General features: G+C 42.8%; 2 protein-coding genes and 1 pseudogene across 10 annotated transcripts; 1 reads left to right on the top strand and 2 right to left on the bottom strand.

The window, feature by feature from the left end:
- The first annotated feature begins 47,128 nt into the window (after nucleotides 1-47,128).
- On the top strand, nucleotides 47,129-96,691 carry ELF5 (E74 like ETS transcription factor 5). 8 transcript variants are annotated; one of them, XM_036891664.2, is made up of 8 exons: nucleotides 47,150-47,656; nucleotides 64,544-64,668; nucleotides 74,052-74,285; nucleotides 77,437-77,487; nucleotides 84,722-84,790; nucleotides 85,800-85,995; nucleotides 88,763-88,879; nucleotides 96,403-96,691. In XM_036891664.2, the coding sequence occupies exons 1-8, from the start codon at nucleotides 47,601-47,603 to the stop codon at nucleotides 96,422-96,424; spliced, it is 870 nt and encodes a 289-aa protein (XP_036747559.1). In that variant the 5' UTR covers nucleotides 47,150-47,600; the 3' UTR covers nucleotides 96,425-96,691. The 8 variants fall into 8 exon arrangements, with proteins under 8 accessions (XP_057363525.1, XP_036747558.1, XP_057363524.1 ...); XM_057507542.1 differs by lacking the exon at nucleotides 96,403-96,691 and having other exon boundaries at nucleotides 47,129-47,656; nucleotides 74,015-74,285; nucleotides 88,763-90,594; XM_036891661.2 differs by lacking the exon at nucleotides 96,403-96,691 and having other exon boundaries at nucleotides 47,144-47,656; nucleotides 88,763-90,594.
- CAT (catalase) lies at nucleotides 94,149-131,014 on the bottom strand. 2 transcript variants are annotated; one of them, XM_036891660.2, is made up of 13 exons: nucleotides 130,839-131,014; nucleotides 114,193-114,364; nucleotides 113,082-113,192; nucleotides 111,979-112,109; nucleotides 111,416-111,520; nucleotides 110,690-110,815; nucleotides 107,710-107,901; nucleotides 107,080-107,232; nucleotides 102,492-102,630; nucleotides 99,535-99,665; nucleotides 96,687-96,794; nucleotides 95,168-95,251; nucleotides 94,149-94,871 (listed from the first exon to the last, which is right to left on the bottom strand). In XM_036891660.2, the coding sequence occupies exons 1-13, from the start codon at nucleotides 130,902-130,904 to the stop codon at nucleotides 94,806-94,808; spliced, it is 1,584 nt and encodes a 527-aa protein (XP_036747555.1). In that variant the 5' UTR covers nucleotides 130,905-131,014; the 3' UTR covers nucleotides 94,149-94,805. The 2 variants fall into 2 exon arrangements, with proteins under 2 accessions (XP_036747555.1, XP_057363523.1); XM_057507540.1 differs by lacking the exon at nucleotides 130,839-131,014 and adding an exon at nucleotides 129,727-129,820.
- A 3,550-nt stretch (nucleotides 131,015-134,564) lies between these two features.
- LOC118915741 (thyroid transcription factor 1-associated protein 26-like) lies at nucleotides 134,565-139,163 on the bottom strand (annotated as a pseudogene).
- Between the last annotated feature and the right edge of the window lie 5,016 nt (nucleotides 139,164-144,179).

Below are 144,179 nucleotides of genomic sequence, written 5' to 3'. Positions count from 1 at the left end.
TAAAGGGAATGCTTACCTTTCAGAGATACATAGTACAACACTTAGGTGTGAAAAGACACGATGTCTATGATATGCTTTGAAAGATTCTGGAGTGAGGGACTGGATGGGGATCTGAAGAGGTAGTACTGGCCAAAGGTTAATCATTATTGAGGCTTGGAGATGGATATCTAGGGTACATTAGTTATTCTGCTAACTTCTGTGTATGTCTTGGTTCTGTAATAAGTAGTTTAAAATGTTAAAGTATTTAAAAAGGAGTCAAAACTTTATTTTTTTCTACTGAGCACTGTCAGAACTCACACCTCAATTGAGAAAGGAAAATGATCAAATGTGGATTTCACAGAAATTGTTGTATACCCTTTTTGTGTCTTCATGAAATCATGACTTTGTCTAGGAAGCATGCATCCACTGTTTGCTATTATGTAAGAATCAACCTCACATGGGAAATACAATTAAGAAGGGGAAGAAAGAACCTGATTTTAAAGAATCATTGCAATAGCTGTGCAAGGAAAAACTCAGAGAAGAAACAAACATTCATGTCATTGAAATGAATGTCCTTTGAAAACACTTTTCAGCTAACAGTATTGGTGAGGGTAACAGGACTTTTCACACCCTGGGGGTTCTCAAGGCTGAGACCATTGAGTTAGAATCTGGTTGGAATCTGAGGGTCAGTATTCAGAGGGGCATGAAGCAGTTTGAAGGACCCCAGATAACATCTCAAGGGAAATACAGAGAGACTCAGACCAGGCTTCCCCAGGGACAAGGAGGACCAACAAATGGTGGTGGCTCTGCCCTTGGGATTAAACCAGAGAGCAAGCCACCCCCATATCCATCAAATAATGCAGGAAGGCAGGCAACACCAGTGGTTCACCATGGCCCATAGCTACTAAAAAGCAGGAAATCACTCCCAAAGGAAATACCCACCTGCTGGCCACACCACAGCTCCAAGAAGCTAGAGTCACCCCTGCCAAGAGGCCCTGGGCAAAAGTCCTTCTGGAGTTCAGTCTCTGAGCCCTCTTCAATCCTTTGTGTTCTGAGTAAGAATTTCCACATCGAGAGCTCATTTCCAATTACACTGCAAGATAGTATCGAAATGACAGGTAAAAATAGGCCCAGCTTTCTGGCCAAGCAGCCAAAGCACACAGTGCCACAGGGAGAAAGTGGCCTGATTGGGATCTCTTGCAGCTGTGACGTCTTCTAAGCGAGGAGCTGAGGGCAGCTGGAGCGGTGTCATCAGATTGTGCACCAAGAAAGCATGGGGAGAAGCCCAAGAGTGCTCATTGCAACACGGGCTTTCTGGGAAGGGAGAGGGTGGGTCCACCTCTCTGAGACATTTGGGACAGACCATAGAGAGCTTTGGATGTGCCCAGGCTGACGTGAGAAAGCTGAAGTTGTTGAGTTGGTGGTGGAGTACACAGTGGCAGAGCCCTGAAGTCACAAAAACTCAGAGGAGGGAGAGGTGTAAAAGGTCACTCGCATCAACCCCTGTCTGGGCTTTGGTGGGGCAGCTTAAGACTCTTCATAACCTCTATCAACAAACCTCCAGGTCACCCCAAGTAAACCCATAATCTAAAGAAAAAACAGGGCTCATTCTGTATGTGCTGCATCAAGGAAAACTGTCACCCTTATGAAGAGCTCAGCATCCCCAAGCCCTGGCCTTCCCGCCCTCCCAGGTAGTCAAGGCCTGAATGGCCCCTAGGATTGGTCAGCATCCTTAGAGACTAGGACCTCACAGTGGGCAGGCATCCAGGAGGAGCCCACCTCAGCTTTGAATGGAACCATCTGAAAATTTTTTCCTAGCCATTTGGCAGTAAAATGGAGATCAGGAACCCAAAAGAGTTCTCACTCCTTTTAAACCAGTAACTAACTTATTGAATCTGTACAAAAAAAGTATGATATGTGATGTACCTTAATATGATAACATTTCTACACAAAACTCTTGATTCTTTAAAATAGCAAGCAATTGGAAACTATGGAAGAATAATAGTGGATGATACATCCACTCAGTTGGATAATGCTCAGCCATTAAAAATATGTTCACATTCAGGTAGTAACTGCACTAGTGGGGGTGAGAATTTAATAATATGGGTAACTGTTGAACCACTGTGTTGCATGTTTGAAACCCAAAAAAGTTTGTATATCAATGATACTTCAATTTGAAAAAAAGGTTGTATATCAACAATGCTTCAATTAAAAAATATGTTCTTATAGAGAATGTAGCCATACAAAATGATGCTTCTAATGTTAAATTTAAACTGTTAAGAAATCAAGACATTGGATTCCATATTCATTAGGCTTAATTCACATTTTTTTAAGAAGACCTATTCATAAAAATGACTAGAAATGATCCCATTATATGAGGCATGTAGAACAGAAAATAGAATCGTGGTTATCAGGGGCTGGGCAAGGTGATAACGAGGAGTCGTTGGTTAATGGGTACAGAGTTTCAGTTGGGATGGCAAAAAAGTTCTGAACAGGATGGTTGCACAACAATGTAAATGTACTTAATGACACCGAACTGCACACTTAAAACTGCTTACAATGGTGAATTTTATGTTATGTGTATTTAACTACAATTTTTTAAAAAGGCATAAAATATGGCTAGAAGGAAATAAACTAGAAGCTAAGAGAAGCTGAATTCGGGTGGGAGAATTTTGTGTGATTATTTTCTTACTACTGTTTTCCTGTATTGTCTAAAATATATACAAGGAATATGTTTTGTTTATCATGGAAAATCCCATAAACCTTATTTTAAAAAACATATTTCAATAAAAATTTGTCTAATGTCTTTCTACAAGTTTTTCAGGGCAATAGTAATAGTACACTCTGCCTATTTAGGTAAATTCTTTGTCTGATTAACCCTACCCACATGACAGAGGAAGAAACAGGCTCATAGAGGCTCACTGACCTCCCAGGGTCAGAGTATGTCAGCAGGGACAGTCCTGATGAGAATGACCATTGCAGCCTCAGGTCATTCATGCTGGACATGGCCAACACAGATTGCAAGAACTGAGGGGACAGTCCCAAGATGCAAGGAAGTCTCAGGCAGAGGCACTGCACTGAGCCCAGTAGAGAAGTAGTCTTTTCCTGGGTTCATTGCCTTCCTCCAGGAAGTTACAACTAATCCACTTAAACAGTCCTTCCTCTCGCCCCAGATCTTGGCTCAAGGTGCCAACAAGGATGGACAGGACACCCAAACCACGCAGAAACATGAACACTGTGTGGCCAACATGCACAGGTCAGCCTCCCTAGGGCTTTTTGCATGTGTTCTGTTTGGTTTTGCCCAACACAGAGATACCCCTCAGAACTGCTTTACTTCCTCAGAGTCCCAAGGATTGCCATTCCACAGCAGCTGGCATAGATCTCTGGCAGCCTCTTTGGGTCTCAGAAGCCTTTTGCACATGCCAGTGTATCTGAGGCTGAGAGAAGGGAGACAGAGCAGAACTGGGGGGGGAAGGGCAATCAGAGGCCATCTTTCTTCCTGCATCGACATAGAAGCTTGAACAGAAGGCAGAATAACTTAGACAATGATCTCCTCCTTTGGTGTTTGGGCAGCATCGTGTCTGGTCCGAAGGTGAGACTCAAGCTCAATGCCATGAAAACTAGAGCCCACCCCAGAAGGGTGAGCTCACCAGAGGACCATACCATCTCTGTACATGCTGCACATTCTCACGTGATTCAGGAAACCAGTGCTGGAAACCTCTTCCTACTCCACTCTGAACCAAAGGAGTTTGGAGGCCACCCTTCCAAACCTGTAGGTCCCTGGACCTACTTCTCTGCCCTCCGTGATATAGCTAGGACATTGAATAATGATGAGTACATGATAAATAAGTGGATGAACCAAAAGCTGTCTTGGGCCCTTTGAGACCATAAGAAGTCCCCAGGTATACACCTTTCTGAATAAGTCTTCAGTCAGTGAGGATAAAAGGCCAGTCCCCCAATCTTTTCATGGAGGCAGCTGGTCTTACTAAGCCTCCCTATGGCTAAGTCAGCCTCACAGAAGAACCCTGTTAATTCTGAGCCAGTCCTAGTCCATCCAGCCAGGACTTGGGGCTGCTACTGGGCCAACCAACCCAGCTCTGCCCTCACCAGCCTGGCTGCTCCCGCATCCCTGAACCCACAAAGCGGAGAATGGCACGTACATGGCACTGGTGAATTGCAAGGGCTTTAGGGGAAGCCAACTGTGATAAATAAAATCATGTCATTTTTGGCTGAAAAACAGCCAGTTACTCACCCTTCTGTGTCTCAAACTGTAACAGAAGGATAACCCCTATACCCACACTAGAATGGGAGGTCCACAGAGAGGGGCTGCCAGGCTGCTAAATTCCATTCGCAAAGTAGCCTGTGTGTATGGTACCTCCTAGAGCTGTATGTTATTAATTGTATGTAGTGGCCCTGCCGTGAGGACAGGGGTTTTGTCTGTCCTGAACCTGGATCTGCCCTAGGTGCCTAGAATAGTGCCTAACTTGAAGTAGGAACTCAATAAATATGTACTAAGGGAATGAATGGGACCATTGTAGGGACTCCAGTAAATAACTTATATCAAGGGCCTGGCTATGGAGAAAAGGCTCAATAAATGGCAACAGTGATTGACGATTGTTGATGTAGCTGAGTATAACAGGTAAACCCTTCCCCCGAGACCGGCGTTCATAATGCCATAGGGCGCTAGACTGGACTGCCAAGGGGCGTTCTCCACCAAGCCCACATCCTCCCACCTGCTGCTCTCCTGCTTGGCCTGGCCTGCCCTCTTCCTGCCCCCAGCCTGGCTCTGACCCCAGTCTGACCCCAAGGCCACTGCAGGACAACAGGGCTGCCCTCTGGCTGCCATGGAGGAGCTGTCTCATCTTTGTGTAAAAGTCAGGATTTTCCTCTTCTGGGCCTCTTCTTGGCTCCTTCGTTTGGCACCAGGGCCACTATTCAGTAGCCCGATCCTCCTCAAAGGCCACAGCTCCTTCTTAGAAATGGCATAGTCCTGAAAACAAGGGACCCAAACACCTCTGCCAACAGGGACATTGCATAAGGACAGCATTGTGTTCCAGGTGAAGGGAACCCAGTTTCAGAGAGGAGGGCAGGAGCTCTTCCCTGCACTCAGGGAGGCTGTGTGGATGTTTAAATTGCCTTTCATTCAAAGGGACAGATTCGATCTTGCCAATCAGATGACTCTGCCTTCAGCCTGGCTGTGCCTCTCCTTCCCCACTGTCACCGCACCCACAGGGACAATATTTTGGAGGACAATAGATGGCTGCCACCTTTGTATAATATAAACAATGTCAGAAAGGGACCCATCCCAGAAACATGACCTCCCTAAATGCCTGGGATTCCACTATTAGTGATTCACTCCTTTGGCTTCAGCACCACCCACTCTGGCTGTCTTGGAAAACACAAATTCTCCTGGGAGGGGAGCTCCTAACACCTGGAGTGAATAACTTCATCTGATATTTTATTTCCTCCTGTAGAAGAGATATGTGGGTGCCTGGCCCAGGGGGTTCTGGTAGGTCTCCCAGGAAACGAAGAGGAGGGAGGACTTTGCAGTCCAACTTCAGAAGCATCAGCAGGTCTCCTAGAGCTAGGCCTGCCTACCTCCTCCAAAGGCAGCTGGCTCCGGAGCTGTCGATTTTCATGAGCTAATCACCAAAGGATTAAAAAAGGCAAAATATACAAAGGGCCTCCGAACCTCACATGTGACAGATACGCTAAAATGTGAGTCTGTCCTGCCCCTCCCATAAATGGAAAGATACATTTGTGTTGGGGGACAACGTGGTCCACGCCTGCCCCTCATCTGGGAAAGACAGGTCGAAGAAATCTACTTCCCAGTAGAGCCTGGCCATTCCTCTGCCCAGCCAACCCCTTGGTCCATGACTCCTTTCCCACTGCTGTGGAACAAAACATAAGAGAGGGCCCAGAGCCCAGTGGGGGGTCCTGGATTCTTGGTCCTGAGGCTGTGGGAATTTGAAGAGCCTCTTGCTTGGTGTTGATTCTGCTCTGCTTCCCGGCCCACAGACCAGGCCCTGCTCTGGGCCCCAAAGCACTGGCGTCTCTGCACTACCTCTGCCTTCTAGTTATGCTCAGCCAGTGGGGGGTACCAGGAGACTGGGAGGCAGGAGGACAGAGAGGCTAGCGATTTATTTCCCCCAATTCCCACTACCGGGCAGGGTTGTGGCATCGCTGTATCTCCCAAGCGAAGGGCAGGGCCTCTCGCGTCCCCAGTGCTCACCGGGGTCGTCCACCTAAGGGAGAAAAGGACTCTTGCTCTTGCTGGTCCCAGGAGTACTGCCACCTCTTACTTCTCATCAGCCCTTTATCTCCTACCCCCCAGGTTTGTGGTAGGAGCCGAATGGGATTCCAGGCAGTTTCTTCCCCAATACTTGCTGAAAAAGGAAGGACACATGAGAAAAAGCCTTACTTTGGGACAGGCCATGTAGATCAGGATCAAAATTAATCTGCAGAAGTCGCTCTGTCTGTGCTCAGCCAGGCCATTGCCAAGACTCCCAGGCCACCCTGGACGTCCCGATCTACTTTCTCCACCTTAGGAACACGCCGTCCAGCTGGAGCAGGGATTTCAAAGAAGAGCTCTTCTCCTCTTGGTTTCTTAGGGCCATTTGAGTCACTTCTCTGGGCTCTGGGAGTTCCTTCTGGAAGTTTCTGTGCTGACAGAGCCAAGGAGTATTCAATCAAAGATGTCAGTCACACTTTCCCCCAAAAAGATGAAAAATACACAGGGGCCAGAGGCTGATTGAATACCCAGCTCTCCTCGCACCCAGATCAGCAGCCTTCCCACCTCCCCAAGGTCATGGGCAGCCCACTTACCCAGCCACAGCTCTTATCCTGCTGAATTTACTAATCTGTTCCCACTGAAAGACCATAAGCTCTCTGAGGGCAGGAGTCAACCCTTGTTTACTGCTTTACCCAAAGCCCCTGCTTCTGTGTGGCACGTTAATGCCTTCTTGAATGAATGAGTATTCTGTGTGCAGATCTCTGTACCTTCAAATGTTAGATATTTTTTAATCTACTCACTTCCACCAGCTGCCATCAGTCAGCATCAACTACATTTAAAGTCACCATTTCAAGTCACAAGCCCTTATAAAAGCCTCCAAAGGACATCCTTGTGCAAACCCCACAGTTGAGCCCTCTCCTGAGATTGGAATACAGGAGAAATCTGACTCAAATGAAAACCCAGAGAAGCCTCAGAAAGAAAAAAATGGGTAGAAATGGTTCCAAAGAGCAGCTGGGTGGGTCTGTTTTCACAGAAGACAGCCCATTGTTCATTGATTATAGATTATTAATGGCTGCCATTTATTGAGTGCTTATGAGGCCCATGTTGAGTTTCTATGCATATCCCAGTTGACCCTTATAACCATCATACAGGAAAGATATTATGTTGCTTGATTTATAGGTGAGAGCATCAGGCTCAGAGAGATCAAACAACTCACTGAAGATCACACTGCTTTCACACCTGCATCCATCCTAATTCATTAAGGTGGTTCTTCCAGAAGAATCCTGAATTTTCTTAAAACATCAGTTCATACTGTCACCTGTCTTCCTCTTCCCCTCATCCACCACAGTCCAGTCCAAAACCTAAATTAGGAAAGAAGAGGAGATATGCACAAAGTGCAGGGTTCAAGACAATGAGTCTGATTTGCTCTGAGAAGTAGCTTTGAGCCATCCCAGGAGTTGGGGCTCAACGGAGCAGTTTTCAATGAATGGAATGAGTCCAGCATTCAGAACCCTCCTTTTCCAGTTTCTACCCCCTTGTCTACAGAACACTATCTGTATTCATCTTAACAGATCATACAAAAGGCTTTCAACTCATATTATTTGGGCTGCTCAAGAACCCTAAGATAAGGAAAGATTACTATCACCATTTTAAGATGAGGAAATATCAGCTCGGGGCAGCTAAATTACTTGTCAAGGTCACAAGTAAGTGGAGGATATTCAAACCCAAGCCTTCTTATACCAGGATCATCTCTCCTTCCCCTGCCCTGAGCCTTGTGGAGAGAAAGGTGAGGGATGTGGACGAGGTGACCCAACCTGCTCCAAACCACAACCTCAGCCTCCAGCACTGAGCTTCATGGGATTAATTTCCTTGTTGACACCAGGCAAGATGCTGCCACACTCAAGGCACAGCTGGTTGTTCTAGGCTTCTGACTGCCCAGGACATTCTGGAATGGCAGGCAGCCCTTGTTGGCGCACCTGGAGGGAAAGCTGGACTCCCTCTGACAATAGAATGCTATAAGGCACACGAGTGAGCCACAGGGCAGAGTTGGGCAACTCAACGCTAACTCATGGAGCCTGCAGTGTGGCAGCCAACACCGTCAAGTCCCACTGGAATCATATGTCTGGAGGACACAGAGTAGGAAAAAGAGAGGGAAGTAGAAGTAACAGGTGAATTCCAGTTTACAACTACTTTAGCACTCAGCCTGCTTAAATGAAAGGGTGGTATTTGGGTTCAAATAGAGCAGCATTATTTTCCAGCTCTTACCTGGATCTATTTCATCATCTTGGCAGGGTTGCTAGGCAGGTCCAATATGCTATATGTGGAGGTTTTACTGAGTACTTACTGTATTTCAGGTGCTCAGTGCTATGTATAGATTGTCTTCTTTAATCTTAAGGACTCTGTGATGCAGAAACTACTTTATCCCTATTTTATGATGAGAACACCATCTCAGAGAAGGTGGGTAACTTGCCGAAGACCCATAGCCAAAAAATGCTATGGAATGGAAAAGGGAATGGAATAATGAATGTCAGCTAGTGGCAACAATTCTAGTTCTAGCCTGTGAGCTCTTTGAAAACAGAAACCAGACTTGGGTTTGTTTTGGTTTTTTTAATTATTATGCAAACATACAGAAGTATATAATATGTATAAAATATATATAATTATATTAAGCATATAATATATATAATAATAAATGCCTGGGTAACAAACACTTAGCATAAGAAATAAAATGTTAAAATTAAAGTCTGCACACCTCCCTAATCTTTACCTCCTCACCCTCCCCAGAAAGAATGAGTCATTCATTTATTCAACAGTATTTATTGACTACCTACTCTATGCCATAGTGACTTCTAGATGCCAAATTGTTTGAAGTGTTTTCCTAAATTGAAGATTCATCATTTCCATACCTGTTTTATATTTTTACCATATATTCAAATATCCATTAGCAATATTTTGTATTTGTTACATGGTTTAGAACTTTACACAAATGGTAAACCTTTATAAATCCTGGAATATCATGTCTTTTTTTTTACTTGAAGTACAGTTGACATACAATATTATATTAGTTTCAGTTATACAACAGTGATTTAATAATTAAACACATTATGAAATGCTGACCAAGAATATAGTCAACATCTGTCACCAACGTTATGACAATATTAATGACTATATTCCCTATGCTATCTATACTTTATACCCATGTGACTTATTTGTTTTATAACTGGAAATGCATACCTTTTTATCCCCTTCACCTATTTTGCCCATCCCCCCATATTTGTCCTTGGCAACCACGAGTTTGTTCTCTGTATTTGTGAGTCTATTTCTGTTTTATTTTATGTGTTCATTTGTTTTGTTTTTTTGTCTCCACATATAAGTGAAATCATATTGTATTTGTCTTTCTCTGTCTGACTTATTTCAGTTAGTATAATACCCTCTAGGTCCATCCATGTTGTTGCAAATGGCATGATTTCATTTTTTTTATGACTGAGTAATATTCCATTGTGCATATGTGCCTAGTCTTTATCCATTCATCTGTCAGTGGACATTTAGGTTGCTTCCATATCTTGGCTATTGTAAATAATGCTGCACTGAACAAAGAGGTGCAGATAGCTTTTCAAATTAGAGTAAATTGCCATGTCTTGATAATCTTTTTCTCCCTCTGAGAGAGAAACAGAGATAGAGAGAAACAGGGAGAGAGACCATCCTATCACTTTATTAGACATAGTAATTGCAAGAAATACATTGAGTTGAACTATCAAAACAAACTCTTTCTTACGAAAAAAAACAGTAGAGCTTCTCCCTTTATCCTGAAAAAAAATTTCTCCTTAAATGGGCTTCTCAGTTATTTGGTAGAACTGTCTGGGCTATGAAAGCTCATACTGCAAAATCCAAGCTAAAAACACAAGAAAAAAAGATGGTCATAAGAATGCACCTTTACTTTTGTAAGAGACTGAGGGGATCACCCAGTCAGCCCAGAGGGTTTCAGAGTTCATTGTAGAGCAGAACATATTTTTTCCAAGCTGAATTTTATCTGGGACACCTCTGGTTTAAAGAAGAATAGTTCAGAGGCTTTGCCCCAATTCAGTCCCCTCCTCACATCCTCTGTCCCCTGGAGACAACATGGAGACTAGAGCTCCAGAGAAAGATCTGATGCGCATACTTTATTTTACAGAGAGACCAAGGTAAATAAAAAGGGGGAACAGAGCTTTGACTACTGATTCTCTACTATATGCCAATATGCATTTTTCTCATTTAATCCTCTCAAAGGACATGCAGAATGTCACAAACCTTGCCCAACATCACACAGTTGTATTTTACAAGTGCTCAGGAGAGCCAGTAAGCATGTGACAGAATCAGAATTTAAAATTAGTCTTTTGACTCCAAATCTAGCAGCTCTGGTCTTGGAATCCAATATTTCATTCAGTCTCACTTCTCTTCACTACAATCTAGTTGGATGGGTCTTTCTGCATTTACCTTCTAAAAGCAGGTTCAATTCAAAAAGATATCTATGACTTTACTGGATGAGGTTGAGTAAAGACATGGCTGCCCTAAAATGGCCAGGACCTTGGCAAAAATCCATAGGATCCGCTGACACCAGATTTCCTTTTTCATGCTGTAGCACTTGCCTTCAGTCCATTTCTCCCATACCCTGACCCCAGCTCCTTGAAAGCATTCCAGTGTAATCTAAGAAGATTTTTTGCCTTAACCTATTTTAAACATGCATTCTCCTTAAAGTAGGACACAAAAAATAATATTAATGGTGGAAATTTTAGGTGTCATATTAGGCCAGTGAGAGAGATATCTGAGGAGAAGGAAATCTTTTGCTGATTCCCCAGGGATGCCATGAAGATATCTAGATTATAGTTCGAAATCCTTTAATATGCAATGTGTTCATATTAGTATTTGAAGAATCCTTGTATCTTTATCTTCAGGGGCTTCCACAAAGGAAAAGGACAATTGAGAGGCAGGCTTACCCTAACTTAGAAACCAAGCACTTCCTCTTTTTTACCATGAGTGATAACAAGTACTCATCAAATTCCCACATGCTCCCTTAATTTCCTAGCCTGCTATCCAGCTGGCTTGGGGCTATATGGTTAGCACTGGCATAGACTGCAGGCGTAAGTGACTTGTGACACTCCTGGCCTGAAGCTGTGAATGGCTGATGTGCCTCATCCATGTCTCTCTTCCTCTGTCTCAATGTCCTGAAGGTCATTTGTTGTAGATGGTGCATCTATAAGGAGGAGGAAGGCCAACCAGCCTGCATCAGATATTTGGTGAGTGATAAACCAAGGTTTATTATATTAAATCACTGAAATTTTAGGATTGTTTATTACTACAGCATAGCACAGTCTACCCTAACTAATAAACCATGTAAGATGAGTGTTGAACAATGTTTGTGTTGAATAGAACTATTGGCACTAATTTGCCATTTCCTGTAACTCAGAAGCTAGAAAGAAAAAAAAACATTTCCCGAAGTTCTAGAAGCCATGGTTCTAGAAGCAAATTAGTTTCCCCCAATAATGCCCTTGTGGGAAACAGCATTACAACAGATTCATGAGTGTTTAGAAACATTTTTAGCCACTGAGCTCCTCATTCCAGTGTCCAGTCACCAGCTCTTGGTCAGCTTCCTAGTCTCTGGATCACCAGCTATAGTGGGATGACTTTGAAATAGTTCAGTGGTATTCTCCGCAATTCTATTTATCTAGCCCTTACAACAGTTCCATAGGCTCCTGGTTCCCTGAATTGAATTCCTTTCTGCTTGAAATATCCAGAGTGGTATCTATTTCCTTCACTGAGCTCTGACTGAATCTATGTTGCTTTAAAAAGTTTCAAACTCTTTGAAAATAGGTAACACAGCAACAAAGAAGATGAGGTGGAGCATTCCAAAGGCTGAAACCCGGGAAAGGGCAGCTTCTCTGAAACCTCAGAAGATTAGAGAAAAATTGTAGTAAGAAGAATTGTCACAAAACTGTGAATTCATTTTCACAACATAACATCAATGATTTAATGCAAATCCTTTATATTACAAATGAATATGAAGAAAGCCAGAGAACCTAAGTCCCTTCTCCAAGGTGGCATAGCTAGTAAAAGCAGAGCTGTGGTTCAAATTGAGGTCCCCTGCATGTGGATCCTACTAACCACTTTACTGACTCCTTCAGGAAACCCACCCATAAGCTGCTGGGACTATCTCATCTACAAATACTTCCACCTAGCCCAGAGGCACTCTGAATGCTCTGCACATCTTGCCTACATAGACCCCCACCCCATGGTTGCTACTACTGCACTCCTGAGAGCAGTGAGTGTGAACTTTTGTAGGCAGCTAGTGAGCATGCAGAGAAATCCAGCCCAACTCTTCAGGACTTGGAGAAATTTGAACATTCATCATTGCCTAGGGCAAGCAAACAGGAAGCTGTCAACACTTAGCCAGGCTTTGCAGGATGAGAGAAAGCACACAGTCTTAATGATCCACCTCCCCACCAAGAAGGAACAAGAATTGTGGAACAGGTGTATCCATAGAAAAGGTCTGAGAAAGCCTCAGAAACCCTGCAGGGATGACAGAAGGCAATTCTCTCCCAAAGCCAGTCAATAGAGACTGGAGAGGATGACATCTTCAAATATGAAGACACAATGTAAGATTCTAAGGAACATGAAAAAATCAAGGAAACATGACACCACCAAAGGATCACGATAATATTTCAGTAACCAACCCCAAATAAATGGAAACCTGTGATTTCTCTGATAAATAATTCAAAGTAGTTACCTTAAGGAAGTTCAGTGAGCTACAAGAAAACATAGAAAGACAATTCAATGAAATCAGGAAAACGATACACAGACCAAACAAGTTTAACAAAGAACTACAAATCATAAAGGAGAACCAAGCAGAAATTCTGGAGCTGAAGAATACAGTGAATGAAATGAAAAATGCAATAGACAGCAGCCACATCAGACCTGATCAATGAAAAGAAAGAATCCATGAAGTCAAAACAGGTCATTTTAAATTATCCAGTCAGAGGAGAACAAAGAAAAAAGAATGAAAAGGAATTAAGAAAGCCTACATGAATTACTGGATACAATGAAGCAAAGTAAGGCACACATTAATCTCAGGAGGAAAAGAAAGAGAGAAAGGGGTAATAAGCTTGTTTAAAGAAATAATAGTTGATAACTTTCCAAATCTGAGGAGAGATTTGGACATTCAAGTTCATGAAGCTCATAGGTCCTGAAAAAAAGATTCAACCCAAAAAGATGTCCAAAAGACATTTTAATAAAATTGTCTAAAATGAAAGACAGAGAATTTTAAAAGGAGCTAGAGGAAAAAAAATCCTCACAAACAAGGGGACTTCCATAAGGCTAGCAGTGGACTTTTCAGTAGAAACCTTGCAAATCAGGAAAGAGTAGGATGATACATTTAAAGTTCTGAAAGAAAAAAACTGCCAACCAAGAATGCATCACCCAGCAAAGCTGTCATTTAGAAATGAAGGAGAGATAAGGACTCTCACAGACAAATGAAAGCTGAGGGAGTTCATCATCTCTAGGACTGCCTTACAAGAAATGATAAAAGGAGTTCCTCAAGCTGAAATTAAAGGATGCTAATTAGTAACATGAAAATACAAAACACATTGGTAAAAGTAAGTACGTAGTCAATTCAGAATAGTCTAATGCTGTAATATGGTGATGTGTATATCACTTAACTCTAGTATAAAGGTTAAAGGACAAAAATTATTAAAATAACTATAGCTACAATAATTTGTTAGTGGGTATACAATATAAAAATATGTAAATTGTGATATTAGAAACAAAATGTGAGGGGGGATAGAGTTTTTGTATGAAATTGAAGTTATCATCTTAAAACAGACTGTTATAACTGTAAGAAGTTTTATGTAAGCCTCTTGGTAACCACAGAGCAAAACCTACAGTAGGTAACAAAATATAAAGAGAAGGGAATCAAAGCAGACCACTATAGAAAATCACAGATTAACAAAGGACAACAGTAAGAGAGGAAGAAAGAAACAGAGGAACTACAAAACGGCCAGAAAATAATAATAAAGCATTAACAAGTCATTATTAATCATTATCAATAATTAATTAATTTAAATCTAAGTGGATTAAATCTTCCAATCAAAGCACATAGAATGGCTGAATGGGTACTAGGAAAAATAAATAAACAAGACCAAACTACATGCTGCCTACAAAAGATTCACTCAGCCTTAAGGACACACATAGTACAAAGTGAAGGGATGGAAAAAAGATATTCCACACAAATGGAAACCAAAAGAAAGCATGGGTAGCTATACTTATGTCAGACAAGTAGACTTTATGTCAAAAACTGCTACAAGAGACAAAGAAGGTCATTATATAGTGATAAAGGGGTAAATTCATCAAGAGGATATAACAATTATAAATATATATGGCCCCAACATTAAAGTACCTACATAAGCAAATGCTAACAGGCTCCAACAACACAATAATAGTAGGAGATTTCAATACTCCACTTTCAACAATGAATAGACCATCCAGACAGAAAGCTAGTAAGGAAACATTGGATTTGAACTATACTTGAGACCAAATGGACTTAACAGGCAAATGCAGAACATTTCATCCAACAGCAGCAGTATATACATTCTCAGGTGTACACAAAACTTTCACCAGGATAGATCATATGTTAGGTCACAAAAAAAAATCTCAGCAAATCTAAGAATATTAAAATCTTACAAGTACCTTTTCCAAACACAAGGATATGAAGCTAGAAGTTAATAACAAGGGAAAACTGGAAAATGTATGAATATATGGAAGCTAAACAACACACACCTGAACAACCTATAGGTCAAAGAATAAATCAAAAAAGAAATTTTTTATAAATCTTGAAACAGATGAAGATGGAAACACCACATACCAAAACTAATTTCTAAGGGGAAAGTTTACAGTGATAACTGCTTACATCAAGAAAAAAGAAAGATCTCAAATAAACAACCTAACTTTACACCTTAAAGCACTACAAAAACACAAAAACTAAGTTGCAGGAGGAAAGAAATAAAAGAGTAGAGCATAAATAAATGAAATAGACCAGAAAAACAATAGAAAAGATCAACAAAAGAGCTGGGGTTTTTAAAAATATGAACAAAATTGACTAACCTTTAGCTAAACTAAGAAAAAAAAGAAAGAAGACTCAAATAAAATCAGAAATGAAACAGGAAATCTTACAATTGATACCACAAAAGTAAAAAGGATCATAAGAGATTTCTATAAACAATTATATGTCAATAAATTGGATGACCTAGAGGAAGGGATAAATTCCTAGTAATGTACAACCTACCAAAACTGAATTATGAAGAATAGAAAATCTAAAATAAGGAGTAAGATTAAATCAGTGATCAAAAAACCTCCCAACAAACAAAAGCCTTAGACCTTATTTACGGGGGAATTTTATTGGTGAATTCTACCAAACATTTAAAGAATTAATATCAATTATATTCAACCTCTTCCAAAAAACTAAAAAGGTGGGAATACTTCCAAACTCATCTTATGAGGCTAGCATTACCCTAATACCAAAGTCAGACAATGACACTAAGAGAATAGAAAATTGCAATCTAATATCCTTCATGAATATAGATGCAAAATTTCTCAACTAAATACTTGCAAACAGAATTCAACAGAATATTAAAAGGATCATACACCATGAGAAAGAGAGATTTATCCCTGGGCTGAAAGGATGATTCAATATATGCAGATCAATAAATGTGATACAACATATTAACAAAGCAAAGAACAAAAATCATATGATCATCTCAATAGAAACAGAAAAAGGATTTGACAAAGCTCAACATCCTTTCATAAGAACACCCAACAAATCAGGCACAGAAGGAGTGTACCTCAGCATAATAAAGGCCATATATTACAAGACCACAAATAACAACATATTCAACATTGAAAAGTTGAAAGTTTTTCTTCAAAGATCAGGAACAAAACAAGGATGCACATTCTTGCCACTTCTATTCAACATAGTACTAATAAGAAAATTCAGTTAAGTTGTAGGATTCAAAGTAAATATGCAAAACTCAGTTGCATTCCTATACACTAACAACAAACTATCAGAAAGAGAAATGAAGAAAACAATCCCATTGATGATCGATGAATCATCGAAAACAATAAGATACTTAGGAATAAATCTAACCAAGGATGTGAAAGACCTGAACACTGAAAACTGTAAAACACTCATGAAAGAAATTGACAAAGACACAAATAAATGGAAAGATATCCCATATTTATGGATTGGAAGACTTAATATTGAAATGTCAATGCTACCCAAAGAATCTACAGACTTGATGCAATCCCTATCAAAATTCCATTAACATTTTTCACAGAAATAGCTAAAACAATTTTAAAATTTGCACAGAACAAGAAAAGATCTGAAATAGCCAAATCTATCTGGAGAAAGAAAAACAAAGTGAGAGGTATCACTCATCCTGGCTTCAAACTATGTTACAAAACTATAGTAATCAAAACAATATAGTACTGGTATAAAAATAGATGCATAGACCAAAGGAACAGAAAAGAGAACCCAGATATAAACTCACACATATATGGTTAACTAATCTTTGACAGGGACACCAAGAATAAACAATGGGGAAAGGAAAGTCTCTTCGATAAATGATGTTAGGAAAACTGGATATCCACATGCAAAAGAACAAAACTGGACCCCTATCTCACACCACTCACAAAAATTAACTTAACATGGATTAAAGACTTAAATAGAAGGCCTGAAACCATAAAACTCCTGGAAGAAAACATAGGAGGACATCTCCTTGACATTGGTCTTAGCAATAATTTCTTGAATATGACACCAAAAGTTCAGGCAATAAAAGCAAAAATTAAAAATGAGACTATACCAAACTAAAACTCTTTTGCAATCAACAATTGCAAAGGCAACCTATAGGAGAAAATATATGCCAACCATATATCTAATGAGGGGTTAATATCTAAAATATACAAAGAATTTCTACTGCTCAACGGTAAAAAACAGTCTGATTTAAAAGGGGGCAAGGACCTGAACAGACATTTTTCCAAACAAAAGATACTAGATACTAATGGCCAACAGATACATGAAAAGGTGCTCAAGATCACTAATCATCAGGAAAATGAAAGTCAAAACCACAATGAGATATCACCCCACACCCATTAGGATACTTTTTATTTAAAAAAAAAACTAGACAGATAACAAATGTTGGCAAAGATGTGGGAGGAAAAAGGAACCGTTGTACACTACTGGTGGGAATAGAAATTGGTGCAGCCGCTCTGGAAAACTGTATGGAGATGCCTCAAAAAATTAAAACTAGAATTACCATGTGATCTAGCAATTCCACTTTGGGTATGTATCTGAAAGAAATGAAATCAGTATCTCGAAGATATATCTGTTCTCCCATATCATTGCAGCATTACTTACAATAACCAAGATATGGAAACAACCAAAGTGTCTGTTAACAAATGAGTAGAGGCAGAAGATATGATTAGCCATGAGAGAGAAGGAAATTCTGCCATTGCAGCAACATGGATGAACCGAGAAGACATTATGCTAAGTGAAATTAGCTAGACAGAGAAAAATACTGCATGATCTCACTTATATGTAGAACCTAAAAGTCAAAATCAAATACAGGAAAACAGAGGGTAGAATGGTGATTACGAGGGGCTGCAAGGCAGAGGAGATGGGAAGAGTCTGGTCCAAGTGTATAAGCCTTGAGTTATAAAATTAATAGCTTTGGGGATCTACCATACAGTGTGATGACTATAGCTAATAATACTGCACTGCGTACCTGAAATTTGCTAAGTGTTCTCACCACAAAAAAAAAAGTAAATGTGAGGTAATGGATATGTTAATTAACAGGATTGTGATAACATTTCGCAAAATATGTCAGATCACCATGTTGTACACTTTAAATAGATACAGTTTTATTTTTCAATTATACCTCAATAAAGCTGGAAAAAAACTGAGGTCCCCTGGGACTCTGACCAATGTTCCTTCTGTGGTATAATCCCAGCTTTGAGTCTTGGTAGAGTAGTTTCACATTCCTGAGCCACTGGGGACCCACCAAGGTATTATTGAGGACTATATGTGGAACTGGCTGCTTGGAGCAGGAGAGCATCTGCCACATGCTCACAGCATTTACAACTGTGAAAGACATACTTGAAATGAAATCTAATGAACAGTATTCACTTTTATGGCATGGTTTATAAAAATACACAGTCCTCATAAAAAGCAGCCATTGCCAACCAAAAGCCTGATATGTGCCTACATATTTATTTCAGAACCAACAACCTGAGTTCCTCACTTCTCCAATAATGATGCCACCTGTGACCTTGAGCCTTTAGCTTAAGTGTCCTCTTCCTCATTTTCTCTCTCTTTAAAATGGACATAATGACCCTAGCTGCTGGATCATGTTGGCAACATGCTTACAGACCCCTAGATCAAAGGTACTCCTCCTGGACCAAACAAGGTGGTGATGGCGCGGGCCATCATTAGCACTGTTGTGATTATTGTTGTGGTTTGGGGTAGTCATGTTGCAGCCAGGAAACAGGCATGACTCCCATGGGTGATTCAGAATGAGGGCACAATGAGGAAGCACTTTGGCACTGCAGAAGCCAGTGATACAGAGACTGCCCATTTCATTGACATCACATGATAGCACATTCCTAGGCTCCCTGTGTGGTATAAAGCATCCTTCTTCTTCCAAGTAGTCCCATGCCTAGAGCATCTCCAAGACATAAACATCTCTCTTCGGAGGAAGGAGGACAGTGAAGAAGACCCCATCATTTCTTAGGTTATATGGTCCCCACCATCACACAGCCAACTGAAGATCCCTGGTAGCATAGCCAGGAAGCTTTAGATTTGAGTCCCTGCACCACGACTTAGAACTTGTGACCTTGAGCATGGCCATAATTTCTCAGGATCATCAATCCCTGATTGTAAAATAAAGAGGTTTGAGTAAAGTGATCCCTTGATCTCCTAGCTGTGATTTTTATAGTTACCTAACAAATCACAACAGGGATTCTGCCTGGAGAAAGTTCTGCCTAACATCTCTTTCCAGAGTTTAATGAGAGTATCAGTCATTGTTCTTCCAACAGGCCGCTGGCCCCTCGCCCACACCCAAGCAATTATGTTCTAAGTCTGGGAAAGGGAACCGTCCTGAACATGTTTTGAAATTTACAAGCAAACTGGAGACTCAAAATAGAAAGCCAAATTCTGTGTAACCAGTAAACACTTTTTGTAGTTTTTGAAGTATGTTCATGCAGGACTATTGTCTGCCTTCATGAGGCCTGTGTACAAAAGGTGCCCCATCTCGGTAAATGAATCTGAAAAGAAGCCTCCTCTGGGTGCATGCTGCTTTGTGGATACATTGCTTATAAGCAGACTGTTACTTGTGCAAAAGAGAAAAAATTCCTGTCCCCAGGTAGGTACACCCTTGTGCCAGAGTCCAAGCCTTGCTAAGTGGAACATGGACTGGGCCACAGCAACACTTGGGCAGTGTGAACACTGCACAACTGTACAAGGCAGCCCTGGCTCTGTTGACTCCTAAGGGTTCCCCTTTGAATCTTAAGAGCCCCCTTATGAACCTCAGATGGTTGATGGGAAGCAGCCTCCCTATTCCACTAACTGATTTTTACTTGCTTTACAAGGCATTGGCCATCCATTAAAATTTTGATTTGAACAAAATAAGACATTAAAAAGTTTAATAACCACTGTACATATATAATATAGAAATAAAATGAGCTTTGGTTTGAAGATATGCAAAGGCTCAAATCTAGAAACCATTTTCTTAGGCCATGGTAGTTTAGAGAAGTTGAGTTGGTAAGAATTTTCAGTCAATGTGAACTCAGGACTACAGAATTTCCTTTCTTTTCCCCCACTCTTTCCCTAATGTGCATACTTTCTACCTGGGTTCCCTCTTCTGGCCAATGTAGAATAACTAATCTAGTTACTTCAAGTAAACTAACTCAAAATCAGTGATTTTTAATCACTACTTCAGCTCAGTGTGTATGAAGGGAATGTCATCCTGCACACAGCGTGTAAGAAAGAAGTTATTTTCATTGCCTACATCTGACTTGGTTCCATGCTGACTTGAAATGTAACCCATCTTACCTTGTCCTTACCTGTGTCCCATGCCAGCAGTTCTCTGGGATACAGCCACGTCCTCATCACATGTGTAGGAACATGACCCATCCTCCCACCTGGGCCATGAGTCCATGCATGGGCACTTGTCCACCCCCCAGCCCTCGGTTCTCATTTTCTCTTTCTTCTCTCTCCTCCTCTCCTCTTCTCTCCCTCTTCCAATCTCTCTCCTTTCTCCTCTCTTTCCTCCTCCTCTGTGTACCAACTTATATCACAACACATTCAGATGCCTAACCCTTGGCACTCTGTGGCCTTGGGAAAACTGAATGGTGTCATTACACCTCTTTCTCCCCATTCTATCTACTATTCAAGGCAGATCCTATCATGCCTCCCTGGCTAAGGTTCATCTTCGGTGCAGAGGGAGACATAAGATAGGGGCCACTCACATGACGCCTCGCCATCTTATATCATCCCTACCTCTCCTTCCACCCTGAGGATCAGGGGTCATGGTGAGGGAAGGAAATGGCTGATCACATCTATTTCCCATCTTCCATCTATACTCTCAGCTCTTGAACTTAAAACTAAATACTTGCCACCAGTTTGGAAGTCCTACCATGCCTTGAATGGAAAAATATTTGTGTTTTTCATCAGGATGTGAGGAAGTAGAATGTGGAAGATGTGAGAACAAGAACATAAATTTGTCGCATGTCATCAAGCTAGCATCAATGGCCAGTGAAGTAGAGGGGAGGCTGAAGGTGGGACCCCATGAGTGCTCTATGAATAGGAGCACTGTGGAGCAGAATGAGAGCTAAGCAGTGGAAGGAGAAGCAGGATGGGAAGGCTATGTAAAGATATGTACCAAAAGCTCTTTTTTAAAAATGTGTGTCCCCTACAGCCCAGCAATTCCATTTCCTCAGGGTTATCTTAAAATAACCAGACGAGTGCACAATGATTATCCACAAAGATGTTCCATGCTGAATTGTTTATAATGGAAAAACACTGGAAATAATCTACATGTCCAATAATAGGAAACAGATATGTAAATAACTATGCTTTTGCAATGGAATAGTACGTAACCATTAGAAAGGGATGATCTAAACTATATTACTGGAGTGGATAGCTATTAAGATATCTGACTAAATGAAAAAGCAGGTTTTTCAAAATTGCTACTAAACAAAAACCGTGCCAAGGAAAAAGTAAAGCATAATCACATTTTTTTTTTTGAGAGGGCATCTCTCATATTTATTGATCAAATGGTTGTTAACAACAATAAAATTCTGTATAGGGGACTAAATGCACAATCATTAATCAACCCTAAGCCTAATTCTCAACAGTCTCCAATCTTCTGGAGCATAACGAATAAGTTCTTACATGGTGAACAGTGCAAGGGCAGTCATATCACACAAATTTTTGGTTTTGATCAAGGCATAATCACATTTTATTCTCTCTATATAAGGTATATAAATTTTAATAGTTGCTTCTGGTGTGAGATGCTCCTATTTAACTTATCTATATTTTTAAAATATTCTACAAAGAATAGGTATTACTTTTTTAATAAAAGAAAGTAATGAAAAAATTTTGGGTTGTGTTCAGAAGATGAGCTGTGTAGTTTGGAGAAAATGGAGGAAAATCACTCATAGGCAAAATAGAGAGCTACCAATTCTGGAAACTTGTTTGCAAGACTAATATGCCCACCTCTGGAGACAGCTATTCTATGGCCCTGCCCTCTCAATGGGCTAGTGTACCAATCAGGGTTCTTCAATGCAAATAGAGAGCCCACTGTGGCCAATTTTCAGCAGAAAGGGAATTTATTAAAGGATATTGGGACTTTTGTTTCTGGAAGGAGTAGACATACTTCCGCCTATTCCTCCCTGTAAGTACAACTTACCAAAGATATTATATATAAAATAATCATAAGAAAATTCTGAAAGGTGGGGAGAGGAAGGCATACAGGACTTGGAACTAAAAGAATGACATGAAATGTCATGAAATGACATGAAAGTGAGTTTTCCAGGTTTTCTTTTTGTCTCACATATCAGACTGGGAGCTGAAGAAGCCTGTAACCCCAAAATACAAATAAGCACAGACATAGAAAAGCCCCAATAAAAGCTTTGTCTCTCTAGCCAAGAAGCAGGAAAAGGTAGCAAAATAGAAGACTTTGACACAATAACTACTCTACTCCAGCCAAACATCACAGAAAATATTGTGCCTACCATCACCCAGGCCAGTAAAGGTAAAATGAGAAACCTAGATTCCACCTTCACCAGGCTGTCACCGTGCTCCTCAGCCCTCCTCCAGTGCGGTGCCACAGAAGGCAGAGTAAACAGCTGGGACCTTCATCCCCACCAAATGGTAACACACACCTGCCTCACCCTAGTGTCAGTGGAGCTCTCATGGAAAGCCTGGACTTCCACTTCCATCTGGAATATCAAGGCACCCTTTCCCCTCCCCACCAAAAGGGTGTTTGAGGAGGCCTAGGGAAGAACCAGGACTCCATCACCGCCCAGAAGTCATGCAGCCACCTCCCCATATTGCGGCATCAGTAGAGGGCATATGTGAGCAGTTCAAGGCACTGCTGCCCTTCCGAGCCAGAGTGGCATCAGTGAAGGCCGAGTGGGGTCCCCCCATCTCCATCCTAGGAATGAGGAATCTCTCCCCGAACTCAGGTGTCAACAGAGGCCAAGTGGGGAAACTGGATTTCCAGCCTCACCTGGCACTCACGCGGGGCAGCACTTTCCCCTTCCCCGGCCAGAGCAGTATCAAAATAGGACAGCTGAAACAGAAGACATGAATAAGATCCAGAGTATCATAACAGAATAGCCAAACTGTCCAGTTTCAATAGAAATAACTCTTCATACCAGGAACCAAGAAAATTTCAACTTGAACATAAAAGACAATCAGTAGATATCTGACTTGAGTGTTCATAGTTCATGATGCGTGATCAAAACCAAAAGTTTCTGTGATATGACTGCCCTTGCACTGTTCACCATGTAAGAACTTATTCACTATGTAAGAACTTGTTCACCATGTAAGAACTTGTTCGTTATGCTTCAGAAGATTGGAGACTGTTGAGAATTAGGCTTGGGGTTGATTAATGACTGTGCATTGAGTCCCCTATACAGAAGTTTATTGTTGTTAACAACCATTTGATCAATAAATATGAGAGATGCCCTCTCAAAAAAAAAAAAAAAAAATATATATATATATATATATATATATACACATGGCACCTTGTGATCAAACCCCTCATTAAATAAGCCCACAAAGGATGAAAAAGCTAAACAGTTGAACATTCAAGGGTCTTTATGATTTATACATAGCTACAATATACACAGCTCAATTAAAAAGGAAGATATTTCATACTATAATATGAATATTTAAAGTAACTGAAATCAAACTTAGCTTTATCCCCAAATCCTCAAGAATAGGCCTATCTCATTCTCTTGATAATTCTTTACTGACTGTAAACTTAAGCTCTGTTTATCTTTTAAATAAATTCTAATTAAATAATAAAAAAAAAAAAAGACAATCAGTAGAAGCCAAGCCCAAGCTGACAGACACATCAGAATTCACCAACAAGATTTTCAAGCAGATATCATAGGATGCTTCAACATGCCATTATGAACATGCTTGAACCAAGTGAAAAAATAGAAACTTTTATCAAAAAATAGCATGTTTCTGCAAATAAATAGAAGCTATTAAAGAAAACCAAATGGAATTTAAAACTGAAAAATACAATACCTGAAATTAAAACTGCAATCTATGGGCTCAGCCGTGGAATGGAAGGAACAAGGAAAAGAATCAGTGGACTTGAAGACAGAATGATAGAAATAACCCTATGTGAGTAACAGAGAGAAAACAGACTGGAATGGAAAACTCTGCAGAGCCTCAGGGGCCTGTGGAACAAAAGCTCTAACATTCATGTCATCAGAATCCCAGAAGGAGAGAAGAAATAGGGGAGGGCTACAAAAGCATGCAAAGAACTAAAAGCTGAAAACTTCCTAAATCTGACCAAAGACTTAAATGTAGATTCAAGAAGCAGAGTGACAAGCCCCCAGTAGGATATCCATTCCAGGACACCTCATAGTCAAACTTCTGAAAACTAAAGGCAAATTAAAATAAAAATGAGAAACAGCACCTTATCTAGAAAGGAAAAACAATTTAAATGACAGTGGGTTTCTCATTAGAAAGTGTGGAAGCCAGAAGGGAGTGGCATAACATTACTCAGGTGCTGAAGGAAAAAGAACTGTCAACTCAGAATCCAGCAGAAATATCCTTCGGGAATTAATGAGAAATCAAGACAGTCTCGGAAGAAGGAAACTAAGAAAATTTGTCACCAGGAGACTTATTCTAAAATACTGGCTAAACAGAAAGAAAATGACAAAAGGAGGAATCTTGGGACATTAGGAAGGAAGGAAGAGCACAGTGAGGGTAAAATTTGGGGTAAATAAAAGTCCTTCCCCTCTTCAGTTTTTGAAATTACTTTTGATGGTTGAAGCAAAAATGATAACATTTTCTGATATGGTTCTAAATGTATCTGGAGGAAATATCTTGGCAATTATATTATAAATGGGGAATGGTAAAGGGACTTAAAGGGAGTTAAGTTTCTACACTTCTCTTGAATGGTAAATGTCAGTATCTGTAGACTGTGATAAGTTTTGTATATATAATACAATATCTAGAGCAACCACTACAAGAGCTATCAAAATGATACAATCAAAAACAGATAAATCAAAATGCAATTCCAAAAAATATTCAAGTAACCACAAGAGGCAGATAAAATACAGAAATTTTTAAAAAGTATAAACAGAAAAGAAAAAAGAAAATGACATTTAAGGACCATGATACCAATAATTATGTTAAATGTAAATCATCTAAATACAGAGATTAAATGAGAAAGGTGGTCAGACTGGATTTAAGAATATGGTTCAATTCTATACTGCCTCATTTCAAATACAATAATTTTGAAATAAAGGTTTGAAGTTAAAAAGGATAAGAAGATATGTTATGCAAACTTTGATCAAAGTAAAAGAGGTGGCTCTATTAATAACTGATAAAGTAAATTTCAGAATGAAGAAAACTATCAGGGGCAGAGAAAGATATTACCTAATGATTTTAAAAGGGTCAGTCCATAAGAAAGACATAGTAATTTAGAAAGATATGCACCAAACAATGGAGCTGCAAATATGTCAAGCAAAATAACCAATAAAACTTGGAAAGAAAACTTGACAAATCCACAAGCATAGTTGGAGACATCAAAACCCCTCTCTCAACAACGTATGGAACAACTAGGAGAGAATATCAACAAGAATATAGAAGAACTCAACACCACCATCAACCAACACCAGAATCTAATCAACATTTTTAGAACACCACACCCAGAATACACACGCAAACACCTGTGGAACATGGACAAGGACAGATCATACCCTGGGCCATTAAGCAGACTTCCAATTTAAAGGATACTGGATCACTTACAAATCTCCTGGAGGGTCAGAGTCAGGCATGGAAGCTCTGTGTGGAGAATAATAAGAATACCACTGGAGCCCCGCCACAGGCCTGGCCCTGCAGAGATGCCCTGTGCCACCCGCTGACTCTGCCAGGACCCCAGCCACCACTGCCCCTGGAAATGGATCCCCTGCAGTGCTGCCTGCCTCATACTACCTGCCCCAGGGTCAAAGTCTGCTTTGGGGGTATCTCACTGAAGAAGCCTAAGCTGCACTGCCCCCTCAGCTGTGCAAGAGGCTAAGAAGGCAGCCATCTAACCCTTCCACTGGGGAGTGGAGACTTGGAATACAGAGACAAGCCTGAGAAAGGTACCCCAAAAAACTAGATCTCACAAACATAGGCAACACCCATAATGGGATGAATGGTCCCCAAGGCCTGCACGAGCAGCTCCGTCCCTGGCCTGGGGTCTGGGCTCCTAAGCATTTCCAATGGGAAGGCCTAGGCTCTCCTGGAGAACTTAGCTGCTTTTCCAGTTCCCCTGCTCACCTCCCCAGTCCAGACTCCCTTCTGACACATGAGAACTCTTGGGTGGAATAAGTCACCAGTTAAAATGAACACATTGCAAGCTCCACATTATCTCATCCTCCAATCTTGCTTGAGTGAATTCTTATCTTCAGATTGGGATTGTTTTTCACTAGAAATGAATCGCACTCCGGCACAGGACCAGCTATCTGTCAGGAGGAGCAGGTAAGGGTGGAACAGGCGCAGGGACGCACACTTACACATGACATCTGTTCCTGTCAAACTGAGAGAGAAACATAAGTGACTTATTCACACTCTGTTCCAGACAAACCTTACAAGATCCCCCTGGTCCCAGCTTTAGGAAACACAGGCACACCGTGTGGTCGTGTGTTCGGGGAGAAAGAGTAACTACAAGAGCTAGCTCCCTTATCACTTACATAATCCAAGTTCTCACCCATCCATGTTCTGCTTCAGAAGTCAGGACGAAAGGAAAGATGGGTGAGGAGAGAAGTGGGAAGGCTCATGGACTGCAGTTAAGAGCTTTGGTGTCAGGCTGACCTGGACTCAAATCCCAGCTCGGCTGCCTCTCACTGTGTGCCTTTGAGCAAATTTATCTCCCCACACTCAGTTTGTTCAGCCACAAAAAAAAAACAGGATAATCAAGGCCTTCCCCTCAAAATTGTTAAGAAGATTAAAATGAGATGATGTTTGTTAAGTGTTTGACACATAGTAAATGTTTGATAAATCACTGCTGCTCTTATTGTTATTGCTGCAGAGCTTGTTTTTGTTTCTGTTTAAGTAGAGAATAGGAAGAGCAGAGAGAATGCTACTACATTTGCTCCCTCCTGAAAGAGCTTGACTGAATAAAGCCCTTCAGGGGAAAACCAGAGTCTCCCTCCCCTGAAATACAAGCCCCAGGTGCATAGCTGTAGATATGACACAGTACCAAGCCCCAGGCTGGAATGCTGCACCCTCGGTGGCCAAGCTCCCCAGGGCCAGAACCAGCCCCTGGCCCTCACTGGCCAGAGACACGTGAGAGTTCTCCAGCCACCCAAGACAGGATTTGGCCCTGGCTCCTGGACCTACGGTCTGGCTCACAGAGACGGCCTGCAGAGGAGGATGTGGCCTGAGAACAATGCAAGAGAGCACAGGGGACCCACCTCCTGAGAAGGACGTCCCCCCTTCATTAACGAGGACAGGCAAGGTCTTGGAAGGCCTGAGAGTCTGGCTGAGCAAGCCAGTCAGGGCCAAGTGAATCTAAGACCAAGTCCGTGGAAACCTACAGGCAGAAAAGAGTAAGAGCCCTCTCAAATTCACTCAAACTCCAAATGCCAGGAGCAATCATTTCCTCAAAACAAAGTGAAAGAGAATCATTCCCAGTGAACATCACCCCATGGAACACCTCTTGGGACAGCTGCCAATCAGAAGTTAGGTCAGGATTTTTCCTTTCTCATTTCTGATTCTGTTTATATGTGTAGACCACAACATCTTGCTTCCAGCAAGTTCTGCCAACTGACTTCTGAGTCTGACAGCATGGTTCAAATCCCAGTTCCACAGTGACAAGCTGTGTGACCTTAGGCAAGTTACTGAACCAATCTGTGCCAATTTCCCATTTGCAGAAACAGGGAGAGCAGTAACCCAACCACAAAGGACTGTTGCAAGGATTCAATGAGACAAGGTCTGTTGAATCCTTGCAATAGCGTCCAGAACATACTGAGCACTTGGAACACAGCATTCAATGCTGGTTATAGTTGTTGTTATTATTACCATCACCAGTATCAGTGCCACTCTCCTCCCAACATGGCTGCCCAGGAAACAGCCTAGGAAACCACCCTTTCTGATTATTGCAGGACCTAGGAAATACAGATGAAATCTGGAAGGAAGTGAAAAAATGAACTGAAAACATGTAGATGACTTAATTTCTCAGGGTCAACAGGTCACATTTAGTAAGACACAAGCAAAAACCCAAGGGTAGATGTTTCTCATGCCAGACAGACTTTGATTTAAAGTCTGGCTTCAATGCCTACTCTGTGACATTGGGCATGTTTCTTAACTTCTCTGAACTTCTGAATCCTCATTACTAAAAGAGAGAGAATGATCCATAGTGCCTTCCTTGCCAATTTATTTCCTATGAATTAAATAATACACAAATGCACACAAAAGAGGTTTTGCACAGTGCAGATAGTGTTCCAGAAAAAACTGCTTCGTTTTCCCGTGTCCAGTATGAAACTCTGCAGCTTATGGCTTAAATATCATGGCTATGAATACAACCTCAAAAGTCATAAGAAAATTCTTCCCCACTCTTCATGCCATCTTTTCTTTCCTTGTGTTTGAATTCTAAGTAACATTTGGTAAAATAGTAGTTACCTACTACTGACCTCTCACTGCAGGAGGCCTAAGTTCCAAGTCCAGCTCCTTCAATGATTGTATGACATTGGTTTCTTTGATTTCTTCACTTCTCTGGGCTTAGTATCCTCACTTACAAACTAGGGATAACAATCTACAGTAGCTAGTTTGCTGATTTAGGCCTATGTGTTCAATTACATATTACATATAAAAGGGCTTTGGCACATAAGTGGGTATCCCACATTTTGCATACATCATGTCATTTAATCCTCACAATAATCCTATATCCTCAATGTTTCAGCCTGAAACTAAGGCTCAGAGAGGTTACACCGCTAACGTGAAGTCACACAACTTACCCTTCCCAGCTTCAAGAGTGGGCACCAGAGTCGGGCTTTATGTTCAGCCACATAGAAAAAAGTCTTGCTGTCTCTGTGGAAAGACGTTCAGAAGACCCCAGTGCAGGCTCAGAGCCCCGCCCACTGATCTCTCCTGCCAGCATCAGAGCAGCCCCTGGCTCTCAGGGAGCTGTACACCCAACATGGGGCCCCCGTTTCTCTAGGCATCTGTGCCCATGATTCCTTTTCAGAAGCCGGGTGCATGCCAGTTTCACAAGGAGATTGCTGGCAGGCTCCGTGGTCTCTGTTACTAAAGACTGAATTGCCAGTCAAAGAGGCCCATTGTGCGTCCTTTGAATGAAGAATACTTCATTTAGAGAAAGAATTCAACTGGATTTTCACAAAGAAGACAGCTCCATGAGAAGAGAGAACAATGCAGATCATTCACCAGATTTTTTACTTAACATCAATGCCAGGTGACCGACCAGGTTAAGGGCCACACAGCATAGAGCAGTCTGAGGCCATGCTGGTGTGTGGGCAGAGAGAATGTTGGCTGAGCTGTCGGGGTACAGAGGCTCTAGACCCAGCCCTGCCCCATCCACCTTGGTCCCTCATGGATAAATCAAGGGAATTGGACTGGCTCAAGGTTCTGCCATTTGGGTTCAGTGGAAATATTTTAGTGCATGAGATTGTCTGTACTCAGTTGGTTCTCAAATGTGGCTGCACATTGAAATCACCTGGAGAGTTTTTTTTTAATACTTATGCTTGGTACCATTGCCAAGGATTTTGATTTTATTGGTATAGAGCATGGCCTGGGCATTGGGAATTTTTCAAAGCTCCTCAGGTGATTTAAGGTGCAGCCGAGATTGAGAACCAGGGAGCCCCAGGGGCAGAAACTGTTTTGTACACAGCTCTATCCAGGGCTGAGCACAGGGCCTGTTGTACACTTGGTGCTCAATAAATATTTGTGGGATGAATGGGTGCATGGGCTGCTCTGAGACATTTGGGAGAAGCCATGCCCTGGTTTGAGTGACAGCAGCTTTGTGTTTATCACTCTATCATATACTGGGAGTTGGAAAAAGGTTTCCTTTTTTTTTCCTATAGGTTGTCTGCCTTAAGCACTTAAAAAAAAAAAACCATTGGACCATAAAATTTCTGAATTCTTTCCAACCCCAAAGCACACTGTTTCTAAGACTATAAATCCCTTCTTACCCTTTGAGAGCAGTAATGTTTTTCAGATAGATTATTAGGGTGGGCAAGCCCTGGGAAGTGCCCTTGAAGGCTGCTCAGCACCTCATCTGCTCAAGCCAAGGATTTTGCTCACACTGGCAGCCCCTTCTTGTCACTCGTGACGACACCTTCCTCAGCCTGCCCCCAGCTGTCGACGTTCCCAGAATTCTATTCTTACCCTTCTGTCATTTATGCTCATTCCCTGAATGAGCTCAACCGCTCCCAAAATACAGCTCGCATTTAGAAGCTGGTGACTCCGAGACAGTATCTCTGGCCCTGTCCTTTCATTCTGTGCTCCAGACTCAGCCTTCCAACTGCCTGCTAGGGATCTCCACCTCGATTTCCCTCAGGCATCTGAAATTCAGCCTGTCCCAGAAATGAACCCACTCCCTTCCCCAGCCAAACCTGCTCCTTCTCCTGCCTCCCCTATCTTGATGAACAGCCTCACATCCACCCGGTTACCCAAACCAGGAAACTCGGGAATCTTTTTCAATCGCTCCCTCTCCCTTGACTCATACCCTCCCCTGTGAGTTTCATCTCCAAAAAGGCCATTGACTTCATCCTTCTCTTCTTCTAATTTCTTTTTACTCCTTACCACTTCCAGAGTATCTTTCTAAAACCCAGACCCAGTGGTGTCACTGCAATAAAGGTGCTGGTTCCTTAGCAGCGCAGATGAGATAGGCAGTCCACACCCAGCACCAGACCCTCCCTTCTCCCAGCAGCCAAGCCCCAGTACCTAACCCCCACCCTTACATCCAGGCTACACTGGCTCACCTGAAGCCCTGCTTCCTGGCAGCACACTCTCCACTCTCCATGCGCCACTACTGTACGCCAAGTCCCAATCAGGGGCCTGAACATATGATCTTTCACCCTCCTTGCCTTGCTCTTCCAACTAAAATGTCTCACCCCTCCCCACATGGCAAACCCGACTTATTCTTCAAGGCTCAGAGAGCCTAGCCTTCAAAGCTTGGACTCACCCCTTAAAGGGCATGTGTGACAAAGAGGCTTCTTAAGTAGTGAACTGCAAACACTTGGATAGACTTGTTACATGGTAGGCACTTTTCTAAGCACCTTAAATATTTTAACTAATTTAATTCTCACAACAGCCCAGTGAGACAGGGTCTATAATTATCCCCATTTTACAAATAAGGACACTGAGGTACAGAAGGGTGAAGCCCAGGAGCTGGGACTTGAATTCCCTCAGGTGACGCTCTTAATCATTGCCTCCTAAGAGCCTGTATCTGGATACCCATTTCATCTGCCAAAAGGAAACTGTCACCACATTTTCTAGCTTAGGATTCTTTTCTCCAAACAGAATCCTATCCAGACACCCAACCTGTTGCCCAGAAAACGGGGCTGAAGATGGTAAGTGGAGAGAACATAGCCCTCTCACTCCCTCTTCAAAGCATCAATTTTTGATAGAATGCCAAGGAACCCCTAGGGCTCCAAAGAAAAGAGTTAGGAAAGCAATGTCCTAAGACATCTTTTATTTGCCATTCTGCTGTTTACTGGCAAGATGCCCTCTGAATCCAAAGATAGTTAGGAGACTATAGTAACATCCCCAGAACGGCAGTACAGTTACTACGTTCCAATGTCCACATATCATCTTAATGAATGGAGTCCCAGGCCGAATCCAGGTGGCTAAAATTTACTCCATGGAAAACCCTAGGTTTCAACACTTCGATTTTTTTTTTAAGTAGAGTTCGCACAGTATTAATTGAGCCTTTCAGTAACTCAGGGCATGCCTTTTGAAAGTCAGTTGTTGGACTGTGTAGGAACGTCATGTGCCATGTAAAGCTGTTTGCCCACATCTGAACCAGCCCCTACTCGAGGACCCAACTGCAGGTTCTGTACTTTTCCTGTTTGTGTCGCTAGCAGAGGGCCAGGTGTCCTTTCTGCTTTCGGTATTCTTATCTCTAACAGCTTCTTCCCCACCCCTTGCAATCTGTTCTTTCTAACAGATAAGGATTTTCTAAAAATCAAACTTGATATAATCATGCCCAAAGTTGGAACATTATCTGAAAAGAAATAGGAATAGAGAAGCTTTCCTCTTAGTAAAATGAATTTCCTTTAGTGCAATGACTTTACAGCTTCTCTAGAGAGATCTTATGAGGTTTTTTCCCATCTTCTTCATTCATTTAACATTTACTAAACATGTGTTATATACCAAAAAACTGGGCTGGGTGCTAAGGACAAAAACATGTATAAAGCACAGTCCCTGTCTTCAAGGACTTGCCATTTTAGAAAGAAAGAGAAGTAAACAAATAATGACACTGCCGTGGTATAAGCCCTGTGACAAAGCATAAAAAAGCATTTAACTCTAACTTAGGGAGTAGCAGTAATCAGGGGAGTCTTCCCAGAGGAGGTGGCGTGTGAGCCAATTCCTGAAGCATCTATTAATTAGAGGTCCACCTGTCCCACCACCACCAAAGACAAAGTGGACTGGGGAAAGGGCATGCCAGCCATTGCAAGACAAGGAAGGATGGGAAAGTCCAATGAGTCTTGGAACTCTAAATAGTTCAGTCAGGCTAAAGCATGCATGTGCTTGTAGGAAGAAATGGAATTGGCAGCTGAATGAAAAAAGAAAGCTGGGTGAGTAAATGGCTCATCTATTTTAAATGCCTGGAGGAAAACAAATGCAAACTTTACAGGGCAGATTAATAATTGACTTTATCACACTCATATGTAGTCAATGAGCCAAATCAACTTGCTTCAGGGAAAAAAAGAAATACTACTATTGATCAAGTCCCATTTGCCAGACACTGCTGTAGTATTTTACATTTTAATCTTATTGAATTGTCCCAACAACCCTATGAAGTGGGGACAAATATTGCCTTTATAAGTGAGGACCCAGAGAAAGGAGGCGGCAGTCCGCCTGCAGCATGGAGTTCTGTGTTTTGGTTTCCTTGGAGTTAAAGCAAGTGAGCTGAAGAGGTCCAGGAGAGGGAGAGAGAGAATATGGAGAAAGCCAGAGCCTGAGAGAGGCAGAGAGAAGAAGAGAGAGGAGTGCAGGGTGGACACGGAGGGGGAAGGAGTCATGGCCTTAGTGTCCTGCGGTGACCCTATGAGCTCAGTTCTTGGGCCCTTTGTCCCCCACCAGGGGAGAGTGAACAGAGCCCAGCTGGCATGGGCAGGACCCAAGGGCACCAGCCATGTAGGGGAAGGCAGAGCTGACCAGCAGCCAGAGCAGCAGGGCCAAAACAGGGACAAGCCTTCCACCATCCCTCACAACCTGGAGACAGAGCGGATGGGACCAAATGGGCTGGGAGATCCCTAGAGAGACCCCTTATCTTACAATTGACAAAACTGTGATTTGTCCACAGGCACCCAACTATAGTGTGTACTTTTTCTCTTTGCCTAAAATTACCCAACTGGTAGGGAAGAGGCAGGACTAAACACCTGGATCTTATGATCGGGCATCCCTCCCTTCCTATGGAATCAATTGCTCAGCCGAGGTCTAGAGCCTAGAAGTCCAGGAACTCACCTGTAGAAGGGGTTAGGGCTTCAAGGGAATGAGGAACGGGATGAGAGGGCACTGTCAGTGCAGCAGACCTTGACCCCCCGGACTGCAATTAAAGGTTGCCATGCCAACAAGGGGCCTCCAGACTCTCCAGTATAGTTTCTGATTGGGCAGCATTTGTACAAGTGCAATTTGTTAAATATTTTGAATAGCACCCTTGCTTATAAAAAAAACTACAGTTCAGTTTGACTAAGTTACGAAAAATTAATGCTGTACCTTTCCATCATCCTTTCCATCTTCTTGATGCAGATATCTATCAAGAATTCACTAAGGGTCAAGCCCTGTCCTAAACACCAAAGCAATGGAGACTAAAACCTGACATGGGTACAGAGTTTGTGGAGTTTCTAGTCTAGTGGGGAAAATTCTACACTCTGCTCCACACCATCACCAAACAAGATGACTGGGTCAAGAGGCATGCTCCACTACCCAGTGGCTCCCAACAGGGGCTGGGGCAGGCCCCCTGTAGGGCTTTGGGAATGACGAAGGAGCCATTTTCAGTTGTTTTCCTGGAAGGTGGGACTGGCCAGTAGGAATGCAATGGACAGTCCATCAAAAAGAATAATTCTGCCCTAAATGCTAATAGCCCCCAGATTTGATAGAGAAAGAATTATAAACAATCTACAATGACCCACTGTCAGACAAAAGGATCTGCATGTTGAACCACAACCTGCCAGAGTTTTTTATGATGCTTGCCATTGAATAATTGGGCAGAATCTAGGATTTAAGAAATCTTAGGGGGAAAGAATTTAAAGGGTAAAGTTCTGGTTATAGAATCCTACTGTGCAGGCAAAGTGTTGCATAACCAACATTCCTCTACCTAGAGTCAGGCAAAGGGTTCTATATTCCTAACATAGTACCTGCAGGACCCAAAGAAAGCATATAGACATATGTATGTACTGAACACTGTACTACTACTAGCCAGACTGTGGACTCTAAATACTGAGCTTCATCCCAGTACACAAAGAGTTAAGTTCCTTGCTTGTTCCTGTTTTTAAAAATAGGTGCAATGTACCTCCTAATCCTCATGGTTTCATTCCTTACCAGCCAGAACCATTGTCTGAATCTACACACTTCTCTCTTAAGTTTCCTTTACAGTTCCTCTGTTTCAGAAACAGCAGAAACAGGAGTATTATTTTCACCCTCAGCATTCCTCTGTGTAAAGCAAAGATCTCTTGTCCTAACCACATGGCTGGGAGCTGGCAAAATCTATTCTAGTGAAGAAATAAATAGTCTAGAATGCTAATCCATCTTTCAACCAAAACTGCAAAATATTTTTCTGGCTTTAACCCTGATTCCCACAACTGTGGGAAATGTAGCTTATATATAGTAGATACTTAGTAGTCAGGCAGTGAATATCTTTTGTGTGAATGAATAAAATGATTTTAAAAAATACAGAGTGTTCCAGCAAGGTCCAGAAACTACCTCAAGTCAATTATTTTGGGAGGCTGGGAGGCTGGAATCCAAAACTCTGCCCTGTCTCCTATTAGACACCCAATATATTCTTATTAACTAATAATAACAACAGCTTAACCATTACTGAGTTGTTATGTGCCAAGCACTATATTAAATGCTGTACCTGGATCATTTTATTTACCCTTCAGAGCTATGCTGAGTCATAGGACACATCATTTATCCTCATTGTCCTGATAAGGAAAGTGAAGTAATGAGAAGTTAAGCCACATGCCCAAGGTAACACAGTCAGAAAGGGATGGAGTGGCTTACCAGTTCTGGTCTCTTGCCTCCAGAGTTCAGCCACCTTGCTCTCAAAAGGAGGAAGGTGAGTTACTGGCTTCCCATTAGCTGGATTCCATAGGATCCCAAAATGTGACTGGGTAATTTTTAGAGGCTGTCTCAGAGAAATGGGCATTAAAGAAGCTGCTTCTGAACCCCAGAGCATCACCACCAAATATTTAAGGAGCACTCTGCTAGACACTGAAAACTCATTAACTATGCGTGTATGAAGAGTTCCAGAAGCTCTAAGGCTGTAGAAAGGGAGTAGGGGCAGGAATGGATTCTCAGATAAGGTGACATTTGACAGCCTTGGAAGGAGATAGAGATTTGGAGAGAGAGGAGAGGTATGTAGAGAAGGACACATTGCTATTTCCTGCGAACAGAAAGAAGAGTGAAATGCCTCGAAGGAAGAATTTGATCCTTCTGGCAGTTCATTCCAGCTGTTAAGATCCAGGGGCCATGTCTAAGCATACTCAAAGTAATCAGCATAGCCCAGAACCAAATCTCTGGAGGAATCCTTAAGAAGACATTCCCAGGGTGATAGGAAAGAGCCTGGGGCTGGCTGCCACTATGAGAGGAGTTCTGCTCATGCCAAGAACCCAAGGGGCAAGAGTGGGTGTGCACAGGTGCTCCCATCAAAAGAGGCTCCTCCTCTGCCCCTTTGAATGTAGAGGATTATACCACAGAAGCGTATACATCTCTCCAGAAGTTCAGCTTTCACAGGATCCTTTAATCTCTCCAAATTGGCACTGAGTCCCATCTGATTTATTCATGCATATGCTAGAGTTTCTCACACAACAACTCCCCTAAAGTCCCCAGGCAAACGTGGGGCTCTGTGCAAGATGAGTCACTCAGGAGCCCCAAGGGTTGAGCCAGGCCTGCCCTCAGCAAGGTATGCTGAGAACAGGTGCATATTATCATGGGACACTTCAAGGGCCAGGGAGGGAAGAGGCCGGAAATACCTCATGAGGATGCCTAGATCATCAAAGGGCTGGCATCTTGGATGTGCTCATTAATAATAATTGATGGATAAGGTTCCTCAAGGATATTCTTAGTGAAGAATGGTTAACAATACCTTTGTTTGTTTGTTTGTTTTAATAGAACTGAACAGTTTTCAAAGACTAGGTTTGTAGACTCTGTACTGCCAAAATATTATCTATTACATTGGTCATGAATCTTCTGATGCAGGTGATAGAAACCCAACTCAAATTAACTTAAAATAAAAAAGGAAAGGGGAATTATTGGCTCATCTAACCAAAAACTCCAAGAGAAGCTCAGGCATGTCTACACCAAGGGGCTCAAATAATCATCAGGAGTTGGTCTCCAAGTCAGTTCTACTTTCCTGTGTGTGAGTCTCCATCTTGAGCAGTCTCCCATCACATGGTGGACCCTCAGCAGCTGCAGGATTTGTGAAATTCCAGAAGAGAAATCTTCCCAGCAGTTCCAAGAAAGATCCTGGAATTATGTCTCTTCACGGACTAGCTGCTGATTTCCAAAAGCAAACATTTTAAGAAGTCACATAGTATCACTTCCACTATAGTCATGGTCCCACCCAAACTCGAGAGAAACAGACCCTAGATCTCAATGGAATAAATGTCAGAGTTGCATTGTAAGAAGAGCATGTAGGCTGCAGTATCTTGTTGAACCATGTCTGTAAAATCTGGTCTGCAGGTGACTGGTAGGCACATTCAAGTTTCAGAAGCCCTGTGCTGCACCAATTTTAGGCTCATTACTTATTTGATACTTTGTTTTCCAAGTTTCCCAATAGGTGCAACAGCCGAAGAATCAGTGTATCATTTATATTTTCCACCTAGCAAGTAGGAAAACAGACAGCCTCTAGAAGCGGCCCAGTAGGACATATTGGGATCTATGGGCTCCAGCTGATGGGAAGTCAGTACATTTTCTAAGTAATGTCCTATTTTCACTCATCTGTTCACCCAGTAAATATTCATAAAGTGTCTCTCACAGGCAAGTCCCAGTCTTAGGTGCCAAGAATAGAGTGGTAAATGAGATGACAGGGCCCCAGGTTTGGGGAAGTTCAGCCTGGCAGGGAAGACAATTTCACGCAGTAGCTGTGGCAGTGATGAGTGTAAGGGCAAGGGAAGTAAAGGTGATACGGGAACCGGAAACAGGGACCGCTCCCTTAGTCCAGGGGCTCAGGGAGGGCCTGAAAGGTGAGTGGGAGTTAGCTGCTCGGCGGTTACTTTCTCTTTAAAATTTTCAACAACTGCCCCCATCCACCCACACACCCTCTCCCCCTTCCGAGCTTTATCTTTCTCTATAGCTCTCTTCTTCATCTGATATCACATATATTTTTCTCTGTGCCTTATTTGTCTTGATTGTCTGTCTTCCCCAATAGGACATAAGCTCCGTTGTCTACTTTGTTCACTGGGTGCCAGTCCCTGTCCAAGGGTCTGACACATAATTAACACTCAGTAAATATTTGTTGGATGAATGCAGTGCTCCAGGCAGGGAAACTAGTATGAGCAAAGGACCCGAGGAAAGAAAGATGGTAGAACATTCCAGAAACTATGAGAAGTCCAGAAGAGCTGGAACATTGAGGGAGAAGGGAAATACAGTCCACCAATACTTCATTCATTTACTCACCCACTTCTTATTGAGCACCTGCGGTGTGTCAGGCACTATTCTAGGCATAAAAACATACTTAGTTGGATTACTCAGTAGAAGTGTAGAATTCACCAATAGTCCTCAATCAGTAATTAGGATTTATATGGACATGTAGTCAAAACCAGTTTGTAAAGACACTATCATAGTTATGTCTATAAGCATACAAAAGTTCAATATAATATGTCCTCTGTGTCACCTGGCCCACAGTTTTATAGTCTTAGAGCACACACCATCAGTGGTTGAAATGCAGCCATCACATTCATCATTTCCTCCAGCCTCCTGGCAGAAAAGTAACAAATGTAAATGTGACTCTACAAAGTATGTACTATGTGTTCCTACATAAACTGGTTATTGCATAATAAACTTTTGAAAGTTTTCAATTCTTTGACTAACCACCCATCTTTAGATGAGAGGGTGTAATAGAAATTCATAAATTATTAGTAGCAGACATTCAGAGGTGGTTGATCTTTAAAGAAACTTGAGTTCTATTTGCATAGGACTCAAGTTGCATATAGATTTGCACATACTTGGATGAAGGTCAACAGGGTGAAATATGGATCCTAGAGCTTCTCATGATGGATGAGAAAAACAACTAGATCATCACTGAGGCAGACACATCAAGAGTACTAGAAATTATGCTTGAGCAGAAACGGCAAGAAGATCTAGCTTCTGCCATTCCAAGGGTCTGGGAGGTCTCCCCGCTCAGTCTCCTGGAATTCTCCACTGAATTTGAGAAGTAAGAGCCCCATCTTCTAAATCTCTGAAATTCTTCCCAGGGCTAACTCTACGCCACACAGAGGATTTTGCTCAAAAAAGAAGGACCCAAACATCTGTTAGAGCATGATGAGAACATCTGGGGGAAAGTCACAGATAGAAGCCAGTCCTGATGGGAAATTGCGCTGGATGTCTCTGCTGTCCTCTGTGATCCCCTGGGCTGTGACAGACACCACTTTCCCCCCCACAACCACAAGCACTACCCTCCTGAATGGTCTTACCCGACAACTGCTAGCCCTTGGAGAAAGGCGGCCCCATGAAGACAATAACTAGGTCATGACTCCTCTAGATGTGGGTGATCAACGCAAAGATCAAGAGAACCTGGACTCAGGAATGCTGGATCCTGGGGCTCAAACACTTTCTCACTATCTTGAGATCTCTCTCTCTCTCTGTCTCTCTGTCTCTCTCTCTCTATCTCTCTGTCTCTGTCTCTGTCTCTGTCTCTCTCTCTCTCTCTCTGTCTCCCTCTCTCCCTCTCTCTCTCTTCCCATCCATCCATCTCCATCACTTTCCAACTCTCATATTTAGTTCTGTTTGCAAGTGAGCCCTCTTTCATCATCCCAAAGATGACTTCCTCCCTGTGGTCAGGAAAAATGGCACCAAGAAGCACCACCTTCATTTCCTTACTGTTCCTTATCCCAGAGAAACAGAGATCCTCCCTTTCTCAGAATCTATACTTATCCCTAGTGAGAACTCGGATTGGCCTTTCTGGAGCATATGCCCCCTGCTGGACCCACCTTGAGACGCAGAAGGCTGGACACCTCTAACTGGCCAGCCTGGAGCAGGGGAGTAGGGGTCTAACCGAAGGAAAACTGAGTGGCTGTTATCAAAAGAAGAGGAAAGGAATGCAGAGGAGGCAAAAATACCAGTGGAATCTCCCACTTTACCCAATGGCTACTTGCCCCTGGGCCAGAAGGCAAGAACCTAAGGGCTTGGCCTCTGTCTGCCCTGAGACCAAGGTTTCATTGCAGGTGACAGTTCCATGAATCCTGTCTCCTACACTCCTTACAATGTCCACCCCATCCAGTCTTAATCCAGATGCCACCACCCCTGTGAGATCTCGCCTGATTCCTGTAGATCAATGATGTTAATACTACCACAATTGTCAAGCCCTTACTATGTACAAAAAAACTGTGCTAAGCCCTTTGCCTATATTATCTCATCTAATCCTTGTACCTCCATGAGATAAGCATGGTTCTTGACCCATATTAGTTTGCTAGGACTGCTATAACAAAGTACCACACACTGAGTGGCTTAAAAAACAGAAATTTACCTCACAGTTCTGGAGGCCAGATGTCCAAAATCAAAATGTCCAGTGGATACTTCCTTCCAAGGGCTAAGAGGGGGCATCTGTTCCACACCTCTCTTTCACCTTCTTGTAGCCCCAGACATTCCTTGGCTTTAGATGGCATCCTCCTTGTATCTTCACATTGTCTTCCCTCTGTATGTGACTGTCTCTGTGTCCAAATTTCCCTTTTTATAAGGACACCAGTCACATTGGATTAGGATCCACTCTAATGGCCTCATCTCAACTTAATCATCTGCAAAGACTATTTCCAACCACATTCACAGGTACTGGCCCTAGGACTTCAAACTCTTTTGAAGGGACACAATTCAAACCACAATCCACCCCCCCTCTTTTTTTACATGAGAAAACTGAGGATTTTGCCAGAGTCACACAGACTGTAAGCAGCCTAGATGCCAAGGCCTGGGATCTGAACAACTTCACTCTGTCTCTCTTCTTGCCCTTCTCCAGAAATCTCATCTCTCTTCAGGATGTGCAACACTATTTACACTGTTCCTGGGATTTGTGTGTAATTTTGCACTGCTCTTCTAGACTATAAGTGCCTTAAATGCAGGGGTTCATCATGTTTACTTCTGTCTTCCCAGCCCACCTAACCAGGGCTCAGTCAGTATCTCTCAGATGAATAGAGATGAACACCAAGGTCGGGGCAGAAGGTGACCACTTCTCTTCACAGAGCATTTCATTTATGAGCCAGATCAGGCTTATGTAGAAAAGTTAATAAAAACTTATCATCTCCCCCCTGGCTAGATGTATTCCTTCTTCGAACAAATATTTATTGAGCCCTTCCTATGAGTAGAGCACAGGGCTAGGCACTGAGGAAACAGAGAAATCGGGCAGAGCCCACACCCTCTTAAAGCTTGTAACCCGGTAAGCAAGACAGATGAGTCCATAAATTATTATAATACAGTGTCTTGGAGTCAAGGTTGTGTCAGTGTCAGGAGTTTTTGGAAAAGTAATGAAGGCAGGCAAGATAGGACTTGCATAACTTCTAAGTAGAAGAGACCCTATAAGCCAGAGGCCATCTTAAATACTAAATTTTAATGTAAGGGAACACCAACCAATAATTTCCTTCACCTGTTGCAGCAGAGAACCAGACTGAAAGGAGAAAGTACAAGAACCACTACCCTGGAACTTTATCTAAGCCAGTCAGCCATAGAAAAAACTCACATGGGTTCCAAATTCAGCTGGACCTGGATCCAAGGTCTGCTACTCATTAGCTGTGCACAATTAGGCAAACCTCTCAACTTCCAAGTCTTAGTTTCTTTGTCTATAAAATGGGGTGATGATATTGACTAGGTCATTTGTAATCAGACCAGGTTGTTAGATGGATTAAATGAACAGATATACAAAGCACATCCTGTGGTGGTCAAGGCTCCATAAATAGAATGAAAGTAGGCTCTGGACACACTACACATGGGTTTGAATTCCGGCTATGCTCTAGTACATACAACCTTGGGAGGTTACTAAACCTCAGTTTCCACATCTACAAAACAGGAAAAATCACCATTTACCTCCCAGAGCTTTGCTGTGATTTATGAGATGGGTATGTAAAGCGCTTGGCACATGGATTTGTAAATTTGACAGGTAAATCTGAGTAGTTTTTCTATTACTCTTGTCTACAGGTCTCTGTCTCCCTGCTACCCTCTGTTCTTCATCTTCTTGTCTAGGACTCCTCAAAGAGCTATTTTTTAAGAATAAATCTAACAATAAAATTGACCATGTTAACCATTTTTAGGTGTACCATTCAGTGGCGTTAAGTGCACCAGTGTTGTAACCACTGCCACCATCCATCCATCTCCAGAACTTTTGCATCTTCTCAGACTGAAATTCTCATTAGATAGGAACATCTCATTCCACCTCCCACCACCATCCAGGCTCCCACCATTCTCTTTTCTGTTTCTAGGAATTTGACTACTCTAGGGACCTCACAGAAGTAGAGTCCTACAATTTTTGTCCTTTTGTGACTCTTTTATTTCACTTAGAATAATGTCCTCCAGGTTCATCTTCAGGTCCCATGGTGGAAGCCTGGGTCAAAATTTCACTCTCTGACCACTGCTTTTTAAGCTCAAGTCCATTTGTTCCTTCCTCCAGTTTAGGTCACCCTCCACCCACCAGAGGGAAATATGGAGACAAGATAATATACAAGACAGTGACTACAAAGAAAAGAAACACAAAATGTTTCTTTTTTCTGATTACAAAGGTAATACATGTTTGTTCCTATAGAACATTTGGGGTAACTCCAAATTCTCCTGGAGGCCACATCCCTTCAAGGAAGGATGTGTTTCATGCAAGAAATGGCTCTGTTAAGCTTTGCATCCCATAGGGTGGGGCAGAGCTGAAGAAACAGGCAGCCTCTAACCGATGTTTATTCCAAGCAACACCATTGTAGGCCATAAATCTACGTCTGCCCCGGTTGCCTATCTTTCTCTGAATCCGAAGTTGAAAACACCTTCCTGCTCTTCTTAGTTGAGTCATAAATCTTTCCTTAATCCTATTCATTAAAAAAAAAAGCTTTCTGGGTTTCGAACCGCTCCCTCATGCTAATAAGCTTGGCCAGCCTTGCGCCGCCCCGCCTGCCTAGACTCTTGCCGGTTGCGGGTTCTCTGGCTTGGCTCTGGGAGGCTCGCTGTACTCTGGGTATTGGAGCGGTACCCCACCCGGCCCGGCCCCTGTTGCTACCATCCCAAAGATCTGCCACAGTGTTTGTGCGAGTGGAAAACTGGAAGCTACCAAGGCATCAAACACGAGAATGTTAGCTAAATAAATCACACAGCACGAGCACAGTACAGAAGAGGGTGGAAGCCAGTACAACCATGTTGAAGAACAAGACATGGAAAGGTGTTCAGAATAATCCCATCGTGTGTGTGTGTGTGCGTGCACGCACGTGTTTGTGTGCATGTCCCTTAACTATAGAATTACTTCACTGTAGAATTACTGTGACTTTTCTTCTGTTTTGGATTTGTCTACATTTTCTACAGAGAACACATTTTACTTTGGGTAATCGATTCCTAGGGCTGCTATAACAAATTACTACAAACCTGGTGGCTTAGAATAACAGAACCCTACTCTCTCACAGTTCTGGAGGCCAGAAGTCTGAAATCAGGTTTCTGCAGGGCCAAGCTCCCTCCAAAGGCTCTGGGGGAGGTTCCATTCCGCCTCTTCCAGTTTCAAGCCGCTGCCAGCATCCCTTGGCTTGAGTCCACATTGCCCCCAATCTCTGCCTCCTCGTCTGTGTGTCTGTCTCTAAATGCCCTCTCACTCTCTCACACAAAGATACATGTGATTGCATTTAGAGCCCACCTGCATAATCCAGAGAAACTCTTCCTCCCAAGATCGTTAACTTAATCACATCTTATTAACCATATATAACATCATAGTTATAGCTTCTGAGGCTTAGGACATGGTCATACCTTTCAGGCAGCAATCTCTCAGCCCATTACACTTTACAATCAACAAAAAGGAATCTTATGTTTATCTTTTAGATACTCAAGACTTTGCATATTATTTCAGCCCAACACCCAGTGGTTGGCTTATGATAGCCACAAAGCAAATATTTGTTGAAGGTTGTGAATAAGCTGGCCAGAGTAGCTATTGTGTTCAGGATGAGAAATTATAGATGACTTCTTTCCTTTTTATTTTTTCTTTGTTATTTTTTGCTGCTACAGTTTTCACATGCCATTAAAAGGTATTTCCTTCTTGTCTTACCCAGACACAAATATGTGTTCCTCTAAAACTAGGGAGCTAAAATCTTCCCATCTCCCAATATTATAGGACAAAAGCAGGGATCAGGTTTACTTGGCTTGGGCTACCCCCAAAAGTCTGCGAGTGGAGCACCCGACCCACCTTGGCCCCCTGCTGCAACAGTTTCTTTCCTGCGGCCACGTCAAGACAACATGAAGCCACAGACTGACACTCTAAGAAAGGCTCTCTCCTATCATTTTGGCTTCTCCCTTCTGACCCAGGGAACTTTGATGAGAAAGACCCACACGCAGAGGCTGGGCGCCTGAGAGGGAGGTGTATTACCAAGTCTTCTACCTGAGAATTCCTTCAGTCCTACACATCCCTCAATCCCATGAGCTAGTAACACTGAACCTCTGCAAGGTCCAGCTCAGGAACAGCAAACAAATGTGCCTATGCTCTGCCTGCCACACACAAAAAAAAACACTGCCACTAGATCACAGCACTTCTTATACACAGCATCAGGATCCTTTTAAGCACGACTCCTCAGGCAGTCACAGCCATCAAAGCAGTTTGGCATGTAAGATAAAAACCATTTCCGGTTCCTCATTCACCCTGGGTTCAAGGATATATCTTCATCAACAAACATTTATTGAGCTCCTAGGTGCAATTCCCAAAAAGTACAAAAAAAGATACAAGGCAATGCCCTATAACCTGTGCTAAGGGCTCATCGTGGTGGATGAATGTGTTGGAAAAGTTTCAATACCAATGGAGACCAGTGCAGGCCCCAGGGTCACTGGAGGACATGAGGCTAAGGGGACCATTGAAGAAAAAGTAACATTTAAATTATCAGAGGAAAATGGAGAGAAAAATCCAAACTTAAAGGAGAGTGTAATCTAAAAGTCAAGGATGCACGGGAATGATGTCTTCAGGGAACAGAAAGCAAACCAATTTAGCTAACACCAAGGTCGTTCAGGTGACATTCAGCTCAAATGTCACTTCCTCAGAGAGGCTTTGCCTGAACAGACCAGCTACAAGCGGGATGTATTGTTCTTCATTGTCATTGAGCCTGCAGGCTCTACAAGGACAAGGACCTTGTTTACTTTGTTTACCTCTGTGTTCCCAGCACCTGGAACATGGACTGGCACATAGCAGGTGCTCAGGAAACACTGACCGGATGAACGATGGACTAAAGGTTCCTGCAGGAGAGCTTGTTAGAGCTCAATATGGAGAAATATGGGCAAAATTATTATTGCCTTTGAATATCAAACTAAAGACTTGGCCTATTGAAGAGTATTCCAAAGTGTTTCTCATCCAACTCCAATGGATGTAGTAGGTCAAAAACAGGAATTTCAGGTTCAAATGTATTCTTGGATCACTAGCTAAACAAAGTTTTAGCAAGTTTCTTTTCTGTAATTCTTTCTTTCACCTCTACCATATCACTGTGGATGTTCAACATTCCCAAGTATTAACCCAGAATACTTTCTCCTTTTGTTTTAAACACATCACACTGTATTTTGTGTTACCTTGAAGACACTTTGGAAAAAGGAGCCACAGAAGCTTTACAGGTGCTGGAGTGGGAGGTTTATCCATATATAATAATAGTTGAGCAGGATTAATCTGGTAGGATGGGGTAGGAGAGGGGCACAAACTTGAAACAGGGAGTCCGGGTGGGGGATTCAGCAGGAGTCTTTCTCCCAGCCATTATGCCACAGGTAAGATATGCCAGATACTGTCTTAGACAATGGGGGTAAATTAATAAGCAAAACAAAGTCTCCCTCACATGGACAGGGTTACCCTAAGTTGTGATCTGTCCAGGACAGTCCCAATTTTGTCTGTTGTCACCACATGATTACTAGTGTTATATTTATTCTTGAAATTTGGAAAATGAATCACCCAATTCATGGAGCTTACATTTTATGGAAGAGCCCATGAGGCTATCCCACATGGTACCTATGTGTAAATTAGATAAAAGGTCCCCGCTGTGTGGACATGACCCACAGGTGACCAGTTAGACAAGTAGATAGCCCTTTTGTGCAAACTGAATAAAAGCATCTTTATGAGAAGATGCAGGCCCTTCCAGGACACTCAGAAGGCAGAGCCCAGGCTGGATGTCTACTTCCTCTACCTTACTGTGCGTAGGGATTTGCAATTCAGTGTGGATGCAGGAATGCTACAAAAGGCACAAGGTGATGCCTGGCCCAGACCCCTATTGCAGTGAGCAACCTGCACAATAACTAATTGTGTCCTGGAGATGACCAACAAGCAAATCAGTAGATAAGTAAACACAGTTAAGTAATGAAAGAAAACTAATACAAGGCATCTCTGAGTAAGGAGGCAGCCATACTGCATAATTCCTGCAGGCACCATGGGTGTTGTGCTCTATAGAAACGGTGCCCCCTGGGGTTGAGCAACATGACTACACTGAGGTCAGAAAGACCTCTCTGTGAAGGTGGTAGGTCATTTGACACTGGCTGTAAGAAGAGAAGGACAGATATGAGAGAAATATCAAGGCTGGAGGGAAGTCAATATGAAATGGTGGCTGGCTTCATGCAAGGGCTCTGAGGAATGAGTACTAAACTGACTTCAGGCCTTCAGGCCTGAGGAACTAGGGAAACAATGGTGCCACTCAGTTCTGCCCAGTTTACTGAGCCCATCATGACTGCGTGGTACAGGGACCATGCCAGCAAAAGAGGCACAATCCTTACTCTTGGGGAGTTAACCATTTCCCTTAGGATTTCCCACCATGCTGTCTGGTGGTATGTAAATGAGAGTTACTAGAAGGAGTTGCTCAAATAAGTTTGGCAAATGCTCGGGTAAGCAAAATTAAACAGGTTTCTTTACTGGAAGACATCTCAGAACTTCAATAGGCTGACATACTTTGTGAATCCCAAGAACGAAATACAGATGGTACCCTGTCCTAATTTAGCAGGCCAGGGACATTTTTCTTCATACATATTTCAGGAGACTAGTGTCAACCTCCCCCTGGCTACCCTGGGAGTGGGGAGCTGTGCTCTAGACAGTGCCAAACAGGTCAGAATAGAAAGCAGAGTCACATAAGAGCTAGGGAGCAGGCAGAGCTGGCAGGCGTAAGGGGGCGCCACAGGGGCCAGGAGGCTGCACTGTGCTGGGTACCACAGCTGCCGTGGGGCAGACCTGCCTATGGCTGTCCCCACAGGCCTGGCTTCACCCAAGCTCCCCTGGTAACCTCTGAGTCACCCCCCTCAGGGCCAAGTTTAACCTCTGACTGACTGGTTAAAGTGGTTGTCTGACCTCCCTGGGCCTCCACTTAGCCTCCTATAAAATGGGATAAAGATATTGCCCTCCCTCTCCCGGGTGGCACGAGGCCCTGGTAATTACCATCCGGCAGGATGCTGAGGTGCTGACAACTCCGCCTGACACATTTCCCCTTGGCTCCTCCAGATGCCGCACCTCACCTCCACAGCAGGCCACGGACCCACCGGCCGCCCCTGCAGCGCGCACGGGCCTCCGCAACCTCCAGCTGGTGAGCAGGTGTCTCTCTGTGAGCACCTGTCCATCTTTTGCAGCTCCCGTCAAAACAAGAGACTCGGCTAACCTTCTGCGAACACCTGGGCATTGTGGAGGTGGGAGACTCACCTGCCGGCGGCCATTCCGGGACCCTGCTGCCGCCGGAAAGTTGCTTGGGGCTGGGAAACCCCGAGGAGGTGTCGCCTGCCTGGGGGCAGCCATGCGGTGCCTTTCTCCCTGAGGAAGAGGGGCCCCCCCAACCAGGGCCTTCTGCGGACGGGGAGATGACAACACTGGAGGACCCGAGCCCTCCCCCACCCGGCGGGGCGAGTGAGCTGAGGTGGGTGCTGCGTGTCCCGGGGCGCCGGTAGAAGAAAGGGCACCTGGTGGGGAGGAAACGCTGGCATCCAGTGGGCAGAGCTGGACTTGCCCCAGTCCTTCCACCAGGGAGGAAAAGGGGGTGTCTTCGTTCAAGTGCTCAGGAAGCCTTGAGGCTCCTATTTATATACATTGTAGCTTTGAACCAGCCCCCATCACCACTCCTAAGGGGTAGGACGAGCCTCTCTAGGAAGCATGATGGTCTTTTGCAGCTACTTTCCCCCCTCTAGCCTACCTGTAAGATTCATTTGCACCCAATTTCACCCAGATAGGGAATGTTGCACAGTCAGAGCAGCAGCACTTGGTCCCCTCGAGTCTAGGCTGGAGTTCCTTGGAACAGCTCTGCAGGGGATAATGTTTAGTTCTGAGCAGAAGGATGGGAAAGGAGCAAGTTTTGGGGTCTCCCTAAATGACTCTCAAATGCCAGTGTGCTCGCCTGCAGAATGGGACCACAGTAATGTTGCTCTTTAGTTGGCTGGTGTCAGGACTCATTACCGTGCATTTTCCTGTGATCTGGTTAATTTGATGCACACTTTGTTTATTTGTCCCAATATACCTTCTGCTTAGCCCAAAAGCATCCCATCAGATAATGGGCTTCGGCTGCCATCCTGGGCTACATTCTGCTGCTATAAAATGCCCAAGAGAGCTGAGACCCATGTGGATGTCAGCCTGCCTCTCCAGGTCCACTGGCATTTAAAATCAAGATCTCTAAATTCCTGGAAATCAGGATGGGGGCGTGGTGCTGGTCCCAGGGAAGGGAGTAGATTAGAGAATGACATTAGGGGCCTGTCGAGCTTAGTTTCCGGCCCCTGCCTTCTTTAAAAGCCATCGCTGGCTGTAGCCCTAGCATGTTACCAAGTGACTTGTCAATGTCAGGAGAGCCACACAAAGAATCTTCGGCATGTTATTAACCTCATTCCAACATGTAATTAGCCTCAAAGGCCTCCTCGCTGCCTCCATCCCGCGTTACATCATAAAGAATCAGGTATTTTACTATTTGCAGGACACGGTGGTGACTTTAAAGAGTTAATTATGGCTCACTGGAGCCCATCCCCAGGAGACCAAGATCAGGGAATTAAACTGTTTATATTTAAGTGTCAGTCTTCAAGACAGCATTCAGAACAACTTCCTCTGATGGAATCTGAGAGTGACATTGATTTGAAAGTAGATCCAGCAGGGTACACTGTAGTAGGTTAGAGAAGGTGATTTGACTTACGCCTTCTTCCTAGTTTGGGCCATGTGTTTTCAGAGATATCATCTGTGCAGCGACGGACAGAAAAGAGAACCAAGGAGAGACAGAATTCTGCTTTACCCTCCTGGTTCCATTGCGGGGAATCCAGCTAAAGACATTTGTAATCCCTGGGCTGGGGAGACCAGCAGTGTAGCCAGAGTTCAAAGAGAGTTCAGCCCTAATCTGCATGTTACAATCTGAGCCAGTCTAACCATGCAGGGTCTGAGCACATTATTATCAGTCAAGGGTAATTATAGATAAAATAGTTTTATTAATCAGCGTCCTAAGGGGACTGTGTTTATCTGATGGCTGTATGTATAATGTGTGCATGGTGGGGGGCTGAGGGAAATGTGCTGTGTGTGGTTGGTCTATGGGGAAGACAGGATGTCTGGGAGGGGAGCATGGTAGATAGGAGGGAGTGTGACTGGGAGGGGTGTCTAGATGTTATGTGGGCTCTGTGCATGCATGCAGGATGGGAGTACGTGTGGCAACATTGATGGCCTGCGTGTGTGTGTGTTTGCTCAGGTTTATACAACTGGACTTGAAATTTTGCCTATTTCTCTACCATGCCTTAGATTTATCAAAACTCTTTTCCCCCAATATAGACTTTTCCCTATGTACTTAGCTGGAGTTTACAGAACTCTCATTTGCAGATACCACCTGCAAGTGCCTTATTTAGCGGCTAATTGACAAATTTTCAGATCTCATCTCCAAACCTATCGTGGATTGTTTTAAATTGTCTATCACCTTAAACCATCTCATCAATTGCAAGGGGCCCTGAAATAGTAGACCCCTCCTGAGTATTGTTTGACCTGACCGGAGGTCAACTCTACTCACCTGTGGACAGGAGACATGAACTTCTTCAGGTTCAGACACTAAAGGTGTCCTGCATGAAGCCTCCAGTTCTGATGGAAGCTTGGTTAAACAGCAGTGGTCAGAGGGTGTCAGGTAACACTCCAAAGCTAGGTTCCCCCAACAGTGTGTGGTGACCAGCTGCCCAGAGACTGGAACAGGTGCAGAGTCAGCCTGGCCATCTCTGCCTATCCCCTGAGTCTACCCACAGCATTAGACCCCTGGATTGGGCCTCCCACAGCACAGCATGTCTGCAGGCCAATTGTGCAGCTCATTGCTTGCTTTGGCTAGAACTCTTGACTCCATTTGACTGTATCCTCCCTTGGAAGGCCTTGTGCAAAATCTTCCCTCTGCCTCCATGCTGAGGATCCACCTGAATTTTGCCCAGTGACAGCTGCAGCCCAGGGTGGCTATAACCCTACAGCCCGAAAGCCCAAGCAGCCATTCCCTTCCCATAGAGGCAGGTGGCATCCATTCTCCTATGGGCACTGCAGAAAGGTGAACTCACCAAGGCCCTGCCCATCAGGCTTGCATAGAAAGGTGTGAAGTGGGCCATCTGGCATCTTTGCAGCCATGTGGCCGATTTATTGGCCTCTCTGTAAAGTGAGATGTTGAGATTCCTGGAGCTTCTTTGCTTCCAGAAGGGCACATTGGAGCTCAGAAGAAAAATGTTTGGATGAGGGAATAAACTCTTAAAAAAATATTGCTCCATTTAAGATAATTAAGAACTGTTGGGAAAATATGGTGACCTGCTCCTGATTCCCAAGCTTGATAAACTTTTGATGGATACCAGCTATGAGACTGAAAATGAGTAAATGGATGGATGAATATCTACTCTGTGCCAGCTGCATATGCCTGTATTATTCCAGTTAATCTAATGAGTGGCTAATATTATTCTCATGTTGCTGATTAGGAAACTTAGGCTTAGATAAGTTGAATAATAATGATAATAATTAGGAGAAGTAGAGTAGGAATGGTATAACCATCATTTTTTGAGTATTTAATACATGCTAGGCATTGAGCTAAGTACTTCCTATATTACATGATCTTGTTTAGTCCTCACTGAAATACTATGAAGTAACAAGTTATTTATCCAGACTTCTAGGAGAGGAAACTATGATTCAAGGAGATAAGTAAATAGGTCCCAAGTGATAGCACTGAGATTTGAACCCACATCTATCAGACTCAAAACCCAGTGTTCTTTCTAGTACTGGCTTTTCCTTAGCTACCTTCTCCTCTGACTTTAGCTCTTAGCAACACCACGGTTATCTGTATAGTTACTGCATCACCTGAAAATGCTCAGCCAAGTCCCATATCTCACTGGTTCTTTGGAACCAAAGGAATAGCTGTCAACTCCAAATGGAACTGAATCTGCTTCTGCTTTCACACATTGAGAAGGAATTAAAACATCATTTCATGAAAAGAGATGCAGGTTAGCATGATGTCCAGGACCAAAGAATATACCTGTCCTCACTTTAACTCTAACAGCTCAGCAACAACTTCCCAAAATGTGGACCCTGGACATGCATCTTGGGGAGTGACAAATTCCTCACTGGAACCTCCTCAAGTCTGCAAGTCCAAGGGACAGATGACTTAGCATTGATATGAACCTCTTTGTGAGGCTGGGCAGCTTCCCAAGTTTGAGGGCTCTCCCCTCAGATTTATAAGTATCCGTTAGGCTATGGTGACAAACTCTGTATTGAAGTGATAAATCAGGACAGCTTATAATAATGATAAACTGAAATTCTGTAAAAAGCACAATGCCTAAGTTCTTAACACAATTCTATGTTTACAACCAAGACTATTTCTCTCAATGAATTACTGAACATAACCAAACTCAGGAAACTCAATGTATGATTTGGACCTTTGTACTTTTCAATGGCAGGTTAAACTGTGGAAGATAGTGAAAGATGGCAAGGCAACAACAAAGAAAACAGTATTAGTTTGGAACTGGTGGGAAAAGAAAAGCCAGCAGTAACTTCCCTATGAAATAGCAGCAAAATCCTGGGAAAAAATACATGAGTACCCCAAACTCCACAACTCAGAATTTCAAGGCTGCCATGTGGTTGCATGGGTAAGACATGAGCCAACATTCATGAGCAGTCTTGGGCTGCACCATGCTCGTTCTCTCCTCCCACACATAGTCAGGTACCCTCCTGTTTGAAGGATCCTCTCCTCCCAGTCATCCCAAACATTGCAAAGCCTCCTGAGCAATGGACTGGGCTTCGAGTCTGGAAATCCTAGGACTGAATCCTGGCTCTGCTACATGTTAATTGTGTGACCTGGACAAATTGCAGAAGCTCTCTGAGACTCAGTTTCCCCTTCTGTAAAACAGGGGTAATAACAGCCCCTACTCCACAATTTGTTGTGCATGGCATTTAATAAGCAACCGTTTTTAGCAAATCAGTCCAGTTTTTCATGGCCCAGCTCAAATGCTCACAAGAAGCCTTTTCTAACTGTTCCAGTGCTTAGTGACCTTGGTCCCTCCAAGTCCCACAATCCCTAACTCAAACTTGGACTTGAAATTCTATGCTCTCTCTAAATCCTTCCTCATGATTTTTCTGTTTGAGTGTCTCTTACTTGAAGGCCACAGCTAGGCCTTGCTATTTTTTATATTGCTGACAATCCTGGCCTATCATACATATTTTTTAATTATTATGTTTACCAAATTCACATTTTAACATTTCTGAAATCAGGTTTAGCTTTATACTCCATCTACATATTTAACATAATATTTCTTCATCAAGGTGATCATCTACCAAAGGTATGCCTCTGGATGACAACTGTCATAAATCACTTCAGTCTGGAGACCTGGAGGTCAGTGTGGTCACACACGTTATCAAACTACATGTGTGATCATTCCCACTGACAGACAAGGACGCTAAGGTTCAAATAGTTTAGTTCACCCAGCCAGTCTGGTGTCACTCACCCGGAGGAAGATTAGGTCTTTATTAACTAAAGGATTAATTGTCCACTGATAGCCTAGGTTTCATTAGTGTGGTTCACATATTAACAAAGTAAATTAGCCGTGGCTGGAGGGCCTGTTCTATTCAACATGCACAACTTCAATGGCAGCACTGTTAGCACCATGCCGACCTCCAGCCAACAGCAGGGACTGCCCAGGGGAGTCAGTGTCATCCATTCCTCAAACCATCAACACAGCAACTCTCTCTGAAAGTAAGCCCTCATGTGTATCAGAGGACTGGTGTTTGGTAGGAAATTCTGTTGTTGGGTGAAGAAAATTCTGTCTTCAAGAACATGCCTTTTGTGGAGGATGCCCATGGCTGGCCTCTCATATCTGTGCCTTTGTATAGCCATTATTGCTTCAGATTCATTCAGGCTGACCCAAAACTTAGAACCTTTGATTTGGTTGACTTCCAGTATCTTTATGCAAAGAAGGGAGACTAGAAATACAGTCACATAGTGTGTCAGCTATTTCAGAAACATTATCATAATTCAACCTTGGTTGAACAAAATCTATATTCCTTTCCTCATTTTCATTATGCTTCTGCCAACCATTGACTTTGCTGTTGGCAAAGTCCATGAGGCCTTCCATGTTGGAAATCACACAAAGATCCATTACTTCCACAGGGCTCATAGCCAAGGAGGGATTATCAGGGTAACTACCTCATGGATACTCTCTATTAAATTGGTGCTCCTGGTCAGCAGAACAGACAGCAGTAACAGCTAAAGAACAAGTTGGATATAGGAGACTGGGGAAAGACATTCCCAGAGGAAATAAAGCAAATATACAGTCTGCCAACCAGAACTGGTTGAGCACTTATTTGTGCTAAAGTCCATGCCAGGTGTTTTAAGGAACAGCAGGTTTACAACTCGTCCTTGCTTTCAAGGATCCTGCCAGCAACCTGGGATGCCTAAGAAAATTGCTGTCTCTTCAACTTTAGATTCTGCGTCCTTCAGAGGTATCCAGACGATAGCATAATGGTGAGGCCTGTGGGCCCTGGTGCCACCTGCCTAGCCTCAGATCCTGCTTGGGCCTTACCAGCTGTGTGATATTGGGCAAGTTATTTGCTTATTTCCCCATTAGGAAATTTTAGATGATAATGATGGCACCTACCTTGGAAGAATGGTGTAAGGAATCAAATGATTTAATAGATGTAGCCTGCCTGGACAGTTCCTTCCCCACTGAGGAAGGCGATACTATCCTACATGGCCTGGTAATACTCAAAGGTTAGCGATCTCAACCTACATCTGCATTTCTTACCATCGACCATAAAAGCTGCCATTTGCTGAGAACTTACATGCACCAGGAATCATAGCAAGTACTTGCAGAGGAGGAAACGGAGGCCCTGAAAAGTCAATGCCTCATCTAATGTCTTCCAGGTAGCAGAAGTTTGTTGTCATATGCACCCACTGAAAGAAGATGTTCATTCTTAAATGGTTGAGCCAATAGAGCATAGAAAAAGGTAATTTCTCCAACAGACACATTTCCAAAATTAGTATCAGGATAATAGAGACAGGAATCTTTATCCAAAACTCATACATTTCACCATCACCCTACAACTCTCCCACTAATGGCATCATCTATGAATTTACCTAAATGTACTCTTTTAACTCACTTTTGTTTTCAGCGTGTGCTCTCTCCTGTGATAATAGTAAGAGAAGCAGATTGGGGGAGAAAAGAAATGACTGAAAAACATTGGCCTAAGGTTGAAGGGAGTAGGTTTTGGAAAAGCGAGGTACCCACTATATGTACTAAAAAGAACTGGAACCTCCAGCCTTACATCAGGTGACTTGCCTTTTATTTCACTTCTGTGGTGTGTACATGTACTGAGTGTTGTCTTTGTCCCAAAAACCATACTAAGCACCAGGGAGTCAATGAGAAACCAGAATTTCCACTCTACATTAAGAGAAAGACTGTGCCTGTGAGACCATGAGATCCAGGGATCTTGAACCAACAGAGAGGGAAGGTTTCCCTTGAGGCCAGTGCTGAGAACAGAGTGACAGGACAGAGGCCAACTTGAGCACCTGTGTTGATGGTGTTCAACTCAGGCATGCCACTGCCCCACTGGGTGACACCCAGCAAGACTGACACCTCTCTTTCTTCATCCTAAAAAGAAGGTAGTGATAGCTACTTCCCCAGGTTATTGTAAAATACAACCAAAGTAAGACAGGTGAGTGATTCTAGCACAATGTGGGGAACATGGTAGATGCCCTATACATGTGTGAGTCTCTCCTCCCTGTCCCCACACAACCACCTCAAGATCACCCAGAGATAGAGTAGCATGGTGGTTAAGAGGCTGGGTTCTGGAGGCAGGCAGCCTGCCCTAAAATACTTGGCTACCCCTTATTAGCTGTGTAACCATTGCCAAGTTACTTAACCTCTCTGTGCCTCAGTGCCCTCATCTGTAAAATGGAGATAGTAAGTAACTCCCTCATGTCAAAGAATTGTGAGAATTTAATGGAATGAGTGCATTCAAAGATAAGCTGAGGCACATGAACATTTTCAAGTGTGTATTTAAGCAAACATCAATCCTGACCGGGCATCACCAAACTGGAAGTGGTTAGGAGCATGCTGACAACAAGAGCTGGGGGAAGGCTCTTACGGAGCAGGCAAGCAAAGCAAGGGAATTGTTTGGCTCCGGCTTAAGCAGTTGCCTTATGTGGGAGAGCCTTGCTGGCTATTTGTGATTGGCTGTTCTTAAATACAGCTTTTCTGGATATAAGTGCATTTACAATCAACTCTGGCTTAGATTTTGATTTGTTTACACAGGCTACCAAGGCATTAAGCCACCTCAGTCTAATTAAACAAGTCTCCTTGTTTAATTCTTTCAATAAATGTAACAGGCCAGCATGGAGATAATAGAGCTACTCTTAGCCTGGGCTCTTGTCACTCCCCAGGTTTTAACTTGTTTAATTACCCAACAACCTGTAAGAGATGTATTCTTTTCCCTACTCTACAGATAAGGGAACTGGGAGGCAAGTGTGTTAAATAAGCTTCCCAGGCTAGCAGCAAATGGCCAAGCAGGGATTCAAATTTAAGAAGTCTCCTTCCAGAATCTGGTCTTAGTCACTATGTTACTCTTATGTGCCTGATTAACGTTACCTTTATTAGCGCCTGGTTGAAACACCAGAAGGAGGCTAAGCTGGAGATTCTGAAATGTTCCATTCCTTCTTCTGGCCCCATCTTCCCAACCCCCATCCCCATCCCCATCTCTTTTCTTCAACCAACATTCTTACTAGAGTTTTTATAGATTTAGTGTTTGATATCATGCAAGATCTCCACTCCATTCAAATTTAGGTTCAATATAGACTTAGAGTCAAATTCGTCTTTTATTTTGGTTTTATCTTAACCACCCCTTTTATCCACTGGTCCAGAAGCCTGTGATTTTCCACACAGGCACTCAGAGATGCCATAGTATACATTCAGGACCATAACACAAACATAGTTTGTTGTCATACACATCTACTGCCAGAAAACTCCTCACTCAGAAATAGTTGTGCCAAGATAGGATACACAAAATGCAATTTTTCCAAAAGACTCTTTTCTAGAAATAGTAACAGAGTAATATGTCTTCCTTGAAAACCTTTCCACTGAGAAGAATGTAGTGTACAGATCCAAATGTGAGAGGCGTTTCAGAAACCAGTGGCAAGATCGGAACATGTCCAACAGCAGGGAACGTGGTGTGCAGGACCACCTCGGTCCCCTAGACACCGAGGAGGAAGAGGCCAATCACAGAAATGCAGAGCTTAAAGGAATCTCTGAAGACCATCTAATCCAGTTCTTTGCAAACTCTTCTTAAGTACAGATTATTTTATTCAAATGAAATCTTATCCTGAAGATTTGTATAAAAGCTGAGATGTCTTTTATACAAATCAGGGAGAAGTCTAGAGCCTAACCCACCTCATACCCATCGTCTCAGCCCCAGAAACCCCTACAAGGGCTCCGGGGAACCTTTGGAGTTCCTTGGGGCACAATTTGAAAGATCTCTAGTCTCGTCCAACCTCCTCCTTTTACCACTGGGGTAAATGAAGCCCAGAGAAGCTACCCGACTAGCCTGAGGTTACACTGGCAAATCAATGGCCTCTCCTCAGTAGTCCCCTTATCTTCCTTCAACAATTTTTCCATGATGACACCCTGTGTCCTCTAATGAACTGCCTTTTGTTTCTCCTGAGTATATGTGTGTTTGTATTCGTGTCCTTATACCTGTGCCCAGTGCTCCCAAGAAAACCTAACTAACCAGTCCCTGCTTTCACTTTAAAGCCTGGAGTCTGCATTTTGGACACACTGTCTTGGCTGCCCAAGAAAGCCGGAAGCACAGGACAAAAAAGGCATAGGGTTATAAATGCTGTCCCGTAGACAACGGGGGACACTGTATTTCACAGCCTAAATCAGGCTGAGGTTCTGATTTCCCAGGGAAGTACTACAAAGCAGGTAGTTCTCAGCCAGACACTTGAGAGCTGGCATCCAAGTAACACAGGCCCACAGCCTAGTAGCTGCAGACACCTGACTGGGCGGATAAACCACTTCATTCCTCCATCCTTAAGGGGGAGGGAAAAGGGAGAAAGACACCACATGGCACATTCCATCCAAAGATGTTAAAGTTAAGTAAGTTAATATGTCCGATGGCCTGTTGTGCTTAGAGTGAAAAAGTGGAAGAAAGGCCCAACACTGGTTCTACAAGCTGATGGTCCCCTTCATTTAGTCAGAAGGCATAAAGTTGGAGGAAAGGCAGAGAAGGGGCTTCCTGATTAGTGTACTCTATCAAGGGAGGCGTTCTAGTCTGAACTGCTAACAAAGGGCTTCCCTTACATTACCTCCTGTGACCCTCACAGCAGCCCAGTGGAGAGGTACTATTATTTGCATTAGAGTTAATTAAATTATTGACTGGCTCGTTAGGTTATTCAAGGTGACACAGCTAAAAATTAATGGACCTAGAATTTGAATCCAAACTGTGTGGCTGCAAGGCCTCTGCTCTTAACCACTGTCCCATCCTGCCCCTCCTCCTCACCACGCAGCAAAGGGAGAATGACGTGCTATACAACAGTGGCAGGACCCAAGAGGGAGGCTGTGACCACAGGCACAAGGGCAGCAGCTCAGAGCTTCCCCTCCAGCTTACACAAATGAGAACTCCCAGCAAACCCACGATCCCGCAAAGCTCCCAGAGGCAAGAATTCTCAGCTTGTTTACTGAGTCTCCTGGGCCAGGGTGGGGGTGGGTGGTGAGCTGGGCACAAAAGCAGGATAAAGGTAAACTTTCTACATGTGAGAACCATTCCCCCCTCCAAGGAGCCGTGTCACACCGTATGTCACCGTCATCAAAGGGGCTGTGCGTAAACCTGAAAAACCAAACGGACCTGTCTGTAGGTGTTACTTATATCACAAGGTTACAGGTGCCTTTATTTCCACTGTACGCTGGTGCCGGGAGCGCCTGCCTTCTCTTGCCTTGAAAGCCTCCTCTTTGGACCTAGTCACCGCTGTTCTCACGTAAGCACCTTTTCTTTGCTCTTTTGGAGAAATTGTAAGGGGTGTCAGGACTAGAGGCTCGGGCTGAGGCCTGGAAGTGTCCGTCCGTCTCCAGCCTGCCTGCCATCAGTCACAGTGCCTCCGGCAGCTGTTTGACCGGGATTGAACTGCCTGCCTGAGACATTTTGCTTCCTCAGGCGGTGCAGCCACCCACCCACTCCTCCGCAGCCCCAGTCTCTCTGGATCACTAACTAAACAAGGGGAACTAAGAGAGGATGCACACAGGTGCTCAGTTCTCTACTGGTCCTGGAGGAAGGTGAGCCGAATTTTACACCAAAAAATATTCAGTTTTAGAAAAAGCTCACTTCCCTCTGACTATAAACTCCTCCCTTCTCCATGGGCCTGCTCACGGCTCCCCCTTGATACAGAGAAGACAGCCGCCTTATTACAGTTTAGGACATTTTTCACGAATTCGTCTGTACATAGTAACTTATATGAAACCCGTTTTGCTCTTTCACACCATTTCAGTGTATTCCCCTTCCAGAAAAGCAATGGTGAGGGTTTTTTCCCTGCATTCTCGGACCTTTTCACTCTGTGGGGTGTAGGGTTCCTGTGCATTCGCCCCCTGCTGGCAGCCACCGGTAGCACATGCTCCCTTTTCTAACAAGCTGGATGTGCTAAGAATTTTACAAACTAGGGTGTCGGAGATCATTAGGTACAGCCTCTTCATTTACAGGTGAGGAAACTGAGGCCTAGAAAGGTAAAGTGATTTATGGAGACAGCTTCGTGTTTTAGTCCAAAGACCCGGGAGAGGGGTTGTTTGCCCCTCTGACAGAAAGCTTAATTCTTTAGTTCCCATGTTCTCTGTGAGAATGTTTTTTATGATTTGAGGTGTTCTCAGCAGATTTCACTGAGTTTGGTTGTCATTTCTCACCTGAGTAGCAACCTTTTAGATGTATCGGTGATGACTGATTCATTTCCCCCCTCTGCGATAGGAATGAGCATGTACTATGCCCAGTCCTCTGCATTTATTATCCAATTTTATTAAACCCTCAGGACATTCTGATAACTGTGTTAAAATCTCCATTTTATAGATGAACTCAGAGAGGGTCGTGAGCTTTTCTGATTTATACCTTCACACTTATACCTGGCATGAGACAAAATTAACAGGATTTCAGCAGGCTGAGAAGAAGAAATGTGTCCCACACCCTTTGCCTTCAGGGGTAGGATTTAGCCTCCAATTGCTTAATTCCAAAAATGGGAGTTTTGCATTGGAGCCCACAGTAAGCTATATGGCATATCTTCTCTGAGTCTTTGCTGTGCCTTCAGAAAAAGAATGACCTAGCAAACTCCCCAAGCGAGCTAAGGAGACATAAGGAATCACTTGGCAAGATGTCAGCAATCCAGTTCTTGCAACTGCTCTGGTTTCTCCCACAAGAACAAACACTCATGCACCAGACCCACCATCCTTTAACACCAAGTGTTGGAAGAGTTCCGCAGATTTTCCTCCATGTGTCCCTTCCTACGGAGGTCCAAAGAGTGGGCAAAGTGGCCCTGCCTCACCCACAGGATTCATGACCCAGTAGACATTCAGGTGTCACTGAGGCTCTGAAGGAGAAAGAACGTTTCTCTTCCCAATGCCCAGATGGTGGTATCGGGGAAGACCCTTCCTGGCTCCCTTTTCCTGATTTATACATTCATGGCCTTGTTCTGTCTGGTGATGTTTTGGTACATAAACAACCAATGTGTAGATGTTTAATTGGGTGGATATTTGGTCCCATGCCTAGATTGAAGTTGATGATCTCTGCCAGGGTCAGGGAGGAATTTTCCTCCTCCGGCAAACTGGCCAAGGCTGGGTGGTTCCCTCCTTCCCCTCTCTCTGGAAGACCGAGCCAAGGTGCCTGTTGCTCAGGCCATGGGCACCACACCTGTGACTGCTGCCTCCAATTCATGTGGGGGTGAGACACTGACAGGCCTGTCTCTCTGACTGTGTGGACCCTCCCTGTGCACATCTGGTGAGTGAGCCGGCTCTCAGAAGGGTCCCGAAGCCACTGGAGGTGTTGGGGACCTCAGCTTCCATGCCATCCCTGTCTTGTTCCCAAAGGTACCTGCAGCCAGCCTTTCTTGTGCAGAGAATCCATGTACGGTGCGTGATCCTTTCTGACTTACTAGAAGCTACAGTGGCAACTACAATTGGGGGAAACGAGTTTCAGCAGCTGTGGGTCTGTTGATGCGCAGCGAGTAAGGGTCCAGAGGGTGAAGGGGCCTTAGCCCAGGCAAAGGATGCCCAGAGTCCACGGCTGAAAGTAGTGAGCATAGGGGGGAAGGAAGGAGAGGAAATCGGGGGGCCTTTTAAGAACTAAAAGTTTAATCTTGTTTATAGTGATTGGATTTTACCCCAATCTGGTGAGCTTGTTTGAACACAATATCCAAATGTAACCAACATATAGGAACACGTGTATCCATTTAGCATATGAAGAATTGAGGCTTGGAAAGGTACAAGAAGCAGATTTGCGGCTCCCAGCCAAGGCTCTTTACAAAGTAATAACAAACCAGGCAGCCCCTTAAAAAACAAAAATGTGTGGCCAGAACAGCAGCGCTCACTAGATATCCTCTTCTTGTCCTGCTGCTGACTCTAGGTCTCACCTCGGGCTTCTCAACCTTTTGTTTATTATCACCCCTACTAAGGAGCCTTGTTGGGTCATTTTTCCTTAATTGTCCTTCCCCCCATGAGATGTTAATATCTTCAATATCCTCCGTATCATTTATGCTGTGGAGATATATAAACTATATGATTTATATACATGACCCTTTTTGGAGGGTCATGAAACATAATAATGCCTAAGATTTTTCTGACTCCCAAGAACCCATTTTTCCCTCCAGGGTCAATGTCACTCCACTGGAATGCATTGTCTAACTTCAGTCCTGGGTCTACATATCTTTGGGCCATGATGTCCTCACTGAGAAATGGGGCCCCAAACAGCTGTTCCTTCCAACCCACCCTGTTCCACCTACATTAAAGAAATCTTAAGAGCTAAACTGTTCAGTTATTACAAGGACCTTAGAGGGTCTAAGAATCTGGACTACTGAATACAAAGCAGCCATTACCCCTGAATTCTCACACCTAGAGTATGCCAGCTAAGTGGCCAAGGTCTTTTGTAGGGAGCGCAGAGTTAATAATACCCCCTCCTAATGCAATAGCAAAAAGAAAAAATAAATGCTTCTGCTGCTTTTATAAAAACATTTTCCAAAAAGCAAGAAGTAATTACAGAAGAAATATAGCACTTTGTATACCTGAGAGAGGCGTTTAAGAACACTTAATGGATATAATTTTCCATCGAAGGAACTACGCAAGAGAATTAGGTATCAGGCTGTGTATAGCACTAAAGAGAGCACAGAGCAAGTGAGTGGGCAGGTGTAAAGGGGAGAAAACAGTCCTTAAAGGAGCTAACTATCCTCCTGATCAAAAATATTCCTTACTTATATATGATCAAATTCAATTTACCATTTGACTTTTGAGAGCTATTTGTCAGGCAGATGAGGAAACTCTCCTGCTGTAACATTTTGTATCTGGAGCATTGCTAATTGATGCTGAAGACCTGGGGACTTTGTTTTATTTTCTTCCCTGTGGAATCCATCTCTCCTTTCTCCACACCTACCCATGGAGTTCATGTCAGAGGTCTGCCATCTCTTCCTCAGTTTTCTGTGCCTCTGGCCCAGGGGGGTTGTGGGCATTTTGACCTTTGGCCCTCACTCAGGGGAACTTTTCTGAAGTCAGCTCCAAAAAGTAGAAGGGGCTTTGGGCTCCAGGGGCCCTTCTCTCCCTCAAAACCGTGCCCCCCACAACCCTCTTTATCCCACCTCCTGCTCAGGATATAAAACTAGCCGATCCGTGGGAAAATCAGAGTCCAAACCCAGGCAGCCCTGACTTCTTTCTGATACCACTCCCAGGGGGAGATCCATGAACTTGATAATCCACTGGGCACGTTAACCCTGTCTGGGCCTCAAGAAGGAGACTCCCAGATGGGACCGGTGACTCTGGTGATGGCCCCGAAAGGGTGTCCACGTGAGAGAATTTGAGTTCAGTTACTTACCCATGTCAAGCGTGCAGTTCTCACATGCGTCTGATGGTGATAATGATGGGAGATTCGCAAATAGCCCCAAGAATTGGTCTTTGGTTCTGAAATCACACAATCCATGCCCCTCTCAGTTCTGGGGTCCAATATGTAATTGTGCCTGGTGAGTGTCTGTGGGCAGATGTGACTGTGAGTGTTTCTAGAAAGGGAAGCAGATAGGTTGAGAGTCAGTAAAATTAAGAACTCTCTTTAATGTAACTCTGCAACCCATTGGCTGTGTGCCCTTGAGCAAGTTACACAAATGCCCTGGGCCTTAACCTCCTCAGCTGTATAATAGTGGGATGAGGGGAAAGATTGCACTAACTCAGTACTTTCCAATATGTGATACTCATATCACTCATGATACACAAGACAGATCTGTTCAGGGGTAGGCAAACTTTTCATTAAAAGGCCAGTAGAAAATATTTTAGGATTTGCAGGCCAAAAGGCAAAGTCAAGGATATTATGTAGGTACTTACATAACCATTTAATATGTAACTATTTAAAAATATATAATCATTTTTAGCTGGGGACCATTCAGAAACAGGTGGCAGACTGGATTGAGCCTGTAGCTAGTGGTTTGCTAAACTCAGATTTAGGTGGTACTCAGATGAACAATTTTTATTTAAATGCTTATGCCTTTATTTCTACCTATATTAAGAGAATACTGACATCCCATTTATAGTGGTGATATAGTTTTCCTTCTAAATAAATGCATTTATGTTAAAAAGGGAGATGGGTTTTTTAATGTATTAAGTAAAATATTGTTTCAGAAGACAAATGACTAAAGTTTGGGGAACATTGGACTAGATGATTGGTAATCACCTGACCTTCTTAAATTCGATGAGCTTAATAGCCCAGGACACGGAGTCTATTCTTTGCTCTGACACTTAGCAGCTGTGTGATCTTGAGCTGCTGAGTCCCCTTTACTATGGGGGCAGAGCCACCCTATCTTATTGCTCAACATTGTTGTGAGCATCGGAAAAGAGAAGTTGGACGAACAGAGTTTTCTAATCCACCAAACATGAATTCTCTCTTTTCTTTTTTAATTGTGGAAATGTGCAAAACAGCAAGGAGAAACTTGAAATATGAGGCTGTCTGGGTAAGAATGCATGTGAGTGGGGGGCCCAGGATTATGAGTTCTTAAATAGACAAGACTCAGTTATCACCCAAACTCTACTACCTGCCAACTAGGTGGAGGGGGACATATTCCCTAGAATCTCATTGCATCCATTTCTCATCTATAAAATGGAACCAGTACCAGACCCTTCCAGAGTGGTTGTCCAAGGAGACCAGGAATAATGAAAGTACAGTTCCAAAGTGCTCAGCACAGAGCCCAAAGTGAAGTAGTCACAGTTATCATAGAGCCTCAATCTTTATCCAAAATTCTAGGGCTCGAAATATGGCAAATTCAGAATTCTTCAGGTTTAGGAAGGTTATACAGTGCATATACTGCAGAATATAGAATTCCCTTCTCAAGGTATTCCTCCTAGGAATGCTTAAACACATTAATATTTTCTCAATGTATCATATGAATATTCATCAAGTAGAATAAATAAAACTAAAACTATAGTTATAAAACTATATAGCAATATGTAGTTTATATATGTATAGTATATAGTTAATATACATATATACATATAAATGTGCAAATGTAACATATGTAACAGTATATAAAACTATATAACATCAATTCAGGACTGTTTTTTTGCTGGGAAATAAGTTTGCACCAAATACATACACACACTTTCAATTTCAGAACTTTCAGATTTCAGAATTGTTAATAAGGGTTTGTGGATATATTAATTTATAGCAATTCTTGCCCTGTTTTCAGAAGCCATTGTTAGACATTATAAGCCAGAGTTCAAGGGTCAAATGAAAGCAAATAGGAAAAATTAAAAAAGAGGCAGTATTGACTCAGAGCCTCCATCCTCAAATCCCAGCTTTGCAACTTACTGGACATGTTACACGGGCAATTGCCACAACTCCTCTGCCTCAGTTTTCTCACCTATAAAATGGGAATAGATGTACAAACCTCACAGGATGTGCAAAGATTAAATGATACATCAAGGAAAACATTTAGAGGGGTGCCTGTCTCCTAAGTAGCTGAATGCTTGTAAGTGTTGCTATCGTTATTAAACACCAAGCGTTGCCTACTGGGGACTCCTGCAGTGTGGCTTCCAGGAGCACTGTCTGCCTCCTCACAGCCTCTCTGCCATTGCAGGGTGATGTTGGACTCAGTGACACACAGCACCTTCCTGCCCAACACATCCTTCTGTGACCCCCTGATGTCGTGGACTGATCTGTTCAGCAATGAAGAGTATTATCCTGCCTTTGAGCATCAGACAGGTACGTACATCTGGCGAAGCCCACCTGGGCTGGGATGGGCTCATGCAAGTGGTGGTGCTGGTCTCAGGCAGGTGACAAGGCTGTGCTGGGGGCCTACAAATGCCATCTCTTACTAGTGTTCACGGTAGAGGGTGGAGGGAGGCCCAGGTGGCAGGAAAGGCAGCTCCTGCAGAGGGGAAACACTGGGGTCCTCCCTACAACCTCTTCCAGGCTCTGTGCCTTGGGGGAACTACACTAACCTCTCTGAGCCTCATTTTGCTAACAGATAAAACAGAGATAATAATACTAATCTCATGGAGTTATTATATTTAAACAATGTACTAGAAAGAAGCCCTTACCCCAGAGCTTCGTATACTGTGATTGCTTGATCTTCATGGTTTTAGTTAACATTTGCACAATACTAGCTAAGTGCCAGGCCGTGTGTCAAGTACCCATCCTTTGAGAAGCCCTGTAAGAAATGAACAATTATTATCCCCATTTTATAGATGGAGAGACTGAAGCACAGAAAGAGTAAGTGACTTGCTCAAGGTCTCATGGTTAGTTAAGTTTCATGCAAGTTAACTTGAGCACCTGTACTCCTAACTCTCCTGCCTAGTCTGTCATATTATAAATGGTGTAACATTGTGGTTATTGGTATGAATATCATCCTTATTCTCTGAGCCTCTATTTCTTTTTATCCCTAAAACAGGGATGATGAGAATCACAGTAGGGAGTAAGGGAGCCAAACTGTACAATAGACAGTCTGGCACAAAGCAAGTGCTAAGTAAACAAATTCCCTCACTGTCCCCCAGGCCATGCTTCCCACCCTCCTCCTCTTTCCACCCAGGTTTTTCCACCTAACAAGGAAGCATGGGGCCTTGTATGAATCCCTTGCAAACAGAGGCCAGCTGAGCTTTGCCCCAGAAACCCTTGGAGGGCCTCTGTCCCCAGGTGCAGGATGACTGCACATCACAGCAAACCTAGTAGATCGTTAGCATGGCAGGCACACACCCGTGGCTGGTGAAGCAAGTGCTAATCAAGTTCATGGAGCCTTAACCCTGTGCACCCCAGCCTGGCAGTTCAGTCAGGCTCAGGAAGCAGGACAGGCCAAGCCTCCAAGGATGGGGTGAAGTGTCCACCGCCACAAAGAGGCCAGAGGCCAGGGCTGTGCAGACAGACTTGAGTCGCTTACCTACCTACCTCAGTCCTACACCTGTTCCCAGCCCCACACATGCATCCAGGCACATGCAGGACATCTCTCACTCTCATCCGAAGGGTCCAGGTAATTGCATCTGGACCTGTCATCCAGATACATATTACACTGCTCCTTTAGGCCTAAGAACCACCTCATTTCCCAGAAAGACAATGAGAAATGCACTCAATCTCCTCCTCAAGACTTAATTTCAATTATAAGGAAGAAAATAGAGGCTTTTACCCCATCCCCTCCCTGTGTGTCCCACAATAGTGGGGCTCAGCTCCTGGCCCTTCTCTCCTGCCATGCATAATCTAGACCTGCTTTCCTGGGAACCCCCTCTTCCTGCCTATTCTGGGGTGGCAGTGAAGTGGTAGTGGGAAGGGGTGGCCTCAATTGCCTTCCCCAGGCAGGATTCCAGGTAGTGGAGCAGCAGCTTCTATGGTTGTTGAGCTTGGACTTTGGAGCCAGACATCCTAAATGTGCAGACAGGCTTTGATATTTAATAGCTGCTCCAGTTTAATCTCTTGTGCCTCTGAGTTCTCATCTGTAAAATGGAGATAGTAATAATGCCTACCTTGTACTGTTGTTATGTGGGTGAAGCATGTTAATGTGTGTGGAGTGCTCGGGACACAGCCAGGCCCACAGCAAGCACACAGAAGTGTTTACGAATGAAGGACTAGTTTCAGTTTGGAGAAAAAGTTCTGGATGTGGACAATAGTGATGGTTGCACTACAGTGTGAATGTTTATTTAATGCCAGTGAACTGTTCACTTAAAAAGGGTTAAATGGTAAAGTTTATGTTATGTTAAAAAAAAAAAGAATTAACAGAAGTGATTACCTAAAGGATTGCCAATGTGGCTTAACTCCAACAGTCTTAGATACACAGACACAGCTTTCTCCTGCCTGAGCCTCTGCATTTCAGTCAGTGTAATGAGCAGCTGGACCAGGTCATTTCTATGGTCCCTTCCAGGAGCTTCTCTGATCCCTGCATTAAAGTCACAGAGGCAGCCTTCTTCTCCACCCACGGAGAGAACATAAAGTCGCCCCCAAAGTGTGAAGCCAATGAAAATGAAATATCTTCTGGGAGTGGTCCAGCTTCCTACCATTCCCTGAGGGTGGAGGCAGGCTTTTTGACTTGCCATCTCACCTCTGGATCTGAGAAGGGGCTGAATGCATCTGACCTCTTAAAGGTTAAAGCTGAGAGTTGAAGGGTAGTTTTGAGTGAGCAGGGTGAGCCTCACAGGTCCCATGAGTGGGAGGAATGGCAATGGTGGCTTCTGTCTTTTTCTCCCTGGGAGATGATGACACATCTTAGAGCCTGCAAAGCCCCCTCTGAGAGGAATGCACAGGGGACAGGTAGGTTCTCCTCTGGATGCTGCTCTGTAAACTTTCTGTGCTCAGTGGCCAGTGGGCTGTGAGGCATCTTTCCAGCTGCACAGGAAATTCCATCTCAAATTCAGGGTTGTCCCAATGGAAGCTTCCTGGTCAAGTCTGGGTTCAAGGGCTGGCACTGCTGCTTACCAGTCCTATAGCCATAGGCCAGTGTATTCTAACATCCCTGAGATACCCTTTCCTCAGCTGATATAGTGTCTGCCTCCTAGAGTTTGGAGGACCGCATGTAGAATGTCCAGCAAAAAGGCGCTTGGGAGGTGCTCGCCGAAGCCAGGAACACCTCACAACTCCCAGGTAGTGGAAAACAGTTTTCTTTCTCCTCTCTTCATTGTTCATATTGAACAAAAGCCACAAAGGTCTTAATCTTGACCTTTCCAGTTTGGAATTTGGGACAGCTTAGGTACTTGAGGCCAAAGGGAAAGAAAGGGACAGAGAAATGCTGTGCACACAGACAGATGATGTCAACAAGGGGGCGGGGAGGAATACTCAGCCTAGTTAGGAAAACCAGCTGCATGCACAGCCTTTTCAAAGGGCGTTAGCAGAGGACAGCTGAACCCATGCCCTCTGCATGCTGACTCTAAAAGCTCTGACCTGCTCTCTGAGATGGGACTCCTGCATGGCTCACTACAGGCTGAGGAGTGGACAGCCACCAGCTACAAAATACTCTATAGAGTTTCAGTAACTTGCCCTGGCCATCCCTTCTTCTTTTTTAAAATAAAGAATTATGAACACTGAAAATTTTTACCAAAGTGTAGAGAGGGGAGCTTCATATATTTCACAAGCATGTGATATTTTTTAAAAGATTATATTTCCAATCAAGATCCAGTAGCCAAGCACCTGATAAGTCATGTAGCACCCTGGCCTCATCCCCACTTTCTGGGACTCCATCCTGAACCTCCACATGCCCACACACTGCCCCCTGCAAAAGGCCACACCAATGTGTGGTGCCCCCTTCACTCTGGAATCTTGTTTACACTTTGTCTGCTATAGAGGTTTCTAGATTGGAGTAGTTCTAGGTACTCCTGAGAAGTCCCTCAGGAACCTAAGATGGCAGAAGGCCAGGCCTCAGCTCCCTATCTCCATCCCCACTCTCAAACAAGGTTCACACACTTTGAAGACAGTACAGCATAGTGGTTAGTAAGACTTGGCTGAAGGAATTGGAACACTACTCTATGACTTGTTCATTGTATGACCTTGAAAAGAGATCTCACTCTTGTGTGCTTTACTTTATTCATTTACTTTGTAAAATGGATGGCATGATCTGGGACCTCATGGCAGTATGCTGAGGATAACATGGGAAAACACAAGAGTATAGCATGTGAACCAACACATAGTAAGGGCTCAATAAATAGGTTAGCTTTACACAATGGGACATTTTATTTAAAGAAAGAACTTATTTTCAAAGGTGCAAAACCCACTGATCTTGGTTGTTAACATCTAGAAGATCAGGGGAAAAGGCATTTGGGTACCATGTGGGCTTTTCTAAGCAAGACTCATGTGCTGGGTATAGAGGTTTAAGAGGCCATGCAAAAGAAAGAGTCTACAAATTTCTAAATCAAAACCAGCTAACGAACACAAAATCATCAGAAAGTCTGAGGTGAGCCCCATGGCTATAGCCATATCCCAGGAGCACTCCCAGGGAGAGAGCTCACCATTGGCCAACATTAGTCTATCCTGCATACATCTGAGCCTTGGAGGGAGCTATGGCCCCAGGACCACTCAGGGCTTGGTGCTTTCTGCCCCTTTCTAAATCCACACAGTCCAGACCATGGTTCTTTGCTGATACTGAGCCAGTCCTTCTCATCTTTTCTCCATCTAGTTTCTTACACTGCTCTGGGCTTTTTTTTTTTTCCCTCCCCCTGATCTAAATCATTCCATAAGCTTGGAAGAAAAGCCAAGAAGGGCTATTGGATGGGACTAGACCAGTTCTGGGAGGAAACCTGGAAGCAATTTTTCATTTGAGGTTTCCCCTCGTAAAGTCCTTCCTTTCAGTGACAAGGCCACAATTGATGGTGCCTCATGCTACCCAGTCCACTCACCAGCTCTCTTCAGCACTGCCCCAGGCAAAAAAATTTTCCCAACTGCCTGTGCTAAGAAATCATGCTAATTACAGCCCAGGCTCTCTGACTTAGACCTCCTCTGACCCTGACTATCTGCCTCCCCTTCACCTAACCCTGGACTTGCTTTGTTCTGCTTGTCCCTCCGTTAGACTGAGGCCCTGGTGGGGAAGGCCTTATTTCCCTGAGAATGAAGGTAGTCCCAAAATAATAATTACAGGTAACTTATATCAAAAGCTTGATGTCATCCAGATAACTTGAGCTTGAGCTAAGTTCCTTACCGGCATCATTTCTTCTCCTTTTCACAGCTAACTTCCTAAGATATAAGCACTATTATTATTCCTGTTTTACAGATGAAGGAAACTGAGGTCCAGGGAGGTTAGGAAACTTTGTTAGAATTGTACAGCTGGTAGGCTGAAGAGCTAGACTCTTCAAATTGGGAACACCCCAGAAAGGTCCACTAGCCCAGACTCCATAGCCCAAGCTCAGAGACACCACACAATCCTGCAGCTCCCTGCAGAAGGTCCCGCCACTCCCGGTCATTTGACAGAACACTGCAGTGGAGTATGGGAACAGAGCCTGACTGAATCCCTGTAGCTGGCATGTTCGCTTAGCTTCACACACTTTCTCTTCTATGCTCCCCAGTCAGCAAGGGGGGAAGATCATGCTGTCCTTCAGAGGGTCTGGGGACATACCTCAAAGCTGTAAACTCAAACTACCTTCACAGTCTGCAGATTTTGCATTCTGCTGCATATCTACTTTTTTGTATTATGAAAAGAGTAAAAACTCCCCCACAATTCTTATTTTAAATGAAGCTCCAAGAAAATAGAGTGTTGGCTCCAGAATTTCTATTTAGGAAGTCCTTAGGGGGAGCAATCCAGTTGGAAGAGACAGCAAGAGGACTTGCCTAGAAACATTTTAAGAGCACTTGCATAAGATAAGACATCAGATGTTCTGACCTATTTCTGACTTCAAAGGAGTTGGCCAAGTTTGCTGCTTGCTAGTGGCCTGTAGACATTTGGATTAAGTCTACCAGGCACAGGATATCATCCATCCCCAGCCAGTCAACACAGGCAGAAGAGCCCCATAGCTCAGCTTCTCCAAAAAGTTTAGATTAATTTATGAGTGGTAGGTGCATTGAGGAAAACACTTTACATTTCCAGATAATTCAACCTATTAAAGATAACATATTCTGGAGGTATACCAGCCTTTATTTTATTGGTTCTGAGTTCATGTCTTCGAAGTAGCAAAAGGGTCTTCTTCATGTCATTCACTGGGGTTGTAAACATTATCATCATCAGTCTCCATCCTTTTTCTGATTTTTTAAACCGAGATTGTAAATACAATCTAGGTTTAAATATATATATATATATAATATATATATATATGTATATATATATATTATATATATATATGCCTTCATCTATATCTTTTTAGTGAGTCTTCAGGATATGTGTCCAATTGGGTCCCTCAACCAAGATGAATGAGGCATGATATGATGCAAAATTCCCACATTCAGAGACAGCAGAGTTGATATGGGGCCTAACACCCTAATGGATAGCCATGTGGCCTTAGTAGAGTCATGTAACCTCCCAGAACCTGTTACCTCACCTGCAAAGTGGAGATAATAATTACTGGTCATTCAGCCAGTCAATGACACTCATTGAGCACCCACTGTGGGCTCGGCCAGCCCCAAGCACACACCTGACTCAGGGCAAGCAAAGCAGAGCTGGCCCTACCTCGTGGAGCTCAAGGTCTGCGGAAGAAGGGAGGTGGGTGTGGATCCTTCTGAGAAGGACACCTGAGGGGCTGTACAGGGAGAAGACTCCCTGAGAAGGCTGATCCGTGGTCTTAAGGATGAGCAGGAGTTAGTTAGGAGAAGGAAGATGGGGGCCTCATCCTGGCAAAGGGAAGACCAGGAGGCACTCCTGAGGGAGTAAGGGGAAGGGGTGGGAAGGGGCCGGGTGAAGCAGGCCTTCCTCACCCCGTCAGCCTCAGCCCTGCAGCCAGTACATAGCCGTGAGGATAAGACTGTGGAAATACACTACAACCCAGAAGCACCCCAGGATGCTGGCTCTCGTGGCCCTCCACATCGCTGAGAACAGCCACTTTCCTCTCGGCCCTGGAGGCTATGGGAAGGACTTTCCTGGTGAGGAGAGCCCGCCATGCTTGGCTCTGACTCTGGCTTCCCTCCAGGAGCCAGAGCCACACACAAAGCCCGCTCTGTGGGTGAGCTTCACACGAGAGAGCTGCGGGCCAGGGAGCCTGCGCCAGCAACACGTCCTGGTGGCAGTGCCCACCCCCGCCCGCACTTCTCCGAATCCTGTAGGCCCTCTTGGCTCCCAGAAACAACGTGGTCCTCTTCACATGCCAAAGAAAATAACAAGGGGCTGGAAATGGAGAGGAGAGGGGAATGGAGACTTGGCAAACCCTTTCCATGAAAAGAAATAAACTGTGTCCTCTGACTGCAGCATGCCGATAGCCATCTCCACTGGGGCTCAGCTCAGGACCAAGGGCGGAAGAATTTCAAGGCTCATAAACATCTCTCATCAGAATACCAGGAAAATCAAAGGCCTCCTAGGTTTACTCAAGCCAGAAATCAGTACATGAAAGCACAGACCAGACTGAGAATGGCCCTATTTTCCCAGGAGATCCTGCTGGTCCCAAGACGCCCATCAGGGTAGCAGGCTGGCTCCAGCCAGTGGCCAGTGAGCAGGAAGAGAATGTCAGCCTCATGGGCCCGCCGCCCTCCCCTCGCCCACCAGTAGAGGTGATGGCGTCAGCCTCAACCGTCCTGGCAGCATGTTGACTCTTTGATCCATGTGCACATAAAATTCTGATTTAAATTATTTTTAAATTAAAATAGACCAACTGTTTAGGTTTGATCACACCTCCATCTACTCCACAGTGGGAAAAGAGATTTCTGGAAGGACTAAGAGTTTTAGAGGGAGCCCCAGTTTCCTCCTTTGTGAAATAGACTGTCATACGAATACAGGAGCATTTGAGGAGCTTGACAAGCCGACATGCAGGGCTGCCCAGGGAGCGGGTCACCTGATGGGGTGAGAACCTGCCTCCTTCCTCAGCTCCCCTGGGGACAGTGGCATCAAATGCCGTATTTGAAAGGGAAACCAGAATAGCTTTGCTGATACTCATGGGGGAGCCTGACTCCTGAGCGACCCTTTCTGTCGTGCACACAACTGAGCCAGTCACCTGTGCCAATGCACCACTCCCTGCCTTCCACTGCAGGTCTTCTCCTTATTTCTAGCTCTCTGTCCACCTCTGCCTCCCTCTCCATGCTTTGTCTCTTCTCTGCTGACTCTCTGAGGACCAGTGTGATGGAATGAGAAGAGCAATGGCTTTCAAGTTGACTGGGGTTCAAATCCCAGCTCTGCCACACATTGGCTGTGGGATCTTTGGCAAATCCTCTGTGACCCTCAGGTTCATCATCTGTGACCTCTGGGTAACCAGGACCAAACTTCTTATTCACCATGAATCCTTAGCATACAATTTGTTGCTTCATATATAGTAGGTGTTGTTAGTCTTAATAATAGCATTAAAATCTCCCAGGCTCTAAGTAACATATACTATCTCATTTAAACCACAGAACAACTCTATGATATATCATTCTTCCCACTTTACTAATGAGGAAACTGAAGCTCATTTATTGAATGAATGGATGGATGAATGTGCAAATGAATGGATACCATGGCACTTGCCAGAATTATTTATGTCAAAGAGCCTGACTAAGGACCCAACTACCTGGTACCTCACCATTTCTGTGCCCTGTGTCTGCCACCCTTTCTGTTCCTCCTGGCATAGGGACAGAGCTGTTGAGCACCCAGTCTCTGCCTGGGGCCAGGCATGGGGTCCACCTCCGTCTGGGTATATATGTGACTCCTCTGAAGGGGCTCTCAGGATGGGATGAAAATTCCTCAAAACACCACCAAAACCACAAAAACAACAATATAACCAACTCCCTCACTTGCCCCTTTCACCAGAGGAGCAGCTGTGGTGATCTGAGGTCTGTCTATGGGACTCTGGCCAATGTCTTACTGGCCTGGGCCCCTTGCACAAAATGGCCAGAAGCAGTGCACACTCCACTAGCTGGTGCTGACAGCTGTCCATAGGGCAAGGGGAATCAAATCAGCTTCAGATGCTGCCTGGCACACAGTGGTCATTTAATAACTGTTGAATTGATTGGTAATTTTCTATGTACCACACAGCCTATATATAACCTATATTATACCCAAACTGTGTAACAGCTCTGTGAGTTACACATGTCATACCCATTTTATAGATAAGAAAACTGAGACTTATGTGTCAGTGGACTTTGCCCAAGTATGAAGTGGCTAAACTAGGGTTTGAACCCAGGCTTGTCAGGCTCCAAGCCCTGTGCTCTTAATACCATGTCATCTAAAACTGAGTCACTGACGGGCTTGTTCCTTCCTTCTCCACTTGCTCTTCTTCTAAGCACCAGAACTAGGCCTCAGCATGCCCAAGCCTTGACTAGGTTTCTTGCCCCTGTTATTCCCTCTCCTGCCCCAAAGCCCAACCATAGGATACAGTCCCCACTGGTTTTTGCTTTGGAATAGAAGGTGACCTGGGCCCCAGCATTTGACAGCCCCCGGGCTGGAGGCCCTTTGAACTCACTGGACAAGGGATGAGGATGTTAACAGCTAGGGCCTCCTTCCGGGGGCCTTTTAAAGGGCCATTGTCCTTCCCAGGGGCTGTGGTCCCTTACTTCTCTCTCCCCTGGTGTAGCCTGCGACTCCTACTGGACATCTGTCCACCCCGAGTACTGGACTAAGCGCCATGTCTGGGACTGGCTTCAGTTCTGCTGTGAGCAGTACAAGCTGGATGCCAACTGCATCTCCTTCTGCCACTTCAACATCAGCGGCCTGCAGCTGTGCAGCATGACGCGGGAGGAGTTCCTGGAGGCCGCCGGCATCTGCGGGGAGTACCTGTACTTCATCCTCCAGACCATCCGCTCACAAGGTCAGTGTCTGGAGGGCCGGGCCTCCAGGGGAATGGCCTGGGACTGAGCCAAATGACCCCGTGAGGTCCTTTCCTACCATGTGATTCACAGAGCAAAATTCGTCCTGGTGCTCTCTGTGACCACAGTCCCCCCATTACCCAAAACCTCTCAATACCCGGAAGCTCAAGTTTGCTAGAACTGGAGATGGTGGGTACAAGGACCAAGTTACAAGGAAGAAGTTGAGTCTAGTTTTGAAAAGAAGAGAAAAACTAAAAACACATTAAAAAACAACCCAGGAACCAGGCTGATACAACAAAATAATGTATTATGTTCATAAAGATTTACAACCATAAAGGGTGGACAAAACAAGCAAGTGTCCGCTTGACCTTTCATTGACCAGGAGAAGAAGTAAGCAGACGCTCTCCCTTCCCTTTTCCAGAGGGGTCCAGCTAACCGGCATTTCATTTTATCACTTGCCCTCAGATCAAATGGCCGGAAGGTGGTGCCAGTAGCATTATCTAATACTCCACGTGCCCTGCAAGAATAGACTATTGATGAGCAGGGTTTTTTAAACCGGGAAGGCTTTTTTGAGAACATATAATTCTGTAACCCCATGTTACAGATAAAGGAGCTAAGGTCCCAAGTGGTTAAGTCTGCAAGGTCACACAGCAAACAGGATTGATTCATGGAAAGTCAGTTCAAAGCAAGGGCTTTGAGATAGAAAGATGTGTCTTCCAACCCTGGCTCCAACACTTTGGAGCCACAGGACCTCTGGCAAGGGGCTTAGCCTCCATGCATCTCCATTGCTTAGTCTGGACAATGGGATAATGATACACACTTATACAAGCTGCTCCACAGGATCAGTGAAATATTACCTGTCACAGCATATGACTGCAAATGCAGTAAATAGCAGCTGTTTTTGTCATTATGAATATAACCAAGAGGCAGAAGTTTTTTAAAAAATAAGGGAAACACCTCTCAGCTCAAATTTTAAAGCGAGCTTTCTAAAAATCAGTGCCTTCTTCTCAAAACGCTGCTTCAGAAGGTACCGAAGGGAGGAAGCTTCCTGTCACTAGAGATAATCAAGCAGTCTAATAGCACCCTGACTGATGGGGATACTGTAACAGGGATTCCTGTTTGGGCAGAAAACCACAGAGGACCTTTCAGCTCTAGGATTCTTTGCCCTGCCCTTAATCTCTCCCATCATGAGTACCTGAGGGCAGAAAATCTAGGGAAGGTGGCCCTGAAGCACTGCTTGGCTTGTGCCCTGGGAGCTGCAGCCTGATGGGGACAAGGGAGGGACAGACTGCTGACCATTGTTGTCCAACCCCTGCTTAATTATAGCCAGTAAGAGTGTCCTGCCAGAAACAGTGGCCTGAGCATAGCATGAGCTCTCCCTGAAAGGGGGCCAGTCTGGGCAAATCTCAGCAGCCCAGGGAGCTTGGGGCTCCATTCAGAACCCTACCAAAGCAACAGCCTTGTATGGACATCCCAGGGCCATGGAGAAGGAGGGATCCATCCTGGAAGAGGAAGCAGCTTGCGGTTGCCAGCCTTAGCCGAACATCAAGTCAACCCAGTTTGTCTCCAGGCCCCAGCAGCCCCTGGGCCGGGGTCTCCCAGCACAGGCACCTCCCTTCCTTGGCACTTGTTACATCAAAAAGTCCTTATCCCTGGTCCCGGCACCTCAGGGTATTTGCAGAGTTAATAAGCAAAAAACCAACTGTTCTATAAACAGCCCATAAATTGATCATAAAAACGCTTCTTCTTATTCTAAGGAGTCTACAGATTCACAGAGCCATCCTCAGTGGTGGAATTTCAGGCACTCTCTAAGCCAGGGCAAGCAAAGTACTCCACAAACCCACTCCATTCTGAAATTCCTCCTTAAATGTTCCTCAAGGGGAAATGTGCATTGTGTATTATATTGAAGTACATGAATTGTGACCAAGGTTTATACTGTCCCAATTTGCCCAGGACCCATTGTTTTCACCTGTTATCCTGGAATAATTATTATTAGTTCTGTTTTTCATTCTTAAAAGTGTCTGCATTTGGATAATAAATTATATGGTCAACTTGTTATTGCTAGTTTAGGCCTTATATTGCTCCGTAGATTAGGGCTGTGGCCAAACAGGACACAGAGCAAGTATTGTAGGAGGGAGAGGAGTTAACGGGGCTGGCTCGAGGGCCCAACATGCAGTGTGGCTCAGCAGATATTTAAGCAGGATTTAAGGGTCCAGAAACCTGGGGACACCATCATGGGAAGGCAAGGTTGGTGGGAAGGGTGGAGGGTGGCAGGTGGGTTCCACAGCTAGGACAGGAACAGGTCTCTCCTCAGTTCCCCATCCTGTTCTCGGGCAGCCCTTTGGGCAGAGTGAACTGAAGGGCAGTGGCTGACAGAACCAGGAAGAAAATGGCACTAGGCATAAGCAGGCACAAACGTGCCCTGTTCCAGGCTCCTGAGTAACTGGAAATAAGCCCTCACATTGGACACCAAGCTAGAAAACAGGTGTCCTTTGGTGAGTGCTGCTGCGTGAAAACATGATATGAAACTCCTACCTCACCCCCACCCAGCCCAGCCTTCAGAGGAGCACACCAAGGCCCTGACACAGCCTCCTCATTCCTCACTAAAGCCTCATCCGCAGTTTTGCACTTCTTGCAGCCTCCTATGTCCATTTTTCCCCCTTGACCAGCACACAACAGGGGTTCAGATCCCCAGGGGATTAGAGCCACTTCAGAGATCACAGACTCTCAGAGCCACAGTGGACTCAGCGGTAGTTTTGTCATGTGTTAACCAATGAGGAACATGAGCCTGGACACTGAGTGGCCAGGCAAGGTCACACAAGGGTCAGGGACACGACCCCACTCAGAGCCCAGGCCTCCTGGCCTCAGGCCAGGTCTCAATCTCCCCAGCGCCCAGGGAAAATCCCCAGGGTGCTGGAATGCCTGGCCCCAGGGCTCTGTCCAGGTGTCCTTTAAAAACCAGGAGATTGTTGCCTTTCAGGTACAGCTTAAGAGCGGCCCCATCAGGACCAGATGGTCACCAAGGTTCCTTCTGAAATAAAACTGCGCCACAGGGGGGACAGTCACCCACTTCTCCCTCGTGCCTCCTCTCCTGGCTCGGCAGGGGGGCCGGGACTGTATGGGATAGTTGGCGGGTTTCTTTCTCTTTCCCAGGTTACGCCTTCTTTAATGACGCTGAAGAGGCCAAGGCCACTGTCAAAGACTGTAAGTAACCAAGTCCAAAATCTAGGGAAGGTGGCCCTGGAGTCCAAGTCCAAGCCGCCCGAGGCTATGCTGGTGCTGTCATTGGGCATGTGGGCTTGATCAGTCTTCTGGGCCACAGTGGAAGGCTGATGAAGGGAAACCACCACAGACTAGAAGAGTGGGGAGAAATGTGGTGGACAGAGCATGGGTGTGGGTGATTCCTTGTCCTCCCTAAACTCAGTTTCCCAATCTGTAAAATGGTGTGACCCTTGCTGGGCTGCAATCAGTTCAAGAAACAGTGCGCTTGAAGAGCCCGGTGTGGGCCAGCAGCGTGAACCTGCTATCCACTGGCAACAAGAGCTACTAAACATCAGAGCTCTTGCAGTTAAAGATGTCTATGAGGAATCTGAGCTCACTGAGCAGGTCGAGTTTATAATTGTATGGTGGTGGGGGACCTCAAATGGCCTTGTGGATTCTGAACATTAACCCTCTCTTTCGCAGACAGAGAAGGTTTAGGAAAGGGAACTTTGGACCACTCATTTCTTAAAGATGCTGCTGCTGACTGGGGTTCGTGGCTGACCCTGGCCTGGGGGCCGGGAGGCAGGGTTCTGGGCGGGCCTCTTCCACTGTGGACTTGAGCTCACTTGTCTGCAGAAATCAGGGCACGTGGTGACTCCAGGGCTTCTAGCAGAGGGACAGACGCAGACGGGTGGTTTCTTATGATTTATTTTTTCCCTCCTTAAAGTCCCAAGCAATCAACTCAGGATTTGGGTTATCTGGTTAATGAAGGGTTTTTTATTCAGTGTTTTAACACAAGAGTAGCCACAGCTGTGAACCACACACTGCGGGCTTAAGCAGGTGCGCTGTGCCCCACAGACCCTGGCTGTCCTCCCAGGAGCAGCCCTGTGTGCCTCGAGGTCTCCCAGTCTCCGGCGGTAGGGCATAGCCCCTCATCCCTGTGAACAGAGTCCCTGGCTCTGGCGGAATCCCTTCTCATCCATCCTCAGAAGCCTGGGGGGTGCAAACCCCAGCTTTCTCCACCCAGGCGAAGCCTGGGGAGGAAGCAGCCCCATAGTGCTCAGGGGCCACTACTGAGTCTGTGTCCAAAGGCTTGAGCCCAGGGCAGGCAACTGCTGTACTCTCTAAGCAGCCCTGAGTTTAGCCCTTTCTCAGGGCTCAGGGCTCCCACCTATAAGTGGTATCTTTTTGCCAGACTGCCTTCCTCATAACAAAGGAAGATGATGAGCTAGAAAGAGAAAGGGTGTGCTGTAAGTTCTCTAGAGGGTGTTACCTGAATGTATAACTAGCCCCAGTTTGAGTCAGTGCTATAATAATAATAAATAATAACAATGGCAGCTAGCATTTGTTGAGTGCCTACAAACAGCCAGGCCCTGTGCTAGAATCTTTATAGACATTGTTTCAGGTAATCTTTCCAGTAACCCTAAAAGACAAATCCTAGTACTATGGTATTTTGATAGGGGTAGGAACTAAAGCCTAAAGATAAAGGCAACAAGGTTAGAAGGCAATAGGTGACCCAGGTATGTCTCAACCTGAAGCTCCATACTTCTTTCTCCCCTCATGCATTTCTTTCATTCCCTTTTCATTCTTTTATTCATTCATCAAACACATGTTGAACACCTACTATGTGCCAGGCCCAGAGCAAGGCACTGTGGCTGCAGGGATGAGCACAGCTTAGGTTCTTCCCTCATGGAACAAAGGAGGGAAAGAGACATTAAACAAACAATCCCAATAATAATATGTAACTACCAATTATGATGGTATTAAAAAGTAAAAGGGCAGGATGTCTTCTGTGCGAGATGGAGTAAAGATTTCAATTAGGGACCAGGGAAGACTTTCTGGAGGAAGAGCTATTTAAGTAGGGTCTAAAGGATGAGCAGAAGTTAGCCAGGAAAAGAGGGAAGAAAAGGTTATAGGGTATGAATAGCAAGTGCAAAAGTCCTGAGACAGGAACAATTTTGGAGCCTTTGAGAAAGAACCAAGAGAAGGCTGGAAGTTCTATTACTAGGTGGTTCAGTACAGTAGCCACTAGCTACACGTGGCTATTACATTTAATTAAAATTAAATAAGATTGATATTCAGCTTCTTGGTCATACTAACCACATTTCAAGTGCTCAACAGCCACAGGTTGCCAGTGGCTACCAGGCAGGACTGCTCAGATTTCCACTCAGAAAGTCCTCTTGGACAGCATGTCGGTAGAGCATCTGCAGAGGGCAGAGAGGGAGCTGAGGCCAAGAGCAGGGCAAGGGCAGGGCCGCACAGCTCTCCGAGTCTCGATTTCACTCTGAGCAGGCTGGGAAGCCACTGACGCATGAAAGTGGTAAGATCCCATGTGCATTTTAAGAAGATGCCCAGATGGCTGTGTCTGGGTCCGAAGGGGCCCGGCTAGGAGGCTACGGTCTGGAAGAGGGATGACGGCAGCCCAGACCAGGTGTGGGAGGAGGTGGAGAGGAGTTTTTGGAGGGAGAGGTGGTAAGACAAGGGCTCCGGGCTGGCAGCTCTGCTGGAGCATACACTGGTAGAAACTAACCCTCCTCCCTGCATCAAGAGAGGCACAATTCTGAGACTGAGCTCAGGGTTAAGGAGTCTGGTGAGTGTGTCTAAACACCGGTGCCACAGTCTCTGCCCAACTGCAGCCTCTGCTGCCACAGCCAGGACACCACGGCCTTTGTGCTGGGCCCGAGGCCGGTCTCTGGCTCTCTCACGGCCCCAATGACCACACTTTCCCAAGACAGAAGCCCTAATGCATAGTTTAGTGGGCACTACGGTTGGTATGAAGACAACAGGTTGGTAGATTATGCAGTGAGGCTCTTCTAGAAAATCCAAGACATGTGGTCATGGTGCCTATGGCCCAGGTGAGGTTTCACAGTCACAGACACCCCCAACCCAGAAATGAGTTGTGCCAGTGGAGGCCAAAGCCTGGCCAACTTGGATCAAGATTGGTGGCTATGGTTAGCATTTGTGAAACACTCACTGTGCACCCAGTGCATTGCCATGCGGAGTAGTCTACATACATTAACTCATTTAATCCTATCATAACCCTGTAATGTAGTAGCATTATACCTGTTTGCATCTGCGGAAACTGGAGAAGCAATAACTTTCGAGTAAATACAGAGTTTGGATTCTCAAAGTCTGTGCTTGCACACTGTGCATTCACCGCATGTGCACACGGGCACACATGCTCCCAGCCCCTTCTCTCCATTCTGCTGTCCACTCCACTGAGACCCAAGGCTCAGGATTCCTCTGGGTCTGGGCCCAGCTCCACAATGATTCAGAGAACAGGGTGATTTTCAACTTAGTACCTACTGATGGGACCCAGGCCCAGCAAACTCTGAAACTGTCAGACTGGCCCAGGTGACACACTCAGCCCTTCCCCACTCTGGCCCTTCACTCCACCTGCCCCCTACTACCTTCGCCACAGAAATGCCAGAGAACAAAGCTGACGGCCCTGGGTTCTCTGGTGGGCATCTTCTGCTCCTGAGACTCAGAGCTTCCCACACCCTCCCAGCACGGGCTGCAGGCCCTATGGCAACACTAGTGTCATGGGGATGGAAGGAGCTTGTTTCAGAAACTCTACCCCGCCAACCCGCATCTCAGCTTCTGGACTTCAATCAAGACTGGGAATAGATCATTTGGCCATATTTAACAGTCTCCAGTTTCAAGGCAACCGAATTCCTCCCAACCCCACAGACAGCAGAGAACCCAGGTCATGCCCAACCCAGAGCCCACCTGCAGGAACACACTAAGGATGAAGATAATTGCAGCACGGGGAGAGCTGCTCTCGGAAGCCCACCGACATCCACAGAGAACTTGAGTGGCTTCGTGGTTGCCGCATTGCCTGTGACTGACCTCGACAGAGGTTTTGCTTCAGAAACCCACCTCAACATGACCATCACAGTGATGGCTGCAGCCCCTCTGCCCACACTGCCACCCCCACCACCCCTCCTGCCACCAGCCAAGCAAGGCCTCTGATCTAGTCGACGATGAGCACCTTCAAAGCCGCCTCTGTGAACTAGGAACAGATAAAATAGAATTATTATCTCTGGCAAGACCCACAGGGAGAAACGCCCACTGTCCCCTATCACAACCCTGTCTTTTGCTGATCTGTCCTGTGTTCATACTCTCAGCCAAATAGCCTTCGTCTGAAGCATATGGAAGAAATCATAAAAATTTAAAGGGTGACTCTTTTCCTCTTAATATTTTGGCATTCCAGTGGGAGTGTATTGTCTGTTCAGGGGTTAATAATTCACTTTTGTTTATCTTTACCACTCCATTTGTTTCTCTCTTCTTAAAAGATTAAATTAAGTCAGTGAATGGATCTGCTGTGCAGATAATGCTGTACAGCGTGGCGTTTAATCGGGCAGAGGGCAGAACTCTTTCTTGGTCACAGCCGGGCATCCGTCTGCCCTGCTCACCTGCCTGTAACCTTACTACACCTGGTGGCGACCTCCATTTCCACCTGACTTCCCCTGAGCCTTCATTCATGGTTTGCTCGTGCCTGCCTGTGGGTACAGGCCCTTTTTTCCACATCAAAGCAGTTCCAGACTTTAACAGATGAAAGGGTGGAGAGGAGGCATAAGACACCCTGAAAGTTGAAGGCGTGCATTCAGCCCACTGTTTGTTCCAGCGAGTGTGCACTCCAGCCGCTCGAGCTGAGGGCTCTGACGTCAGAATGCCTGGCTGCAGATTTCAGCTCCACTGTGGGCCAGGCAGGTAACCTGACCTGTGCTTCCCAGATGTCCCCAAGGCTCGCTCCTTTCTGGCCCCAGGTATCTCCTTGTCAGAGAGCCTTCTCTCTTGGCTCTGACTGAAACTGCAAGTTTGCTCGCCCTCTGCCCCCATGCTTTCTCTGCTCCCACCCTGCTGTGTTATTATTCTCCATGGTATTTATGGCCAACCGAAATATTCCACGTTTGCTTGTTCATGGGATGTTCTACCCACTTGGAAGTAAGAGCTCTGAGAAGAGAGACTTGGATTTGTTCCAGGCTGAGCCTCCAGTGCCTGACACAGCTGGCGTGCCATGACTCAATATTCATGAGCCAATGAGTGAGGGACCAGCAGAGAGCTACACAGCCTCTCTACACCTCCGTTTTCTTAAATGCAAAATGAAGATCTTAATGGGATAGGATAGTATACCACAAGGATGGGTGTGCTTGAGTGCCTGGCAGTAATAGCAAATAATCAACAAACATAGCTAATAATTATTCACTAAGTGTCTATTCAACACCTACTATGAAAGACAAATAAAGTAGTAGTTTAACATTAGCTTTGGAATGGAACTGCTCTGGGTTCAAGTGCTGGGCCCACCATTCTGGACCAAATCCTTAAACTCTCTGGGCTTCAAGTTCCACCTCAATAAAGTGGAAACAGCAATATTGCCACACAGGGTTCTTGCAGGATTTAATGAGACATTGTATGTAAAGCACATAGCAAGTACTTGGCATTTATAAGTTCTGCCTAATTATCAGCTAACAGTACCAGAAAAGAGAAGACAAGATCCGTCTTTACAGCTGGGTAGGACCAGTGCCGTAACACTAAGCACCACACGGGTGCCGTAGACAGAGAAGGGACCTCACCCGAAGAGGTCTTGTGTGAGTGAAAGTCTTGCAAGAGTGGGTGGAAGTAGAGAGTGGGGAGCTGTGAAAAGGCCCTGAGGCAGGGAAAACCAAGCCCCATTGGGATTACCTGACCCAAGAGAAGGGAAGAAGTTGGGGCACAGCAAGAGAGAATCCTGGAGGGTTGGGCGGAGGTCAGTTTGGAAAGGCCTAACATGGCAGCCTTCACCCTGGAGACAACAGTGAACCACTGCAGGACGTGAAGCCAGGGAGCCACGTGACCCAGGGGCACTGAGTCAGAGCGCCCTGGGCACAGTGTGGTACCCAGGACACCATCCTTTCCCTGACAGCACACTTGTTCTTTCATTCCCTACTTAGAGTTTACCTACCAGGCTCCACGGTGGGTCTAGTTGGTGTAATCTGGTACATAGTGTAGTGGCCACTCAGTAACTCCTGTGGACACCCACTATGCTCCAGGCACCATGCTAGGTACTGGGGCAATACATCTGGAAGCAGTGGGGACAGACAGTAAACTAAATAAATAAATACATGATATAATATGTTCAGTGGTGATAAACATTACAGCAAAAAATAAAGTAAGGGAAGTGGATATGCAATGTCGGGGGTGGGAGTGTGAGTCCAACTCAGGCAGTCAGAGAAGGCCACACTGGGAAGGTGACTTTGAGCAAAGTCTGAGATGAAGGCATGAACCGTGGAGACAAGGATAGGGCGCCCAGGCCAAGGGAGAGTGAGCACAAGGACCTTGAGGTGGAAGGGGCCTGTGAGTTTCAGAAAGAGCCCCGAGGCCAGTGTAGCTGGAGCCAACTGAGCAAGGGGGCGCGGAGGTGGGTGAGATCCCGTACCATGGAGGCACGCTTATGCAGGTATCTCAAATTGTGACTTACAGCATGAGTTCTAATTTAACTCAGTGTTGAGCTCATGTCTTGCTTTCTACTCTTCATAAGCTCTGGTCTCTGCTCTTACTTGTATCCCTTCCAGTCCATTCTCCACACACTAGCCGGAGGGAGCTTCTTAAAATGTGGATCTTGTCAAACTCCAAAGTCTTCACTTTACCCTTTGAATAATTTCAAGTCCTTACCATGGAAGGAAGGCCCTGTGTGACCTGCCGGCAGCCTGCATCCCCAGCCTCATGGCCTGCCGCCGCCTGGGCACAGCACATGCCTGCCTTCCTGGTGCTCCCTCCGTGCATGAGCCGCTCCTCTCCTCTGGAGCACACATGCCCCCTCACATCGGTGTAAACTCTCCTCTTCACGAGGCCCTCTCTGGCCACCCTGTCTAAAGCAGGGGCTTTCCTCCACCTTCTTTCTCTTATCTGATGTCTTGCTTCCTTCATAACAAAATAATGGGCGGTTTGTTGGTTTCACTTGTGTTTCCCTTGCCCATTAGTCCTTAATTCTGCATGAGCCTGGGGCCAAGTCCATATCCAGCACAGAGCCCAGAACGTGGCACACAGAGGGTGCCTGGTGTTGAATACAAATGCTCCCTAAAGGCAAGCACCATGTGCTGAATATGTTCGCACCTCCCACCTACTAATTACCCCCAAAAGCACCCGTTTCTTCTACCACAGAGGTGTTCGATTAAGATTGGTTTATTCTGGTGTGATCTGAGTGTGCAGGGGGCCTCCAGGTGCCTCCCTACTGCTCTACGTCATTCTGTTTCAGATGCTGACTCCAGTTGCTTAAAAACAAGTGGTATCAAAGCTCAAGACTGTCACAGTCATAGTCGAACGAGTAAGTGTAGATATGCCATTTTGCATTTCTAATTTCAAAAAAATCCAGACAAAGTAATCTACTTTAATAAGCTTTGAAACTAAAGTTTTGAAAGGGGTCAGTTATTCCCAAAAGGAGGTCACAGAGAAATTGACAATGACTTTTATAAATGTTATCAAAATCACATTTCTTTTTTTCATTTACAAATGGTATTATAAGAGTTAAAGTGAGAAAGTAAACACATTTTCTAATCATGTTGAATTTTTGAGTAAGGGTTTATTCCTCTCAGGCTCCTGGGGGTCTTTCTGTCTGAAGAACTCAGGGCCGATAGGGAAAACACTGTGAGTTGGAAAACACTGTGAGTTGGAGAACCTTTCCCCAGCACTAAGATGTAGACAATGCAGAATCAGGCCTGCTTGGCTTGGTCCCAGCCACTTGCTGTGTATAAAATCATAATCCTTTAACCTCTGCTATGAGATGGGTATTTTTATTATCCCATTTTACAGATAATTAGAGCAGATACACAATACAGAGCTAAGAAGAGGTGAATCTAGGCCCCAAACCCAGGCATTGGACTCAGGAGCCAGTCTTAACCACAATATAATAGAACAAGAGAAATACCAGCTTTTCATGAAAAATGTTGTAGGATTGGTCCACCTAGACAGTTGCGGCTCTAGGATCTTAGTACAACTATGCTGTTAGAAAGAAAAATGAAAAGATCATTTGACTGTCATTTCATTAATTCCATAAGAATTAGTACGTAGTCCCACACAGCAAGGAAGGTCCATGACCCCAGCGTCACTAGTCAGTGTGAATTTGGTGTTTTCTGTACATATGTTTTGTAATAGTTTTAACAGAAGACAGACATTTCACAACTCGGTAAGGTTCCAGGTAGAGTGCTTGGTTGTAATTATGGGAAATAACCCCATAAAACAGCAATTCTCATGGGTTAATGAGAAGTTATGAAACTCTTCTCTTAAAATTAAAAAATATATATGTCTTCTTTAATAAGTTTTTTCCTTCTCAAAAGGCCTCCAAAGCTCTCATCTATGGGAATTTGTGCGAGACCTGCTTCTATCTCCTGAAGAAAATTGTGGCATTCTGGAATGGGAAGATAGGGAACAAGGTATTTTTCGGGTGGTTAAATCAGAAGCCCTGGCAAAGATGTGGGGACAAAGGAAGAAAAATGACAGAATGACGTATGAGAAGTTGAGCAGAGCTCTGAGGTAAGTTAATAGCATGAATGCCATGAGCCTTCAGGTAGTTATATAAAATGGCCAGCCATAGAAAATTAAACTGTTTTGCAGCCTTTTACTTGATAATCAAAAGGTCATGAGACAACACTTTGGTTCTTGGTTACAGGCAGGATTATGGTCTGTAAATTGACACGCCATCTTTCTTATTCTTGGCAGTGTCCCCAGGGATCACTCTGAACCCAGGCCATCTCACACACACACACACACAAAACACGTTTTGAACTGAATATGGTGAGGTTCAGTCTTCAAGATGTCTGGGAAAGGTTTAACTGTAAGTTGATAACAGGGTGTGAAAATACCAAGGTAACTAGAGCCTGGCCTGCCTTGTCACCTGAGAGGAATGAGGAGAGAATGTTTATGTTCTGTTGTTGTCCCAGGGTGCAAACTCTCCCCACCTTTCTCTTCTGCTATCACTCGCAGGTACTACTATAAAACAGGAATTTTGGAACGGGTTGACCGAAGGTTAGTGTACAAATTTGGAAAAAATGCACACGGGTGGCAGGAAGACAAGCTATGATCTGCTCCATCATCAAGCTCATTTTATGGATTTTTTTTGTCTTAAAACAATCAGATTTCAATGGACATTTGAAAGTTTTGTTTTTTGTTTTTTTTAAGCCTGCAACTGATAATTTCTCCACATCTCAGCTTACATTTGGACCCAGAGTTGCTGTCTACTTGGGGGTGATGACAGCAACCCTTAAGAAAGTCTTTTTTTTTTTACCTGAAGGGAGGAGGGGCTGACTTTTCATGGTACCTTCATCCAACACCACTCCCCAACCAAGAGTTGTAGAACCACAACAGCCAGTGCCATTAGCTCTGAGAAAAAGTATCTAATCCTGCCATTAGCGACTCATCCAGTGTTCCCATTCCAAAGGTTCAAAAGTTTTCACACATTAAACTCACAGAGGAAAAAAAATGGTTAGTTTGTAATTGATATATAGTAGGAGGGGTAAGACATGGATAAGAGAAACATACTGTAGATTTTAAATTGTTAGAGTCAAATTCCATAGAAAACTTTCTTAATTAATAAAATAGCTAAGCCATCAAGCCAGGAAATGATTGGATTTAGCACAGGTTAATAGTTTCTTAACCAGAGAATCTTTGCCCACTCAGGAACACTCCCGTGCCAACCTTCTAGAGTAACACACTTAAATTTCAGCACACTATTAATCCTTCCTGAGTTTATTACCCCTTTTCTACTGGTGGGAGTGGAGGTGGGGAGGGCATCAGTTTTGCAAAGAGTCAGTCAACAGACACCTGAATTCATTTCCAAATCACTGCTGTTTCTGGGACCCAAGCTGCCAACCTGGTAAAATCGCAGTTTGTTGATTCTGTCTGTGGTCAAGATGTGAAATCCTTACAGAACTGGAAACATCCTGACAACTCTGTAATGGCCAATTAAATTATGAGTCTCTTGTTTTGTCTTCTTACCTGATGTGTATTCAAACTCTAAAACACATATTTCCTTGACAAAAATAGTGACAGTGAATTTGCACCAGTAAATGCTCACGGGTTAAAGTCTGCACTGACGTCTTCTCACCAGTCACTGGTAGGTGAGCCATTAGTGACCTATACACCTAGGTGGACTGCCCCTCCAACTTCTACTTCACCAGGGCAGGAAGCTTCATGCGACGAGGCACTGAACCACAATACAGGCTGAGGACCTCCATGCTTAGAGTTTAACTTCAAAAGGAACTTGTTTTAAAAATGTGAATTACTATAAAATAATCTATTTTTGGATTCATGCGTTTTTCTGGTGGATATAGTTTGTAAACAATGTGAATAAAATATTTAACATGCTAAACCGTCTCTGTATTGTTAAATTTAGTAAGGCAGACTCAGCAAAGCATTGCCAGCCTTGATTACCTTACCATTTCCTAGCATTTAGGAGATGAAGATTTTTAAAAGAGCCTCAAAAGATGCAAGAAATATATGCAGTGATCCCACCGTCCACCTTTACATCATACAACAAAGAACCTCTCACAAAATGGAACACATGGGCCAATGGGGGCTGCAGATATGTTTTTGTATGTGCACATACACACATACATTTTTTGCTTGTTGTTTGAGGGTTTCTTTCATTTCTTATAATGAATTAGTTACCTTGTTTAAAAATCAGAACATTTATAGAAAAATTCAGATTTTCAGCTTCTTTTAAAAAATCCAATCTGGCAACAATAGTTTCTCGGCGCTTTGCAGCGATCACTTCCTGGGGCTAAGTAGAAGCTGCCCTCTGGGCGGAATGACACTTGGCCACCACTTCACTTCATTATGATGTCTAGACATCCAGCTTTGTTCTTGCTCCGCTGTGGTTTGTTTTGTTTTGTACATTTACAATGCACATACATTTTGTATTTGGGACCCCTGTCCAGGCCATATGAAGAGGGAAGTACCATGTTAACGGACTAGATCAAAGCCCAGAGCCCACCTGAAAGGAGAGATTGTCCAGGAACTGGGGGAACTGACAGTGAAGGAGGGCAGAACCATGAAACTCAGAGGGATGGCAGGGAGGAGGCGGGGGCCAAGCAGGCAATGGTGGGCAGGACTGAGTAGTGACACCACCCTGAGGGGGACATCAGCAATTCGCAGGGAAAAAAATTAATCCCTCTGCTACTCAAGAATGTTTTGTTTTATAAAACCATTAAGCCAGCATCCTCTTTGTATTAGCTTTCCAGGGTTGCCCATGACAGATAACCAAATTTGGTGGCTTAAAACAATAGCCATTTTTCTCTTACAGTTCCAGAGGCTGGAAGACTGAAGTCCGGGTGTTGGCAGAGCCCTGTTGCCTCCTAGGCTCGAGGGGAGAATCCTTCCTTGCCTCTTGCAGCTTCTGGTGGCTTCAGGTGTTCCTCAGGTCACGGCTACAAAATTCCAATCTGTCTCCACCCTCCCATAGCCTGCCCCTCCCCCTCCCCTTTGATCTCCTAGGGGGCTATTTGTCACTGGACTTAGGGCCCATCTGAGTGATCCAGGGTTTCATCTTAAGATCCTTAACTTAATGACTCTACAAGAACTTTTTTTTTCCAAATAAGGTCACTTCACAAGTTCCAGGGATTAGGCTGGGAACATATCCTCTTGGGGACCATCATTAACTCACTAAATGATGAGTTGAAACATGAATTGTACTTAAACCTATAGCTTCGTGTTACAATCATTAAAGAATAGAAAATACAAAAGACAACTTAAAATACCACACTTTAGGTATACAACACCGAAGCAAAATGATAAAAAATAAAAATGACAATGCAAAATACACTTATAAAACTGTCAAATAAGGGATTAAGTATTTCCTTTGTAAAAAGGATCACAGTAGAGCTTTTTCCATAGGGAACTTCCAGTATTGATATAGGATTGTTTAAAATCCTCAAAATATTAAAAAATATACAGAACGTTTTGAGCTCACCTCGACTAACTCTTCACTTCTTTAAAAGCTCTGATAAGGATTTTAAAGCCTTCGATTTGTCTTATCAGATCATCTACAGTGGAATGTGGCCCTTTGCTTTTTGGTAATACCAGGAACTAAGAGGCAAAAAAATGGTCCAACCAGTTTGCTCATTGGTTTTCTCTCAGAAACACAAGTGCTAAATTCTTAACACTCATTTCCTTAGCAGAGATTCCCAACTCAAGTTACACCCCATTATCAGGCAAACAAAAAAAATTAATGTGGTTTGAAACCAAAATTCTGTCATTGAATTTGAAATGAACAAGGCAATCCTTCAGAGAGCTTCCAAAAGCCCAGACCAAGTCCTCATTTTAGAAGATCAAGTGATAGATTTAAAAATACCCGGAGTCGATTTTTAGCAGTCTGCTAGAGGTAAGCGAAAACGCTTTAAGAAAGTAAGAAATGAAATATGAGAAATGGATACATTTACATGAATAGCCATGGCAGCATTACTCATAGTAGCCAAAAAGTAGGAACCACCCAAATGTCCACCAACTGGTAAATGAGTAAATAAAATACATCATAGCAATACTTACATGCCACAACATGTAAGAACCTTGACAACATTATGCTAAATGGAAGAAGCCAGTCGCAAAAGACCATTGTATGATTCCATTTAATGTATTGTATGACACCACTTAAATGAACTGTGTGGAGTAGGTTGATCTATAAACAGAAAGTGGGTTCTTAACGGCCAGGAGTCCAGGCAAGATTAAGTTGGGGAAGTAATGACAATGGTACAGACAGGTTTTTTGGGAGAGTAATGAAAATGCTATAAAATTCATTGTGTTGATGAATGCACAAATCTGAGCATATACTAAAAACCATTTAATTGTGTACTTTAAGTGGGTGAATTTTATGGTATGTGGATTATATCTCAATAAAGTTTTCTTTTTTAAGTTCCTGATTATCAACTATGTCAAACACTGCTGAGAGGCCACATGAGACAAGGAATGAGAATGGACCATTGGATCTTATTTTTTTGGTAGTAAAATACACATAACATAAAATTTACCACTTTAATCATTTTTAACTGTATAGTTCACTGGTATTAGATACATTCACATAGTTGTACATCCATCAACATCATCCATCTCCAAAACCTTCTCATCTTCCCATATTGAACCATTAAAAAATAATTCCCCACAAAGCAATATGGAGGTTCCTCAAAAAACTAAAAATAGAAATACCATTTGACCCAGGAATTCCACTCCCAGGAATTTACCCAAAGAAAACAAGTTCTCAGATTCAAAAAGACAGATGCACCCCTATGTTCACTGCAGCACTACTTACAATAGCCAAGATATGGAAGTAACCTAAGTGTCCATCAGTAGATGAATAGATAAAGAAGATGTGGTACATATACACAATAGAATATTATTTAGCCATAAGAAAGAAACAAATCCTACCATTTGCAACAACATGGATGGAGCTAGAGGGTATTTTGCTCAGTGAAATAAGTCAGGCAGAAAAAGACAAATACCAAATAATTTCCCTCATTTGTGTAGTACAACAACAAAGCAAAACCAAAGCAACAAAACATCAGCAGACTCACAGACTCCAAGAAGGGACTAGCGGTTACCAAAGGGGAGGGGTGGGAGATCATGGGGAAGACAGGGTAGCACAGAGAAGACTAGTGACTCTGTGGCATCTTACTACACCGATGGACAGTGACTGTAATAGGGTATGAGAGGGGGGACTCGATAATATGGGTCAGTGTAGTAACATTGTTTTTCTTGTGAAACCTTCATAAGAGTGTATATCAATGATACCTTAATAAAAAAAAATAATAATAATAAATCCCCACTTTTTCCTCCCCAAATCCCTAGAAAGCACTATTCAACTTAATGTCTCTATGTACTTGACCACCCTGGGTACCTCATGTAGATGGAATCATACCATATTTGTCCTTCTGTGTCTGGACTATTCACCTGACGTAAGGTCTTCGAGATTCATCCATACTGTAACGTGTTAAAATTTCCTTCCTTTGTAAGGCTGAATAATATTCCATTGTCTAGATATATGACATTTTGTTTATCCATTCATCCATCAATGGACACTTGGGTTTTTTCCACCTTTTGACCACTGTGAATAATGCTGTCATGAACATGAGGTGTACACATCTCTCTTCAAGTCCCTGCTTTCACTTCTTGTGGGTATATACCCAGAAGTGGGATTGTAGATGGGACTGTTGGATTTTGGCAACATGGAAGTCATTGGTGACGTTGAATGAAGTTAAGTTCAAGAGAGGACAGAAGACAAGGGGGATAGCAAATAAAGGCCATTCTCTTAAGATATTTTCCAATAAAGAAGGGCAGAATAAGGAGGGCAATAGCAGGAGAGAGCCCTCTGAGATCAAGAGAGAATCTGATGAGACTCATAACAGCAGCAGGTTTGTATGCTAAGAGGAGTGATGCAGAAGGGAGAACTGTTGATGCCCGAGAGGACAGGAAACTATAACCATTAACCTAATTCTCATGAGATCTCTCAGCCTAAACCAAAATTCTCACTCTAAAACACCGAAACTCATCCTAACCCTAACCCTAACCCTACCTGTACCCGCACCCAATCACCTTCACTCTCGTCACCCACCTCACCATAACCCTAAACCTCAATCTTGCACTTATGCTAACATTAAACCTGGACCCTAACTCTAACCGTAGCCCTATCCTGCATGTACACCTAACCTAAGACCTAACCCTAACCCCTCACTCCAACCCCTCACTCTCATACTCACCTTCACACCACACTTTTCATAAAACAAACCATAAACCTAACCCAAACCCTGACACTGAACCCTATACCAAACTCTTGCCATATAACCTCATACTACACCCATCATTAACCCTAACCTAACACTTTCCATAAGTTTAGCCCCTAATACTCACCCTCATCTTTACTCACATGGAACCAAAACCATTAACTATCATGCTAACCCTCAGCCTAAACCCAAATCCTAACTCTAACTTATACCATAACTTCATCCTGAACCTAACCTTACACCTAACCCGAATCCTAACCTTACCTGTACCCCCACCCCCTCACCCTCATCATCACCCACACCTCACCATAATCCTGAACCTCAATCTCACACTTACCCTATTATACCTGAACTCTAACTCTAACCATAGCCCTATCCTCCCCATACCCCAAATCCAGGACCTAACCCTGGCCCCTCACCCCAACCCCACACCCACGTACTCACCTTCACCCACACCTAACCATAACCCAAATCCTAAACATAACCCAAAATCACACTGAAAATGAATCCTAACCCAAACACTAACCCTATCCTCACTACACTGAATACTACACCAAACCCTAACCCTAATCCTAACCCTGACCCTAATCCTAATCCTACCTAACCCTAACCCTAACCCTGACCCCTCCAACAAACCTCTCACCCTCGTCACCTTCACCCACACCTAAGCATGACCCAAAACCTAAACCTAACCCAAACCCTAACACTGAACCCTAAACCTAACTCTCACCGTAACCATATAACCCTACACCTAACGACCACCCTAACTCTAACCCTGACCATAAACCCAGCCCCTAACTCTCCCCTTCATTTCACTCATACAGAACTGGAACTGTTAACTTTCACACTAACCCTCAGCCTGAACCCAAATCCTAACTCTAACCCACAGTAAAACTTCATCCTAAACCTAACCCTACACTACCCTAACCCTACCCATACTTGTATCACCACCCACTCACCCTTGTCACCCACACCTCACCGTAACCCTAAACCTCAATCCCGCCCTTACCTTAACATTAAACCTAGACCTGAACTCTAACCGAAACCCTATCCTCCCATACACCTAACCCAAAAGCTAACCCAAATACTAACCCTGGGCCCTCACCCTCATACTCACCCTTTACCCACACCTAACCATAACCCAAATCCTAAACCTAACATAAACCCTGACACTGAGCCCTAAACCTAACTCTCGCCATAACCATATCCTCACCCTACACCTATTGCTAACCCTAACCCTATCCATAAGTGTAGCCCCTAACCCACACCCTGACTTTCACTCACACAGAACCATAACCGTTAACTATTCACACTAACCCTCAGCCTAAACCCAAATCCTTACTCTAACCCACACCATAACTTCATTAACCTAACCCTACACCTAACCAGAACCCTACCCATACCCTCACCCTATACCATCACCCTCATCATCCATCACCCAAGCCTCACTGTAATCCTGAACCTAAATCTTGCACTAACCCTACCAGTACCCCCTTCCCCTTCCCTCACCCTTATCATCACCCACACCTCACCATAACCCTAACCCTCAATCTCGCACTTACCCTAGCATTAAACCCAGACTCTTAACTCTAACTGTAAAAAAAACTTGAGGTTCTGAGCCCTTATTTTAAAAGCTCATAATTACATAAGGAAGTGAGCTAATAGTGTACAAAATATCTAAGAAATTTTCAAAGTTGGCAATTGTGCTGTTTTCCCAATAGAATTAAAGCTCTGGTCCCCAGTATCTCAAAGGCTGTGTCTAAAGACTTCTGTTTAAACAAACAACATGGCATCTTCATGATACTGGTTTTTCAGTTTTAGAGGGTAAGAATCTAATAACAGATGATATTCAGATTAAGAGTCTAGTGGGACATCCCAAGTTCCATATGGAGCCAAAGGAAATCAAATACCATTCTTCTATTCTTTTGTACAGATTATTTTATTGTAAAAATGTAAGCAATTACAAATCAGTCTGTTGCAAAATCAATGCTGTATTAGCACAAATGTAATTCCAAATTTTAAAAAAAAGGAAACCTCATCAATTCAAAGCGGGAATAAGCATTAAGCCATGATGGTACTGAATTTATTTTCAAAAGACACCAATGCATTAAATGTGTTTTTTCTATAAATTTAGAAAAATTTAAATTTCTGAGATTATCTTTTCTTATTGTGTAATATAGCCATATTTTAATTATAGACAATGAGATGACATGTAAACATAGTAATTTCACCAATATTTTTTCTTATCTAATAAAATCATATTTCTGCTAGAAAGTTTCATTCTAGTCATTTTAAGTGAATAATCCAACCAACTATCAAAAGCAAATACGTATTTCTTTTAAATGACTGTTAAGCTCTAGCCTTCATTTTACCCTAGGGAAATAGCAAGAAAAGTCATTATTACATTTTGCTATTATTTGCTATAGAAACCTGGATTATCACTTTAAAGACGTAAGCTTGTATTTGCACATTCAGCACAGAAGAGTCTCTTATGCAGCGAAGAGTGAGAACGTGTGAATATGATGCTTTGCTTCATAGGCGAAGAGCAACTTGCCACAGAAACAGGGCCCCTGACCCTCAAAGATTCGATTTCTCCCTTGCAGCCAAGTGAGACCCATGCTGTGCAAAGGTGTGAATCGCATTCTGTTTTAAAAGAAGACCAGCAGTTAATTAACTCACTGGCAGCAACTTGGTATCTCTTAACTTTAATTTATGCTTAAATGAAAAGAGTAACAATTCTAATTTGTTTCCCTTGAACTATCATACATGGTCCAGAGCTAAAATGAAGAGTATGTGTTTTGCAGGTGAGTTTTTGTATCTCAAATGTGTTTCTGTATGGCTGCTTAAAAAATTGAATAGTTGTCCCTGAGGAGAATCATCACAGAAGGAAACCAAACTACATCTAGTCTAAACCAGGACACACACGCTCTGCTGCTCACCTTCGGCTTCTCAGCATTGTATTTGTCCAGTAGAGTCTGGATGCGGGCCCCGTAGTCAGGATGGACATCGCTGAAGTTCTTGACCTGAAACCAAATGAGAGCACTGTAAACATTGCCCTAGCCCCCTAGTAGGCCAGCCCCCATTCTGTTTCACAGTGTTTACTCAGTGGGGGAGGAAGGGTGCTCCCACAGGAGGTAGAACCACAGTGTTTATCAGGGAGTAAGGCCCGAGGGCGTCCAGTGACTATGCCACAGCTATTGGCTGAGCAACCTTGGATAAGTCATTCATCTGAGCTTCCATGTCCACTCCCCATAAAACAAGTGAGATAATTAAACCTACCTCACAGAATATTGTTAAGAAAAATACCTAGGAGGTGAGCTGCATTCACTGCATGTGAAGAGCTCACCTCCATAACTCAACAGGTTACAGTGGTTTGCATTAAGAAGTGGGCGCAGACACTGCCTGAATTTAAAGTGAGATATACAAAGACATGGGCATCTACTGAGCCACTCACGAATGTATCACATGTGTATCACAAATCCAGAGGAAGCCTTACAGCTTCAGCATATATGAGAGAAGAAAGGGTTCCAGCCCAGTACCGCCACTTACATGCTGGCTTACTCATTCTCATCAGTCAGGTGAAATAAAACCTGCCTCTCCCATCTCCCAGTACAACCATCAGACCCTCTGCTGGAGATGGCAATAAGTAAACAGAACCACAAGGATGTAAAGGATTATTTTTCACACATACTTATGAAAGACAGTTATAGATGCAGCTGCCTACAGAGAAAGTGCCCAGCTGCTATGCTTGTGTCCAGGCCTTGGAACATATCCCAGACTGCAGCTAGTCCAGCTGCACCTTTGAACAGAGAAGCAGTAACCCAGGGACAAGGAAATAGTGGGGTTTCCAAAATTTACAAGCAGCTCACCCCTGTGGCAGGCCTGGAAATCAGCAAGGGAGAAGGCTTCACACAGCACAAGGAGCTGCGATCAGAAATACCCTGGCACCTTAGATCTAAAGTTCAGCCTGATTTCTGGAAGCAGCTCAAATTCCCATCCCAGAAAACATGCGGCTTCTTAGTTGCTTCTGAAAGGAAGGCCAGGTGTCATGGCATCAAGTGGTTAGGCAGGCTTCAAACCACAAAAAAGTCATCTATATTTCTTATCTTCTAAAGTCTAAGCAAAACTGTGACAGGACCCATATCTTGATATTGTATATTACTCTCTTGCATAGAACTTGGCTGCACTCAAATTAAACAGCAAAGGAGAGAATTTACCTTGAACTCAACTATTACAGATTGGACCAAGAGCAAAGGATCAACAAATATGCCATATCCATTGGAGATAAAAAGTGGAGAGAACATAATCAGAGGTTGTTTAAGGATTTGTATTAATTTAAGTCACCTTTGCTCAAGTAAAATAGAAATGACACTTTTCCTTGGAAGGGGTCCCTCACACAGCTGCACTGTCTCCTCCAGCCAGCAGATGTCACCCTTCAGCTGATAAAGTATCACTCACCGCTTTCTTCTGGATGAAAAGTTGTGCATCTTTTAGATGGCCGGCAATGTTCTCACACAGGCGTTTCCTCTCCTCTTCATTCAGTACTTTATTATAGAAAGCCAGCACCTGCGCAGTGCAAATACGGAGGGCAGAGCACTAAATAACCAGTTTATCATGAACAAAACTCACCCAATCTGCCACTTTTGATATGAAAAAGTGAGTCTGCTCATTGGCATAAGAATGAAACACGTTTTTAGAATTTAAGAATAATTCAAAACTACAGTTGAAACTGTCATTTATGTAGAGTTCCTCACTTTATGTTTTTATTTTTATATTAAGTAAAACAGGAAGAATTCAGTTGTTGATACTAGCTCATTTAATGTCATTTGTTGTCACTGCTTATAACTCTTATAAATAGAAGGAAGTATAGCGTACAATAAAAAATCCCACACCTTAATACTGACAGCTCCAGAGTGTACCAACTGTCATAGATAGGAAGGCATGGACTCCACAAATGGGACGGATGTTCTATTTTATTAATCAGATAAGGATTCTGAGCCACTTTATCAGCTCTGATACGCTGACCATAGATAGATCTTTAAAAGCAAGACCAAATCCTTTTAAAGGAAAAGTGACATTTTTACCAGTCTATACAAAGTGAACAATTTTTCTTCAGTAGGTTTTTTAATTTAAGTGTAACATGCCTAAAGGGTAGCAGTCATAGGTGTAAAGTTCAATGATTTTCAGTAGACACAATTGTGTAACACCACCCAGACAAGACTGAGTATACCTCAGAAATCTCCCTACCATAAGTGCCTCTTCCCAGTTATTACCCTCTTTCTCCAACTGCCTCCTCAAAGGCAATTTTCTTTTACTTCTAATACTATAAATGTTTTGCCTTTTTTTGAAATTCACATAAATAGTATCGTATAGTCTGTATTCTTGTGTCTAGCTTTTTTGCACAATGTCATGCTAAAATTCATTTCTTACTGATTGCAGTAATTCATTAACTTTCATTGTTCTATGCTGTGCTCTTGTTCCTAGGCATGGCCCTGCAGGGATGCCAAGTAAATGCTTGGGATGGTACCTAGTTGCCCTCCTCCATAGTAGGCTCTGAACTCCAATTTTTACCCCTCCAGACCTATGAAAATATGGTAAACTCTGCTCGGCATCCTGGCCAATGCTAACAAAGTAATAAATGCTTCATGAGGACAGGACATCAAATGTCAAGCTCACATCTCTGCATTTCTTTTCATCCAAAAGCTTGGCCCCTCAAATCCTTGTTGTGTTAGCTCTCTAAAGCCTTCAAACAGACACTTAATTTGTATTTCATCTAGCTTTCCAATGGTCTCCATGACACAAGTTAGTCTACCACAATCAGAAGAGAAGTCCAAATGAATCATTTTTAGGAATTTAAATCTGCACCTTCTGATTTATTTTCCATGTGACTCTGTTTACAGTTACATGATTATGCTATGAACCTGTAAGTGGTTTCATGACTGCTTAAAAACGTAAGCTCTATACATGAGAAGAAAAATCTCTCAGTAAAATAAGAATGATCATATAGTAAATTTTAGTGTGTAAGCAAGAGCCTCATTATCTAAATTAATTTTTGCAGCGACTGTATTAGCTAGTTTAATACCAGAATAGACCTCAACTAGGCAAAAGTCCTTGGAAGGCAGGAACTGGATTGTGATATACTTTGTATGGCCTGCCTCACCAAGGATAATGCAGTTACTGTAAAAATGCTTCCAGAAGATGTTTAATTTCAACTTAATATGGTTTATATCTTACAATAAAGTAATTTCTTTTTTACATATACATGTATGTCCTTTCAAGTAAAGCTATCTTCATAGTGAATTAATTCAAGTATTTAAGCATATTTAACTTGGAAACTACATTTACAAATTGAAAAACTAGAAATAGGTTCTATTCTAATTTATTAAGTTTAACATCAACTAGCAGCAGAGCTCTTGGACAACTATACTTTTTAACTTTATTTTCTTGTGTGTGGTATAAGTTACACTGGGTACATTAATGAGGTGGCTACTCTTCAAAGTCAAAGGGCCTCCTTCACTGCATCCACCGAAAGAGCTATGGCTTTAGGTAGCCAGCCAACAGGTGACTGTGAAGAGAGCAGGCACTTGCCCGGGGCAGTTAACAGTAGGCTGGCCAGAGGCCAATGATGCAAACTAGAGTGTAAAGGTTAGTGAAAGCAATCTGACTTCCTCTCTCCAGAATCTAATAGAAAATTTTGGAGAGAGAGAGTGAAAAATGGTCCAAAAAAAAGGAAATACACGGAAAAAGAAGCTATATAGAAGAGTCAGGCCATCCACGGTCATGGCAGAGCCACAGCAATGATAAAACAGAAGCTATGAGGTAAAGAAAAAAAAAATAGGACATAGCAAGAATAAGCAGTTAGCACTGGAAAACAGAAACAGGTGGATGAAAAGTAACAGAATCACATGAATGGTGTGCCCTGCAATGGAAATACCTACACTCTTGCTACTAGAGCTATTGTGCATCCAGTTCTCATCCCTTAAGTCTGGGCTCTCCGGCCAGATTCTTAGATTTGGCTGTCCTTTATTTGCCCATTTCTTAGATGTCCATGAAATCACTGCTTCCCCAATGGCCCCCACCTATATCTCTCCACTCCAATCTGGGAGAACTGGGGCAAGTCTCCATGCCCTGTACTGACAGAGCATAGCAGCACAACTCTCCTCGCCCTCTGACAGAGGGACTGCTTTATAGTTAACAATGGCGTCCCTGAAATTCAATGTAAGACATGTCAGACACTTCAAGAGGAAGAAAACAAGCAGACATTGACAAGGAGAATGTCTCCCACAGCAGACAAAGAAGCCATCACCTGAGTGACATTATCATCATTGGCACTGTTGAAGCGCTGCACATCTGCAGAACACCGGAAACTGTGCTCCAGGGCAGAGCGCTGCTGCTGCGGGGCACTAAAGCTATTGGGGTAGTAATTTGGAGCACCACCTTTAAAGGAAAACAATACAGACTTTCTTAGGGAGCTGAAAAATGAAGTAAGATTGCAAACAGTCAATGTAATAATAAATAATTCAAATGAAAAAAATACATAATATGTACACATACATAATATATATGCATATATTATGTATACATGTACATACATACACACATACATATATATATCATGCACATATTATTGTTAATATCCCATATTTAGCTACAGGCAGTACTCAGAGTCTTGGAGAAGACGGCCGTCTTCCAAATGCTCTCATGCCCTGTCTCACAGAGTCTTAATGAAGAGACAGCCAATTCCCTTTGAACATTTCAAGTGGTCTAATCTCTAACATCTTCTGCAGCTTACCAGTACAAATATACTTCCATACATTTGGTTTGGCCTCCATGGAAGATGAAACCCAAAGACACATTTCAAATTTGTGGGTTTCATCCAGGCTTGCGCTCAGTTCAAACACTGAATCACAGAATTCTGGGGAGCAACTGCAAATTCTAGCTCTGTTCCTTCAATCTGAGACATGAACTGAGCCCTCAGATGTTAACTGATGGCTGCAAGGCCACATGCTAGGTAGTGGTAGATCCAGGATCTGGGTTTTTGGTGTCCTCCATTCCAGCACACAGTGTATTCCCATTACAGACCTCTACTCCACTATTCCTCCAAGTTTCTTAAGATTTTTCAGGTATCTTTCCTTCATTGTCTAAGACTTTATTCAATTCTAGCATCACTTTCATAGCTCTCCACAGATAAATGAAAAAGGGATTTTTTTTTCAACTGGCTCCTTCTAGTATATTAGCACTCATTTATCTGGACTAAAAGAAAAATACAGTGACTTTTTTTTTTCATTTTGGCATATTTATTTTCCTGAAAATACTCTGCTTCAGCTGATATTAGCAGAAGCTTGAATTGCCTGGGCACACACTGCCTAAACAGGAGTGCTCTAGAAACATATTAAGTGGTTTGAACAAACCAGTCTGGGGTTTGAATTTTACCCAGCTCATTGGCAGAATAGATTACCTAGAGTAGATAATCAAGAGGTACCCACATATCACATTGATCAAGGTGTGAAGTGCACATAGGAAAAGGGAGGACACCACACTATTATGGAGCCAAATTATTAGCTTAAGAAATTCATTCTAGGTCAGCCACATCTATATGAAAAGCAAAGCGTTCCAATAACCAGCCACCACAGTAGTTTTCTGCATTAAAAATTAGCTCTTTTAAATGTGCCTGTATTAGTAATTTAAAAATTTTACTTCCAATAAGCTCTGACCTTTACTCAAAGTGGAATTTGTCTTCAAGTCATTAAACTACTGGAACAATTAAGCTCTTGCATCAGACTTCAAGAGCACAGTCAAATGCTCAACTTTTAAAACTAGGCAAAGGTGTGTCAAAATACAACCTTAAGTAGTTTTCAAATGTACACCATTATACTTGTAAACAAGAATGGTAAACATGAAACAGTTACTTATTAATGAAGTTCCAAAATATACACAAACTTCTCTGATACAGCCAGTCTCAATAACAAAAGGACAGAGGAATACAAATTTTTTAAAAATCACTTTAGCATTCAAATGCAGAAGACAGATAGGAAGTATCAGTCACTTTGGGCAATAGTACACCCCACACCTCTGTGTAAACCTCAGAGAGCAGAAATACAGCAATCACCTAATATAATCAAGTTAGTGAGCATGTAAGCCTGTTAAATACATGGAAAAGTCTTAGTCATAATGGTAACAAATGCAAGGCACAAAACTGTATATGCAAAATAATCTTAATTATATAAAAAATATTTACAGAAAAAACTGGCAAGAAATACAACAAAATGCAACAGTTGTGGTTTTTGGGTATTGGGACACTGAGTGGGATTTTCTTCCCCCTTCTCTTGTTTCCCTTATGTTTTCCAAATTTCCTTTAGGGCACCTGTATTATTTTTCTCAGAGACAAATAAACTGTGCTTGAGTATAGACATCTATGGCTATAAATATAAATCATTTAAATTTCGACAGGGATCAAAGTAACCAGCCTATTACTAAAACACATGTATCCTCCTAAAAAGGAAAATTTAAAAAAACGCAAGTCTATATTAACCTGTGGGATACTTAAAGGGAAAAAACATCAATCCAGTGATCTTTGACTAGGACAAGTATTCAGGAATAGAGGCTGTTTGTGTATACATAGCACCAAAAAATGTAGTTAAAAGAAAAAAATCATAAACTTGATTAATGACCTCCAAAAAACAAAATGCAGTAGTTTCACCAGTTGATGTACATGAATTCAACTGTACTCACTGAGCCAAAAAAGGTGGAGAAAACTCCCTTGATCTACTCTATCTCCTCTGCCAACCCATTCCCATTCCCTCCAAATTCTAGCCAGACTTGGTCCCCCACAGCCTCAGCAATGTGCAGAGAGAAACAAAAGACAGGAACTCTTGGCTTTTGCACCTCCAAGAGTCTAAGTCCTGGTCATTTAAGAGTGATTTAAGCAAACTGTCCACTTTATGAAGAGTCTTTAAAACGTAGCCCCTAAGCTGGATGCTATGCTGCAGTAGCCAGTATGAAAGATGTTTCTCCCTGCCTTTCACTATCAGTTAGACAGCAATTCACACCCAAGGTGGGCCTCTCAATAAGACATACTCATAAGTGAAAGTATGGAGAGTCCTCAGGCAGTTTAAGCTTCAGTGCTGGCCAAACACCACACAGCTGCAGGAGCAGGAGGTCCCATGGGGCCAGACTGAGAACCCCGGCCTGGCGTGGTGTCCTGCTGCTCTGCCCAGCAGTGCCCTCTGCCCTCGCTGGGGGAGCCAAGTGTCAGAGGCCTACCCTGATTGTCATGAATGCACATGGGCCCGTCACGCTGGTAGTTGGCCACTCGAGCACGGAAGGGACAGTTCACAGGTATCTGAAGGTAGTTGGGTCCCAGGCGGTGGCGGTGAGTGTCAGGATAGGCAAAAAGGCGGCCCTACAGTTGCAAATGAAACAGACATAAGCTGTATGCAGTGACATATAAAACAGGAACAGTCTATAAACTTCATTCTAACATTTCAAGCACAACGCACTTCATACATGGTTACTACAAAACCCTGCTATCCCCCCAGTAAAGAGCAAAGTCTCCTCTCTTATGAAATGAGCTCTAACTGAACAGTCCTCAATCTTCCATGCCATATGGCCAAACAACCACAAATGTTTACATCTGTTGTAGATAATAACTCCTTTTCTTTTCCCTCAAATAACACATTAGTGCCCAGTCTTATATTATTTCCTATTCCCAAAAACATATTACATCATAAAATAAATTTACTAGACTCCCACTAACTGGAATCCAGAACTAATTCCCCTCCTCCCCAATCTCCCACTCCAGGGGAAGGGGCAACTACTTGTTCTTTACAAAAAGAAGCAAATTTCTACAAAACCAAGCACCTCTATGGTGCATTCTGGATTATGTTAGATATACTTTGAGCCCTGAGACTTTCTAGATGTAAACTAAATACTATAAAGAAAGCCATGGTTCAAAATAATGGCCCTACAATGCCACAACGTCCTGAATCAAAGATTAATTAAGTTACATATTTACCAAGGCAGGACAGTAAACATTTTGAGATTTCTTTCTGTTAATGTGGAAACAAAAAGCTTTATGGTTAACTCTGCATTAATTTTAGTATCCAGTTATTTAAACATTCTCATTATTCAAAGCTCTATTCTATAAGCAGTTGTCTTTTAGTGACTTTATCATTGGCCTTGAATCTGAGGTAGTATTCTTACATCCCTAATTCTGTGAGCCAAAATAAAAAACAACTTGAATCGGGCAACTTATGCAATTACTTCACACCAAATCATTCATACCAATATGCTTAATCCAGTCTTACTGTTCTGACAATAACTTGCTCTTGGCTGAGTGACTCTACCTTCTGTAATCATTTCAAATAGTCTAAGACAACACTTGGATGACTGATGATGCAGTATGGCTAAGACCCACCTACAGTTTTGAAGATTCCCTTCTTTGGCCCAACATAGACTACATTGTTTTCTAACTTTACCATCAGAAGATATAATTGAGTAATAAGCAGCTCCTGGATGGTTTTGTGTCATATTGTTTATAAGGCAACCCTAGATGACTTGCAGGTGGATACGCACAAAGTCAAGGCTGGGAAATGGACACAGCAAGGCCATACCCTGACTCTACCTTGAATCTAGGCCTTACCCAAGACCCTATGCCTGAGCTCCCTCGCTGGACCTGGGTGAGAAAACAGACCACAGCTCTCCCACTCAAGCAACGAGGCCAACTTCTCCAGACCCAGTAAACTGCAGAGTCTGGGAGTGAAGAAAAGCTGCACCTGCATCATCAGGAACTCAGCGGACAGTCTCTCTGTGACCTGCATTACATTATTTCGGTATTTTTCACTGTGGTCTGACCTACCTCTTGGGATAACAAAGTTTTAAAGCTTATTCATGCATCCTTGTTAAAGGTAACTGAGACCACTGTCCATTACTATACACAAACTACCACCCTTGAACACTCACTGGATCTTCATCAGTCATTTCAAAGTCTTCATAACTGGTTCTCCACTTCCAGCCCCTCTTCCAACATCACCCTACACACTTTTGCCAAAAGAATCTTCCTAAGACTCCCACACAGATGACAATACTCATCTACTCAAAAACCCTCCCACAATTCCTCACTGGTCAGCAAATGCTAAATACAACAGTCCTTCCCTGCTGTATGGCTCCTAACATGTTCGTGGCATTAGAATTTACACCTAAATTTATATAGAGTAGGTAGCAGGTAGACACGAGAGTGGGTACTGGACAGCAAATGGTTGCGATTTCTGAGGAGTTGTCAGCACAAACTACAGCAAGCTTTTGAACGCCAGCTCACCAGCTGGCCCAATGAGAGAGGGACAATCAGTAGAACTGTGGTTACAGCCCTGCAGAAAGGCTACAGACCAAAGCAAGGTACTTTATCCAGCTCAAGGATGCGCACCTGTAAGAAAACTTGACTTCAAGTAGCCCTAAGCCTCATTATATGCTCACTAACATCACATGTTTAAGCACAGAAATTCATGAATCTAATTGAAACAGACTGACTCATGAGAAGGAACATGCCCAATGGGGGATGGGTTACGTGGGGCAGGACAGGGGAAAGAAATAAATGGGCAAGTAAAATGGTCCCCGCCCTGTTAAAGGAAGATGAAAGTGAGAGACTGCCTGTTCTTATCTGCGCCCAACTCTCTTGCGACGCCCAATCTGTCTGTGGGCCGTATGCCCGCCAATAAACTGCTGCAGCTGCTTACTGCAATCTCCCGTCTCTTGCCGCTCCCAGTGGGTGGGCTGGAGATAATCATCTTCTCTGTCACCACAAAACTGAGGACCAGGAGCCAGCCTCTGCCTGTGACAAAATGACCTAAGAATTTGTAACAAAAACCAGACTAGCAACTGATATCTTGACTGAACCTACTAAATAAAGCTCTTACACTTTTCTAAACTCACTTTTAAAAAGCTATAAAAACAGCACACTAAATTTAAAATGTTTTGTCATAACTAAAAATAATACTGATAGAAATTACATGATTCATTCAGAGAATTATAGATTTCCACTCATCCTCCTTTCTCAGACTCCCTTCCCTACAGACTCAGTGGATTGCTTTGCAACTCATCTTTGGTTGGGGAGAATATACACACTGGCTATGCAGTCCTTTTCCCTGGGCCCAGGCCATCCTATGCTTCAGGGCTCTTCTAACTGTAGGACTCTTGTTGCTAACAGCCTCCAGGGCTCACTGTGGTCCCAGATCCACAGTCACCTGGATGCTTGTGGAAAGACTTCGGGTGATCTTTTATTCCTCCACCCATTCCGTCTATAATGGGGTTATGCAGTCTTAGCTCTACCCACGACAAGCTCATGCCTTGGCCAGTCCCAGTAACCTCCCCTTCACACAGGTCAGCTCCCTTCTAGCACCCAGGCAAGGGAGCCCGGGCCCTGGGGCACGCTGTCTTGGCTTCCTCCACACCATGGTTTCAATGCAAGCTCCTCAGCTAATCCTCTGGAATCTGCCTGACTTCCCTTTTCTATTTCTAACCCTAGTCCCTCCTCTTCTATTTTTTACCAACAGGAATTATTCTACTTGATATATACATGATCTCATTCCTCAAAACTGAAGGAAACTCCTTTCCTAGAAGGAACACTTGTACAAACTTCCACTCAAGCACTGAGGTCCCCTCTGACATACGCTTAATGTGCCCAATCTCATTTCTTCTAGTTCAGGGAAGAGTGACTTTTCACTAAATACAATTTAAATATACTCAACGTGGTCCACCTGTATGTCTATACTCTTGTGCCTCTCCTGCCCCATTTTACCTCTTGTTGAGAAATGAAACTCTATCCATTCTTCAAAAGCCATCTCAAATGCTACCTCATCCTTGAAACTCTGTCATCGTCCTCCTATCAGACAAGATTATTCCCTGACTCACACGGCATTCTGTCTTACGTTGTAGTCACCTTGTGTTTTTGTTTCTATTATAGCACCCAGGACCGTCTATCACACAAGGAAGCTAGGTATTCAATTTATATTAGTTGAATTGAACTAAAAACTAATAAAAAGCTTATTTTCTATAAAGGCCTCAGATGTTCCCCATGTCAAAGCAAACAAATATTAAAAAAACAAGGGACTCTTAGCTTGCCTCCATGGAAAGTAACACCTGGAGTGGACTCAGACACTCACCTACAGAAGCTGCTGTCAGTCACTATGGGGTGATCTAGGGTGTGATCATTAACCTCTGTTTCGTGGTCATGGTCCAAAAGCACCAAAGATCAGTTTACTCAATAATTATTAAGCCAATCTTCTTCCTACTGATTTATGGTCCAAAGAATTTTTTACTCTTTGGACTCTTGAAAGAGCATATGGGAGAGTGACGAAAAAAATTCTGAATGCCTAGGAATACTGCCAAGGCAAATGGTTAAATTAGCCCACTGCCTTTTATCAATGGTAAATTTCATTTAAAAAAATTACCTCTGGGTCTCTTTTTACAAATGGAAAAATCGAAGCATCACCATGGAAGAGGAAATGAACAAAGTTATGCTAACAAGGTGCTAAAAAACAACTAATAATATTCTCTCCCTTAAGTTACAGACTGAACAAAGAGTGCTTTACAAATACTTGAGGCATTTCTAATATAACTTCCTTTAAATTAAGAGACTAAGTATCAGTCTTAACATAATGAGGGACTTCAGTGTGAAATTTTCTGTACACTATAATGCACATCTAAGTGTTTTAGTCAGTCCCACAGAAAATAAGATGCAGATTAACTGAAGTGATGTTCTAGTTAACTCTTCACAGAAAGATCATGCAAACTACACTGTGTGTGCATACACATGTATACACTTCTGCCTCAGAACATCTCAATCCACCAGGTTTACCTGAAGCATTTTGTCAGGGCTGGGCTCAATACCAGGAGGCATGTTGCTTGGGTCAAAGGCCAACTGTTCAACTTCAGCAAAGTAATTGACTGGATTCCGGTTTAAGACCAGTTTACCAACAGGGATAAGAGGGTAGTCCTTGTGAGGCCAAACCTAAAAATAGTATCATATGCACAATTATCAGACAATCAACTGAAGGGAATTACAGTACCCAAAATCATACCAGCTTTCAAATACAGTTTTTATTTATTATAACTAAGTCAAAATAATGTTTTTTTAATCCAATAAAATAGTAAGAACTTAGGGTGAATGCACTGGTGACCTTTCACAACAGTACATGGTAAATATTGACATTTTCCCTGGGCAAAAGTACATCAGTTTTTCAGTATTTGCTCCTTGCTAATAACAATATATCAAGCCACCTAGAGGAGCCCAATGAATTTATCAGACGGGAGTTGGAAGATGACATGCTGGTGAACACTCAATTCACGGGCTAGGAAACTCTACAGTGGCGCCACTGCACTTTGCACATGACTTCCCTATCATTATGAATGCTTGACTGGAAGTTTTTAAAAATTAGGTACAAAGAGACTTTAAAAAGAGAACAGTGTAGTCATTAACTAAACTCACCTTGGTAACATCAAATGGATTAAATGGGAAAGTTTCTGCCTGATTAAATGTCATGACCTGGATGTAAAAAGTCCAGGAGGGGTAATTGCTTGTGGCAATGGCATTAAAAAGATCCCGGAGGCCATAGTCAGGATCTTCCTGGGAAAGCCTTGCTGCATCTTCAACAGAAAGGTTTTTGATGCCCTGGTCAGTCTACAGAATAAAAGAGAGAAGCTCACACTGAAACTTATTGGCAAAGTTATTGAACTTTAATCAGTAATTCCTGGAAGGATTATGAAGAGCACTAGTCAAAGTCTGTGTTTTCCTTATAACAACAATTCCACTATTCAAGTCTGATACAAATATGCATTTATCAACAAGAAATTCTACTTGATTATCCTGATTCTTTTACATGTTCAGGGAATCCATCTACACATTTCATATTTAAAATTAGTCCTATCTCTTTATGTATTCTATGTTATTTGAATTTTTTAATTGTTAATATATGTTTTTTTTTCAATGTTTCACCCATATGAAGAATGTGGCATTACTGTGCTTAGACAAATGAAAAGCTTTTGGGCATAAAATAGACACAACATAAAATTTAGTATTTTAACCATTTTAAAGTATCCAATTCAATGGATCTTTTCAGTATATTTCTCAAAATGGAGTTGCTGGCTCATGTGGTAATTCTGTTAAATTTCTTGAGGTACTTCAAAACTGTTTTCCAGAGTGACTATTATTTGAATGTTTATACTCACATTACTTTTCAAATCAGAAAAAATCAAAATACATTTTAAAAATAAGCAAATGATTAATAAAATTAAAAGACTTCCCTTTTTCTTGCATGAAGTAATTTTTTAAGTTCCCTGTTTTATGACAGCTCAATTCAACTGCTGAGATTGTGCTCAGCTAGTACTAGTATACCACCACCCCCACTCATCCCTTTTTTAAAGAAATCATAGGATCTTAGTTCAAAGACTAAAGTAACTTAGGATGGCCACTCTGAACCAGTTCTCTATGAGAGCAAAATTAATATTCTGACTTAAGATAAGTCAGAGAACCCAAAAGACCTGAACAACATACATTTGGTTGTTGTTGGAAGTTCCCATAAGTCACTTCCACAAGTGCTCCTATTACCATACTGCTCTTCAATAGGTTCCCCACCTGTAACTTACTGATAGATCCCCAGCAAGCCAAGCACCATGGGAAGATTTCCTTGGCAAAAGCCAACTCTGAAAGGCAGGTCCACTTCTACCACAGAACACCCACCTCTCTCTAGCCAGTGGCAAGATTTGAACCCTTCCTATTATTAGACTAGAATTAAAACCACCTTCAGAATTTAAAAATGGAAGTCACCATCTGCAGATCACCCAACAGCTAATAACCAAATTGTGTAATCCTACTGTAATACCTTTCTGATCTTAATGGAATCCCCTGGGCTTAGAAAAGACTATTCTTAGGTCAGGATAATCCAGGCCAATGCATCCATGGAGAGCGTAGGCTACCTCAGGGTCCTCTGCTGAACAGACCTACAAGCAATCAATCTTTCCAGAACCGTGAGCAGCTGGTATTATTATCCCAGTTTTACAGTTTTACAGAGTAGGAGCTCACAGAACTTTTAATACTCTGCCCAAGACTCAGTTATCCAGAAGAGGGAAGAACTGCATTCATATTGGCCTAACTGTAAACCCACCAATCGTGCTAGCTGTCCAAGATACAACCATTTGGTTCTACTCTAAGGGCCGCTACACTGTGCCTTTTGACAATTACAAGCCAGTGGGTCAACTGTTTTAAAACTGTTCCTTGCCAAAGATTATATAACCGAGTCATAAATATAAAGAGGGGTGACAACTCTCCTGTTTAATAAACCTAAAGCTGTTCAGATAAAGATTAAAACAGGACAGAAGAAAAAAGAGGCCTTCGGGATTTCATGAGGAGGGAGACCACATTGGTCATGAGTCCACTTCTGACTCTGCTTACTTTAGCAGTAGTATTTGAAAACAAGCTTTTAGGCAACTGGAGGTTTTTTAAATAACCTTCTAGCGTTCTCTGGGAATATTACTTATTCTAACCAATGCCAACATCATACTAAGAGAGAGCTCTTTAAAACACTTCAATTAATAAGAGGTTATCAAAAGCTTTCTCAAAAATAGCTGATTTGATCTGATTTTATGAAAGCAAATGAGAAAAATAGAATTTTTGCTTTCTGACATTTGTAATTGATTCTATGTATTAGCCTTTGTCATACTATATCCTCAATAAATGCTAAATAAATGGCTGGATGAAGCAAAAGCTTAGAAGAAATATTTTTGGAAAGATAGTATCAGATATTGAAAGTGAGGGTAAGACTGGGATTTCAGACAGGAATGCCCCAATTCTGCCTTAGTCCCCATTTGGACACCAAAAAATATCTATGTTCAGAACATTTACTCAGGACTAGGAAAGTAAAGCAACATAATACTTTACTGTTTGCTAGGGCTTGACTCTAAACTCCAACAAAGAACTCTATAAAGATAGGCTAAACCAGGTAGAAATCTTTAGCTTGGACACTTGTATTTTACTCCTTAGAGAGTCTAAATTAAAACCTTAGATCGTCCCTCTCCAGGTAGAAAAGAATTTCAAGGTACACCTGCCAGCACCAGAAATACTAAATCAGAAAGCCAGCATAAAATGAACATGTTCCCAATTATTTATGGCAGAATTCCCAGAGTCCAGAGGAGCAGAAAGCTTGAATGTTGACAGCATCTGTTTGCTCTTACCCTGTGGCCACATGAAAAGAAGAGGCCAAGGGGAAACCACACACAGTTCTAATTGGACAGTATGAATCTGCTCACTTAGGCAGTAGCCAACAAAACAGCCATGGTACTGATCAACTAGAGCAATACTTCTCATCCTTGGGGGAGACAAGGGAAGGGTGGCAGAGGCCTTGATCTTTGTCCAAGTAAGGAGACATGGGTGGTGGGAGCCTTGTATATCCTGTCCCACAGGCAACATGTACCTTATAATGGAATTTACAATAAACTGCCTCTCCACTAGCATTAACCAGCTTGAAGGTATGTGATCCATATCCATTCATGTGCCTATGTCCATCTGGAATACCTCGGTCACTGAATAAGAAGGAAACCTAAGGAACAGGGAAAAAAAGAAAAAGGCTAAAATTTTTCAGTTTGAATCAAAACATCCTAGATTTTTAAGACATTCCTAAGTTTCCAGAAAATTTCTTAGTAACATGGAACACAGTAGCCAAGTACCCACAGGAAAGGTTATTACCATCATTGTTACTTATTAAAACTAACAACCAGGAAAATTTTAAAGCAGAATGAGATATAAACCACTAACCTCATGGCTCAAACTCTATAAAAACTAAAAACTACCCTAACTTTTCATTCAAAATCTATTTTAATAGCACATTTGTTTGATACTACTTCCCCTTCGCTTCCCTAATACAAAGCACTTTACTTCATGCCAGAGACTTTAATCAATATTGCTGAGTATCAGTTGATAATGTTTCTAACACCACTTAAGGTCTATGAAGGGGGTGGGACAATCAACAAAATCAATCACTATAAAACTCTTCAGGATCAAGAAATCTGAGGAATGAAAGAAAAAGTCAGAAACCAATTCCAATAAAATAGCCAAAAATGGAGAAACACATTATGAAGTGTAATTAACAGCTTCATCCCAGAAGATATATGACAATACAGCAAAAAAGAAGTGTTCCCACCTGATGCAGTGACTCAGGACGCAGGCTCCAGAAGTCCCAGACCATGTCTGGATCCTTCAGGTGTGTTTGAGGGTTTCTCTTTTGGCTATGGATAAAGGATGGAAACTAAATGGAAGAAGAGAGAAAAGATCCACACACTAAGTTTACAGGAATTATGGTGCCTTATATTATACATCGCCTATTGCTGAGTTTTTGGATTATAATTCTGAAGAGCATAATCCTAGAACTTTAAACTGCTAAACCCTATAGTGAAATTAATCCTCTATGTGTTTCTAGGGCTAAGCACCTCTTTTTCTTAATCTTCCACGCTCTAAGAGGAAAATTGCCCTACTCCCATAAAGTCAGTGAATCCTGAAATGCCAAATCAAAGACCAGTGGCAAGTGTTCCTATCTGATTTTATAAAAAGATAGTAAATACAGAAAAATGAATTTAAAATGGCAATCTAGGCCACCAAAATTCTGCCTTTCTCAGGGATTCCCCTCAAATGAGAAACTCTACAGAGTAGCTGAAATCAATTTAAATCAATAAACATTTATAGAGTGGACAATACTTTATCACCTACCAATATGGCATCCCTGATGAAGAAAATGGGGGTATTATTTCCAACAAGATCCCAGTTACCATCCTCGGTGTAAAATTTCACTGCAAACCCACGAGGGTCACGAACTGTGTCTGCTGAGCCCGACTCTCCAGCTAGACGAGTCAAATGGGGAAAATGAAGTATAAGCCAGAGTGCTTTGCATCCAAGAAGCCTAAAGTCATAAAGTAACATTGGGATCTACCCTTTTTAATCATTTCCTAAAAGTAAATTGGGGACTTTAGTGCCTGGGTTATTCTTTCTACTGCCCACCACTAATTTGGTCTACTAATTAAACAAAATAATTAATTTCAAGTAATAAGAGAGTATATCTAATAACAGCTGAAAAGATTATCCACTTAATGTAAGATAGCTCTGTTCAAGCAGATAATTAAAATTTACATTAAAATAAGGGAAGAGAATAATTATAAAGATTAAGGTAATAAACGAAGCGAACTGTCAAAATTATGAGGTTTACCTTTCAAAAATGCCTAAAATTTAGGTTCATATTCTTAATTTCATTTACTTTTGCATTGCACAGTATTTTAGAAATGCACCAGCACAGACTGAAAGGAACAGAATTATTCATGCCTTGTGGTGTGTTGAGATGTAGTAGGACGGAGCTAATTCTGACTAGCTCTGTAACATGAGAAAAATCAATTAACCTCTCTGAAATAGAAATATCCCGCCTTACAAAGAAGTTCTACAGGTTACAGATAATGTCTGTAAAGCACCTAACTATGGAGAGCATAGAGTTAATTCTCATAAGAGGCAGCTGTTATCGTGGTTCCTGAATAAGATCCTCACTCCGGGCTTCCATTTGAGGCAACCGCTTACAGCAAAGGTCTTTCCAAATGTGACAGAATTGCAGCGCGTAAGTATGATTTCCTAAGGCCTCAACAAACAGAATTATAAGTAACTTCCTATATGTCTCAAAATATTCTTTCTACTATAAAACTGGTTGTAATTTGGAGAAGTACTTGTTTTACATCTTTTAACAAGATTTTGTTGAAACTAAGTTTAAACTGCCCCACATAAGGTAGAGGGTTGAGTTAAGCAACATCAGTCATGCAAACAAACCGACTTACCAACAGTGGAGAATCGAACAGCAATGGGAGTCTTCTTTCCAATATGCTCAAACACTTTTGCCTTGGAGTATTTGGTGATGTCATGTGTGACCTCAAAATAGCCAAAAGCCCCTAAGGAGAAAGACACAACAATTTTCATCCCAAGATCATCACTCAGACCATCAGGCATCTGGACAACAAGAGAAACTGATGGTTCAGCACTGGCCTTCTGGGAGCTTCCAATATGACGCGAGAAGGGAGATGTCCAAAAACAAAAGGACAAGAGCACGATGCAAAGCCCTGTTAGCATGCAGTGCTAAACTGAGCGCTACAGCAGAAACCAGCAGAGAAGAATGGGGCTAGAAGCAGCTGTGCAAGGCTGACCCAAGACCGCAGGGCCCTGACATGCAGGTAGGACCTCGGAGAGAAAGAGACCAGGGAGGAGAAGAAGAAAACAGAGGGCAAGAAAGAACAGGAAGTGTTGTCCTTCAACACTTAGAAAGGATAACTAACTGAATGACATATCAAAGTCATGACTGAAAAGCTGGAGAAGATGGAAGAGGAGGAATAAAGAAGTTTGGAAGTCCTAACTGGGAATCCAAGTAAGCAGCTAAGAATTATTGAAAAATGTTCTCTTCCTTTCTTTTCCTTACTGAGTTTTTAGCTCTCTTTTAAACACCACCCCCATTCTTTTGTTTCTGTAAAAAAAACAAGTTTCAGATAAAAAGGAAAAATCACCACAAATCCACCCACCCTAACACAACTATCCTCAGTTTTGCACAGTTCATTCCAGTGTTTATCCAGGCAGCGTGCCTTCTAATCTACAAGTATAGTATGACTATGTCTGTATTTCCATATTTTCATTTCTTCACTAAGCTACACAAAGGAAGAAAAACTACTTTTATTTCTAGTAAAATTAAAGTATTCCATATGTAATGTTCAATTCAATTTATAAATGTTTCAGGGAAACAACCATTATTTAATTACTCATTCCTCCTTTGATGGACACTTTTTCCTCACCCAGGAATGGAGACTTGGCACCTGTATTAAAGGAGCTCCATCCCTCTGAGAACCCATTTTTAACCCAGGTATTATGGAACAATCTGCTAACAACCAATGACATAGCTCTCACCTGCTCCTTTAGCATGCACGACTCTCTCGGGAATTCTCTCGCGGTCAAAGTGAGCCATTTCATCAGTGAAAACCACATCCTGCACCAAAAGAGGCCCACGGGGCCCTGCTGTCATAACATTGAGTTTGTCTCCTATGGGATTACCAGCCCCGGTGGTCAGGACATCAGGTTTCTAAAAAGACAAGAAAGGAAAAAGAGTGAGGAGAGTCAGTACCATCAAACGGCTAATTGAGAGTGTCACAGGGTACATCGTTTTGCAGTTTATATACCTTCTGCCCAAACTCTTTTTAAATACCCTGTATCTAAAGTACTGAAACACCACAAGATATGCCAGTGCCTGAAATTTAGACACATCTCAGTAATCCTTGATAAATCTCAACACCAATCTAAGAGATCTGCTCTGAAGAGCAAAAAGATGGCTAAATAACCTGCCACCAGGCTCCGTACAGGAAACCTCCACATTGGGATCCTCAGAAAAGGGATCATATGTGCTTAACACTGGATGTCCAAAGCAATAGTGAGAAGATTGTCTCCAGAGAAACTGCATGGGTTAATGCTTTACTCCGAAGTTACAAACACTTTATTACTGCAGGAGAGGTTATCATCCTGTACACTGCACTCACTCCTCTTAGCCAGTACACACCAGCTATATGCAACATCTCTTTTCAACTCCCCAAGAAAGTCAATGACTTTCACTGTCACCAAAAATAAACTGTCACTGGTGAGAGGTTATAGTATTAATCTTCTAAAGATGTCACATATCTCTGAGAGAGATTATTTTACTGCAATAAAGAATCAGTTTTAATCCACCCAGTTCTTCAGTTTCACCTCTCAGCTGTCCCTTCCCCTAAGATGGACGGAGCATTTTTTAAGTTCCCCACGATCCTGGGCAGCTCGTAGCTTCATCTTGTTCCATGTTCACACACTCTACTTTGACCACAGGCAACAGCCTCTCCAATGTGTTCTCCTGGTCATTGAGAAATCAGGGAGACATGTGCGTGAAGCAAAGCTATGCCATCTCCATTCTGGAAGAACAACTCAAAAAGGTCTACTAATGAAAGTCAACGCTACCAACTTCACATACCCAGAAAAGTGTTATGCTCAGAACTCCCACAAACCTGGAGTGAAGCATATAAAATAAAGTCAATACTTGCCTCTGCTCTACAAGGGGATTTTTGGGGGTGGGGAGGTCACTCAAAAAAACTGTAAAAGTACCTGAAGCTTGCTGCAAAAATGCACTGAATAAGAGAGCCTGCAAAATTAATAAACAAGACTCTCACACACACCAGTAAATCCCCTTTGCCCGCTAGAGTTCTATTTACATCAAAATGGGAAGAGGTCAACATGGCACCGTGGAGAAACCACAGGTGCTGACACCACTGAGCCTGGGTCAAACTTCCCATTCTGCCAATTACCAGATATGTAGCTACTAGCATATTGGTCATTATTTCTGAGTCTCAATTTTTCATCTGCAAAATGGTTCACACATGGATTAAAAGAGCTAAAAGTGTGCAAATTGTGGGCCCCACACTAGGCGCATATATGCTACCACTTTACCGGCTGTTAAAATAGTGACCTGACAGCACAGCAAAGTATTTCAGCTTAGTTTTGCTAGTATCATGACAGACATGGAGCCACCCACCCAGACTCTCTCATCCAAAGCCTTACCGGTCCAGTGGCAAATGCTTCCAAGCTTAAGCATCCAATCAGCAAGTAGCCCCAATCATGCCACCCTCTTTTATAGATACACATGTGCTGATATATGTGACACTGTCTACTTTTTTATTTAAAGCAAAAACTGAATCAGAAAATGAAAGAGTGAAACTATACAACTTCACCTTTAGTTTAAACCTCAAACCTTGTTTTCAAGTTTGGCTGTCACTAGAGTCACCTTGGAAGCTTTTAAAGCACAGACGCCGGCGTCATCCCACTGGAGATTTCTGGTATAATTAGTCAGGATGAGGCCTGGGCATTGGCATTTTTTTGAGCTCCCCAGGTGATTTCAAGTCAAGCGGGATCAAGAACCACTGAACTAAGGCTTTTGGATGACCCACAGTTACAGTAAGAGAGTCTGAGCCAACTAAATCTGCCCACTCTTTACATGCTCTTTTCAACATATAAACAATGCACTAAAAAAAACAAAGGAGACATCCCAAAGGGAGAAGAGTGTGAGGAAGGATACCAGGAAGCTCAGGAAAAGGAAATGGGTCAGAGTGTCATCTATATCCTGCATCCCTAACAGAGGCCACATCACCTGTCCCCTCCTGATGGGGACAGATGAAACGGTCAAGAATGAAAACCACATCCAAAGGAGGCAGATACAGAGTAAGCTAGATAAATGAATGAGTAAGTGAACAATTAAAGAATGGGATGGTCTCGCCTGATGACACTGGGTCATGTAATCTTAGAGTGAGAATGCTGGAATTGTGCCACCCTAAGGCCTCTCTCCCACCCAGTGCAGAAATCTCTTCCTAACACCCATCTCATTAAGAAATGAACCTCGGTTTGTAAGTTACAAATGTAGCATTTAGGATCTCTTCTAGTTCCTTGCTCTAAAGGATCAACTGTCCTCATTTTTAACGGCTTTCCTCAGACAAGCTAATGTATACACAGTCTGCCCTCAAAACCAGCGCGGCAGGAAAAGCTCTAACGGGCAGCAGCAAAGACGAGAGAGGAAAAGATCCCCAACTTGAGAGGCTGTTTAGGGCAGCATTAGACAAGAGAAACTGACCTGAACTAAAGATAAGAGAGTATTTATTAGAAGGAGAGGAAAACGATGCAGTATATTTGCTGAGAGGAAGAGTTAATGCAATGAAGCCTTACTAAATAAAATGAGGGGGTGGGGCTGGAGATGGACCATGGAAAGCTAGTTTTTAAAAATCATTTCTGAAAAAAGTACAAGGCTTTAGAGAACTTTTGAAAAGATAATATCCCAGGGTGAGCAGAGGTATTGCCTCACAGTGCCCTCTGACCTCTTTATTATAAATCTTTATAATATCTTTATTATGGGGAAGTAAAAATGGACGCTGAGGTTAAGGATTCTTCCTCACAGAACCCAAGACCAAAGGTATGAGAAGCGTTACTTAATGCATCTGCTGGCCTCAGGGAAGCTGTATGCCAAGTGCATCTCTGAAACTAGTACAAAATAGGCAGCTTGATCGCCTCCTTAGCTTCCCTTTTCTACCTTCTAGGAATATTTAGAGTCAGGAAGAAAATCTACATTAAGATTTAGACTAAATTCACTCAATAACACTTTAGAAAAATTTATGGAGTGCCTACTATGTGTTAGGAGCTATGGATTACAGCAGCAAACATCAAAATCCCTTCCCTTGGGGTGCTCACATTCTCTGGGGGATGTTAAACATCAAATGTAGCAAAAGCATAGCAGTAGCTTAAATGTCCCAAACTAAATCAATTCATTAATAATGACACCTCCATACAATGAAACATTATGCCATCATTAAAAATTTCACCCACAGAAAAAATTCGGTAACAATGGAACTATTATGTTAGTTAATAAAATTATAGATGACCTTAATTTTTGTTAGATTTCTTTCTATTTTCTTAAACACTAAAATAATTTTTAAGAAAGTCCTTTTCTAGATCTAATTAAGCATCAGTTTCTCAAAATTACATACATTATTTTTACATCTACTTAATGAAGGCAATGTGATTCACTCTCATAATAAACAGATAAAGCTCCTGAAAACATTTTTTTTTTTTGAGAGGGCATCTCTCATATTTATTGATCAAATCGTTGTTAACAACAATAAAATTCTGTATAGGGGAGTCAATGCTCAATGCACAATCATTAATCAACCCCAAGCCTAGTTCTCGTCAGTCTCCAATCTTCTGAAGCATAACGAACAAGTTTTTACATGGTGAACAAATTGTTACATAGTGAATAAGTTCTTACATGGTGAACAGTACAAGGGCAGTCATCACAGAAACTTTCGGTTTTGATCACTCATTATGAACTATAAACAATCAGGTCAAATATGAATATTCGTTTGATTTTTATACTTGATTTACATGTGAATCCCACATTTCTCCCTTTATTATTATTATTATTTTTTTTTAATAAAATGCTGAAGTGGTAGGTAGATGCAAGATAAAGGTAGAAAACATAGTTCGGTGTTGTAAGAGAGCAAATGTAGATGATCAGGTGTGTGCCTGTAGACTATGTGTTAATCCAAGCTAGACGAGGGCAATAAAACATCCACGTATGCAGAAGATTTCTCTCAGAACAGGGGGGGTGAGGTTCTAAGCCTCACCTCTGTTGATCCCCAATTTCTCACCTGATGGCCCCCCTGCGACTGTGCCTGTCTTAGGTTGTTCCTCCCTTGAGGAATCTTACCCGTCTCTGGCTAACCAGTCATTTTCTGGGGCCATACAGGGAAATGTAAAGTTGGTAAGTGAGAGAGAAGCCTTATTGTTTGAAATGGTTAGCTTTTTACTTCTTTGCAGATTTATGCCCTGTGGCTTCTATGCCCAGCAATTGCCTTCTGAAAACATTTTTTATGAATACATTGTATCATAGCAAATGTTCCCTTCTAATCACTTTTCTAATTACTTTCCACACCTCCCTAACCTATGCTTAGTGTTCACTTGCTCATATAAATTTAGAGATCATTGACATTTTTATTTAAAGTTATATACCACCTGTTCAGCTTAGTGACTGCATAGAAAACAAACAAAAATATACATATAATCATTTTTAAGAGGGAAATCCCTAAATACAACTCCTCCATCTTCTTTCGTCAAAGAAATAATGACAGCTCCAAGGGAAAATTATTCAGAGAATGAGTCACTGATGAGCACAGGCTCTTAATCGTAAACTCCCATACTTCATCAAAGATAATATATGCAATGTTTTAATATTTTTAAAATCTCTGAAATTGGTATATGTTTCAGTCTATGGTATCTTAGCAATGAGTCATGGTTTAGACTGGCACAGATTTCTCTCTCTTAGTAGCATAGAAAACACTGGTGTATTCACAATGCATGGCTCCTCAGGGTCAGTCATATGGTACGTTCACTCAAGACTGGAAAAGCAGTCTTAAAAAAAAGACCCACTCACAAGCAGCTGTTAGTATGTAAATTCTTCCTTCAGGATTGACGTGCCGAAACAGTGACCATTAAACACTGAGTGAAGCAGGGGGTGGAGGAGAAGTGCCTGTGTGCCTGTGACCATGAGGGAGACAACCAAATGAGGTGCAGGATGAGTCAGAAGGGACCCACGGACAGAACGCAGAGCAAGAGCAACATCCCCTACACGGAAGAGAAGGGGCAGGGAAGGAGAAAAGTCACACGGGGAGGCAGGCAAACGGGGATGCCTGTTACGGGCTCCAGGACAGAATTTCGGGAGAGAAGCCAACAGAGGCACTTGCTATAAAAGATAACATAAAATGAGGATGGAAAAGAGGCATTGGAAAGCCTGGGGGTCTCTGGTGACCGATACCATGGCAATTTTAATGGTAGATAAAATCACAAAACAAGAGAGAGCCAGACACACACCAATGATGACAGTATGACTTGAACCAAGGATTATAACTGTGCCAATTGCATGCATCTGAGGTCCTATAATAAAGACTTAATATTGTCTTTGACTTTAAATCAGTGACACTGGGCCTAAGTTTGGATTGAGCAGGCTAAGGAATGAACAGGAGGGAAGGCAGCAGTGTCTCCCAAGAATGGGGTTGACAAAAGGAGGGAGAGTGGTGGCACTTCAGAAAGAAGGCCATGAGCACCCAGGGCCTAATGCCATGGACAGCTCCATGCAGCGAGCACTGCCATCAACCCCAGTGTAGACACAGTTTGTTTCTGTTTTTGTTTAGGTCAAACTTAGCAATCTCAAGCATTTAGGATAGTTTTGAACTAGTAAGTAGAAAGCAGTGAAAACCAGCCCATCCAGGGTTACAAGCAATGACAGAAATATCCAGGAAAAAAAAAGACTCAGGAGATGAGACCTGATTAGATGAGGGCAGTCAAAGGAAGCCACTTCCTGCACAAGCGGAGAAGGGCAGAAGTGACAGGAGGGAAGGAAATGAGGGAAGAAGCGGGGAAATAAGAGGTCTACAAACAGCAGAGGCAGCCATCACCTGACAAGGACGATGAAAGCAACAGGATGGCAGACTTCAGACAGAAGCTGGGGGTGAAACAGCCGGGCGAGAAGGTAAGTCTGGCTTGTCTTCAGGTGGAGGGCACAAAGAGCAGCCATAGCGCAACCTAGGTTACATTCAAGTTCAGCCATCCCAAGGTGCACTCCTCTCCTGGGCAGGCTAGACGGCAGCCTCCAGGGGCACAGCTTTCCCAACCAGGGCTCTTCAGGCATGCTCACTTCAACACTCATTCATTCTTTCACCAGGAATGGTCCCTGCTCTCCCTGCCTACACGGAGCACAGAGCCTGGCAAGAGGCATTCCTGTGGTCCCACACACACTACGGTATAGGCTGCAGTCCCGGAGGAGGGAGTTTTTTACAAGCAACAGACAAAAGAAACAATATTCCATGATGCCAGCTCTGAGCTTTCTCTAGTGATAAGATGGAGGCTGGCTATTTCCAGTCCAAAGCTAACCAAAAAGGATAAAGAATCAGCTGATGGAACAGTACATAACTTCTCGTTTCCCTTTATAACTACCATTTCTGGAGCACCCACCATGTGCAAGGCTTCATTCATCCTAGCTACCTTCACACAAGTTTCTCACTTAAGCCTCCCAATACCCCAGTGAGATAAATGTTATTATTCCCATTTAATGAGTGATACTGTATGCTCAGAGAACTTAGGGAACTTTAAATTCTCTCAGTGTTGTGGCATAAGCTTACCTGTTACATATAACAAGTATGGCTTGGACAAAGATACTTCTTCCAACTCCCTGATTTTTTTTTTTTAACTCAGTGAAAGATCACTTAAGAATTAGAATTATTTTTAAGACAGAAAAACGTTCCTGTTGATGGACAATTCTAAGAGCTCTCTCTCTCAGGAAAAGCAGCATTTGTACTTGTCAACACATTTACATATTTCTAGTGGTTAACTATTAATGATATTCATACATGCTTCCCCTGAACTGCTCTTCATGACCCCACCACATACCATCCCTCAAGCTGGGCCAAGGGCATCTTCTTGTAACCCCAGAACAAAATATTATAACTGCCTGTTTACTTCACTGTTTTTCCTCTCTATAGAGTCTCTCTATACTCCTTTTATATCTTATCCCTGACCTGGTACTCAGTTATCAACAAGTGCACAACAAACGCTATGGATTCAACGTGGAATAAATTTAGCTATGGACCAAGGTGAGAGAGAGGGCCAGGAAAGACTATTTATAAGCAGGAAGAGGACGCAATAGTCAATCCCTCTCCAAAAAATAAAATGTCCCTTCCAAAAAATAAAAGGGAACTATTTGAATTCATTAATTTCAAATTCTGATGAAGCTCCATTAAACAAACGTTACAAAAACTGTTGCTGAAATCAGCAAAAAGTACTTGGGCTTGGCTAAAAACTGGCACTGTGATTAGATAAAGGGACTCAAAAGTCAGGTAAAATTCCATCTTGGCTTTGCTGTTTCTACTTTTTGGCTGGAGTTAAAACCTGAATGAAGAAATTTTCCTGGGAGGATTAAGGTTGGCTTTCTCTGAGGAAATATTTTCTCAACATAGTTTCCACTTATTTTAGTGCCCTCTGCTCACAGAACTTCTAAGAACTTACTAGTCATATTCTTCCATTTTTAAATCTTCCATTAAAAAGATTGGTCATAGAGACCATCCCTAACTTTCAATCCCAATAGTCATAATGACAGCTTCTCATTCTCAGAGAGCAACACAGAATATGCTTGATACTTTCTAGCAAATTACTGCCTAACATTACATTTACTCAACAAAAATTTACCAAATACAGATTTCTCCCACTATCCAAAAGTAGAGCATCCTATGAAACCTTTTGTACATCAAAATGGCTAAAAGAGAAGAAGCAATTACCAGTAATTTATATGGAAAAGATTTTTAGTGTTCTCAGACCCAAAAATTAACCTCCCTTAGGCTTTTCTGATACCTTAGGACCTATCTTGCCACAGGATGCACAAAATAAACCGAGCTAAAGCAGATGACCCAGTCAGCTCGGAGTTACGGCAGCTTGATGCCAAGATGCTGAGTGTAGTTCCTGGGGCAGGAGCTCTCTGTGCTGGGGGTGCGCCCTGCCTCTGTAACAGCTAGCTGTTACTTGTGCTTTTCACCTTTTTTCATAAAAGTGAAAATCCTCTTCTTTCAGATAGTGAAAACAAGTACTAATGTGGATCCTTCATAAAAAGCAGAGTGGCATAAGGCGAACTTTAGAAATGCAGGGGATACCTGTACCTATGTGTGCACACTCACATACAGAAAACCAAAAATTGTGCTGACCTTCAAATTTCTTGCAGGGGTAAGGGGAGGTGGGTGACACCTGAGTGCTCCAGGCCTCTTGCCCCAATCCAAGGAAGAGGAGAGACTTCCCTGACTGGGCAGTTTGGGAAAAGGACCGAGGCCCTCTTCTTTGAAAGCCAGGGGCCACAGGTGGCACATGTTACCCTTGCTTCCCCTGAGGGGGGGTTGGTCCTCTCCAGAGCTGCCTAAATGCAAAAGGTAAATTTATCTCAGGGGTGCAATCTCAGCAAGCCCTCGTGGCCAGACCACTAAGCCACATTCTCCAATCAAGCCTCTACCAGTAATAAAGGCAGAATTTGGATCTCCTCTTACCCCGCTCCTTGTTGCTCTTACTCTCTCAGCTTCGACAGGGGATGTGTGTCTGAAAGGTCTTATTAGATGCACTCGAACCTCAAAACAATAATAATAACTGCTTGTTGTGCAGGCACTGTTCTAAACTCTTTACTCAGGTTATCACACTTAATCCACCTCTCTGAAGTAAGGAGTACTATTATAATCCTCATTATACAGAAGAGGAAACTGAGGCAAAGAGAAGTTATACAACTCGGCCAAGGTCACCCACTTAGAAAAGGGCAGAAACCCCTTTGCTCTGAACCCAAGCAGACTGGCTGCTCAAGAACCCAAACTCTTAACCACAACACTACAGCTCCTTTTAAAACAACACAGCTAACATACCTGCACATGTTCTGGGTACTGGGTAGTCATCATGTATTAATTTACACACATGTATTACGTAAGTGAGTCCTCACAACTACCCTTCAAGGTAAGGAGAACTATTGTCCGATTTTACGTATGAGGAAACCAGTAGTCTCTGAGGAAATAAAAGGGAAGGGAGGTGAAGTGGCCACCCGAGCCCTGATATGAATCTTGTCTGGCTGCAAAGCTGACCCTTCGCTGATTCCCTAAGTGACTATAAACTTTGTTTATAAGCACCAAAAGGAAGATAAAAAGGGACTTAAGAAATACCAATACAATGCGTGAACTTTATTCAGATTCAGATTTGAGGAGAGCATTAAAAAGAGACAGAGACAGCGTCAGGGTCCCCAAGACCACCCCAGGTTGGATGATTCCCTAGGAGGACTCACCAAACTCAGCATCTAGTCACAGGCTATAATTTATTACAGCTTTTTAATACAAAGCAAAGTCAGCAGGGAGAAGAGGCACAGGGAGTGAAGTCCAGAGGGAACCAGTGCAAGCTGCCCAGGGGCCCCTTCCAGTGGAGTCACACAGGACACAGTGAAACCCCCCCGCCCCCATCGCTGTGGGCTGTAGCAACACACATGAATTGTCCAGCAGGGACGCTCATTAGAGACTTGGTGCCACAGTTTGTACTGGGAGCTCATCATGGAGCCTCTGACTCCCAGAAGGGAAGCAGGTGTTCGGCATAATCCATACCCGTTGCATAGGCACAGTCTGCCATTCTGAGCAATTACGGTAGGGGGAGCCCTCAAGAAATCCAACTTCAGACCCCTGCCCAGCGCCAACATAGCGGACAGGCCTTTATGACAAGTGCAGTCTCAGGCCTGTACATAAACGCTTTTCTGCACAGAGAAAATCTGGGAAACTGAACACACTGGCTGGCTATTTGAAGTTACCAAGGTATTACTGCTTATCTTGCAGATGTGACAATGGTATTATTAGACATAATACCCTGAAATATTTACAGATAAAATGACACCATGTCTGCAATTTGCTTCAAAAACTGGAGAGGGCAGTGAGTGAGAAGAAAATCACACAAGATCATTTTTGAAGCTGAGGGACAGTAACTCAGAGGTTCATTACACTATCCTATTTCAGTTCTGGTTTGAAGTTTTCCACAATATAAAGTTTTGAAGTTTTTATTTTTTTTAATGAAGAATCAAGGAGAAATGTCTAATAAAAGAAATAAGGGAGAAGTTAAAGCAAAGGAAAGAAACAGAGGGCTGCATCAACAATGCTAACAGAAGAGTGTTCATTCTGACCAGGCTCTGCATTCAATGCTTTTCCTTAACACACGCAATCAACACAGAGAGCAGCAGAATTCAGCACTGTTCATAAAACAATACAGTAGTCAACAGTTCAGATGACTGACACTGGCTCCTGCCCAAGGAGGGCTTATCATCCCTAGAAACTGTGGAAAACCCCAACTTCCAAGGAGGCCACTGAATCCTAAATTCTGGATTGAGTCTCATGTCTCTTTTTTCTACCTTCAACATTCTAAGCAGCAGGGGTCGCCCTCCCCTTAATACCACATCACACCAGGGGACTCCCAAACACAAAGTAAATTAATTGACAACAGTGGGAAGTTTTTCTGATTGCCTTAAAGACTGAAAACTATGCATTCTGGACTATAAGTAGAGACGTCATCACTGGGATGCACTTTCTTTTGTAAGCTGACTTCATTTGTGGTGAAGCCACCAGGTACCTTGCTATAAGTCAATGCCAGTTGGTCATGCTAAGCTCAAAAGGCAAGTCTAAGTACCATTCTACTTTACTCATTGCCTAAGTTAGCCTATATTCTCCATGAAGGGTACTGCCACCCAATGAAATATTAATATATATTGGAAAAAGTGAAATTTAATAAAGGCAAGAAAGAGTCAAACTGTGTTCTTGATAAAGAACACAGCCTGTTCCTATTGGTACTAAACAAAGCGCACTGAAAGTTTCTATCACAGGCCATCTCAGCAGCAGGCTCACTGCTACCCAACTGGACCTACAACCTTTAGGCCTATAGGAAAAATGGAAATTCCATGTCCAGGATTCTCATCTGATACTAACCTTGCTCACTGTATATGTGCAATGAGGTAACAATTAGCCTACCGCACAAGCACATATTTGTACACCCATTGGCGATAAGCCGTTGCTGCTGTAACTGATATAAGAAGAGTTCCACCTGGTGCTAGGGGCAGAGGGAAGCAGGCAAGCAGAGCCCAGAGAAGAAAGTAGAGGCTGGGGAGCCTGGAGTGGAGGCAGCCCCTGGGCAGAGGCTGGAGTCAGGGGCTGAGACAGATGCGGGCTTGCTGCTTGTGCACAGCCAGGTGACCACCATGAGAATAAACCCTTTTTACCCTCAATGTTCCATTGTTGTTATTCAGTCTTACCAAATCCATAGTGAACTTGCTCGGAGCTAGGAAGCCCCTCCACCCAGAGCTACAAGGCCTTAGACTAACAACAATGCACTGAGCAAGAGACAATAAGATCCAATAGGCAAGAGAGAATTGTCTGTCCTTGGTGTTGAACTCTGTGAGAGGTAGAACAAATGACAAAGAATATAAAAGCTGACTCCAAGGATCCCAGGGAAGATAACTAGGGGGAAGTTTTAATTTCAGAAAAAATAAAAGTTGCCTTTACAAGGAGGATAAATGTCAGATTTCAAGGTCATATGATTGTTTCTCTGAGCACAGATTGACGGAATATACTTCCTCCCTCACCCTAGTGGAAAATGTTGGTTTTTCAAGCAAGGCTGTTTCATATTATTCTGTGTAAGAATAAACATGTCACAATAGTTGCTAAGTTTTTTCCCTCTCTTCTTGGTGAGTTGTCAATGTTTCCAGCAAGAAATGGTCAAAACATTGCTACTGGTTTTCAATAATTAGCAACATTCAGAATAATCCTATCAAGAACAAAACCTTTAAAATACAGAGAATAATAGTTATTGCAAAATAGGTTTTCTCTTCTTAAAACCGTCTTAAATAAGTCCGGGAGCACTGAGACCTGGCCTTGTCCTTTGATCTTTCAGAAAGGTAGGGGATAAGAGGAAATGAGAAACAAAAGCTCAAAAAATAAAGGATAACTGATCCACAAATGTAAAAGATTCCTTTACACTTTGTATTTGAGACTATAACAGTCGTAGCACTCAGAAAAAACATAAAGAACAAAACTGAAGAGAAAATAAGCAAAAATAACTATCTGCTTGTTTTGCATTTTGCAGTCAGCCTCTCCTTTCTTACCTGTGGTTTAAATACTGGCTGAAAGAAATGAGAGCTGAGTTTTATTCCACTTCTCATCTCTTGCTGCCACACTATGACCCAGCAGCAAGGAACTACTGCTAGGTTGTTCCCCAGAGAAACGAAAGCACATAGGCGCAAGTAGGTATCAGTCACCCTCGTCCATCCTGAATTTGGCAGTGTTATACCAAAGCAGTTATTATCAAATTACCCCAAAAAATACATAAAACCTCAAGGGCGGGTTTATGACTCATTAAAAGGAATGGATGGGCTAAGACCAAACCTCTCTCCCAGCTAACAAAGGTACTGTTTAGAAAGGTAACACTTCAAATGTTCCAATTCTCCAATTTTTAAGGGATCAGAAGCAACTAATTAAACCTTAGGTATCTGAAAAAAATGCCCATGGCATTCTGAGCAATGAGCAACAAAGTTAGCATTTAAATTCCATCCAAAGTGACTGAGCATATCCCAAGAACCAACATCCTCACCCCAGTATATTTTTTAATAAAGAGAAATAAAGATTTTTTAAAAGATCCAAGACATACCTACGAACATACTTGATTCAATGCTCACTTACTAAAAGTTTACAGAGCTCTCAGTTTACTTGGCAGCAACAAAATTGGCCAAGAAAAGCACCCAATAAATTGCTGTCACAGTGGCTGACACTCTGGTTTCAAGGGAGGAAACACCCGGCTTGGCATTCTTGATCTGGTTCTTGAGGGAGAATAGGGCACCCACCTAAGGCAGACCCAAAACTTAGAGCCCTCTCAGTCCAGTTAAAAATCAGTACAAAATGGGTGAGGGAGGAAGGGAGGGAAGGAGGAGTGGGTGTATAAAAGCATTTGCCAAGCAAGGGGATATTAAAATACATACACCGTCCATTATTATAATAATTTTCTAACAGAAAGAGTATTTTAATGTCAGAAAGTAAAAAGGACACAATCTTACAAAAAAAAAAAAAAAAGATTATGTCTGTTTTCTCATCATCACAGCACAAGAAGTGGCTGGATAGATTTTCACCACATGGGATTATATGGTTTGGCTACTGTAGTTGGATACAGAGGTGACTACATTTCCCAGCCTCAGGCTGTGTATCAGAGTTCTAGCAAATGGGATGTGAGCAGCAGTGACATACATACCCTCCTCCAAGCTCTGAACCTTCTGTGGCTGGAGAGTAATGCCCATACCCTTAAAAGCCATGGGTTGACAAAAGCATAGATTACCTCAGCCTGGAGCCCTCAGAATCTGTGGGCAGCAGAGTACTCGCTCCCCTCATTTCAATCTCAAACCACTTTGGCCCATTATGTAAGAGAAAATTTAATTTCTAACATGTTTACACCATTATACATTTTGGAGTTACTACAGCACTTAGCTCACATTTGACTTAACTTCAAATATGAGCTATGAGTCAACAATAAAAAGACAAACAATCCAATTTTTTAAAGGGCAAAAGATTTGAACAGAAATGTCAAGGGAATATATACCAATGGTTAATAAGCATGTGAAAAGATCTTCAGTGTCATTGGTCAACAGGTCAGTGCAAATAAAAACCACGATGAGATACCACATCACACCCACCAGAATGGCTAAAATTAAAAGACTGTCAACCCCAAAAGTTGACAGGATATGAAGAAGATTGGAACTCTCATACATTATGTAGTGTAAAATGGTATAACTACTTTGAAAAAGACAGCAGTTTCTCATACAATAATCACCCTATAACTCAGCAATTCTATCCCTAGGTATTTCTCAAGAGAAATGAAAGCATACAAAAAGACTTTTGTATAAGTCTTTTCATAGCAGCTTATTCATAACAGCCAAACATTGGAAATAGCCCAGGTGTCCAGCAACAGGATAAACAGGTATATTCATCCGATGGAATACTACTCAGCAATAAAAAGAACAAACTACTTATTACACAACACGAATGAATCTTAAAACATTTTTCCTTTTTTAATCTTAAAATGTTGATGCTAAATGAAAGAACCATTACCTTAAAAAGTACATAAATTAATGGCTAAAAAACAACCAAAAGAGTGGTTGCCCATGGCAACTTAAGGGTTGTAGGAAATGACTGGAAAACTGCATGACACAACTTTCTGTATCTTGATAAAAGAGCAGTATTCTCAGGTGTATGTATTTATAAAAATATCATGGAATGGTACACTTAGCATTTGTGTGCTTCATTGTACATAAGTATTACCCTAAAAACATAAACACTGAACTCAGTTCATTGACATGCTTAGTGTTTAGGAGTAAAGTCTATTGATGTTTACAACTTACTCTGAAATGCACCTCAAAAGGGGAGAAAGGGGAAGGGAGTTAACCAAAGTATGAAGAAATGGATGGAATAACATGTAAGAAAAAATATATATATATATATACATATATATAGCAAAATGTGTTAGATATATGGGTATATATACACTGTACAATTCTTTCAACTTTCCTGAATGTTTGAAATTTTTCATAATGAGGCACTGGAAAATTATAAGTTATGTGACAAATGCAAAATTCCTTTTGGATGGTCACCTCAAATAAGCAGTTTTCACTAAGAGCAGCTAAAAGTGAGGCACAATGAGACATCAGTCTGACTGCCAATCAAGACAAACAGTGACCTTCACTACCAAGGGCAGAGGAGACAGCAGTATTTCAACTATGGGTCCCCCAGTTATAGCTCTGCTTTTGTGGGTAGCTGTTTTCACAAATGGGCATCCATTTAGGGTCTTAATGACTTAACAATAGTTAATGATTCTCATAAACAATGTAGAAGCAAGCTAGTTTCAGAACAAAGGGGAGTCCTTTAAAAATGAATACTTTTTAAATGAACAACTCACTACATTGTCTCTATTTTTTCAACTCACTGAGTATTCATGAAAACTTCAGGGTGAACCAGGATTTAGCAACCATGGGTTATGGAAAGAGTCCTGGCACCAAGAAGCTGAGTTCTAATCTTGACTCCGCCACCAACTAGCTGCACGTCCTTAATTATATAAGAAGACGCTATGTATCTCTGGTTCGCTTTAAAAATTCATGAATATAACTGAACTACTATAGTGGCATACAATACAGGACAGAACATGAGGAGAGATTTTCTGCGCCCTTAAAGGAGAATGGCAGCCATCACACAAATAGGGAACCATAAAGCAATCCATGGGCACTTAGTGTTACCCCAGTTCACAAATACTAACCTGGTTTTGAAAAAGAGCATTAAGCAAGATGAGGAAAGCAAGTTCTAGTCCTTTCTCTGCCATGAACCAACTGCCATGGGAACTAGACAAGTCCTAGACTCTCTGGGCCAGTGTGACAAAGAAGACCCAGACCAGATGCACTCTCCTCTAATCCAACCTCCTCAAAGATGCCCTTAGGACTTTGCACCCTGGGGACAGGCCAAGAATGCCTAGCCCACCACTGGTGGGCTGAAATACTTCACCTCTAAGTTCTTACTCAGATGTCACCTGTTTGGGGAAGCTTGACAGCCAAGTAGGTCACCCCTTGACACTTTACAGATAACTATATTAAAGCCCTCAGCACGCTCTATGGCAATCTTCTGTTTATCCATTTTGTCTCCCAGACTGGACTTTGAGTTTGCCAAAGGGGTGGGTGGTTTTTCCGTCACTGGAATTTGTTTGCCTTGACCCAGCACCGTGCCTAACACTTGCAGGCACTCAAAGAACAATCGTGAATAAACGCATTAATTAATCCCTAATGTAACTTCTAGCTCCTAGCAACATCCGGTTGCTAGACTTGGATGTTTTTAAATGCAAATGAAATAATGGATGTAAAAATTATTTTATTTAGTCGTTTAATGTTGTTAGTACTAAGTATCTGCCACCGTGTTTGGTGCTGGGGACATCGAGATGGTAAAGCACGGTCCCTGACCCCAAGGCACGCCGCAAACATGCAAATTTGTATTATTGTTTGAGCAAGGTCCAAGCTGGAGCCTGTTCCCGTTTCCCCCCTCACTTCCTTTCTTGCAGCTGCAGCTCTCTGCCTCTTGCCCCATGAGCCTCCACTCCTCCCTCAAGCTGAGACCTCTGTCCCAGCTGGCAGAGGTACAAAATCCGGAGCCAACCACTAGGGCCCTGCTGCCGCGGACGAAACCTGCAGGCCGCTGCAGGCCGCTGCTCCCCACCCGAGAGCGCTCCCACGACCCCGCTAATGTAACAGTCCACCTGCACCCAAAAGCAGCACTCGGCCAGGCGGTGAGCAGTGGTACAGCCCCCGCCACGCCACTACGACTCCAGGACGCCTAGCTTTCTGCCCAAACTTTCCGGCCGGCTCGGAGAGAGCCCGGGTGTACCTGCGCGGCCCGCTGCTCTTTCCAAAGCTTCATCTGATCGCTGGCTGGATCCCGGCTGTCAGCCATGGTGTCCGACTGGCTTGGCAGAACGCTGCACACGCTCTCGGTTCACGCGTATCCACCCTCAGCGGGGAGAACGAGTCCGCAGGCCCGCGGCCCGGGTAGGCGGCTCAGACTCACTCAGCTCCGCCCCCCGTCCCACCCGCTAGGGAAGACCGCCTCCTGATCGGCAGCTCCAGCGGGGGACGGGACAGGATTGGAAGCCAATCAGGGACGGGACCGGTGAGGAGCTGGGCGTGGAGGGAGGCGGGACCGAGGGCTGGGAGTGGCTGGGGCTGGGTGTGAAAAGGCGGGAGGCCCACCTCCAACCCCCCAACCGGGGGATTACCGAATGCAGGGCGCGTCCCCGCCCTGGGGGACTTGGCTCTCGCTCCCGGTTATCAGCATCCTCCAGGCTGCTCTGCGAAGCGGGTTGGTGGCCACCTAGTTTTGCTGAGGGAACGCATAAGCCCTGCTGAGTGGGGCTTTGAACTCTGTAAATATCTCTCAACTCTTAATAAATTAGAAATCCTTGGTTGAATTTCTCAGTGTGAAATGAAGATTTGACGTATGCTAATCTTAGTATTGTTTGGAACTGAAGGATTGATGGGCATTTGAAATAAATGGAAACACTGATTATGCAATTAACTTTTCACCAGCAATCTTACTCTTAAATGTTACATTATTTTTTCTTTATCGCAGACTGTATGTAAAGAAAAACAGTGCCTTTCTAAAAAAAAAAAAAAAAACAAAGATAAATGAAACACAAGTTCTTAATGATTTTAATAATCTAAGATCCATAGGAAGAAAATTAATCCGTTCAGCCTCCCTTTTGGGTTAGCAGCTCCTTTTGTTGAGTGTCTGCTAGCTGCTGGATGTTCCAAGACTGTTACCCTTTAACCTTCACAACTCCTGATGAAAGTTGTGTTGTCCTCTATTTTAAATACGAAGAATCTGAAGCTTCAGAGTGGAGGAGGAACTTGCCAAAAACCTAAAAGCCGGCCTCATGTCAGAAACTAGGTCCTTGCTCTTCTGATTTCAAAGCCTGATTTCTGAACCACTCACTACACTATATTCTGCTGCGCTAAGAATAAGAAGTTTGAAACACCGTTAAGACTTTTGAAAAACTCTGTGTCTCTAAAGAGTCAGGCAGAAAAGTAAAACAGTAAGTTATTGACTACCACGTCACTGTAATCAGATAGACTGAATTATTCCCAGCCCGCAGCCACTAGGATTTATCTTTAAACACCTTGATATATATAAATAGACTGTCATCTTCAAATTGAAAGTTCTCAACTTTTAAGTCTGATTTTTAAAAAAAAACATACATAATGGGTGAATTTATGACAGTGGAAATTTCAGATATTCTTCAATTTACGAAAGAACAGTATCGAGAATCTAAGTCATAAAAGCTTAACTGTTATAATTCATTGAAAAAGCAGCCCACAAGTTGATCTTTAGTGCCCTATATTTTTCCTTCATTGTACTTAACCCAATTGTACAGATGCTATTAGGTGTGCAATTGTGTGATGTCTTTTGCTACCTCTCCACCCACACTGCCACTAGAGTCTAAACTCAGTGAAGGCAGGGATCATATTGATCTGCTCTCTGTTGTTATCCTGCACACCTGGCATTTACTGAGTACTCACTCTTTTCCAGGGACTATTGTAAGCTTTTTTGTGCGTGTTTGCTTAGTTAACCCTCCCAATAACCCTACAAGTTAGAGACTAATACTATCTTCATTTTACAGATTAGAAAACTGAGGCATTAGAGAGGTTAAAAAACTTGTCCAAACTTACACAATTTTTAAGGGGAAGAGCCAGGATTCTCTGTCCATGTATCTCCTGAGCCCATAGTTTGTTCAACAAATAAATGTTGAAAGAGTCAAACTGATCATTTTCTTCGTTAACTAAGGTAATTATCAACAAAGTAAATGATACTAGGAGTCATGTGTTAACCTTTATTCTTTGTGTGAACATTGCCCTGTGTTTTGGTGTTTTGTTTTTCTCTGTTTCTATTACTGTTGGCTTGGATTCCTAAGGAATTGCTTCCAGTGAAAGAAAAATGGAAAAATTGTGCACTTTCAGATCATGTCATTTCTTGTATGTTAAAATAAGGTGTGTGCTTACAAGTAATGACAACGAATTTATATTGACTACATAGGTAGAATGCTATTAACTGGCTTTAAGACTATAATATAATTATAGTTTAAATGGAAACACTTCTAAAAACCAGCCCTAGTTAAAAAATACATTAAACTAAATCTGTTTGACTCCTCAAAGCAATTCCAAATGATTGCTTCAACGAACAAATTTGGTTTTCATATAAACACAAAAATATTTTTGAGGGTATTGAACAAAATTGTTTAGCAAATGCTGCTGCTCTCTGTTCAGAACCCAATGAAATAAAATGTACTGGCATACAACGTAATGCTAGTAATCCTGATACCACCAAATCTAAAACCAAGCTTACAAAGCAGACCATAAAATAAATGTTCAAGAGAAAAATTTAGGCACTCGATAGGACCTTTACACACAAACTTTCTTTCATCAGTGTTTGGAAGAAAAGAATGGAGAGAATGAACTATGTCTTGTTGGATGACCGATACACAAAGCAGCAGGAGGAGCAACAGAAACAAATGAGTATTCCTGTGCTGATTCCACCCACCCTGAGTGGCTGCATATGTTCTCCATAGTTCAGTTTCATTCTCTTCACAATGGCTTTGTGAAGTAAACTAGGAGGAAGGGAGAAGGAAGAAAAGAACACATGTAAAAGAAAAGAGATGTGTTGCAATCCAGAATGCTTTCTGCGGGATGGACAGAGAATCCCACCACAGCTGAGTGATTGCAAACCTCTGTGGACTAGGCCTGAGCAGGCAGGAGAAATGGAATTTGTATTAAAAAGTGACAGTGGATTTCTATGTGGTGATGGCAGGGACCCTCTGCTTTGTGTGTTTTGCTTTAGCACTTCTTATTCAGGCTTTAGTGAGAACAGTTACTTAGGAGGAGGTAGCCCAGGTATCCCGTGGGGTGTGGTAGTGGCTACAGTTGGTACTATCCTGAGGAACGAATGCACCATGCTATTGGTCTGGGCGTTTGATAAAAAAGAAACACAGAAACAAGAATTTGGAATTTATTATTACTTTAACTTTTTTTTTTCCTGATTTTTAAAGTATGCTTACTGGTAGAGGCTTGGAAAATGCAGAATATATAAAATAAACAGCCATCCACAGGTGGTGATAAATAGATATCATTCCTGGTAATATTTTCTCCCGCTTGTATGTAATATGTGTGTGTGTGTGTGTGTGTGTGTGTGTGAGAGAGAGAGAGAGAGAGAGAGAGAGATTTATAATGGATCATACAGAATATATAATCTTGTGTCCTGCTTTTTTTTTCAAAACATTTTATTTCATTTGAATTTCATAGGTACAAGGGTATTACCTTCTTAAAACTGTCAGCCAAATAGAAGATTCTTTCCATTCTTCAGTCCAACCTTTCTTCAAAAGCAAATAAATAAGAAACAAATCATATTATATATAGCATATATAGAAATTTTTCTTTTGCAAGAACAAAAATATTTGGACATGTTTATGTTGACAAATTGTTAGGACAAATTTTTGACAAATTGTTAGGAGGCATATCGTACATACAAAAGAACTCAATAGACAATAGATGGTTTAATCCTTGATTAAAGACAAAATATCTGATTTAATTTTTCTTGTATTTTTTAAAAAAGATACTCCATTTGTAAATTCAAGTTGGGTTGTAAAAGGAAAAGAAGGGACGTGAACTCCACAGTCCAAGCAGGTTTATTGCTAAACCTGAGAGGAACCTCTCTGTTCGGGCAAGCAAAACAAAGAAGGTATCTCTTACAGGCTAAGAGGCTTTTTACGGCCAGGTTTTTGGCAGGTTTTTGAGGGGATGGGTCAGGGAAAAGGTGGGCTTGTGGCTTGCTGATGTGTACTCCGGAGAATGTTTTGTAGCCTAAGTAATATGAAACCTAGGTCTCTCTGAGATGGCAGGTGGGCTTATTCAAAAAGGCAGTACTCCTCTCAGAGCTCTATCAGGTTGGCCCTTTTTAGTCTTTTTGCTCCATATTTTAAACACTTCCATTTTCTTCTTTTTGTAAAGACTTTGAGCTTCATCTCTCATTTCCTCCTCAGATTCTTCTTTGCAGCGCACTTAGCTTGTACCTGATCACATGTTTCTTGTGCCTTTTCATTCGATGTTTCCTCTTTATCTTTCTTTGGAACAGAAATGGAGCTTGTTCTTTTATTGTTGTTCTGGCTTGAGGCTGGTCGACACTACAGTGTTCTTGAGACAAAGCCTGGTCAATGCTACATTGCTCTTCCAGCAAAGGCTGATCAACAATTTGTTCTGACAAAGGCTGGTCAACTTCCCTAAATTGCTTCCTGCGTCTTTCCTCTTCAGCTAATCAGTGATATTTCTGATTATCAAGGTATTGATCTGTGATTGGGATTCCTATAAGGTTTGAACCTTCTTTTCTCTCCACAACAATTTCTTGTAATGTTGCTGAATTTTCAGTTTTCTCTTAGAAATGCTAAGCCTTGTCCCATGCGAATGCTCCACACAAAGGCAGGTGGATGGTTAGGTCACCAGGTGCTTTGTTTGACATTCTTATTCCTGAATCCCCCTGAAGATTACATGGCTTAATATTGGGAAATCCCTTTAGAGTAGAGCCTGGGACATAATAGGACAGATATAAATGTTAAACCAATAAATCAAACATGTTCGGGAGGATGCTTGTGTGGAACGGGAAGGTTTGGTTTAGGGCAGTGGCTGGTCCTTGCTCATCACGGTGTGGCCTCAGAGCCACACCTGCAGTGGCCAGAGGCAGTCTTCACTGCAGTGTACCCTACAGGGGAGGCCAGGCTTCCCAAAATACCCTGTCCGCCACATTGCTGCCAGCCTCACTGGCACCATGGCACACCGACTGTGTCCTGTAACTTAATGTTACAGGATGCAGTTTTCCCCAAGTGATCAGATATTCTTCCAAAACATGACTTTTTCTTCCCATGGCTGTACAATACACAATCAAGGGACTGTTCCTGTGTTTATACATTCCCTTACTAGAACCATTTGTTTTTTCTACTATAAATAAGAGTACAGCGAACATCCTTCCTCTGTATTTGTATTTATTTCCATAGGATCTATCCCAGAAGTAATTTTTGGTTATAATTATATGAACATTTGAAGTCCCTTGTGACATACTGTCAATTGTTTTCTACAAAACCTGAGCCTATTCACACTCTCACCAGCATTGAGAGCGTGGACTAGAAATAAAATTTTAAAGATAGGTCAATAGTTAGATTCTAGATGCACATTTTACTCAATTCTTCAGAATGGACAACACTTCTGGAGTTATATTTAGCCATTACCATCACCCCATGGAGTCCATTTTATCTAGTGAACATCTACTACATTCTAGGCACTCTGCTTACTTGGCTCTATGAACACAGAAGTGAAGGATCTGGGTATAGGCCAAAACCCAGGCAATAACCCTGTGTGAGGAGCCTTCTGAGAGGGGAGGTACAGCTGCTATAGTGGTACCTAACAAGGTTACCTAACCTGAATGAGAGGTCATGCCAGGCTTCTTCAAGGAAATAACAGCCAAGTGAATCTTGAAGGATGAATAGGTGTTAGATACAGTGCCAGGAATGAGCATTTTGAGACCCACTTACCACAAAAAACCTAAAGAGATATCTTCCATTTTTAAAAAAAAAAACTCTTCATTAATCATGGTATTGTGATGCTTTCAGTAGGACTGGGAGAGAAAGCAAACATTTGCAGCCTTTCCCAAGTTTGCCCAAGTACACTGACCTCTGTATCTGACTGAACTGGCTTTGACTCCTGCTACTCACCCACTTACCCTCCTCTCAGCTGGGACCCAGCAAGGCCTGTCCAATACTGTCATGTTAAACTGCTGAGATTGCTGTGCCTGGCTAGAAAACTCTACTGTCTTTGACATATTTTGACCATCTCCCTTGTATATGCTGTTAAGCATTGTATCTGTGCTTTATCCTGGGCCTAAATCTGTATGCAGAAGCCAGACTTGGGTTTTTTAAACTCTGACAATCAAAAAAAAAAGAAAATGACAAAAATCTCATAGCTAAATAAACAAATTCAATCCAGACTGAGACTACATGCATCTAGGAGCACAGGGACAGGTGTCTCCTCCCCTTGTCTCCCATAAGCCCAGATCGTAGGCCAGCCGAGCTTCAGGGGGCAAAACAGCATGATGCACAGTCACAAGTGCCAGCTGTAGCATTACAACACTTGGATTTGAAACCCACCGTGGCTGCTTACAAACTGTATGACCTTGAGCAAGTCACTTAATCATTCTAAGCTTTCCATTTCTCTTTTGCAAAATGGAGATAGTAACACCTTATATTATGTGTAACCTAATCTGCAATAACAAAAAGAACCAAAAATAGATATGGTGGCTAAAACAAAATAATAGTTTATTCCTCTCACACAGAATATCTCAGACCCAGATGGCATAGGGCTGGGCAGGCAGCTCAGCCATCCTCAATATGAGGCTTCCATCTCAGAGCCCAAGGTAGCTGCTGCAGTTCACACAGTCACAACTGGATGCCAGCCAGTGGTAAGGGGGACAAAGGAGCAAGGAGCAGATGCAGCATACACCCTTTTAAAGCCATTCCTTTTGAGGGCACAACCTGGAAATGGCACACTTCATTTCTGCCCACATTTTCTTGGCCGGAATTTAGTTACATGGCCATGTCTAGCTGTACAGGAAGCTGGGAAATGCAGTCACTGGCTGGGTGACCATGCACTTGGAAAAACGCACACATTCAGAATTTTTTCTGTGGAAAATTCTGAGTTTTTCCACAGAAAATCTCAGAATTTCCACACAAGCATCCTCCCAAACAAATTTGATCTATTGATTTAACAAACATTTATATCATTCCTACTGTATCCCGGGCTCTACTCTAAAAGGTTTTCCCAATATTAACACATCTAATCTTTATGACAACCCTGTAAGGTATGAACTCTTATTATCTTCATATTAGGACACTGAGGTATAGAAAGGCTAAGTAACCTCCCAAAGTCACATAGCTAGTTAGTGATGGGGCCACGATTCAAGGCAGTCTCCAGAAGTCACATCTCAACTTTGGCATTGTTCTGCCTGCCACAAAGTGCACAGGATATAGGAAGATCTAGGATGAATGTCCCACATTCTTAGAATACAACTAAGGTTTGGTGCCACCCCGTGCCCACCTGCAGATGTGGCATTCTGGGAAGCACACTGATGTAAACCAATTGTGAGCCCCAAGTTTTGTACCCACGTAACTGAGAAAGACCGCAGGATAATGATGTTCTGAAGTGTCTTTGAAAGAGAGAATGGGAGTTGGTTATGGATTTGTGATACAAGAGCATTTCAAGCCTGGAGGAACACAGGGCATTGCAGGGCAGCCAAAGGAGGTGATAAGCATGCCAGAGAAGGGGCAGCTTGCAGGGGCAGGAAGGATGAAGGGGGAGGAAAAAGATCCTTAGTTGTCTCTCCAACCTGAAGAGCACAGCCAGAGCTTCAAACTGAAGTTAGTAGGATGAGTATTTCCTGGGATAAAGTACCCATTAAATAAGATTTCATTTCCACCAGGCAAGTGGATTGACCTGTATCATCACTCATGTGAAACTCCTCTAGGATATGTGGACATAAACAGATTCAGTTCAGAGACATTGTGACATGAAGCAAAATTCTCTTTAAGACACCAAGTGTCAAAAACAATTGCTTCATGCAACCTGAATACAAAGGTCTATTTACTTTCTTAAAATATAAAATCTTAAAATACAACATACAATGTATGCATTATGTGTTTATTATCTAGCTTACTGTCTACCAGCAGTTGTTCAAAATTTGCCCCATTTATCCCTCCTGAGCCCTTCATTTTTGTCCCTAAGCAATCTTTCTCTCATCATTCTACTTAACAAGCACTAGTTTAATTCTCTGGAAACTTGCACTGGGATTACATCTTTCCTATTCCCATCCCACCCAATATTCTAAATACCAGTGAATGGCAATCACTGTTATTTTCCTCCACCCTGACATCTGAAACAACCTGCTTGATGGATCATAGATGATTCACTAATAGAACTTGTGCTTTCACTGCAGGCTTTTTAAATCTCTGCCTGCTCAGAGTACAGAAGTCACATTTCTCAGTCTGTGGGCCTGTAGTTTGCCACATTACCTTCTCAGGAAGGCCTTCCCGATCACCTCTTTTAATATTATAGCCTGCTCTGGCATTCCCCATCATACTTCCCCTGCTTTATATTTGCTCCAAGGTACCTGTTACCTCCTAACATATGACATAACTGACTTAATTTATTCAATGTACATTTCTTCCCACTAGAATAGAAGCTCCAAGAGGAGAGGTGGGTTTTTGTTTTGTTTTCTCTCCTTATTCTCAGCACATGGAAGGTTTCTGGCTCTCAGTAGGTGTTTGACCAACATTCAACTTAGTGAATGAACAAATAAATTAATAGGTGAACTAATACCAGGATAAACCTTATTGCAAATAAGCAATGTAGTTGACCACTTGCCTCAAGGGATTTAATAAGGTCCCTTGTTCAAATACATTATACTCTTTCATTTCATTTTTAAAGATATTCCTTTACAACTTGAAAGCCTTCTCATATTGTGAGCCCTTTTTTAAAAAAGAAATATATTCCCACCATCAGGAGCCTCCTGATATGAGATACCGAAAAGAATACTACAGCACTTTGCATTCTTGGTGTCATCCTTACCATAAATGTATAATCTGAATCTCATCAAGAGGAAACATCAGACAGACTCAAATTGAGGGACAGTCTGCAAAATAATTGGTTTGCACTTTTCAAAATACCAAGATCATGAAAGATAAAGACTGAAGAACTATTCCAATTTAAAGGAAATGGAAGAGACATGCCAACCAAGTATGAAGTATGCTCCTGGATTGGGTCTGGAAGAGGGGGAAAGATGTAAAGAATAATATTGGGATAATTTGTGAAATTTAATATAGACCATATATTTAATATGAATAATAATGTTGTATCAGTGTTACATTCCCTGATTTTGATTACTGTGCTGTGGTTGTGTAGGAAAATGTTTTGTTCTGAGAAAATATATATTGAAGGATTTACTGGTAATGAGGCATAACATGTACAACTTACCCTCAAATGGGTCAGGACAAATATACACATATATACACAGACACATACAAATTAAGAGAGCAGGCAAATGACAAAACAAGTAGGGGCAGATGTAAACAATTACTGAATCTGGGTAAAGGGTAAACTAGGGTAATATGTATTATTTTTGTAAGTTCCTGCAATTTTTTTAGTATTATATCAAAGTAAAAATGTATCCCCAAAATGTAAATATATCCTTAGGAGGGAATCATACATAAATATTTTCTCAGGTAATACCTTAATTTTAGTTATTCAGTAGCTGACTGAAAGCCAGCATGAGGCCCAGTTTAGGCCTCCAAGAGGAAGATAAGAGGGAGGCAAAAGCCACTGAATTCAAACTCCACCTATGTCACAGTTTTGCCATGGACCCAGTGATATTTTTTAGGAACAATTTAAGCCACAAAAACAGCAGTTAAAAAGTTAGAAGATATAACACAGACAATCAAGCTACATGGAGAAATGGCCATATGATTTCCTTAATTCTTACATGTAAGATTTAATGTATTAATACTTACAAAACCCTGAGGTTATCTGACAAAAAGTACTATAACCTTATATCATTGTCCTCAAGATAAGGAATTATTTACCAGTTAATATTTGTTCCTGGTTTCTTCATTACTGTATAATTAGTTGATATTAGTTTAGTAAATATCTGTTCTTATCTTCAAAACAGGCCCTGATTTTATGATCCCATTTGTTGGTGTTTGGAACATTACCTATCTTGCTGTGATGATCATTTTTATTGTTAGGTGTGGAGATAATTCTGTATATTGCCTGTTGATAAGAAACCTACCAATAAGAGTCTTGATATCTGAAGTTAATTAACCACAAGAAAAGCATCCAACTTATAACAACATGCATTCCTTAAACAGTCTGAGCTTCTGATATCCAAGAGTCTATGGAAAAAATCAATCATAAAGTAAACCTTGAGCAAAGGAGAGTATCATGATGTTGAAAAGAGGCTAAAGCCCAAAAACTAACAAAAGGTACCCAAAATATCAGTCACCAAGACTCTTCACCCCACACTGAACCCCACAGGGAGATCACAGTTGGAAGAAGGGTTCAGCAGTGGTTAACCACAGGCTGCATGGACAGGGATTAAAACATGAACCTGGACAAAAGCATTGCACTGGGCTGGGGGCAGAAGAGAGATGTAGTTTGTACCAAGAAAAGCATATACCCTCCTTACCTCACATTCCACGATGTTATTACTCTTTGCCTTTCCTAAACACACCAACACAAAAGCCCTGTGCCCTAGAGATGAAAATAAATTATATGTAACTGTCCAACACATAACATGAAACACAGTTATAGTCTTGAAATCAGCCACATAAATTGCAAAACCAAGTGAAAGTTCTAGTTGTTCTGTGCCAGTTAAAAAAAGAAAGAAAAGAAGAAGCATATTTTTAAGGACAGGAACTAAAAAAAAAAAATTATGAATGCAGACAAGTGGAGAGCCCTATCTACATCACATCAGATGATCTGAATACTCCATTTCCAACCATTTAACCATCCTTCGCATATGTTTATGACTTTATCTAGGAAATGAAAAGGAGACTGAGACAGTGCCACCACAGCCGATGTTTGTAGCCAGTATCCCTTTCCTCCAAAGCATTAAGAATTTGTGACTGTGGAGCCAGGAAAGCTGAATCATAATTAAATGCAGATGTGCTGTAATTTTATACTTTTGTGGATCTGAAAGAAACAATGACCTGGGAACCAAAGTTAGCGACTCCCTCAGAGAGCCCCAAGCCACACGATTGAACTGAGAACAGATTTAGCTGTGGCTACCTGGCTGTAAAGGAAGGTTTAGCAGGAACTAAAGAAATAAGGGTGAGCTGATGGAGATCAGTCTGCTCTCATCAGGAAAAAAAAAAAATGTAAAGGAGGGAGGGAGAAAGAGAAAGGAAGGAAGGAAGAATGAAAGATAGAGAAAGAAAACAGAAATAGTGATCAAGACTAGATCTTAACTTGGAAATGCTAAGGAAAGTCACTATTTATCCAGAAGAAAATGAGGGAATTTATTCTGGCAAAATCCAAGGAATAGTGGGATTAAAGTCCACTGAAGCAGGGATTAAAATGGAAGCAAAATCTGGCTACAAGAGATGTTTCCACTTAGAAAAATGTCCACCTAGAGCAGAACTTGCCTAGGAGATAACAAAACGGAACATTGTATTTCATCATAACTGGTTCTTAGCAGCTGCAGCTGATACCAACCATAAACTCTGAATGCCTCTGGTATGCCTGATCTTCAGGAACCTAACTGAAAACTGTTTCCTAACCAGCAAACCACAGCTTGTTTAACCAGCAAACAGGTCTGTGGACTCTTCCCTGCCTCTCCAAATGCTAGTTTTCAATCATTAATTTGGAGCAGTTAATAATCCCTGACTTTTCACCTTTTTGATAAACTAAAATTCAGTGAATTTCTTTTTTTAAGATGTGTTCCATTGCCTGGCAAGTAAAAAAAAAAAAAAAAATCTGATTTTTTTTTTAAGTTCTGGGCATCTTTTTTCCAATAGAGGCATGTGAACAAGAAAGATAAGTGATGATGTGTGTATGAGCTAAGGGCAACTCTCCAAAAGCCCAGTGAAGCCAGGTGAAGCCTGGAGAGAACCAGTTAATGCTTCCCAGTCCGGAATACAGAGGGAGGACAATGAAGAGATGCAGGAAGAGAAGAATGGTAAGATACGTGTGGTCTCTGTGAATGCGGTTCCTGGAATCCTAGTCACCATTACTTGTCCAACCCGTCCCAATGCCTTTGATTTCCTCATTACCACTACAGCGGAAAAACTGGGAGCCCCTTTCTTCTTGCTAAAGTTGCCGGCACAGCTCTTCGCTTGCAGCCGAGGTCCATGCGTCCAATGGCACCACCGTATCCTGGCATCTCTTCTAGTAGACCCCATCACTGTCACCATGGCAGCTGCTGCCTCCTCCCATGGGTAGCCATGGCCTTCACAATCTTTGGCTGCCCCACCCAGGTACCTCTCGTGGCCACTGCTGACGTGCCCACCGTGGAGGAGACCAGTCATCCTGGCTTTGCCTGGAACTGACGGGTCTCCAGGGACGTGGGACTTTCAGTGTTAAAACAGGCAAAGTCCCAGGCAGACCAGGATGGCTGGGCATCCTAGCACCACAGTGGCCACAATTGCCACAGCCACTGACTTGGGTCTTATTAGAATTCAAGGTGGGAACAGTGGAATCAGGAGCAAATTTCTGTCCTAAGAAAAACTGCTGGGGCAGTTTGTTCTCGCCTTGAGAGTCCCCCTGGGTCCCCTGGGGACACTCACCTCCATTTCCTGGATGGGACCATGCAGCCCTGAGAAGCTGCCCTTCCATGCTTCTTGTTTGTGACAGCTCCAGGTCCATCCTGCTCTGCCGACAGCCAGGCGGCCTCCAGGCCGAATCTTCCGGTCTCACCAATGGGCTTATCTCTGGGAGGACCCACGCCACGCAACCTGAGTGACGCGGCCTGTCCTTACAGCTTCCAGCAGTTGTCTAATGTGTGTGCACCAAGAAGCCATGGAGAATTCTCACTTTTTTCTTTTTTCACTTTAAAAACCACTAATGTGGCATGCTGGATGCTAAAGGGTGGCAATACTCCCAGATAATTATACTTCCAGATTTTTTTTTAAAGAAAAAAATGAAATCTTTGGAGGAGAAATTTCTTAATATCACCAAAAACTTTCTTTTAAGAAAGCAAATGGAAATTTGCTGGTTTTTATAAAAGTTACAAATGCTCATTTCAAATGCTTTAGAAAACAGAGGAAATGATACAAGCTTAACCAAAAAAATCACCTCAAATCCCACCATCCCAAGATAATCACTTTTAATATTTGTATCAATTTGATGTACGTTCTTCTAGTTTTACCCATGCAAATATATGCACTTAGATCCTGAAGGCTTTAAATAAAAATGAGATCATATAATACATACTTTGCAAATATTATGTATATATACATATTCTGAATGACTTGTACTTTTCACTTATTTATATGTCATGAACATCTTTCCATGTCAATAAATAATGACCTCCATGATCATTTTTAATAGCTGCATGGTATTCCATGGATGTTTACTCTAGATGTTCTTCAGC

This window comes from Manis pentadactyla, chromosome 9 (genome assembly GCF_030020395.1).
Source record: "Manis pentadactyla isolate mManPen7 chromosome 9, mManPen7.hap1, whole genome shotgun sequence".
Classification (NCBI taxonomy): domain Eukaryota; kingdom Metazoa; phylum Chordata; class Mammalia; order Pholidota; family Manidae; genus Manis; species Manis pentadactyla.
Note: the sequence above shows the minus strand (reverse complement) of the source record. Positions and strands in the feature narration are given on the sequence as shown.

Excerpts from the sequence above, each read along its gene's own strand:
- CAT (XM_036891660.2), bottom strand. The coding sequence starts at position 130,904 with ATGGCTGACAGCCGGGATCCAGCCAGCGATCAGATGAAGCTTTGGAAA. Across the intron at positions 110,816-111,415 it reads GTCCTGAGTCACTGCATCAG|GTTTCCTTCTTATTCAGTGA; the intron begins GTGGGAACACTT and ends CCTGTTCCTTAG. Across the intron at positions 102,631-107,079 it reads GCCCTGACAAAATGCTTCAG|GGCCGCCTTTTTGCCTATCC; the intron begins GTAAACCTGGTG and ends TTGCAACTGTAG.
- ELF5 (XM_036891661.2), top strand. The coding sequence starts at position 47,601 with ATGACAACACTGGAGGACCCGAGCCCTCCCCCACCCGGCGGGGCGAGT. Across the intron at positions 64,669-74,051 it reads TGCCTTTGAGCATCAGACAG|CCTGCGACTCCTACTGGACA; the intron begins GTACGTACATCT and ends CCCCTGGTGTAG. Across the intron at positions 85,996-88,762 it reads AAGTTGAGCAGAGCTCTGAG|TTCCAGAGGCTGGAAGACTG; the intron begins GTAAGTTAATAG and ends TTTCTCTTACAG.